The sequence below is a fragment of the Oncorhynchus nerka genome, unplaced genomic scaffold (assembly GCF_034236695.1).
Source record: "Oncorhynchus nerka isolate Pitt River unplaced genomic scaffold, Oner_Uvic_2.0 unplaced_scaffold_3___fragment_2___debris, whole genome shotgun sequence".
Classification (NCBI taxonomy): domain Eukaryota; kingdom Metazoa; phylum Chordata; class Actinopteri; order Salmoniformes; family Salmonidae; genus Oncorhynchus; species Oncorhynchus nerka.
In genome coordinates, this window is record NW_027040481.1 from 334,534 (window position 1) to 478,712 (window position 144,179).

At 42.3% G+C, this 144,179-nt stretch overlaps 4 protein-coding genes and 1 pseudogene across 7 annotated transcripts in view; 3 read left to right on the top strand and 2 right to left on the bottom strand.

Annotated features, from left to right (window-relative positions):
• Positions 1-23,541, top strand: part of LOC115135930 (dehydrogenase/reductase SDR family member 11-like) — a 39,454-nt gene extending 15,913 nt beyond the window's left edge. Inside the window, exons 2-7 of the mRNA XM_029671160.2 lie at positions 18,064-18,273; positions 19,124-19,218; positions 19,439-19,568; positions 19,844-19,936; positions 20,193-20,258; positions 20,468-23,541. Coding sequence (XP_029527020.1) covers positions 18,064-18,273; positions 19,124-19,218; positions 19,439-19,568; positions 19,844-19,936; positions 20,193-20,258; positions 20,468-20,509 — 636 coding nt within the window. The 3' untranslated portion in view covers positions 20,510-23,541. The remainder of the gene's footprint in view (positions 1-18,063; positions 18,274-19,123; positions 19,219-19,438; positions 19,569-19,843; positions 19,937-20,192; positions 20,259-20,467) is intronic.
• An 8,185-nt stretch (positions 23,542-31,726) lies between these two features.
• On the top strand, positions 31,727-70,249 carry LOC115135929 (flotillin-2a-like). Of its 4 annotated transcripts, XM_029671157.2 has the most exons (12): positions 31,727-31,962; positions 52,488-52,569; positions 58,574-58,664; positions 61,195-61,281; positions 65,998-66,121; positions 66,428-66,546; positions 66,653-66,766; positions 66,892-67,011; positions 67,275-67,489; positions 68,203-68,386; positions 68,649-68,798; positions 69,262-70,249. In XM_029671157.2, the coding sequence occupies exons 1-12, from the start codon at positions 31,914-31,916 to the stop codon at positions 69,298-69,300; spliced, it is 1,374 nt and encodes a 457-aa protein (XP_029527017.1). In that variant the 5' UTR covers positions 31,727-31,913; the 3' UTR covers positions 69,301-70,249. The 4 variants fall into 4 exon arrangements, with proteins under 4 accessions (XP_029527017.1, XP_029527018.1, XP_064873098.1 ...); XM_029671158.2 differs by lacking the exon at positions 61,195-61,281 and having other exon boundaries at positions 31,728-31,962; XM_065017026.1 differs by lacking the exons at positions 31,727-31,962; positions 52,488-52,569; positions 58,574-58,664 and adding an exon at positions 58,677-60,818.
• A 459-nt stretch (positions 70,250-70,708) lies between these two features.
• tbx16l (T-box transcription factor 16, like) lies at positions 70,709-85,959 on the bottom strand. Its single transcript, XM_029672061.2, is given in 9 exon segments — positions 70,709-74,092; positions 74,094-74,621; positions 74,809-75,070; positions 75,604-75,680; positions 75,991-76,061; positions 78,371-78,517; positions 79,791-79,955; positions 80,167-80,269; positions 85,744-85,959. Coding segments are annotated over 9 exon segments (1,671 nt in total). The 5' UTR covers positions 85,941-85,959; the 3' UTR covers positions 70,709-73,971.
• A 7,334-nt stretch (positions 85,960-93,293) lies between these two features.
• On the bottom strand, positions 93,294-105,084 carry LOC115116951 (GTPase Era, mitochondrial-like; annotated as a pseudogene).
• A 7,417-nt stretch (positions 105,085-112,501) lies between these two features.
• The window catches only part of LOC115135928 (protein FAM222B-like), a gene marked incomplete at its 3' end in the record, with an annotated part of 52,961 nt that continues 21,283 nt past the window's right edge, over positions 112,502-144,179 (top strand). The window contains exon 1 of the mRNA XM_029671156.2: positions 112,502-112,627. The remainder of the gene's footprint in view (positions 112,628-144,179) is intronic.

Below are 144,179 nucleotides of genomic sequence, written 5' to 3' on the forward strand. Positions count from 1 at the left end.
TCCAGAAACGAGTCACATTATAAAATAAGGCTGTAACATAACAAAATGTGGAAACAGTCAAGGGATCTGAATACTTTCTGAATGCACTGTATCTCTTCGAGCTATCAGAAAAGGGATGTCACCCTTCCATGAAGAAATTTCACCATAATCACCCGTGGATTGTCTTGACAAACAAATCAGTGTCTTTTCAGCTGTCTGTTATGTCAGTGTGTCAATGCTCAGGAATAGACCCAGCAGGAATGTGGATGGATTGTGAAAGTCCCTTTCTCATTTTCTCTCTTTCCATCAATTTACCACTTGAGCTTCTCAACATCATGTTTGCTTTGATATTGAAAAGCCTATTTGGTTTTGATTTCAATAAAAAGCTATGGTTTTAGTTGAGAAGCAAAGGTTCAACAAATGCAATATACTGTAGGTGTAGTAATTCGAACCCTTTTGTCATACCTTTCACTGTATGCCAAAACTGCATAAGACATGATCTTATTCTTGGCACAACATGCTCAATCATGTTTCAAAGGACTGGAGCCTGACACTGTAGAGAGTTTGTGAGTCTTTTCCCTGCTCTGGCTCCGCATTCCTGTGGTTTTAGATGAGGCTCAGAGGCCTGGTCCCATATCTTTTTGTGCTGTCTTGCCAATTCCTATGGTCATTTTCATGCCAAAAGACCAATCGACCATAGTAGTTGGCAAGACAACACAAACAGATCTGGGACCAGGCCATGGGCTCAGTCAGTGTATTGTGAATAGTTTTGTCTCTCTGCCTGGCCCCAGCCCGCCACCCATTGTATCTGTGAGACTGTCACCGTGGTGCCACTGGAGTGACATTCCCCCCCCCCCCCAACTCCCCCTCTTGTAACTGTGGGTTCTAGGCGGTTAGCCAGTCTGAAGTTCAGTTTGCTCATGGTGAGTAGTTTTCACACAGCAAAGCAAGGCTTTGAAGTGGGTCAGACCAGTAAGGGGTGACTTCACGTTATTTTACTCTGTCTTTCTTTCTCTCTCACTTTCTCTGTCTCTCTCTTTCCATCATCCAGCTTCTTAACATCAAGTTTGTTTTAATTTTGAAAAGCCTATTTGGTTTTGATTTCAATAAAAAGCTAGGGTTTTAGTTGAGAAGCAAAGGTCCAACAAATGTGATATATACTGTAGGTGTTGTAGTTTTGACACTTTTGTCATACCTTTTACTGTATGCCAAAACTGCATAAGACATTATCTTATTCTTGGCACCTCTCTCACAGGTGACATTCAATGTTAGTTTTAGCTGTTTGGGAAAATCTGCATTCTCATGGCCTAAACAAAATGTGTATTCAGTCCCTGAAAAAAAATCCCAGTCTGCATGTTGAAGTACCTGCAGTGCAGGTAGGGTATTTGATTAGTCAGTTCACCCCGCAGCTCATCTGCTTATCACTAATTCATTGGCAGCAGTTTGTCTGACCCACAGGACTTTTCCACTGACTTTTGATTTTCTATTGGGATCTAAGTGGATAAACCACTGCATCTAGCCTATCTGATGATGTGGTGATTTTCCCTGTTTCAGACCGCTTTCTTCGGGTTTGGTGCCTAATGAACATGACCCTGTTCTCTGTGTTCACCCTGTGGAGCTCTCTCTCTTTCTTTAGTACCTATCCTGGCCCTGTGTGTCTGTTGGTCCTCAGGCAGGCACATCCTTTCACGCTGCTGTGGCTTCAGCAGACGGGATTACTATGTCTGCAACTCTGCATGTGCTCTCCATCTCTCTCTGAAGTCGCTCAGATCTTGGTTCAAATAGTAATTTTTTTCTTTCAAGTGCTTTAGCTGTGCTTGATTGAGCCTGCCTGGTGCAATGGAACCAACGAAATAGTCCCAAAACCACTCAAGCAAACACTCAACTAATTTGGAACTTTTCAAATACTATTTCAACCCATGTCTGCTCTGAAGTGCTCTCTGTGGGGAAGGTTGAGGGGGGAAAGTGGGGTAAAAAAACAGTAAAGAAGAACTACCTAAGTGCCACTGAGGTGTTGGAGCTAGAGGCTCTGACCAGAAGGATGTGAGAGAGAGGAGAGAGAGAGAATTATACAATACACTGACCGAACTAGGCTGCATCACAAAACACTGAGACAAGAGCTAGGTTCATTGAGTTCACATTTTCCAGTGGAGGAGGGGACAAATACTGCTGAGGAAAAGGAATATAGCTACAGTACAAATCCAGAGGGAATGCAGCAGTGATGAGACTGTCACGGCGGCACAGTGTGCACTATAAGGCTGGGATTTGCCAGGGACCTCACAATCCGATATTATCACCATGCTTAGGTGCCAATACGATATGTGTTGCCATTCTCACGAGTCTATATGTATTGCAATTTGATGTTGCTAACTATATGTTTGCTGCAAAGAGACGAGAGAGCATGAGGGGAAGTAAATGTGCTGAAAACGTGTTGACTCGCTATTTAAAAAGAAGAGAGTCAAATATCGATATAATATACAGTACAAGTCAAAAGTTTGGACACACCTACTCATTTCAGGGTTTTTCTTTATTTGACTATTTTCTACATTGTAGAATAATATTGAAGACATCAAAACTATGAAATAACACATATGGAATCATGTAGTAACCACAAAAGTGTTAAACAAATCAAAATATATGTACATTTGAGATTCTTCAAAGTAGCCACCCTTTGCCTTGATGACAGCTTTGCACACTATTGGCATTCTCTCAACCAGCTTCGTGAGGTAGTCACCTGGAATACATTTCAATTAACAGCTGTGCCTTGTTAAAAGCAAATGCTCAATGTTTTTGATAGATTTCAACTAGTATTTGAACCCAGATCTGCTGTTCCTCAGGCCAGTGCCAGCCTTTTTCTGTATCAAAATTGGGCTTAGGTGGTGGGCGTGGTGGGGCATGGCCATGGGTGTGACCAATGAAGCGGTGCTGACTGAACGTTTTCGGTCAGCCCTCTTGTTGACCGCAGTGACAAAATGTAGCTGTTTTAAAGCAGGTTTCCTGCAATTCTACACATTTGGCCAAGGCTTATTGTAATGTCTACGCTAACAAACTGGAAGCGAGTACAGGGAGTGAATTTAATAAATAAACGAACATGGCACAAAACAAGAAACATGAGCAGCATACAGACACAAACACAGAAACAGAGTCAACGCCTGAGGAAAGAGCCAAAGGAATCACAGATATAGGAGAGGTAGGTAATCAGGAAGGTGATGGAGTCCAGGTGAGTCTCATGAGGCGCAGGTGCACGTAACGATGGTGGCAGGTGTGCGTAATAATTACTAAACTGGCGACAACGAGCACCAGAGAGGGGAAGCGGGAGTAGATGTGACACTTATGCTATCTGAGTGACTTAAACATTATATGAAAATCAATGGGAGCCCATGCTAGGACAAAAATACTCTTGAATGCATCATTTTTTAAATTTGAGATTCTCCCTGACTGTGTAGCGTTTAATTTGGTGATTGTTAGTTCTCAAAGTTGATCTTATAAAAAATATATATAGGTCCATTATCTTTTCTACATACTTTCTATCTGGTATTAGTAGTTTAAGTTTACAGTTTTCTTTTTACTGTTTGGACATAGGTGTCCCAAGAAAAAAAAACACTTAGGCGGCCCGCCCAAGACTTTTCTATGCAGAAAAATGCTGGTCTACTAGAGTTGGGTCTTCACCTCTCCTCAGCCACAGTGATGTACAGTAGGCCAGGGGTTCTCATACTTTTTGGGGACGGGACCCCTTTTGTGATATCAAATTAATCAGGGATCCCCTCATAACTCGAGTAATATTTTTTTTTAATGAGTGGAGTATTAGCTATACATATTTAAAAGAAATATGCATGACTTACTGACATGGAGTGTTCCATGTTCCTGCTGGTAGCAGGCCTCAACTTGGATGCAGGGAAATGTCCTGCCTTGGAGTATTGTTATATTCATCTCTACCAGGTGCCTGAAAATCACATGACAAACCTGCATAGATTAACAAAAGAAAATGGTAACTGTATTTATTCAATTGAAGTCATGACAGCCGTAGATTCTTTACACAGCAGTATACAGGTTTTTGTTGCAGCACCTCACTACCACCTCATTCAACTAATTGTGGTCTAAATTGAACAAAAAACGTGTACAGTTTAGTCCCCTGGGACAGAAATCACCCATGTCTGTATTATTGAATGACCATCTCAATTTACAAGCTTAGCTACCTACAATTCTGTATGATAGAAATAGAGCCACGTGTTATTCTCTATCTAACCTTGTGAATACACTCGAAGGACAAGATTATTTTCCTGGTGGCTGGGCGCTTGAGTGGCAGCATAGCCTAGTGGTTAGAGTGTTGGACTAGTAACCGAAAGGTTGCAAAATCAAATCCCTGAGCTGACAAGGTACAAATTTGTCATTCTGCCCCTGAAGAAGGCAGTTAACCCACTGTTCCTAGGCCATCATTGAAAATAAGAATTTGTTCTTAACTGACTTGCCTAGTAAAATAAAGGTTAAAAAAAAGGTCTTTACATCTGTCTGGGTGTTAAGGATGTGCTTCAACCTGAGGAAAAGAGCAGTGGGGGGGGGGGGGATCAGTGCTGGTTTAAGTTGTTGAGAACCACAACTACCTACCTTTTGTGACTAGGGGGCAGTATTTTCATTTTTGGAAAAAATATCGTTCCCGTAGTAAACGGGATATTTTGTCAGGACAAGATGCTAGAATATGCATATAATTGACAGCTTAGGATAGAAAACACTCTAAAGTTTCCAAAACTGTAAAAATATTGTCTGTGAGTATAACAGAACTGGCGAAAGCCTGAGAAAAATCCAATCCGGAAGTGACTCATCTTTTGAAAGCTCTGCGTTCCAATGCGTCCCTATTGAGCAGTGAATGGGCTATCAACCAGATTATTTTTCTCCGTATTCCCCAAGGTGTCTACAGCATTGTGACATAGTTTTACGCATTTATGTTGAAGAATACCCGTAAGCGGCTACATTGCGCAACTGGTCACCTGATGGCTCCCAGAGTGATTCTCACGTAAAATACAGAGGTAGCCATTATTCCAATCGGTCCTACTGAAAAACCAATTGTCCCGGTGGATATATTATCGAATAGATATTTGAAAAACACCTTGAGGATTGATTATAAACAACGTTTGCCATGTTTCTGTCGATATTATGAAGCTAATTTGGAATATTTTTCGGCGTTTTCGTGACTGCAATTTCTGGGCGATTTCTCAGCCAAACGTGAAGAACAAACGGAGCTATTTCACCTACAAAAATAATATTTGGGGAAAAAAGGAACATTGGCTATCTAACTGGGAGTCTCGTGAGTGAAAACATCCGAAGCTCATCAAAGGTAAACAATTGAATTTGATTGCTTTTCTTATTTCCGTGACCAAGTTACCTGCTGCTAGCTGGACAAAATGCTATGCTAGGCTATCGATAAACTTACACAAATGCTTGTCTAGCTTTGGCTGTAAAGCATATTTTGAAAATCTGAGATGACAGGGTGATTAACAAAAGTCTAAGCTGTGTCTCAATATTTCACTTGTGATTTTCATGAATAGGAATATTTACTAGGAATATTTATGTCCGTTGCGTTATGCTAATTAGTGTCAGTCGATGATTACGCTCCCTCATGCGGGATGGGGAGTCACTAGAGGTTTAAATGTGCCATATGTTTTATATTTTACATATTCATAAGCTTGATCAAGTTGTCACCAGTTTCTTTTTAGCTAGTCTATTTGCAGTGAAATTAAGAGGGACATTTTTCTTGACAACTTTTTCACTCACCAATTAATTAATCAATCAATAAATGAAGTAGTTTGACAAAAAGTGTTCAAAAGTTGGTAACAAGTCTTGAAAATATAGCTATAGTTTTTAGAAACCTAGCTAACATTAGCTACACTGCAGTGATGATGGTGGGAGTTAGCTAGCTACCTTTCCCCCAGCAGTTTAAATGTAGCTCGTTTTCTAGCTAAAGTTAATGTAATTTATATAAACTATCAATCAGAAGGTTAACTAGCAAATATAATTGTTTTCCCCTTGTATCTAAATCTAGGATGAATGTCCGAGGCCAGATAGCTTACGCAACAGCGGCTGTCATTGCAATGGCTGGAGTTCATCTGAAATGTACCATTTGATTGATGGAACAATCCAGTCAATGGTTAGGTGACTGTGGTTTTGGCAGAGGGAACTGATTGGTCAGGAGTAAAGGTCCTGCCCCCAGAGCGGAAATCAAGATTTAACTTCCTACAAATTTACAAAACTTTCTACAACGTGACAACAGTGACAGAACTCTGAGCACACACAGATTCAAAATCTACAAGTGTATTTTTGATTCACAGCAGAATATTTGTAGTTGTAAATGGACTTGTAATAATTCAGACAGTTTTTTTAGCAAACAAATTGTATTACATGTATTCAAATGTGAAGTTACAAGTTTGCGACCGTTGGTAAATCTTTCATACATCATGATACAAGCATGCAAAATTAAATTACACATTTGCGAATCGTCCTTGCAACTATGAATCTGAATGTGCTACCACAAAATTCTAAATAGAAACTCAAGTAGTTCTGTCATCATTATAATCCCTTACCAACCTGCCTCTGGAAGTAAAGTCAGCACAATAACTGTTTGTCAGGAGCTTCATGAAATGGGTTTCCATGACTGAGCAGCCGCACACAAGCCTAAGATCACCATGCGGAATGCCAAGTGTTGGCTGCAGTGGTGTAAAGCATGCTGCCATTGGACTCTGGAGCATGGGAAACGCATTCTCTAGAGTGATGAATCACCCTCCACCATCTGGCAGTCCAACGGACAAATCTGGATTTGGCGGATGCCAGGAGAATGTTACCTGCCCGAATGCATAGTACCAACTGTAAAGTTTGGTGGAGGAGTAATGGTCTGGGGCTGTTTTTCATGGTTCAGCCTAGGCCCCTAACATGCTGTCCAGACCGAACATTCGCGTGGCACTATCTCGCGCATGTTGATTTTGTACATCCACACCAGACGCGATCCAGACACACAGGTTGAAATATTAAAATTAACTCTGAACCAAATACATTAATACGGGTGCAGGTCGAAACATTCATGGACATTTAGCTAGCTAGCTTTCTGTTGCTATCTAATTTGTACTGGGATATTAACATTGGGTTGTTATTTTACCTGAAATGCACAAGGTCCTTTTTTTCTGGGTCTTTGTGGAATTTTTTACCATTTTGAGTCACACAAAAGCGTGTGTTCTCTACTCCGACATTTAATCCACAGATAAAAGGGAAACTAATAGGAGCAGGTTTCTGGGCACGATAGCATAGATTCGAGGCATAGTGTACAGACAAAAGGTAAGGTAGCATGTGAGTACATTGGAGGTAAACCTAGGCATTGAGTAATGAAGAAAGAGATATAGTCTCTAGCGATGTTTAAACCAGGTGATGTCATCGCATGTGTAGGAGGTGGAACAACATGGTTGGTTAAGGCATATTGAGCAGGGCTAGAGGCTCTACAGTGAAATAAGACAGTAATCACTAACCAGGACAGTAATGGACAAGGTATATTGATATTAGAGAGAGGCATGCGTAGCCAAGTGAACATATGGGTCCAGTGAGTGGTTGGGCTGGTTGGGGACACGGCGATTCAGACAGTTAGCAGGCTAACAAGCTAACAGTTAGTAGGCCAGAGCTAAACAAGCTAGCAGCTAGTAGACCAGGGCAAGCTAGCAGTTAGCAGGCCGGGTTAGCAAGCAAGCAGTTAGCATGGGCTAGCAGTTAGTAGACCAGGGCAAGCTAGCAGTTAGCAGACCGGGTTAACAAGCAAGCAGTTAGCAGACCGGGTAGGCAAGCTAATAGTTAGCAGACCGGGCAGGCAAGCTAGCAGTTAGCAGACCAGGGCCCGGCAGTTTAGCAGTTAGCAGACCGGGTTAGCAAGCAAGCAGATAGCAGGGGCTAGAAAGTTAGCCTTTGGGGTGGGGAGTGTCGCGATGGGGGTAAGTCTGTTTTTGCCTCTTCATGCGGTGACATCGTGAAATTAGTAGGGTTCCAAGTAGCTCTAGGTAGCTAGCAGGCCGATATTGTAGCCCAGGAGTATGCTTCGGTGGTAGCACAGGAGCCCTGGCCGGGCTAGCTTCAAGCTAAATTGGTGCTTGCTCTGGGATGGAAACGCTAGCCAGGAGTAGTCATCCGGGATTGCGATTAGCTAGTTGTGAAGATCCAGATGAAAATGTTCAGTTTGCGGTAGGAATCCGGGGATAAAAATAACAGGTCCGTTATGCTCTGGTTAGAGTCACGTTGTTCGAACTGGCGAGAGCTTTCCGAGCGGAAGGTTAGCTGATGGTTTGCTGACTGATATCTGGTAGTTAGCTGGCTAGCTTGAGTTGAGGGATTCCAGATCCGAAGTATATATAAATACTTTAGGGAAAAAAAGCAGATCCACGCCACATTGGGTGAGGCGGGTTGCAGGAGAGTATTTAGATGATGAGGTTTAGCAAAATATTTTAAAGGATATGTGACAAAAAATATGTAAAACGATAGGGACACGACAGGACAAGGACGTCTGACTGCTACACCATCTTGGATGATGTTGACTGTCGTAGGCTACATATTGTACCCAGTCTTTTAAAGGACAGCCCTAACCAGCAGTCATATTGCAGAACCTTAAGAACATGACATAAGACTTGGCATGATTTGGTAAGATAGGGCCCCTCAGGGTTGCATGCTTCGTCCCCTCCTGTACTCCCTGTTCAGCAATGACTGCATGGCCAAGCACGACTCCAACACCATCGTTAAGTTTTCTGACGACACAACAGTGGTAGGCCTGATCACTGACAATGATGGGACAGCCAATAGGGAGGAGGTCAGAGACCTGGCAGAGTGGTGCCAGGACAACAATCTCTCCCTCAATGTGAGCAAGACAAAGGAGATGATCGTGGACTTCAGGAAAAGGAGGGCCGAACATGCCCCCATTCATATCGACGGGGCTGTAGTGGAACTGGTCGAGAGTTTCAAGTTCCTTGGTGTCCACAACACCAATGAACTATCAAACACACCAAGACAGTCATGAAGTCTCCCTCTGGAGACTGAAAAGATTTGGCATGGGTCCCCAGATACTCAAAGTTTTACAGCTGCACCATCGAGAGCATCCTGACCGGTTGCATCACCGCCTGGTATGCCAACTGCTCGGCATCTGACCGTGAGGCGCTACAGAGGGTAGTACGTACGGCCCAGTATATCACTGGGGCCAAGCTTCTGCCATCCAGGACCTAAATACTAGGTGGTGTCAGAGGAAGGCCCAAAATATTGTCAAAGACTCCAGTCACCCAAGCCATAGACTGTTCTCTCTGCTACCACATGTCAAGCGGTACCGAGCGCTAAGTCTAGGACCAAAAGGTTCCTTAACATATCTTCTACCTCCAAGCCATGAGACTGCTGAACAGTTAATCAAATGGCCACCTGGACTATTTACATTGACCCCCCTCCCCTTTATTTTTACTCTGCTCCTACTCGCTGTTTACTATCTACAGTATGCATAGTCACTTTACCCCTGCCTACATGTACAAATTACCTCGACTAACCTGTACCTCCGCACATTGACTCGGTACCAGTACCCCCTGTATATAGCCTCGTTATTGTTATTTTATTGTGTTACTTATTTTAAATGTTATATTTTACTTTAGTTTATTTAGTAAATATATTCGTAACACTATTTAAGTAAGCATTTTACGGTAAGGTCTAATACCTGTTGTATTCATGGCATGTGACAAATACATTTTGATTTGACTTGACTGATGTAGCATAAGCTTATTGACTGCAGTGAACATACCAGCTAAACTGGCTCAGTTGAATTGCTTCCCAGGCCCACCCTTATTTATAGTAAACCTCTGCTCCTATCTGTAGCTTCCCGGCATACTGGCTAGCCTGACCCAGTGAGCGAGTTACACAACACCTGGCAGTGGGCATTTCTGCCTCTGTCATTAGCTACTCCACCCCCAACATGTTATCAGTGTGTCACAACCATTCACATCACTGGGTTATACTTTCCAATCAGAGACTACTTTTTATACTTATTATTTGCCATATGTTTAATTTACCATGTAGGCCTATCCTTATATAGGTTGCCTAATTTCAAGGGTTTTTTGTTTTTTTGCGAAGCTTCTATAGCAATGCTTTGACATTGACAGTGTAATAGGTGTGTTTAGTGGGGTTAATCTGATTGAGCATATAGTGACTAACTAGCGACAAGCTAGTGATGTTGTTATATAGCCCTATCTTGATTATCCTCAGGGGTAATAAAAGCCTTTTCCCTCTCCAACCTTTGGACCTTTCTGCGGCTGCTCTTTCATTCTGTTCAATGGAGGTGATCATGCAGCACCCACCCTCTCAGTGACGGCTCCACCACCTCCTCCTCCTCCTCTGCCATAATCCTTTTATATCTCGTCATCATTCCTCCCCAACTCATGAAGGACCTGCTTGTAGTCGATGTCTACTACTCTAAAGGCAATAATCTCAGGAAAGACAAGCAATGTTTTTGGTCAGTTTGTCAGGTCTCAGGTGACAGCCTATCTTTCATTTTGAAAGATGGGACACCCCCTACTCATTGAATTAATTACAACGGGTTGTCTCACTTCACTGTTACGGAGTTTTTCTGTTAGAATGTCTGAACCAAGAGTTCTTACATGAATATGCCACTTTGATTTGTCCTGCCATTCACTTGGTCATTTTGTACATATATATATATTAGATTTATTTGTAACTACTACATGTGCCCATCTCATTGATATAAAAGTATTAGAGGTACACAAGTTGTTTTTTTAAATAGGTCACTGTAATTATATATATGGCCACCGCACATCCTGCGCGTAATGGTCATATGGGCAGCTATTCCAACATAATCTCTTTTTCTTTTCTTTTTTTTTTACTGTTGCCTAAATTTTTACTTGGACCCATTTGTATGTTATAATCCTTTATGACCATATATACCTCTGTGATTAATTATGATTGACTATGCGCAAAAGTGAATTGAATTGTTTCCACACCCACCATGCGACATGTGCGTATATTTGTGTATAGTGTGTATATTTTGGGATGTAAACACTCAGTCTGTTTGACCTGACAAAGATCCGTTTCGCGTCGAAACATAGTCAATAAAGCAGTGAATTGGGACCCTTAACAGTGCGGGCCTTGTTCTTTATAAGGTCTGGACTAATCATGCATTGTTATGTGATTGTCATAGCTGCAGATTTGTTTTGGGAGGGTAGCTGGCTGCCATGGTGAGGAACTGCATATAATAACTGTAATTAGAGACTTAAAGCTCTGACTCGACATCGCAAGACAACTACTGTCTCTAGTTTCCTTTCTCTCCTCTTTGTCATCCCTTTCCCTCTCTCTCTCTCTTTCATTTTCTCTCGCATAGGCCTACATTCATTGACATTTTTTAAATTCTCTTTCCATTCTGTGTAATCTTGTGATTTGCTCATTTCGTAGTATGCTTTCTATCCAGCCCATTCTTTACCCCCCACCCACCCACCCAACAACCCTCTCTTTCCCTCTCTGTCTTGCTCACTCCCTTGATAATGAGGACAAAAATGCAATGTGACAGGCCCAGTTGCATTTTGTGTTACAGGTGCTTAAAAGAGACGGGAAGAAAAAGAGAAGGGGAGGGGGGATGAACTAAACTGTCCGTCTTAGCAATGATGCCCACTTTCCGATCAAAAGGAGAATAGACACATTAGCCTAAAAACAATCGTTCTGTTGTCTCACTCAGTGCCATGCAGAGTGAGTTAACCTGAGACAAATCTCATTTCAGAGCACTTCCTGGCTGCTCATGGCTGCACTGTAACTTACTAGCTTATCGATTACTGCTGTCTCAACATAGGCTCCCATCCCATCTGAAAGCACTGTAGCCGATATTAATATTATTTATTTAATTTAGAATAGAAATACATCTAAATCCTATTAGAAGTGTGAACAATTGTGGATAAGCAGGGCTAAACGCGTACCCAGTCTTGTATAATATGTATAGGTGAATGATTGGAGCTATCTGATGCTGGATGGGTGTGTGGGACAGTCAGTTAATGATGTCTCCCTGCATTTCTGACCTTACATAACAAACCGACCCTGCAGGGCTAGACTACGTGCCACTAGATGTCAAAAGAACCACTTGATGTCTTGTGATACATTACATAAAATCCTTGAAAGATACCAAAATTCTGGTAGTTTACTGGTAAACTTCAAAAATATACCCACCATTTACAACCCTATCCCTGATCCTGTCCCGTCTACCCCTGCTCTGCTCACTCACATCACCCCCTCTCTTCTTCTGGCCAAGGCTGCACTTCAGTTCACTGCTCTGTTTGGCGATCATTCCTCATCCTCTTCCTCACACCCTCACCTGCCTTCCTCTCCCTTCCTGAGAGTCACTGTCTGTTCCAGCCCACACAGACAGACACACACACACACACTCAGGCATGGGGGGGCAGGGCAGGGTAAAGAGGGAAGCCCCTGTTAGAATGCTGAGGCTGTGATTACCAATTGAAATCCTCTTGCTTGTATTTGTGCTATTGAATTGAAATTATGTTCACCCTCATATGACCCTATTTATTAACTCTGTTGAAACATGTGTTTGTAAATCTAGAGAGAGCTTACAAAAATATTTCTAATCCTGGGGTTTTGTGTTCGGGTAATGCCTTCTCTGTAGATAATCCCAGTTAAATCAATACATCCCAGTCTCTGGAGGCTCTCTAGGCTATTTAGAATATTAGGTAGCCCTTTCCACTCACAGCCCGTCATCCCGTATATGGGTTAAAAATGGCAGATTTTGTCATTGAGAAACGCATGAATTGGAATGCAGTGGCTGTATAGTAAAACAGCTCTGTGTGGGTTTTGACTGACAGGCGTTATAAACTTGAGCACCACGCACGACTTGAAGTTGCCCCCACCCCTCCCGCTAATTGGGCTACTTTTGCACATTTGTTATCGTCTGAATGAGGGAGATGCTGTAAATCGAGGGGAGTCGATGTGTTCTGAAAGATGAGACGTTGAGGATTAGAATAAATACCGCTTTGATGTCATACAAGCAAACCACACACCCATGAGTCCAATCATGTAATTTATAGTATCACTGTTTATGATCGCTATGTTTGATCCACAGTTACAAGGAGGACATGCATAATACTCTGGGTTGTCCTGAACAGAATGAGCCTATGTTTGTCATATTGTGAAGAAAATGTTGCCAAGGAACACGCACTTGAATGAACTCAATTCTATGCGCACCAAAATTACAATCTGTTTGAAGTGTCTTTTGAAAGCCTAACATTGTAAGATTAAGTTATAAAATACAGTTTGCCATGCTGGGAATAGAATAAGCTTTCAAATGATGCTCACCTGACCCAGATAGCGATATATAATGGAAGGTTTTTGGATTGAGTAAACAACAGTAATTGTGTGATGGTAGGGACGTAGGGCTGTATTCCAAAAAAAAACTACAAGTGTTCTTACTTCAGTTCCTCTATCGCAAAGCTAGGAGAGCTCAAAAAACACCTTATAGTTGAAGGCTCTTTTCTTGAGTCATAAAGTGCATTGAAATTACTGAAGAACTGTGCCGTTTGGAGTAGAGGTCGACCGATTATGATTTTTCAACGCCGATACCGATTATTGGAGGACCAAGAGCCGATGCAGATTAATCGTCCGATTAAAAAAATATTTTAAAAAAGGGTGTGTTTGCAATAATGACAATTACAACAATACTGAATGAATACTTATTTTAACTTAATATAATACATCAATAAAATCAATTTAGCCTCAAGTAAATAATGAAACATGTTCAATTTGGTTTAAATAATGCAAAAACAAAGTGTTGGAGAAGAAAGTAAAAGTGCAATATGTGCTATGTAAGAAAGCTAAAGTTTCAGTTCCTTGCTCAGAACATATGAAAGCTGGTGGTTCCTTTTAACATGAGTCTTCAATATTCCCAGGTAAGAAGTTTTAGGTTTAAGTTATTATAGGAATTATAGGACTATTTCCCTCTATACCATTTGTATTTCATTAACCTTTGACTATTGGATGTTCTTATAGGCACTTTAGTATTGCCAGTGTAACAGTATAGTTTCTGTCCCTCTCCTCGCTCCTCCCTGGGCTTGAACCAGCAACACAATGACAACAGCCACCATTGAAGCAGCGTTACTCATACAGAGCAAGGGAAACAACCACCCCAAGGCTCAGAGCGAGTGACGATTGAAACGCTATTAGTGCGCGCTAACTAGCTAGCCATTTCACTTCGGTTACACCAGCCTCATCTCGGGAGTTGATAGGCTTGAAGTCATAAACAGTGCAATGCCTGACGCACAACGTAGAGCTGCTGGCAAAACGCACGAAAGTACTGTTTGAATTCATGTTTACGCGCATGCTTCTGCCTACCACCGCTCAGTCAGATACGTAGATACTTGTATGCTCAGTCAGATTATATGCAACGCAGGACATGCTAGATAATATCTAGTAATATCATCAACCATGTGTAGAGTGATTATGATTGATTATTTTTTATAAGATAAGTTTAATGCTAGCTAGAAACTTACCTTGGCTTACTGCATTCGCGTAACAGGCAGTTTCCTTGTGGAGTGCAACGAGAGAGAGGCACGTCGTTATTGCATTGGACTAGTTAACTGTAAGGTTGCAAGATCGGATCCCCCGAGCTGACAAGGTGAAAATCTGTCGTTCTGCCCCTGAACAAGGCAGTTAACCCACTGTTCCTAGGCCGTCATTGAAAATAAGAATGTGTTCTTAACTGACTTGCTTAGTTAAATAAAAGGTATAAAAATATATATATATTTTCTTTTTTAATCGGCAAATCAAAAATACAGATTTCCAATTGTTATGAAAACTTGAAAATCGGCCCTTATAAATCGGCCATTCCGATTAATCGGTCGACCTATAGTTTGGAGAGGTGTTTGGCCACTTGGAGACACCAGTTAGACCTCTCACACAAACCCTTGTAATCAGTTTCCTATCTTGCACCTACACCAACATGACAATGATTATGTCACCGCTGTCGGAAGGAGCAGACCAAGGTGCAGCGTTGTGAGCGTACATTTCCTTTATTAATCCAAATGATTCCAAACAAAACAATAAGCACTACAAAAACAAACCGTGAAGCTCACAAGCAAAGTGCTCTAAACAAAGTCAACCTCCCACCAACACATGTGGGAAAAAGGTTACCTAAGTATGGTTCCCAATCAGAGACAACGATAGACAGCTGTCCCTGATTGAGAACCATACCCGGTCAAACACAACAAACACAAAGAACTAGAAAACATAGAATTCCCACCAACTCACGCCCTGACCAAACCAAAATAGAGACATAAAAAGGATCTCTAAGGTCAGGGCGTGACAGTACCCCCCCCCCAATATGCAGCCTCCGGCCACAAAACCTCAACCTGTAGGGGAGGGTCTGGGTGGGCATCTATCCCTCCACCAAAGGTGCGGACTCCGGCCGCAAAACCTCAACCTATAGGGGAGGGTCTGGGTGGGCATCTATCCGCGGTGGCGGCTCTGGTGCGGGACGTCGTCCCTCGCCGACCCCGGACTGGGGACCCTCGCAGCGGGCCCCGGACAGGAGGGAGACTCTGGCAGCTCCGGACAGGAGGGAGACTCTGGCAGCTCCGGACAGGAGGGAGACTCTGGCAGCTCCGGGCTGGGGAGACACACAGGAGACCTGGCTCTGGGAGCAAGCACAGGACTCACCAGGCTGGGGAGACATCCAGGAGGCCTCTTCCTTGGCCGAGGCACCGGATACACTGGGTTGTGGAGGCGCACTGGTGGTCTCGAGCGCAGAGCTGGCCCCACCCGTTCTGGCTGGATGCCAGCTTCCACCCGGCAAATGTGGGACGCTGGCACCGAGCACCGTGAGCATTACCCCATAGGACGGGGCCTGACCAGTCCCATGCTCGCCACGCTAAGCACGAGGAGTTGGCTCAGGTCTACTACCTGACTCTACCACACTCCCCGTGTGCCCGCCAAATAATTTTTGGGGCTGCCTCTCACGCTTCCTTGCCAGCCGTTTTCGTGTCACCAACTCCATTCTCCTGTATCCCTCCTCGCACTGTTCTAGAGAATCCCAGGCGGGCTCCGCACTCTCCCTGGGTCGACCGACCACCTCTCTATCTCCTCCCAGGTTGTCTCATACTCCAGATAGCGCTGCTCACCTGTCCAGGTGTCCCTTTCACTACGCTGCTTGGTCCTTTGGTGGTGGTTCTGTCACGATCCTCTTCCTGTGAATGACTGGACCAAGGCGCAGCGTGAGACGTGTTCATGATATTTGATTAAAATCAGAACATTAGCACAAAAAATAACAAAGAGGAAAACGAACAGTTCTGTAAGAAAACTAACAATACAGAAAACAACTACCCACAAAACCCATGTGGGCAAGAGCTACCTAAGTATGGTTCCCAATCAGAGACAACGATAGACAGCTATCCCTGATTGAGAACCATACCCGGCCAAACACAAAGAAATAGAAAACATAGAATGCCCACCCCACTCACGCCCTGACCAAACCAAAATAGAGACATAAAAAGGATCTCTAAAGTCAGGGCGTGACAGATTATTATGTTACTGAATGTATCCATTAGATTTGTATTATTAGATTTTTTTATTGACTAATGCTGAGAAAAGTACAGTAAAAGTAAAATGCACAAATGACTCAGTCTTGTGTCAGGTGAACTGCGTGTCCTCACCTTTGGTCTGATAGTTTCCCCATAATCTGCAAACTGTTTTCTATCAATTCTACCATGGCCATGTATATGCTTTCTATAGTTCTTCTGAGAGAGAGGGAGAGGCTCAGAGTACCATGCAGTCCTTGGCATCATCTCTGCCTGCCAGTGCTGCTACTGCCACCAACCCCCCCTTCTCCCTCCACACACACACTCCTCCCCCTCTGTCTGTACTGAGAGCAGTCCAGACAGGGACATCATGTGATGGGTGCAGTTGTGCCAGGTAAAGGGATCTGTGTCCAGTTGCATCAGACAGACAGAACCACCCTCCTAGAGGCCTGCAGGGAGGGAGGCTGACCTGTTTGTGCTGGTTGGGCCTGGAGCAGGTCAGGGAGGCAGGGACTGTGGCTCTCCATAGCTTGATCTTTAGTGTAGGAGTAAGGTTCATAAGGGTCAAGGGTCACTGTAGTCATCATGGTTAGTAAGGGTCATAAACATATTGCTTATTTCCTTAAACCAGACACTGTGTCTAGACAAACACATGGCCCAAAAGGAAACATGTATAATACCTGCATTTTGTCAATAACACTTTTGAGATTACAGATGTTTGGCATTAAGGTGTTCCTACACTCTTCAGACAAGACTAGATTAAATGTTTGTTATGGTGTTCTGCTGCTGACTAGCCTGAGTTTGCCATGATCATCTTCCTTTTATGCAATACAGGGATTGATTTTATGGTTGTGCCTCCTTTCAAGATAATGTATGGGTGAATGGGTAGGGCAATGTTTCTTTACAGCTGAAATCAGTGTGATTGACCAAATTCATTAGGCATATTTCATTACTAATAATTTTGAATGCTGAAAGCACAACATGCAAAGTTTTAATCTGGAGTTTTTTAAATTCTCATGTCAAGGGCCTCCCGTGTGACGCAGCAGTGTAAGAGGTGTCAGTACAGACCCGGGTTCGATCCCAGGCTGTGTCACAACTGGCCGGGAGTCCCATAGGGCGGCACACAATTGGCCCAGTGTCGTCCGGGTCAGGGGAGAGTTTGGCCAGGGGGGCTTTACTTGGCTCATCGCGCTCTAGCTACTCCTTGTGGTGGGCTGGACGCCTGTTGGCTGACTTCAGTCGGCAGTTGAATAGTGTTTCCTCTGACACATTGGTGCAGCTGGCTTCCGGGTTAAGCGGGTGGGTGTTAAGAAGCGCGGTTTGGCGGGTCGTGTTTCGGAGGACGCATGACTCGACCTTTGCCTCTCCCAAGCCCGTTGGGGAGTTGCAGCGATGAGACAAGATCGTAATTGGATATTCCGAAATTGGGGATATAAAGAGGGTTATAAAAAAAAATGCATGACATGTGTTTACCTGATTTGTGACCGAGGTCTTGTCCCTATCTGTGTTGTGTTTGTAGAAGCTGGCAGCAGAGTGCCAGAGTGCGGGCTACAACGGTACGCTGATCCCCTATAAGTGTGACCTGTCCTGTGAGGAGGACATCCTGTCCATGTTCTCTGCCATCAAGACGCTGCACCAGGGGGTGGACGTGTGTATCAACAATGCAGGCCTGGCCCACAATGAACCCCTGCTCAGTGGCAAGACAGACAGCTGGAGGAACATGATCGACGTGAGTGGACAACACACACACTGTACACATGGGTTTACACACATACACGCTTTAACGAGCAGAAATATAAAAAAGGAAGAGAATAACTAGCTAAGCAAGGGAAATACTGGTTGTTGTAGAGTAGGTGGTGTGAAGCATAGTTCAGGGGGTTCAGTGAACCCACATAACCACACACACTACCCCTCACAAGAAGTCGTTCCATTGGTTATGAGAGTAGACCTGGCAGTGGTACTACAAAAAGGTCCACTTGTGGAAGAAGGCAGGTGTTATTTCTATTATGCTGGGACTTTTCTTTACACTGTGATTCATGGAGCTCTTGACCATTCCATTCAAGACCCCCCCTCTGCTCTAAAAGTAGTCCCATCCCTCCAGAGGAACTGAGCATTTCTAACGCCTGTCCATCTGTTGCCATGGCAGCCAAGATGAATGTGTATGGCGTGTATATTTTTAGATGGTGTAGTCTGTATTCTGACCTTGTTCTGCTGTGGCAACCCCCCAATGCTACCTTAGCTACGCCATTGTGGCGTTAACCTGCCCTGCCTCGAATCACTCTCAAAGTCACTGTGACACGGTCATATGATGAATGAGACAGGTCAGGTGACACAATTTGACACAGTGACACACAATGACACTCTCTACCTGTGTGACCAGCCAGTAACCAACCAGTATGTTGTCTGAGGTCATTTTTGGTCTGTTGTCATTTTTTAGGAAGTAATTTCACAAGGGGCCTTAGCACTGTTGAGAACTATAACTGTATTCTCATTCACCTAGACAGACTGTCTAAAACAAGTATTTTTGTGTGTGAAGGCAGATGCAGGTGCTTGTTTTTGACAGAAGCTCCCCCTTATAGGTGAATGTCCTGGCCTTGTCTATTTGTACACGTGAGGCCTACCAGTCAATGAAAGAGCGGAATGTGGACGATGGCCACATCATCAATATTAACAGGTAGACTACAGCTTCTTTACAGCCCATTAAATGCCTGTTATGAAATACTAAATGATGAAATACTCTCTCAGGAGATACAGTGAAGAAGGCCTACAATTTCACTCTTGGTTTTAGACAGAAGATTCAGAGGGATACAGGATGGGGATGTAGCACAATCATATACATGCCATTATTTCACTCTCTTTTACTACCCCCCGCCCTCCCTTCTTCCCTGCTATAGTATGGGGGGACATAGAATGGTACCTAGTGCAGATGAACATTTCTACTGTGCCACAAAATATGCTGTGACTGCTCTAACCGAGGGGCTGCGGCAAGAGCTACGGGAAGCAAAGACCCACATCAGAGCCACGGTTAGCAGAGCAACATTACCTTGTCACAGTTTTTCATATGAATCTGACAAATGGCTTATACTCAACAAGATGATTGTTGAGTATGTGTGTGTATTCGTCCGTGTATGTATAACCATGTATGTATAACCATGTCTGTCTGTGTGTGTGTGTGTGTGTGTGTGTGTGTGTGTGTGTGTGTGTGTGTGTGTGTGTGTGTGTGTGTGTGTGTGTGTGTGTGTGTGTGTGTGTGTATAAACATCAACAACGAGCATGGTTTGAGCCTTTCTCTTCCATAGTGTATATCCCCTGGAATAGTGGAGACTGAGTTTGCCTTCCGGCACCACAACAGCGATCCAGAGAAAGCAGCTGCTGTGTATGAGAGTATAAAAGTAAGGCAGCTAGACTTTGTGCGAGTCCGTGTGTTGGTGGCACCTTAAATTGGGAAGGACGGGCTTATGGTAATGGCCTTAGTGGAATCAGGGGAATGGTATCAAATGTTTTGATGCCATTGCATTTGGTCCCTTCCAGCCATTATAATGAGCCATCCTCCCCTCAGCAGCCTCCTGTGGTGGATGAGCCTACGGCTTCTCTCAATACAAATACTTTAACAAACTGTATTACTAATTGGCCTTTTTTCCTCTGCAGTGTTTGAAAGCACAAGACATAGCCAGTGCAGTCACATACATTCTGGGCGCCCCGCCTCATGTCCAGGTAAAGTAGTGCTCTGTCTATCTGTTGCTTCTGTCAACATTTGGCTTACTTATATCCTGCCTCTCTCTTAGATAGACCAATGGTACTATATGTTGTCAATGTTCCTGACCTGCATAGTCTGAAACAGTGTGCTTTTATAGAGGACATTCATGCAGTTTGTTGGATGCCTCTATTTTTTTGTGTATGTAACCCCGCTTGTCGGCCTCTAGATCGGAGATGTGCAGATGAGGCCGGTGGAACAGATGTCATAGCAACAGAGCAGGAAGTTAAGCAACTGGAGGAGCCGATAGAGCCAGGCAGCAAGCACCATTGTGACAACTCCTTAGCGACCTCTGCTGGGCAACGACAAAAACAAACAAACTAGTGTTCAACTGGATTTGGACTGAAGGGATCGGTTTGAGGAGGTGTGTAGGAGGCTGTGTGTGGTGGAGTGATATCTGGGCTGGAGATTAGAGGATGGGCAGGTACTCTTAACCACTACTGAATTACTGTGAGTGCTGCTACAACATGGGCTTTGGTGTATTGCTCTAGCAGCCTTGTTTCAAAATGAAGCCACATCAAACTTAGGAGAAGAGAAGAGGGTTGCTGCTCCTGTGCGTCATCTATTCTACATGACCATCCTGACTGACTGACTGCCAGAAGGACCGACCGAGGGAGCTAGGGAGGGAGGGAGGGAGGGAAGAGTATGCCATCAATTGCACATGAACATTTTTTTTTTGTAGGTCATATTACATATATGTTTAAAATAATGGAACAAAACACTGCTATTTGTATTATTTTTTATATAAATATTTTAACTTTGATTATTGGTACATTTGGATAATATGCTGTACCATCTAACCATAGACACTCAATCCATTTGTACTATTTTGACGTGTTTTTAATAACAAGCAGATTTGGTTAGCCTGTTATGTATCAAGTACGTCCCGCTTGTACGTTTTTCAAACCCTATGTCAACCATCACCAATCAGCAAATGTGTATAAGGGACAGTCAAGCATGATTATGCAACCATCACTTATGACCAAGTGTATTTCCCCACTCCATAAATCAACCATATGAGTGAGATAGGCCTAGATTCAATCAGATCAATTGTTAAGCGGCAATTGCCGATATGTGCATAGCTGATGTTTTGGCGGTGTTGGAGTTGTCAAAATTGGTGAGCAGCTGCTCTTTATCATTTTTTAAATTATTATTATTTTTTAATTTTACCTATTTTTTCTCCCCAATTTCATAGTATCCAATCATTTAGTAGCTACTATCTTGTCTCATCACTACAACTCCCGTACGGGCTCGGGAGAGACTGAGGTTGAAAGTCATGCGTCCTCCGATAGACAACCCAACCAAGCCGCACTACTTCTTAAAACCTCTTGATACTACCCATCCCGGGTCCGGGAGCGTTGTCATCAACTGACACTAATTAGCATAACGCAACGGACATAAATATTACTAGAAAATATTCCTATTCATGAAATCACAAGCAAAATATATTGAAGCACAGCTTAGCCTTTTGTTAATCGCCCTGTCATCTCAGATTTTGAAAATATGCTTTACGGCCAAAGCAAGACAAGCATTTGTGTACGTTTATTGATAGCCTAGCATAGCATTATGCCTAGCTAGCAGCAAGCAACCTGGTCACGATAAATCGTTTACCTTTGATGAGCTTCGGATGTTTTCACTCACGAGACTCCAGTTAGATAGCAAATGTTCCTTTTTTCCAAAAATATTATTTTTGTCAGCGAAATAGCTCCGTTTGTTCTTCACGTTTGGCTGAGAAATCGACCGGAAATTGTGGTCACGACATATATATTCCAAATGAGCTCCATCATATCGACAGAAACATGGCAAACGTTGTTTATAATCAATCCACAAGGTGTTTTTCAAATATCTATTCGATAATATATCAACTGGGACTGGTGGCTTAGTAGGAGAGAGAGAAACAATGGCCGCATTTGTCCTTTACGCACAAAACACTCTGAGAGACTTCAGCTGACCACTGACACAATGTTGACGTTCAGGCTCATTTTTCAAAATAAAAAACGATGTATTGAAACTAGGTATTGTGACGCTAGACATATTAGGGAAGCCATAGAAAAGGGAATCTGGTTGATATCCCTTTCACTGCTCAATAGGAACGCAGAGGTTTCTAAATAAGAGTCACTTCCTGATTGGATTTTTCTCAGGCTTTCGCCTGCAATATCAGTTCTGTTATACTCACAGACATTATCTTTACAGTTTTGGAAACTTTAGAGTGTTTTCGATCCTAAGCTGTCAATTATATGCATATTCTAGCATCTTGTCCTGACAAAATAGCCCGTTTACTTTGGGGACGTTATTTTTCCAAAAATGAAAATAGTGCCCCCTAGATTCAAGAGGTTAACACAGCGCCATTCAACCCGGAAGCTAGCCGCACCAATGTGTCGGAGGAAACACCGTGCACCTGGCAACCTTGGTCAGCGCGCACTGCGCCCAGCCCGCCACAGGAGTCGCTGGTGCGTGATGAGACAAGGATTTCCCTACCGGCCAAACCCTCCCTAACCCGGACGACGCTAGGCCAATTGTGCGTCGCCCCACGGACCTCCCAGGCACGGCCGGTTACGACCGAGCCTGGGCACGAACCCAGAGTCTCTGGTGGCGCTGCAGTACAGCGCCCTTAGCCACTGCGCCACCCGGGAGGCCTGCGCTTTATCATTGTCACGAAGCCACACCTGCCGGGAGATGCTTGTGCATTTGACAGCTCTAACACAGGTCCACCGCCGACATTTACAAAACATAAGTTTTGCAGATGTCAGCTAAAGCGTATTTGATTGAATAAGGCCCTTAAATTGTTTTGCACCATAGAGATAGATAGAGGACTCGTCTTTGTATCTGTACCATTATGGCATCTGTGACAGCACGGGCCACGCCACTGATGCTTAGTAAATTTTCTTCTTCACGATTGGCTGATCCCTCCTGATGACCCGGTTGGACATTACTCCAACAGGGTCACCAGGAGGAGTCAGCCAATGAAGTTAGAAGTCCCACCCATTTGACTACATTAAAATGGTGGAAGCCCTCAATGGCGCTGCCCATACTAATATGACCTTTTGGCCGCAAGAGGCCTTTGTCATTCTCTATGTTTTGACTTTGGATCCATTTGGAGGGAGGAGCATAAAGAAAACACTGGCATCTTGTCTCGAGGAAGTTACTAACTCATGAGTGCACATGTATACTTTCCCCCAAGTGTGTACTTGTATGATACAGTAGATATTTCTCAATAAAATGAAATAAGAATTGTGAAAGGTGGCCCCTGTTTTGTGTGCCATCATTTGTTTTCGTCATGTGTTTTCTTCTTATTGATGACACTTTACTGTCAAATTCTATCCAAATAGACCTACACTCGTAGAGCTATTCTGTTCATTGAACAAATATCAACTAGATGGCATAATCTCGGACAGGTTTATAAACGAAACTCCTCTGAATATGTTTTTCTAAGGAACCTCTGTCGTGGTGTTTGTGACACCACCTACTGGTGATTGTAAAAATCTGGCACACCCTTTGGACTTGGAGTCAGTTGGCTTTTTTATTTTTGCTTTACACAACATGACAGGAATTGTACAGTATTTATCCTACTCCAATGACAATATCCTGATTATTTTGAGGTTTTATAATACTTGACATAATTATGCCTGATTAAATTTCCTTTCAAACATTTTCTTTTAGTATTTTTTTAATATACAGTATATCAAATAAATGTTGATATACTGTGTCATTTACAATCATTTTACAACAGTAACTTATCATTTATGATTCACGGAACGTAACCCTTTGTCAGATTGCAATGGATATTTTACATAATATATAATATGTAGCCTAACAACCAGTTCTAAGATCATTGACTTAGATTATCCATGGCAACATGTGGCATATTGTTTTTAAATGTGACATAATACCAAAGCTCAGACAGTGCAACATATGGACATGTTAGTTAAGGTCTATCCGTCATGTTTACCACTACCCACTCCTCATCATATTCCATTCTGACGACTCAAAACAGAGGTAGGTAAGCTTCTTGAATATAAAATATCAATTTTGTGTATTTGTTTTCACATTATTGACTATAATAGTGTTAAAAAAAAGGTCTTGACATTCACTTGGAGAACAAGCCACGTCCCCATTGATGAATCTGTAATACTGTATAAATCTCAATACAGTATTGAGATTTACTATTGGTGTATAAACCACACCAATAGTGGTCAGTTCTTGAGGCCACAGACAGTCCACAGTTTGGTTTCCAGTCCCAATGTGAATCAAGCTCAACATACAGAGTGAACCCTCACCTGGCTCTCCAAGCCTATCATAGTTCCTACCTCACGGGCACAGAGGCCATCAGTAGGGAGAGTCAGTATCAGAGGTTTGTCTGAATGTGAGGCTTCTCTGGTAGAGGAGCAAAGCAGCTGATGACTGCTATGTTTGGGTATGTCTGTCTTCCCATATCCAGGTAGTGTGGTACTTTTGACTTCTCATTCTCCGGTGAATAAGGGGTGATTAACTTTATTAATCTCTCGTGGGAGGAAGACAAAACTTTAATAAAACATGGCAAAAAGGACATAAAAATGGAATTCTGTCCAACACCTTAGCTTAGCCATTACACCAGAACCTCTTGAGGAGGCTGCAAGGTGTTGTAGTAAAGTTGCAATAATGCTATAGGTAGGTAGATGAATAGAGAGAGAGAGAGATAGATACTGACAGATGAGTATATAGTAATTCAGTATCTCATTGATTAAGCCAGGCAGAACCCACAGTGTGAGAAGAGCTCTGAGGGGGATCCAGATGATGGACACCGTGGCGATGACCCAGCCAATCCCCTGAGCCCATTGGGGATACACGTAGTCCTCATAGCTGGCTGGTTTAAACTGGATGATTGTGAACACCAGGATCCCCTGTTGCACAAGAGGAGAGAGAGGGATGATGAAATACATTTATCAATTGCATTCAATGTATTCCTACTCACAAACCTGGATGTGCCCATGTCATGGGGTTGTATTTGTAGACACTATAATTTTGTTGAGGTGAATGATGACTCACAGTGACCAGAAGAGGAGCCAAACATCCAGCACATTCTAAATAAGATATTAGTCTGACTTCTTGTCGTCTCCAGTAAGGTTGCCGAAAGCCGCTTCACACCTGAGCATAACGTTTTCCTTCCTGTAACGACACACACACACTAACTGGTCTCACCATAAAGCCCACAGATGGCCAGCACCTTAAAAAAGATCATGAATCGTAAAAATAAAAGGATGAAACATGGATCAGCTTTAATATTGTGGATAGATTGTTGCTTCATCAATGTAACGGTCTGCATCATTTCCAATCCCGTGTGTGTGTGTGTGTGTGTGTGTGTGTGTGTGTGTGTGTGTGTGTGTGTAATATATACATATACTACCGTTCAAAAGTTTAGGGTCACTTAAAAATGTCCTTGTTTTTTGAAAGAGAAGCACATTTTTGTCCATTAAAATAACATCAAATTGATTAGAAATACAGTGTAGACATTGTTAATGTTGTAAATGACTATTGTAGCTGGAATATCTACGTAGGCATACAGAGGCCCATTATCAGCAACCATCACTCCTGTGTTCCAATGGCACGTTGTGTTAGCTAATCCAAGTTTATCATTTAAAAGGCTAATTGATCATTAGAAAACTATTTTGCAATTATGTTAGCACAGCTGAAAACTGTTGTTCTGATTAAAGAAGCAATAAAATGGGCCTTCTATAGACTAGTTGAGTATCTGGAGCATCACCATTTGTGGGTTCGATTACAGGCTCAAAATGGCCAGAAACAAAGAACTTCCTTCTGAAACTTGTCAGTCAATTTTTGTTCTCAGAAATGAAGGCTATTCCATGCAAGAAATTGCTATGAAACTGAAGATCTCATACAACGCTGTGTACTACTCCCTTCACAGAACAGCGCAAACTGGGTCTAACCAGAATAGAAAGAGGAGTGGGAGGCCCCGGTGCACAACTGACTGAGCAAGAGGACAAGTACATTAGAGTGTCTAGTTTGAGAAACAGACGCCTCACAAGTCCTCAACTGGCAGCTTCATTAAATAGTACCCGCAAAACACCAGTCTCAACGTCAACAGTGAAGAGGCGACTCCGGGATGCTGGCCCTCTAGGCAGAGTTGCAAAGAAAAAGCCATATCTCAGACTGGCCAATAAAAAGAAAAGATTAAGATGGGCAAAAACCCAGACACTGGACAGAGGACCTCTGCCTAGAAGGCCAGCATCCCGGAGTCGCCTCTTCACTGTTGACGTGAAGGAAGGCCAGTTTTATTGCTTCTTTAAACAGAACAACCGTTTTCAGCTGTGCTAACATATTTGCATAAGTGTTTTCTAATGATCAATTAGCCTTTTAAAATGATAAACTTAGATCAGCTAACACCACATGATTGGAACACAGGAGTGATGGTTGCTGATAATGGGTCTCTGTACGCCTATGTAGATATTCCATAAAAAAATCTGCTGATTCCAGCTACAAGTCATTTACAACATTAACAATGTCTACGCTGCATTTCTGATCAATTTTATGTTATTATAAATGGACAAAAACTGTGCTTTTCTTTCAAAAACAAAGATTTAAGTGACCCCAAACTTTTGAAAGGTAGTGTTTATACACACACTTTTTTGGGATATCCTTTCCTTTATTATTCCCCACAAACCCTACCATCCCTATCCCCAATTGGAGTAAACTAATAAACAACAGCTTCTACATACTATACACATTTTACAGACACAATCTATTTTACAATAGTTATATTTTGTTTGTTTTTAGTCCTGGCCTTCCTCTATTTCTGATGTCCTTCCAGTTTGATTTCTATTTGCCATATATTTGTAAATGTGCTATTTCTGTAACGATCGTCGTATGAAGAAGGAGAAGAGGACCAAAGTGCAGCGTGGTACGTATCCATAATACTTTTAATCCAGAATGAATACACAAACAAAAAAACAAGAAACAAACAGTTCTGACAGGTGCAACAAACACTAACCAGAAAATAACTACCCACAAATCATAGTGGGAAAACAGGCTACCTAAGTAGGGTTCTCAATCAGAGACAACAATCGACAGCTGCCTCTGATTGGAAACCATACCAGGCCAAACACAGAAATACACAACCTAGAACAAAAACATAGAATGCCCACCCCAACTCACGCCCTGACCAAACTAAAACAGAGGCATAAAAAAGGAACTAAGGTCAGGACGTGACAATTTCACAGAAGTTCTGAACCTATATACATTTTACTTAGAGTTAGCAATCTAGTTAGTTCATTTGTTTTGATTTTCCACTTCCTCATGTGTTGAAAACCAAATGAATAATCCTATGATATTAGTTAGTGCACATAAAGATGTACAGTGCCTCCAGAAAGTATTAATACCCAATGTTCCCTCAATTTTTTTCCGGTACAGAGTGTAAACTTCAACATTGTGAAAATTCTGTAGAACTTCAAGCCCGTATTTTCTGTGAACACTGAGGCTGTATCCGCTTTCAGTTACAGTTTCAGTGGTCAAGTAGGATACGGTGGCTATGTGATCCTAATGTAGGCCTACCAGAGTGGCCTACCATTAAAAGCAATGGCCAATGTGTGGTGTTGAATGTAGGCCTACATTTCATGAGACTTTTGGAGAGAAAAAAATACAGGGCTTGATATTAACCTGTTTATCCACATTGTGTGTTGTTTGATGGAAGATACCACTTTAGAAAATAAAATGCATTATTCCCATACCATTATTACAAAGAATCAGACAAATTATGCTGCCCTCTGTCTATTGGCTACTTAGCTTATTCAAGACAGTCTCAAAATACAAAAACGGCCTCTTTAAGACAAAAAAAACCAGACTTGCTTTTCAAAGACGTCAAGAAATGTACACATGTTGTGCTCTTTAGGAAACAATCACTCTCCCATTCCTGACTACAAGTGCATGTCAGAGAAAAAACCAAGCCATGAGGTTGAAGGAATTGTCCGTAGAGTTTCGAGACAGGATTGTGTCGAGGCACAGATCTGGGGAAGGGTACATTTTTTTTTGCCAGCATTGAAGCTGACCTGCTCTGGCCTGCTTGCCTCCCTACCACTGAGGAAGTACAGTTCCCGCGCAGCCCAGTCAGAACTGTTCGCTGCTCTGGCCCCCCAATGGTGGAACAAACTCCCTCACGACGCCAGGACAGCGGAGTCAATCACCACCTTCCGGAGACACCTGAAACCCCACCTCTTTCAGGAATACCTAGGATAGGATGAAGTAATCCTTCTCACCCCCCCCTTAAAAGATTTAGATGCACTATTGTAAAGTGGCTGTTCCACTGGATGTCTTAAGGTGAACGCACCAATTTGTAAGTCGCTCTGGATAAGAGCGTCTGCTAAATGACTTAAATGTAAATGTAAATGAAGCTCCCCAAGAACACAGTGGCCTCCATCATTCTTAAATGGAAACAGTTTAAAATGGAAACAACCAAGACTCTTCCTAGAGCTGGCCACCTGGCCAAACTGAGCAATCTGGGGAGAAGGGCTTTGGTCAGGGAGGTGACCAAGAACCCGATGGTCACTCTAACAAAGCTCCAGAGTTCCACTGTGGACATGGGAGAGCCTTCCAGAAGAACAACCATCTCTGCAGCACTCCACCAATCAGGCCTTTATGGTAGAGTGGCCAGACAGAAGCCACTCCTCAGCAAAACGCATATGATAGCCCGCTTGGAATTTGCCAAAAGCCACCTATAGAACTCCAAGACCATGAGAAACAACATTCTCTGGTCTGATGAAACCATGATTTACTCTTTGGACCGAATGCCAAGCGTCACGTTTGGAGGAAACCTGGCACCATCCCTACGGTGAAGCATGGAGGTGGCAGCATCATCCTGTGGGGAGGTTTTTTCAGTGGCAGGGACTGGGAGACTAGTCAGGGTCGAGAGAAAGTTGAACGGAGCAAAGTACAGAGAGATCTTTGATGAAAAACTTCTCCAGAGCGCTCAGGACATCAAACCTGGGCGAAGGTTCACCTTCAAACAGGACAACAACGCTAAGCACACAGCCAAGACAACACAGGAATGTCTTCGGGACAAGTCTCTGAATGTCTTTGAGTTGCCCAGCCAGAAGTCGGACTTGAACCCAATCTAACATCTCTGGAGAGACCTGAAAATAGCTGTGCAGCGACGCTCCCCATCCAACCTGAGAGGAGACTCCCCAAATACGGATACAGGTGTGCCAAGCCTGTAGCATCAAACCCAAGAAGAATCAAGGCTGTAATCACTGCCAAAGGTCCTTCAACAAAGTACTGAGTAAAGGGTCTGAATATTTATGTAAATGTGATATTTCCGGTTTTTATTTTTAATACATTTGCAAACATTTCTAAAAACCTGTTTTTGCTTTGTCATTATGGGGTATTGTGTGTAGATTGATGGGGGGGGGGGGGGGGGACAATATAATCCATTTAAGAATAATGCTGTAACGTAACAAAATGTGTAAAAAGTAAAGCGGTCTGAATACTTTCCGAATGCACTGTATATAGGGGTGTGCCTTTCCAAATCACTTCCAATTATTTGAATTTATCACAGGTAGACTCCAATCAAGTTGTAGAAAAATCGAGGATGATCAATGGAAACAAGATGCACCTGAGCTCAATTTTGAGTCTGGGTCTGAATTTCCCTCTCTTCGCGTCCTATCCTCGTAACCTTTCAAAAGGAGGCCAGAGAGGACAGAGGAGAGAGGACGCAGGAGTTGACGGAATCTAATTGAGAAAAGGCCATGGACTGTTCTCCATGCTCCCAACAGGAATGCGGTACCGGTTTATCAAGGCTCAGACCAACATACTCCAAAACAGCTTCTATCCCCCGGTCATAAGACTGGTAGATGGCTAACAACTACTGCTTTCTCTCGCCCACAGACTATCCACACTGACTCTATGGCCATCCACTGACTCTATGGCCATTAGACTTTTACTCAAGTGGTATTTTACTGGGTGACTTTCAACAACCTCTCCCCCATTCAGACACACACCTTCACTGTCACTCTTACTCACACGTACAGTGCCTTGCAAAAAAGTATTCATCCCCCTTGCCGTTTTTCCTATTTTGTTGCATTCCAGGTGACTACCTCATGAAGCTGATTGAGAGAATGCCAAGAGTGTGCAACGCTGTCATCAAGGCAAAGGATGGCTATTTGAAGATTCTCAAATATAAAATATACTTTGATTTGTATAACACTTTTTTGGTTACTACATGATTCTATATGTGTTATTTCATAGTTTTGATGTTCTCACTATTATTCTACAATGTAGAAAATAGTCAACATTAAGAAAAACCCTTGAATGAGTAGGTGTTCTAAAACTTTTGACCGGTAGTGTACAGTGCCTTGCAAAAGTATTAATCTCCCTTGGTGTTTTTTCTATTTTGTTGCATTTACAACCAGTCATTTAAATTGAAAAAAATTACTTGTTCCAAAAAATTATTTAAAAAAAACAAAAACAGAAAAGTATTCACCTTCTTTGCTATGAAGGCCCTAAATAAGATCTGGTGCAACCAATTTCGTTCAGAAGTCACATAATTCGTTAAATAAAGTCCACCTGTGTGCAATTTAAGTGTTGCATGGTCTGTCACATGATCTCAGTATATATACACCTGTTCTGAAAGGTCCCAGAGTCTGCAACACCACTAAGCAAGGGGCACCACCAATAAAGCGACACCATGAAAACCAAGGAGCTCTCCAAACAGGTCAGGGACAAAGTTGTGAAGAAGTACAGATCAGGGTTGGGTTATTAAAAAATATCAGAAACTTTGAACATCCCACAGAACACCATTAAATCCAATTTTCAAAAATGGAAAGAATATGGCCCCACAACAAACCTGTCAAGAGAGGGCCGCCGACCAAAACTCACAGACCAGGCAAGGAGGGCATTAATCATAGAGGCAACAAAGAGACCAAAGATAACCCTGAAGGAGCTGAAAAGCTCCACAGCGGAGATTGGAGTCCATAGGACCACTTTAAGCCAATCACTCCACAGAGCTGGTATGGAAGAGTGGCCAGAATAAAAGCTATTGCTTAAAGAAAAAAAATAAGAAAACATGTTTGGTGTTCGCCAAAATACATATGGGAGACTCCACAAAAATATGGAAGAAGGTACTCTGGTCAGATGAGACTAAAATTGGTCAGCCTGAGGTGCGTGTCCTCAGCCCGGTACCACCACTTCCGGCACCACGCACTAGGCCTACAGTGCGCCTCGGTTCTGCCCACCTCCTTGCTTGTTCTGCCCACTATGACTCATTTGATTCAATTTGAAACGACAGGCTGTGGTCTATCTTGGTTTAATTATACAAATCTTTGGATTGTCATTCTGCAACGCACTGAGAGATGTCATATCAGTAGATGGCAGCATAGAGACCCTGGGGGATGACTGCTGTGTGAGATGACGTCGCAGCTAGACCCCTCTTGTATTGAGGTCTGCCGAGGTGAAATCTCCATTTTATGAAATCCCGGGGGACCTCTTTTCTCTTAATGATAGGGGCGGGGCGGTGAACGGGTTCGAAGACGAGAGAAATCGGTCTATTACATCGGGTTTTTATTATCGGTTGTGTTGCAACAGATTTGTAGGCGACATAGGCACTTGGTTTGGGATCCGTGTTTTTAAATAACATGGGTAATTGCCACACAGTTGGACCAAATGAGGCCCTTGTGGTTTCAGGTACGTAACGTTAAATTACATTCATCTTCAACTTTGGGAATTCTAATTTAACGTTAGTTAACTACTTTTACCTCTTATTTACACCATGCCAATGACATTGCAGCGTTATTCACAATGGATAACCTCATTTTGTCATTAGCTACGAATTCAGATGCTGCTCTGGCTTTCGATCGTTGGCTATATTTTATTTTGGCTTCTAGCTAACGTTTTTTGTGATGATTTCAATATGCCACACTTCTCCTAACCACCATATGATTGTCAACAACACAACGTTACATCGCATGTATGCTGATATGAATAAGGGATCGTGTTCAACCAAGTCATTGATGTGATTTTCTAGTTTGGGAAATAGGAACGTTGTGATTATGAATAACAGTCTCCGAGTCGCGAGGGAAGGGAGTATGAGAGTGGGTGGATGCATATTACCGTATGGCAGGCCCATAAATTAATAAAAATGTCAGGCCAGATTGCATAATACAGATGAAATGTGGCCTGGTATGTTATAGCCTCAGTGATAGCAACTAATGGAGTATTACCCATGAAATACCTATAAATACAACTCTAAACGTATTATAACTAACATAGGATATAAAAAACAAGGACATATTAATCAGTTATTAATAGGTTGTAATAACTGTCGTAAAGATATAGCTAGTCTATCATATACTGTAGCCTTCTATTTGCTGAGTGACAGTATGGGAGAGAGGTTGCGTGACATGTGAAACCTGAACAAGCCAATGGAATTTGTGGAAGTATGCCTAATATGCTCAAGGCTATCTCATCTGTATGAGTTGAGTTAGAGACATTACAGATGTAGCGTTAGGTATTTTAAGGTCTGGAAACTAGAGCTGTGTATTGCCAGGGACTTCACAATAGGATATTATCACGATACTTAGGTGCTGATACTTGTATCACGATTCTCACATTCTATATGTATTGCTATTCGATACTGTGATTTTATTGCGATTCGATGTTCCAAACATATTACTCACCATATGTCTTCTGCAGAGGGACAAGAGAGAGCCATGAGAAAACAACTTTTGATTTTGATCAGTCATGGAAATAAAAGTGCTGAAAACAAATTGGCACCCTTTTTTAAAAAAGAAGATAAGCTATGAAGGAAAAATACTGGGGTTTTGGTGTAGATACAGGCAACTACCGCAAACATAATATTGAGAAATTATCAAAACGATAAGAAATTATAAATTCAAAAATGATATCCTGATTATGTAACCTTATCGACACCCCCCCTCTCAGTCTTTACAGACCCTGATCTGTAGCCGCATGACTGGATAACGGCAATTAAATGGAAGCCATGTTGCCACATTTTGTTGTGTGTATGCCTAGAAAGATTACAATGCCATTTCCATTAGGCTATTTCAAGGATAGACAATGGATCGGATCCTAGTAGGCGACCCAAAACAACGGCGCCGCAGAAGTGGCAAACGGAGCGTTCTTCTGGTCAGGCTCTGTAGACCGGCACATCGCTCACGAGTATACTACTCGCCAATGTCCAGTCTCTTGACAACAAGGTAGATGAAATTCGAGCAAAGGTTGCCTTTCAGAGAGACGTCAGAGATTGTAACATTCTCTGTTTCACGGAAACATGGCTCACTCGGGATACGTGGCCCACCCGAATTCTTCACGCATTGCGCCGACATAAACAAACATCTCTCTGGTAAGAAGAAGGGCGGGGGTGTATGCCTTATGATTAACGAGTCGTGGTGTGATCATAACAACATACAGGAACACAAGTCCTTTTGTTCACCTGACCTAGAAATCCTTATGATCAAATGCTGACCGCATTATCTACCAAGAGAATTCTCTTAGATTATAATCAGCAGTGATTATAATCTAATCACGGCAGACACCTCGACGGCCCTGAAAGAACTTCATTGGACTCTATGTAAACTGGAAACCACATCCTGAGGCTGCATTTATTGTAGCTGGGGATTTTAACAAAGCTAATCTGAAAACAAGGCTCCCTAAATTTTATCAGCATATCGAATGCGCGACCCGGGCTGACAGCATTCTGGATCATTGCTACTCTAACTTCCGCGACGCATACAAAGCCCTCCCTCTCCCTCCTTTCGGCAAATCTGACCACGACTCAATTTTGTTGCTCCCAGCCTATAGACAGAAACTAAAACAGGAAACGCCCGTGCTCAGGTCTGTTCAACGCTGGTCCGACCAATCTGATTCCACGCTTCAAGATTGCTTCGATCACGTGGACTGGGATATGTTCCAAATAGCCTCAGACAACCACATTGATATATACGCTGATTCGGTGAGCGAGTTTATTAGCAAGTGCATCGGTGATGTTGTACCCACGGTGATTATTAAAACCTTCCCCAACCAGAAACCATGGATTGATGGCAGCATTCGCTCAAAACTGAAAGCGCAAATCACTGCATTTAACCACTGCTTTTTTTTCATGTCAAGAAACATGACCAAATACAAACAGTGTAGCTAATCCCTCCGCAAGGCAATCAAACAAGCTAAGCGTCAGTATAGAGACAAAGTAGAGTCGCAATTCAACGGCTCAGACACGAGACGTATGTGGCAGGGTCTACAGTCAATCCCGGATTACAAAAAGATAACCAGCCCGTCGCGGACACCGACGTCTTGCTCCCAGACAAACTAAACAACTTCTTTGCTGGCTTTGAGGACAATACAGTGCCATTGACACGGCCCGCTACCAAAACCTGCGGGCTCTCCTTCACCGCAGCCAATATGAGTAAAACATTTAAACGTGTTAAACCTCGCAAGGCTGCCGGCCCAGGGGGCATCCCTAGCCGCATAACCTCCACCCTACCTCCACCTTACCTAGACCCACTCCAATAGGCCCACAGATGACGCAATCACACTGCCCTAACCCATACGGACAAGAGGAATACCTATGTAAGAATGCTGTTCATCGATTACAGCTCAGCATTTAACACCATAGTACCCTCCAAACTCGTCATTAATCTCAAGAACCTGGGTCTCGACCCCGCCCTGTGCATCTGGGTCCTGGACTCTCTGACGGGCTGCCCCCAGGTGGTGAGGGTAGGAAACAACATCTCCACCCCGCTGATCCTCAACACTGGGGCCCCACAAGGGTGCGTTCTCAGCCCTCTCCTGTACTCCCTGTTCACCCATGACTACATGGCCATGCACGCCTCCAACTCAATCATCAAGTTTGCAGACGACACTACAGTGGTAGGCTTGATTACCAACAATGACGAGACGGCCTTCGAGGAGCTGGTGAGGGCCCTCGGAGTGTGGTGTCAGGAAAATAACCTCACACTCAACATCAACAAAACAAAGGAGATGATCGTGGACTTCAGGAAACAGCAGAGGGAGCACCCCCCTATCCACATCGACGGGACAGTAGTGGAGAAGGTGTAAAGTTTTAAGTTCCTCTGTGTACACATCACGGACAAACTGAAATTGTCCACCCACACAGACAGCGTGGTGAAGAAGGCGTAACAGCGCCTCTTCAACCTCAGGTGGCTGAAGATATTTGGCGTGTCACTGAAAACACTCACAATTTTACAGATGCACAATCGAGAGCATCCTGTCAGGCTGTATCATGACCTGGTACGGCAACTGCTCCGCCCACAACCGTAAGGCTCTCCAGAGGGTAGTGAGGTCTGCATAACGCATTACCGGGGGCAAACTACCTGCCCTCCAGGACACCTACACCACCTGATGTCACAGGAAGGCCAAAAAGATCATCAAGGACAACAACCACCGAGCCACTGCCTGTTCACCCCTCTATCATCCAGAAGGCGAGGTCAGTACAGGTGCATCAAAGCTGGGCCCGAGACTGAAAAACAGCTTCTATCTCAAGGCCATTTGACTGTTAGATAGCCTTCAATAGCCGGCCTCCACCCAGTACCCTGCCCCGAACGTAGTCACTGTCACTAGCCGGCTACCACCCGGTTTCTCAACCCTGCACCTTAGAGACTGCCTTATGTACATAGACATGGAATCACTGGTCACTTTAATAATGTTTACATACGGTTTTACTAATTTCATGTGTATATACTCCGACATTGCTCATCCTAATTAGAGGTCGACCAATTAATCGGAATGGCCGATTAATTAGGTCCGATCTCAAGTTTTCATAACAATCGGAAATCAGTATTTTTGGGCGCCGATTTCAAAATATATATATATATATTTTACACCTTTATTTAATCTTTATTTAACTAGGCAAGTCAGTTAAGAACACATTCTTATTTTCAATGATGCCCTAGGAACGGTGGGTTAACTGCCTCGTTCAGGGGCAGAACGACAGATTTTTACATTGTCAGATCGGGGGATCCAATCTTGCAACCTTACAGTTAACTAGTCCAACACTCTAACCACCTGCCTCACGAGGAGCCCGCCTGTTACGCGAATGTAGTAAGCCAAGGTAAGTTGCTAGCTAGCATTAAACTTATCTTATAAAAAAACAATCAACGACTGTCGTTGCACCAATGTGTACTTAACCATAAACGCCATCAATGCCTTTCTTAAAATCAATACACAAGTATATATTTTTAAACCTGCATCTTTAGCTAAAAGAAATCCAGGTTAGCAGGCAACATTAACCAGGTGAAATTGTGTCACTTCTCTTGCGTTCATTGCACACAGAGTCAGGGTATATGCAACAGTTTGGGCCGCCTGGCTCATTGCAAACTAATTTGCCAGAATTTTACGTAATTATGACATAACATTGAAGGTTGTGCAATGTAACAGGAATATTTAGACTCATGGATGTCACCCGTTAGATAAAATACGGAACGGAATAAATGTTTTGTTTTCGAGGTGATAGTTTCCGGATTTGACCTAAGGCTTGTATTTCTGTGTGTTTATTCAAGTTAAGTCTATAATTTGATATTTGATAGAGCAGTCTGACTGAGGGGTGGTAGGCAGCAGCAGGCTCGTAATAGTCAAAGGTATATGGTTTAGAGAGAAATAGTCGACGCGTGATAATTCCTGTAATAACTTGCGGCTGAACTTGAAAGGGGTTCCTTCGTTATTTTACCGTTCATGTCTTCCATACAGAATGTCTTGATCTACTTCAAATAAGGTCAGTGTTTCGTGCTTAAACCGCCTCTGCGTTTTGATACCTGTGTAAATCTCACTAGGATAAGGTAACATTTGTGAAAATATTTTCATAAATCCACTCTACAATTTTTAAAATCTTTGCTTGTATTTAGCCAATATTGATCAGAGTTACCTTGTCCTATGGATATCTACACCGTTATAAAATTGGCAAGGTAGTGTAAACCTACACGAAACGCAGACCTTATTTTATGTTAATCTAAGAATATCCTATGGAATAAATTAATGAAGGAACCGCTTTTCAGATTTTGCTAGGTGTCATGGGAATTATGACTCGCACTTTGGTAGTCAATTCTTAACATGTCCATTATTAAAATAGGATTTCCTGCATATAGAAATTACAGTTTTTGTTTTCAACATTCATCACAGGTAACTTAAACTCTATTTTTATTCAACATTTTTATAAAAACTATCCCTCGGTCCAATGACACTGTCGCCAGACGTATAAATGACATTACTATCGATCTTAAAGAACAGCTGGTAGATAAACTCAAAGACAAATGTTTTGCCTCACAGTTCGATGAAGCAACTGACAGCAACAAAGACTGTTTGTTTATCGCTTATGTATGTTTTGACATGACAAACTCCCTGTGTGAGGATCTACATTTTTGTAAATATGTCAGAGACAGAGCCACAGCTGAAGAGCTATTCAAAATGCTGGACTGCTTCCTGACTGAGAATGGGCTAAAGTGAGAGAACTGCATTGGTGTTTGCAGTGATTGTGCAGAGACCATGGCAGGGATGAGAAAATGACTTTGGGCACTCATCAAGAAGGCCTCACCTAATGCTGAGTGGACACACTGTGTTATACACAGAGAAGCACTGGCATCAAGGCACCTTTCCTCTGAATTAAGTGAGGTTATGACTGACGTTGTAGGTGTAGTCAATTTTATAAAGACCAGACCACCAAAAACAAGAGTCTTCTCTGCTATCTGTGAGGAGATGGAAGCTGAACATCAAGCTGTGCTGTTTCACAGTGAAGCAAGGTGGCTGTCCCGAGGAAAAGTCTTGTCCCGAGTTTTGACCTTGCAGAACATTTTTGTGATGAGAACTTCCTGGCAAAACTGGCCTACCTGAGTGACATATTTGGAAAGCTGAACTAAATGAACTAAATCTACAGCTTCAAGGGAAAGATAAACACCTCTCTCAGGTCACAGACAGGATCAGCTCTTTCACATGAAAGCTTGCAATGTGGGGCAGGCGACTTGATGAAGGAAATACTGATTCATTCGAGAACCTGCATGAATTTGTTTACACTACTGACTATGATGCCACCTCAGTGATTCCATATATTAAGGAGCATATTTCATCACTGATGGGATTCTTTAAAAAGTACTTCCCTGAAAACAGTTCCCAATATGACTGGGTGAGAGATCCTTTCAATGCACCAGCTCCAACTAGTTTCAGCTCTGCAGAGGAGGACCAGTTCACTGATATGACTGGGTGAGAGATCCTTTCAATGCACCAGCTCCAACTGGTTTCAGCTCTGCAGAGGAGGACCAGTTCATTGATATGACTGGGTGAGAGATCCTTTCAATGCACCAGCTCCAACTGGTTTCAGCTCTGCAGAGGAGGACCAGTTCATTGATATGACTGGGTGAGAGATCCTTTCAATGCACCAACTCCAACTGGTTTCAGCTCTGCAGAGGAGGACCAGTTCATTGATATGACTGGGTGAGAGATCTGTTCAATGCACCAACTCCAACTGGTTTCAGCTCTGCAGAGGAGGACCAGTTCATTGATATGACGTCTGACTCCACATTGAGACTGAGGTTCACATCACAGACACTGAGTGAATTCTGGCTGAGTGTAGAGAGGCAGTATCCACTCTTAGGGCAGAGGGCCATGGGCATTCTTCTTCCTTTTGCAACATCTTATCTTTGTGAGACTGGCTTCTCTGCTGTTGCTGCACTGAAGACCAAGTACAGGTCCCAGCTAAACATTGAGCAGGAGCTGAGAGTTGCAGTATCATGCTTCAAACCCTGCTTCGAAAAGCTGTGCTCTGCAAAACGTGCTCATTGTAGCCATAAATCCTGGCTTCCTCATTTTGATTTAAAAAAATCAGCACAAATAGTTTTATTCATTTTTGTTTTATAGGTCAAAGTGTTTCATATATTGACTTTTAATAACACTGCTAGCTTAGTTTTGGTTAAAGCTACAGTATGTAACTTTTTGGGTTACCTGACCAAATTCACGTAGAAATGTGACTTATAGATCTGTCATTCTCATTGAAAGCAAGTAGATTTGGTAGATTGTTTTCTTTGTCCGCTATTTCTATGCTTCCCTTATGTTTTGTTTTGGCATATTTTACTTTTGGTGTACACCAGCTTCAAACAGCTGAAAATACAATCTTTTTCGTTAGGGAAAATATATTTCACAGCGGTTTTGATGGCACGATGATCCTTTACCAGTGGCAGTCGGTGCTATTTTAAGATGAGGGAGGACGATTATATATTTTTATCATGGCATTTCTATTACAGCATATTGGATGACTGTCATTCATATTCCATTCACCCAGCTCAATGTAACAATAGGTTTAGGCTACTATTAGAATTTTCCCTGTATCCATAATGAGATTGCTACAACCTAGCCTATGAATTAAAGTTTACAACGTAGGTGCACAGGTCGAGAGAAATTTGAATAATCAAGGTGACAGTGACACATTCAATACTACCTTGCACTCTTGCTTGCATCTAGCTGATCTAGAGTGTAATCATTAGTCCAACAATTTTAAACAGGAGTTTCTATTGGACAAATTCAGATATGTTTATCTTCGTTACGTTTGCTTCGGTTTAAGAAAGTTTAACAGATTCGGCGGAATGAATACATCCCTGATCACACGAAACACAGTTTCATAACAGCCACATACAAACAGCATGATCACTTTGATCATTGTAGCTATAATTTCTTCTCACATCTACGCTCTCTCCTCCTCTCACCTTTACCCTTCGCTTGTGGACTTCAGTGCACAACATATCAGCTGTCTGTGACCAGGCCGAAGAATCTTTCCAAGCCAAACCACCATATCATAACCGCTACACACAGCCTACATCGTTATCACCATTATTAGCTAAGGTCATATTCAACATAGCTACTAGAATTAACACATTAGTAAATCTGCTACAATCAGGCAGTACAGTGTAGTCAGCAAGCAGTTACACCTGCGGGCCTGGTGCCAATAAATTAATAAAACCAAAAGCTTACCTTGACTTGGAAAAGTTCCCGTTTTGGATACCCACAGCCAGCTAGCTAACATAGCATCCCTCTCTGTTTGAGCCAGGTGTTTGAGTAGGCTAAACTAGCTAGCTACATTCGCTAGCTTGATTGGGTGGACAACTTGTCAGTTCATGCTGCAAGAGCTCTAATAGGTTGGAGGACATCCTCCAGAAGGAGGACATCCTCATAATTACTGTGTATGTCTATGGAAGGGGAAGAGAACCATGAGCCTCCTAGGTTTTGCATTGTCCTCCCAGTGGAGGCTACCCTACAAAGCGCTGTGGAGGCTACTGTAAACCTTCATTGCAAAACAGTTTATTTTAATAAATTATTTGGTGACATGAATGTATTTAGAAAGGATAACTTTTAATGTTTCACTACTTTTATTTTCATGAAATTCACTGAGGATGGTTCTCCCCTTCTCCTCTGAGGAGCCTCCACTGTTCTCTACACTAAACTTGCTTTTTTTTTGTCACAAACTAAAATTATGTGAACTACTAGAATTTTAGCAACCAGGGATTGGCAAAGAGATTTTTGCATAGTGCATGTTTAACTGTTTTGAACTACAAGCACAGATGCAACACATTCATTTGCTTAGACATTAATCATGCAAGCATTTTTTTTTGTGGCACAGCATCAGTGAGATTCAACCCTATGATATTCTGTTCTCTATCCATTAGTCCATTGCACCACCAGGATGGAGCTAGCATTCAGTGTTATTTTTAACTCATACAAAGCTGTTGATTTGAGTGTATTCAAAAATACCCCATTTCAAAGGAAACAAACTCTCATTAAGATCTGGTGAGGGCAACTAGTGTGTGCGGCCATCACACCTTAACACACTTAACAAGATAGAGGATAGAACATTTAGTTGACTCTGAGAACAGAATGTAAATGTAAATGTTTTTCAAAAACATTCTTAGAACACTATTTGAACTTTACTAATGTTGTCTGTTTTTTTATTAACATTTTTCTTAATGTTCTAAGAACATGACTTTAAATACAGTGTCTTGCGAAAATATTTATCCCCCTTGGCATTTTTCCTATTTTGTTGCCTTACAACCTGGAATTAAAATTGAATTTTTTGGGGGGGTTGTATCATTTCATTTACACAACATGCCTACCACTTTGAAGATGCAAAATAGCAAAATAGTTTTGGTGAAACAAACGAGAAATAAGACAAAAAAAACAGAAAACTTGAGCGTGCATAACTATTCACCCCCCCCAAGTCAATACTTTGTAGAGACACCTTTTGCAGCAGTTACAGCTGCACATCTCTTGGGATATGTCTAAGCTTTGCACATCTAGCAAAAATGTAAAACATTTAATTAAATGTAATCATTTTTGAACTTTAAGGAAACGTTCTGTTAAAGTAATGAAATAGCAATACATTATGAATTTGCTCCATCTGAAATGCAGCTATGGATTCTGAACAATGAAAGAAATGGCCAAATAATTCCATAGATATGAGCGCTGTCCTATTAGTTTTTTCATATTTAAAAATACCTCATATCATAGCCTTTGAAGCTGACAACCAGGGTTGGAAATTCGATTTTGTCATTGGCGGGTATATATTGGGTTTATATATTGGCGGGTATATATTTATATATATTTGTCATTGGCGGGAATGTATATTTCACCAGCCATGTGGCGGGTGGTCACACAGAGTATTTGGGAACAGTTTTGTTTTTATCCGAAGCCCACATGTAGAAGTTGATCGAATTGACAAGAAAGGCTACTAAGTATGACTTTGTACTTCGTGTTTCTTGGCCAGTTACATCGTTTTGTTCACATGCTATGTTTTTCAATGTTAGTTTGAGTTTGCTGCAACTGTATGCTGCTAGGAAGAGGTTGCAGTCAGAGATTTTTCTCATCACAGACAATAGAGTTACCACGGTAATGGCCCGTCCCTTAAAGGGCCAGCTGAACATTTTTGTCTCACCTAATCATTGTGCTTCATTGAGCATGGATCCCTCCCAAACATGTTTATTAGTGAACTTTTAGCCATTGTTCTTCTAGATTTGTTTGTGTGCTTCTACATTTATTCTTAAAACATTACGTACTCCTTGTAAAAAATGTCAGCGTAGAGCCCAGCTCTATCACTCAGCATTTTGTGACAGGGCAGGAACTTTGTTGATTCTTGATGTTCAGTTGTAGAACTGTTTTTATTATTGGATCTAAATGATTTATTTTAACATACATTGGTTAAAAGATGCAGGTAACAAAAATGAAATTACACAATATACCCCATTACTTCTTACTAGTAATACATTTATTGTTTTTTAAACAAAGCGTGTTCATTAGTTATTTTGTTGTGAGTTTTTGAATAATTATGGAGAAAAAAAATGTTTTGTCTGATAAAAAATGTCAGTGGCTGGTAGATTTTTTTCAATCTACTGTACCTGCTACAATGGCTGGCGGACCAAAAAGTACATTTCCCACCCTGTCGACAACTAGTACCAGTAAGACCCATTGATAACTGCCAAATGTTGCCACAATTGTGTTTTCCAAAACTGTATTTCTGTTTTGAGTGTGAGCTAACTTTCCTGTACTAGAAATGTCACCAACACCATCAATTGTGGTTTGTTGGTGGTGTAGCCTTCTGTATGTGGAGCAACTGTTGAAGTGAAAGTGTCAGGGGAAGTTTTTAGAGACAATGTTTTAGTTTGTGGTCTACAGGAGGCTTGTTGTGACAGACAAGTGTTTACACATAAAGGCCTAAAACTAAGGCTGTGACAGTCATGGAATTTTGGATGACGGTTATTGGCCAGCCGGTTGCAAGCGTGGTGAAACTGAGAAGACATTGTCTGTCCTTTTGAGTTTTGAAACTCATGTTAGGATATGTCAGTTATCCCGTGAGAGCTTTTGTGCCAAACCCACTAAGGTGTTTCAGATGCCAAGCTTATGGTCGTGTTGTGAAGGAGGGAGATTCTGAGATGTGAGAAGTGTGCAGGAGGGCTTGGCACAAAGGAATTTGTAGTATCGGTGGAAAAAACTGTGTGTCAATTGTGGGGGTGCCAATATTGCTGGGGATCAGAAGTGCCCGGTGCGAGATACAGGTTGAGGTTGCCAGGGTCAGAGTAGAACAGAAGGTTTCATTTGCCGAGGCAGTGAAGGGAGTAGAGGATGATGAGTCAAGGGTAGGCCTAGGCCAGTACAGAGTGATACAAATTTGTGCTTCAGTAAGGTTGGCTTCTTAGCATTCAGTGCTAAGAAAATAGACGTTGTGGTGGCAGCTGCAGAGAAGTACTTGGGTGTACAAGGTTTTACTGCAGAAGATTTACAAGCTGTGTTGAATGAAAGAATCCTGTCCTCCCAGGCTGTCAGTTAGGGTCAAAGTAGTGGAATGGGGTGTTTAAAACAATAGTAGAATATAGGTGTAGGGTTAGTTAATGGTGCAATTGTATTTAGGTAGGACTTCCCAACTTTAAATCTTCGTCATACTTATTCTTATTCTTCTTCACACAACACCTCTTATACCGTTTAAGCTAGAAACGACATTCAAACTTTATAACGTGTAAACCAGGGGTCTCCAACAGAAATCTTCTTCTACTTCTCTGCTATTCAAATCTGAAATTATAACAGAATCATCTGGTACCAATCAAACATTACAGCTGTTTAAGTAACAGCATCAACTTTTGACCACTTTCCGAACAAGTTAGACAAAAGGTTAGAGGGTATGACATTTTTGTCTACTTCTCTACTATTTAAATCTGGCAAGGAAACAAAAATATCCACTACGGATCTAAGGATACAGTTATTTAAGTAACTGCATTAACACATTTTCCAAACTTTTTCCGGACAACTGCCGTTCTGACCAGTCTCCCAATAAGTCAGACTCCAGAGATTTGAGACTGGGAAGGAGGTTCATCTTCCAGCAGGACAATGACCCTAAGCATACTGCTAAAGCAACACTTGAGTGGTTTAAGGGGAAACATTTAAATGTCTTGGAATGGCCTAGTCAAAGCCCAGACCTCAATCCAATTGAGAATCTGTGGTATGACTTAAAGATTGCTGTACAGCAGCGGAACCCATCCAACTTGAAGGAGCTGGAGCAGTTTTGCCTTGAAGAATGGGCAAAAATCCCAGTGGCTTGATGTGCCAAGCTTATAGAGACATATCCCAAGAGACGTACACCTGTAATTGCTGTAAAAGGTGGCTCTTCAAGGTATTGACTTTGGGGGGGTGAATAGTTATGCATGCTCAAGTTTTCTGTTTTTTTGTCTTATTTCTTGTTTGTTACACACACAAAAATATGTTGCATCTTCAAAGTGATAGGCATGTTGTGTAAATCAAATGGCACAACCCCCCCCCCCCCAAAATAAAAATCTATTTTAATTCCAGGTTGTAAGGCAACAAAACAGGAAAAATGGCAACGGGGTTGAATACTTTCGAAGCCACTGTAGATTGCTTGCGGAAAAAAATGAAAACTATATATTGTCATTTTTTTTACTGTAACCATTTAAAATGTGCGTAAATGAACATGGTTTGAATGAGAACCATAGGAATACAGAGGTAGCAATTGAAAATGGTCCCTCTCCTTGGTCCATTAAGCTACAAGACCAACTTTAAAACATTCAGGCTATCAAATTCTTTAACCCTTTTATGAACTATAACTAATAACCAACAGTAATTCTTGACCGTTCAAGCGAGATACAGCAAACCAATTTTCATATGTTCAGGCTATCCTAACTTTTCATCCACCTACTTTTTCAACTATAACCAGTCATCACATTACAACTGCAGACACTACCACTACTATAACGTTTTTCAAAACCATACATACAGTTGAAGTCAGAAGTTTACATACACTTAGGTTGGAGTCATTAAAACTCGTTTTTCAACCATTCCACACATTTCTTGTCAACAAACAATAGTTTTGGCAAGTCGGTTAGGACATCTACTTTGCAAGTCATTTTTCCAACAATTGTTTACAGACAGAGTATTTCACTTATAACTCACTGTATCACAATTCCAGTGGGTCAGAGGTTTACATACACTAAGTTGACTGTGCCTTTATTAAACAGCTTGGAAAATTCCTTAAAATTATGTAATGTCTTTAGAAGCTTCTGATAGGCTAATTGACATCATTTGAGTCAATTGGAGGGGTACATGTGGATGTATTTCGAGGCCTACGTTCAAACTCAGCGCCTCTTTGCTTGACATCATGGGAAAATCAAAAGAAATCAGCCAAGACCTCAGAAAACAAATTGTAGACCTCCACAAGTCTGGTCCATCCTTGGGAGCAATTTTCAAATTCCTGAAGGTACCACATTCATCTGTACAAACAATAGTACGCAAGTATAAACACCATGGGACCACGCAGCCGTCATACCGCTCATGAAGGAGACGCATTCTGTCTCCTAGAGATGAACGTACTTTGGTGGGAAAAGTGCAAATCAATCCCAGAACAACAGCAAAGGACCTTGTGAAGATGCTGGAGGAAACAGATACAAAAGTATCTATATCCACAGTAAAACAAGTCCTATATTGACATAACCTGAAAGGCCGCTTAGCAAGGACGAAGCCACTGCTCCAAAACCACCATAAAAGAGATTGTACTTTTTGGAGAAATGTCCTCTGGTCTGATAGAACTGTTTGGCCATAATGACCATCATTATGTTTGGAAGAAAAAGGGGGAGGCTTGCAAGCCCAAGAACACCATCCCAACCGTGAAGCATGGGGGTGGCAGCATAATGCTGTGGGGGTGCTTTGCTGCAGGAGGGACTGGTGCACTTCACAAAATGGATGGCATCATGAGGTAGGAGAATTATATGGATATATTGAAGCAAGATCTCAAGACATCAGTCAGGAAGTTAAAGCTTGGTCGCAAAATGGTTCTTCCAAATGGACAATGACCCCAAGCATACTTCCAAAGTTGTGGCAAAATGGCTTAAGGACAACAAAGTCAAGGTATTGGAGTGGCCATCACAAAGCTCTGACCTCAAACCTATAGAAAATTTGTGGGCAGAACTGAAAAAGTGTGTGCGAGCAAGGAGGCCTACAACACTGACTCAGTTACACCAGCCCTGTCCGGAGAAATGGGCCAAAATTCACCCAAATTATTTTGGGAAGCTTGTGGAAGGCTACCAGAGACGTTTGACCCTAGTTAAACAATTTTAAGGCAATGCTACCAAATACTAATTGAGTGAATGTAAACTTCTGACTCACTGGAAATAATAAACTTTTGTTATTGACCAAATATTATTTTCCACCATAATTTGCAAATAAATTCATTAAAAATCCTACAATGTGATTTTCTGGGAAAAGAAATCTCATTTTGTCTTTCATAGTTGAAGTGTACCTATGATGAAAATTACAGGCCTCTCTCATCTTTTTAAGTGGGAGAACATGCACAATTGGTGGCTGACTAAATACTTTTTTGCCCCACTGTATAAAGCCAATGGTGGGTGGGGGGGGGGGGTGTAAATAGTCCGGTGGCCATTTTATTAATTGTTCAGCAGTCTTATGGCTTGGGGATAGAAGCTGTTAAGGAGCCTTTTGGTCCTAGACATGGCGGTCCGGTACTGCTTGCAGTGTGGTAGCAGAGAAAACAGTCTATGACTTGGGTGACTGGAGTCTCTGACAATTTTATGGACTTTCCTCTGACACGCCTATTATATAGGTCCTGGATGGCAGGAAGCTTGGCCCCAGTGATGTACTGGGCTGTTCGCACTACCCTCTGTAGCGCCTTACAGTCAGATGCCGTGCAGTTGCCATACCAGGCGGTGATGCAACGTGTCAGGATGCTCCCGATGGTGCAGCTGTAGAACTTTGGAGGATCTGGGGACCTATGCCAAATCTTTTCAGTCTCCTGAGAGGGAAAAGGTTTTGTCATGCCCTCTTCACGACTGCCTTGGTGTATTTGGACCATGATAGTTTGTTGGTGATGTGAACACCAAGGAACTTGAAACTCTCGACCCGCTCCACTCCTGCCCCGTCAATGTTAATGGGGGCCTGCCTTCTCCTGTAGTCTACGATCAGCTCCTTTGTCTTGCTCACATTGAGGAAGAGGATGTGTTGTCCTCGCACCACACTGCCAGTTCTCTGACCTCCTCCCTGTAGGCTGTCTCATCGTTGTCGGTGATCAGGCCTACCACTGTTGTGTCGTCAGCAAACTTAATGATGGTGTTGGAGTCGTGTTTGGCCACGCAGTCGTGGGTGAACAGGGAGTACAGGAGGGGACTAAGTACACACCCCTGACGGGCCCCAGGGTTGAGGATCAGCGTGGCAGAAGTGTTGTTGCCTACCCTTACCACCTTGGGGCGGCCCGTCAGGAAGTCCAGGATCCAGTTGCAGAGGGAGGTGTTTTGTTCCAGGGTCTTTAGCTTAGTGATGAGCTTCGTGGGCACTATGGTGTTGAACGCTGAGCTGTAGTCAATGAAAAGGAGGTAAAGGGCAGTGTGGAGTCCGATTGAGATTGGGTTATCTGTGGATCTGTTGGGGCGGTATGCGAATTGGAGTGGGTCTAGGGTATCAGGCAGGATGCTGTTGATGTGAGCCATGACCAGCCTTTGAAAGCACGTCGTGGCTACCGATGTGAGTGCTGCGGGGCGGTAATCATTTAGCCAGGTTACCTTCGCTTCCTTTGGCACAGGGACTATGGTGGTCTGCTTGAAACATGTAGGTATTACAGACTCGGTCAGGTAGAGATTGAAAATGACAGTGAAGACACTTGCCAGTTGGTCAGTGCATGCTTTGAGTACACGTCCAGGTAATCTGTCTGGCCCCGCGGCTTTGTGAATGTTGACCTGTTTAAAGGTCTTGCTCACATCGGCTACCGAGAGCGTTATCACACAGTCATCCAGAACAGCTGGTGCTCTCATGCATGCTTCAGTGTTGTTTGCCTCGAAGCGAACATAAAAGGCATTTAGCTCGTCTGGTAGGCTCAAGTCATTGGGCAGCTCACATTTGGGTTTCCCTTTGTAGTCCTTAATAATTTTCAAGCCCTGCCACATCCGACGAGCATCAGAGCCAGTGTAGTAGGATTCAATCTTAATCCTGTTTTGACACTTTGCTTGTTTAATGGTTTGTCTAAGGGGATAGCTGGATTAGTGTCTGGATTAGTGTCCCGCTCCTTGAAATCGGCAGCTCTAGCCTTTAGCTCGATGCGGATGTTGCCTGTAATCAATGGCTTCTGGTTTTGAAATGTACATACGGTCACCTAGGGGATGACGTCGCCGATGCACTTATTGATGAAGCCAATGACTGTGGTATACTCCTCAATGCCATTGGATGAATCCCAGAACATATTCCAGTCTGTGCTAGCAAAAACGTCCGGTAGCATCGGCGTCATCTGACCACTTCCGTATTAAGCAAGCCACTGGTTCTTCCTGCTTTAGATTTTGCTTGTAAGCAGGGATCAGGAGGATAGAATTATGGTCAGATTTGCCAACTGGGGGGCAGGGGAAAGCTTTGTATGCATCTCTGTGTGTGGAGTAAAGGTGGTCTTCATATCAAATCAAATATTTTTGTTCACATACACATTTTTAGCAGATGTTATTGCATGTGTAGGGCTATGCTTGAAATGCCCTGCCAATTTTTGTTCTTCTCAGACCATTTTGAAATTATATTTTAACATTTTAGGTATATGATCACACTGGTAGCATTTCGCTACACTCGCATTAACATCTGCTAACCATGTGTATGTGACAAATAAAATTTGATTTGATTTGGTAATAGATCATTTATTGTTTTACTTGAGTGGCACAGCTGAGTGAGCTTAATAATTTGCTATTTTTGTACTGGACTGATGGCCTGCATCCAGGGCCTATAATTAACACTCGCCAATGTGGGTAAGAATGTCTAATTCACCAGCCACATTGGCGGGTGGTCACACTCAGGGCTCTAGAGTGCGAGCATTTCATAAATAGTCAAGTATGGGCACAAATGCAAGTTGTGATTTATAGCTAAATAAATGCTGCAGTAGCTATTTTCAAAGTATTTCTGCAACTTTGTTTCATATCTGATAATGCACAAAGAAATTTGAATCCTAATGTTATAGCTATCCCACCTCACACAGAAATACTGCCTGTCTGAGGGGCTGTGAGCACTGTGAGTGAAGTGCTGAAAGATTCATTTTTAGAAGCAATGCGCACAGGCATAAAAGTTTACTAGAAAGTCTACTTTAGTGAGACTTTGTCCTTGTGTTTCTTGGCTATTTACATTGTTTTGTTCCCAACCTAGGTTGCTTTTCAATGTTTGAGTTTGCTTCCACTGTTAGCAAAAAGAGACATCATTGGCCTCAATTAGTGAGATTCTAACAGGCACACAAAACTCCTGGAGTGGCCCTGTTACTAACGTAACCTTAAAAGGGGCAGCTGAAAATGTTTGGTTAAAAGACTCGGGTGACATAGTATTAAATTCAATCGACCAATATATACCACATTGCTTATTATTAATAATACATTTATTAATTTAGAAACATTAATAAGCAAAATCATCCATTTTTTCTGTGTTTTTAAGTGTATTTATGGCAAGAAAATATTTCAGCTGGGAAAAAATCTGGGTAGCTGCTTGATTTAAAAAAATTAGTGGCTTATATACAAAAAAGTACATTTTAGGCCCTGCCTGCATCAGTCTGGGGGCAGGGAGCAGTGGTGAGGCTGCCTCTCACCCGACTCACCGTCCCTCCACTCTCCCTCCCTACGCTGAGAAAATGTTTCTGCCTCATGCACCAATTCATGTTGTTCATGTTGTTACATGTTGTTACATGTTGTTATATGACCAGAGAAAGTGACATTTTCCTTGATTTAAAAAAAGACACAAACCACTAATAATAACAACGCAAGCTTATCGGAACATTTTGCAATACTCATTCATTACAGCTGCAGTGGCTAACAAATGTGTTGACAGTGCTGAATAACAACTTAAACATGAACTTACTCATAAAAACAGCAGCTATTTGCTGTATTCGTTGAGTCTCTCTCTAGTCATAATCTCACAGTATCAACTTTTCTGTGCATTCAAGGCTTCCTTTTACGGTCTATGGCTTGAGGAGACTGTGCAAACACGGTGAGCTTAGCTATCTAATTGGCCAGGTGCACTTGATTTGCTCTCTTGGCCTGCCGAGTAGGAGGAATTATACCTTCAGACACACAAAATGGCTACTAAATCAAGTGCACCTACCGCCAACAGGCTTTATCGTTGTTTTTTAACAGAAATGCTTAGTGATCGACTAGGAATTCCTTAACGATAGACCAGTCGGTGACCACTGCTTTAAATAGTAAAGTTAAACTTTCAAACTTTTACCACTATCACAAAAAATACTTTTAAAGAGTTAAAGCAAGTCCCATCAGTTTTTCTTCATGGAAAATGGCCATCTATTTATTTTTTATCCTCCTTTTTATTTTTGTGTCACAAAATGTAGTGTGATCAACCACACGCTCCCCGCACAGTAGGTTGTTGACATGCACAAACAAAATGTGCAAACTCCATGATACTGAAGAAGAAGGAGGAAGTAAAAGCAGAAAGTGTACCCATCAATATGTGGTGTGATTTGTTGACTCAATTCAACTGACATTACAAAAAAATACATTCCATTGCATGAGCCACATTAGTTAACATAATTTGAATGGGGGCCTCCCGAGTGCCAGTGCTTGAGGCGTCACTGCAGATCTGGATTCGATTCCGGGCTGTAACGCAGCCGCCCCCGACCGGGAGACCCATGAGGCGGCACACATTTGGCCCAGGGTCGTCCGGGTTAGGGGAGTATTTGGCCGGCCGGGATGTCCTTGTCCCATAGCACTCTAGCGACTCCTGTGGTGGGCCAGGTGCATGCACGCTGACATGATCGGCAGTTGTACAGAGTTTCCTCCGACACATTGGTGTGGCTGGCTTCCGAGTTAAGCGAGCAGTGCCGGCTTGGCAGGGTCGTATTTCGGAGGACGCATGGCTCTCGACCTTCGGCTCTCCCAAGTCCGTACTGGAGTTGCAGCGATGGGGACAAGACTGTAACTACCAATTGGGGAGAAAAAGGGGTAAACAGTACGCAAAAAATATATAGAATAAAAAAAATATGCAACATCATTTGAAAGAACGTTCTACATTACCATGGAAATTAATTGCATCACAATACCAGGCAGCCATTGTGAGTGTACCCTGAGTTTACCAGTCAAATTCCCAGGGATAGAGGCTCTAAGCCTGAAGCGAGTTCAACAAGGCTTCTGTTTGCAATGAACATGTTGCCAGAGAAACCATTTCAGTTGAACGATTTGAATGAACATTCCAAAATGTTACGGTGAAATATCAAACAGCTACTTTTTGTAAGGATTACTGTGGCTTTTTAGTGACAGTATTCAAACAGAAAATTAGAAAATATGTTAGAAAGCTTTTAGCGTCATACCCAATGTCACGCCCTGACCTTAGATATCTCTGTTTTCTTTATATTTAGGTTAGGTCAGGGCGTGACTAGGGTGGGTACACTAGTTTTTGTATTGTCTAGGGTTTTTTATATGTTTAGGGGTTTTGTAGGCCTACCAAAGAAGAGCCAGTCAGAGGCAGCTGTTTATCGTTGTCTCTGATTGGGGATCATATTTAGGTAGCCATTTCCCTTTGTTGTTTGTGGGATCTTGTCTATGTGTAGTTGCCTATCAGCACTTGTTTGTATAGTTTCACATTTCGTTTTGTTATTTTGTTCAGTGTTTTCGTTCTTTAAATAAATAAGAATGTACGCATACTATGCTGCGCCTTGGTCCGATCCTTATAACGAACGTAACACCCAAGAAGACTCGAGGTTGTAATGGCTGCCAAAGATGCACAAAAGTACAGAGTAAAAGGTCTGAATACTTGTGTAATGTGATATTTACGTTTTTTACTTGTAATGAGTTTTCAAACATTTCAATAAACCTGTTTTTGCATTGTCATTATGATGTATTGTGTGTAGATTGATGAGGGGGAAAAACAATTTAATCAATTTTAGAATAAGGCTGTAATGTAACAAAATTTGGAAAAAGTCAAGGGGTCTGAATACTTTCTGAATGCACTTACATAGACAGGTACCTACTGCTCTCTGGGACCTCAGCTCTTCAAACTGTGGTCTGATACCATTGTACTGGTCTAATAGTGTAATACTCTAATGTTGATGATACTGTCAGTGGTGCAATGACACTGATTGTCATTCCATAGAAATAGAATACAGTACTATTTATATGGTGTTACCAGTGATAGAGTGGTTACAATGTGATGCTCATGTTGCCTGTGCTGGCTCTTAGGTGGTTGCTGTGGCTCCGATGAGAAGACCTACGTGGTGGGAGGCTGGTCCTGGGCCTGGTGGCTCATCTCAGACATCCAGAAGTAAGAACAGGGTGCAACCCATTCAGAGGGTTTAAGTACAGTTTGGGGATTTATACAATCACTGCCCTAACATCCAGAATTTACCTCCAAAACAAACCATTCAGGCCTACTGTTGGATGGCAGACAGATTTGTCTGTTTATATATTTTTTAAATCAAAATCTGTTTTTAACACCATATTTAAAACGGTACCCACTCATCCTCACATTTACACCACACATTTAAACAACTTTACAATCTACATGAAATATTATACCTAGTCTCTTTACCCACACAAAGGAAATAAGCAGTTTGTTATTGTTATGTGGTTTGCAGTGAGAGTGTAGTGCAGTGTTTACTGTGTGTGTAAACACAACGTGTCACAGTTAGCAAGTCAGTTGCTCTCAAACACAACCTTGCTGTCAGTAACCCCTGTAAACACTACAGCACAGAATTAAAGTGGAAAAACAAACACACTGAGAGAGGTTAGGGTCAGGTGAAGTTCAATCTCACTGAATTATATTATCCTGTTAGAGACAGATCAAATAAGGTTGGCCTATGTTTAAAATAAAACAAATCAACGTTAGCTTACACAGCACATATGATAGTTGTGAAATCAAATTTAAAAGATAATCGTTTTTAGATCTCTGAACACAACAGATCCCGTTCCAATTTATTTCATGCATTTTCCCTTAACTATTAAGTATTGTGTTTGTTTGTTACTTATTGTCTCTTTGTTTCTGCCATGCTAATCTGCCTTGCCTTGCCTGGTGTTCAACCCACCATGTCTCTCTCAGCCCTGCTGTGTCTTGGGGATGATGTCTTAACCATAGTGATTCTATTAAATTACTAGAGGGGCTATGTCATAAACCCTCAGTTTCAGAATGGGTTGAAAGTGGCAACCATATCCGTCAGGGAGAAATCCAAATCCAGTCTAATTGGAATGAATTGCAGTAGAGGCATAATCCTTATTTTACTTATGCAGGAAAATAAAAGTAAGGCATGTGATGTATCACAAATTGTGTAATGGAATTATAGTCAACCTAAAATATTGTCGTATGGTTATAAATACAGGTTTTAGCCTCTAAAATATATTTAAATAGACCATAAATGTCTCAGATTTTGTGATATTGGAAAGCTGTGAGTGCTATTATATGATACAGTATCAATACCATTGCATTTACAACTTGTCTAAGTCCTATCATCGACTGATTTGAGCCAGTGTATGGCTGTGGATTGAGATATTGTGTAAAACAATGAATGTGAAGAATTTATCTGCACTGTACGTGTGCATTGTTTTAATGGAATGTCGGTGTATTGGCAGTTAATTTCACACATTTATGAAATCATTCCTCTAAAAGTGGTTGGCTAGCTAACACACATACAGTGCAGATAAATTCTTCACATTCATTGTTTTACACAATATCTTATGACAGCACTGGAAAACCAGGGTTGACCAACTCCCTGACCAACATGGCTGACCTTTGCATGGTTCATGTCCATTCTAGTATTCTAATTCCTCATTCTATGTTCCTAACTAGCTATGTATACTTCTGCCTTCAGAAAAGTATTCAGACCACTTGACTTTTTCCACATTTTGTTACGTTTCAGCCTTATTCTACAATTAAATAAATACAAATCCTCAGCAATCTGCACACAATAACCCATAATGACAAAACAAAAACCTTTAAAAAAAACAATCTTAACAAATGTATTAAAAATACAAAACGGAAATACCTTATTTACATAAGTATTTAGACCCTTTGCTATGAGACTCAAAATTGAGCTCAGGTCTATCCTGTTTCCATTGATCATCCTTGAGATGTTTTACAACTTGATTGGAGTCCACATGTGGTATATTAAATTGATTGGACACGATTTGGAAAGGGACACACCTGTCTATATAAGGTCCCACAGTTGGCAGTGCATTTCAGAGCAAAAACCAAGCCATGAGGTCGAAGGAACTCCGAGACAGGATTGTGTCAAGGCACAGATCTACCAAAAAATGTCTGCAGCATTGGTCTCCAAGAACACAGGGGCCTTCATCATTCTTAAATGGAATAAGTTTGGAACCACCAAGTGTCTTCCTAGAGCTGGCTGCCCGGCCAAACTGAGCAGTCGGGGGAGAAGAGAGGTGACCAAGAACCCGATGGTCACTCTGACAGAGCTCTGGAGTTCCTCTGTGGAGATGGGAGAACCTTCCAGAAGGACAACCATCTCTGCAACACTACACCAATCAGGCCTTTGTGATAGTGGTCAGACAGAAGCCACTCCTCAGTAAAAAGGTACATAACAGCCCACTTGGAGTTTGCCAAAAGGCACCTAAGGATTCTCAGATCATAACAAGAGTAACAAGATTCTCTGGTCTAATCCAAGATTGAACTCTTTGGCCTGAATGCCAAGCGTCATGTCTAGAGGAAACCCGGCACCATTCCTACGGTGATGGCAGCATCATGTTGTGGGGATGTTTTTCAGTGGCAGGGACTGGGAGACAAAGATGAACGGAGCAAAGTACAATGAGATCCTTGATAAAAACCTGTTCCAATGCGCTCAGGACCTCAGATTGGGGCAAAGGTTCACCTTCCAACAGGACAACGACCCTAAGCACACAGCCGAGACAACTCAGGAATGGCTTCGGAGCAAGTCTCTGAATGTCCTTGAGTGGCCAACCAGAGCTCAGACATGAACCCAATCAAACATCTCTGGAGAGACCTGAAAATAGCTATGCAGCAATGCTCCCCATCCAACCTGACAGAGCTTGAGAGGATCTGCAGAGAAGAATGGGAGAAACTCCCCAAATACAGGTGTGCCAAGCTTTTAGCGTCGTACCCAAGAAGAGTCGAGGTTGTAATCACTGCCAAAGGTTCTTCAACAAAGTACTTAGTAAAGGGTCTGAATACTTATGTAAATGTGATATTACCCCCCCCCCCCCAAAAAAATATAAATTTGCACAAAAAATGTGCTTTATCATTATGGGGTATTGTGTGTAGATTGATGAGGGATAAAACAATTGAATACATTTTAAACCTAACAAAATGTGGAAAGTCAAGGGGTCTGAACACTTTCCGAATGCACTGTATATATAGAGAGTTAGGTCAGGTTTTAGAATGGCTGCCATGTTAGCGCCCATTTAGAAGTTTATTCTTGAAATGTTGCTGATGTAACAATACGAGAGCGCCTCCGACAGTTCCCTTTGAAATGACCCGCTGTAAACAAGCAAAACAGAGTAGCGAATTTAACAGGCGTTTTTATTGATTAGCCTTCAGGATCATGTGTATCCAAATCTTGACTATGTTTTAGTGTCAACAAATTGCATATCCGCTTTCAACTGGACATCTTCACAGCACAACGAATGTAAGAATCATCGCTGGTAGAGACGAGTAGCAGGTACAGGGAGTGAACATTTAATGAAATACGGACATGAAACAGGACAGGACAGCATCTGGACATGAACACATAACAACATAAATACTGACACCGGGAACAAACGGGGGAGCAGACAGTTATAGACAGGGCAATCAACAAAGGGAAGGAGTCCAGGTGAGTGCTGCGGCGCGTAATGATGTTGACAGGTGTGCATAATGAAGGGCAGCCTGGCGCCCTCGAACGTTAGAGTGGGAGAGCGGGAATAGGCGTGACAGCGGAAGCGTTAATTATTACTTATCAACGGCTATGGAGGAGAAAGTGGTGCTCCCGGAACGCTCAACCACATTGGCCTAACTTTCTATATATTAAAAAAATTATTAACATTCATTTCACTAAGTTAGTTAATAACTGCAAGTTAGTTAATAACAAATTCTTATTTACAATGATGGCCTACACCATCCAAACCCGGACAACGCTGGGCCAAATATGCACCGCCCAATGGGACTCCCAATCACGGCTGGTTGTGATACACCCTGGATTCGAACCAGGGTGTTTGTAGTGACGACGCCTCTAGCACTGAGATGCAGTGCCTTAGACCGCTGCGCTACTCAGGAGCCCCTATATATATTTAGTATACAAAACATTAGGAACATGACATAGACAGGTGAATCCAGGTGAAAGATATGATCCCGTATTGATGCAAAACAAAATATTTAAGTGCCTTTGAACGGGCAATGGTAGTAGGTGCCAGGCACACTGGTTTGAGTGTGTTAAGAATTGCAAAGCTGCTGTTTTGTACACTTTGTGTATATGGCTCTGGCTCATACTATAAAGACACGTTATTTTATCTAGTAGTTGCTAGGATACCTGCAATTAGGGCTCTAAATATAAGTAGAGGCATGGGATGGCTCAAGTGTTTGTTGCTCATATGCAAATAGTATGCATAGCTCTCTCAAGTGTGTGAAAGAGCAGTGGAAAAATGTTGGTGTGAATGTTCACATTTGTATTGTGACTCAGTCAATTGTTTTGTTGACAATACTTGTTAGGGTCTTGCAGTGTGTAGAGGCATTCTTGAGTAATCTCTAGTGCATTTAGTGCCTTAAACTCAGATGTAGGTTAAGAATGCTGCTGTGTGACTGCTATGCTGACCAATCCAATCCTTCCCCGTGACTTCTGCCGTTTGTCCTAGTTGTTGCTGTCCGTTGTGTTGTGAAGAGAACTGACTGACTGGCTGTGCTGTGTTTTGTGCTTGTAATGTAAACACCAGCATATTAGATCATTGATAGACTGGAGACATTTTGGTTCCATCTGAAGCTCTCTGCCTCAGCCTCTGGTGGTTAGGCTACACAATGGTTCCTTTTTGCTGTAGAGCAGGGTTCCCCAACTGGCAGCCCACGGGCCGAATTCTGCTCGCAGGTGATTTTATTTGGCCCGCCCAAATTATTATATATAGTTTTAATTATTGCATTTTTTTTATTTTATTGTTGGACATAAAAGACTAAAAACACGAGGAAATCAGCTCCAAGTCATTTTAATTGTGGAAATCTGTTCCAAAGTATTCCCACGCATAATAGACAGATATATGTGATTGTATACAAATGTAAGCGAGGTTTGAAATGATTGTTTTTGTCAAATATTATATCTGTTTGGGCTTCTTGTGATCAATTTGCAGTCTACAAATGATTTGTAATTATGTTCCGGCCCCCTGACCATCCACACAAGAAGAAATCGGCCAGTGGCTGAATCTCTGTGATGATCCCTGCTGTAGAATCTAGTCTATGGTAGGCTATGGCGTAGGCCTCCTAAAGTGTCTTCTAGAGTGTCTTCTCTCACCCCTGACCCTCCGTTACTGACACCCCTAACAGCTGTTATAAGTGTACTATATTCACTGCCCTGCCTCTCCTATTCCTACTATCCTACCGCCTGCCTGCCCGCCTAGGATGTCTCTGGAGATAATGACCATCCTCTGTCGCTGTGAGAATATCGAAACCTTGGAGGGTGTCCCCCTGGATGTGACAGGGGTGGCTCAGGTAATGCTTCAGATAGCCTTGAAAAGACCACAAAGGCACGAAAGACAACAGACAGTCAGGCAGTGACTGGTGCACTGGTCAAGAACAAAACAAACGTCAGAGGCAAACAAACGGTTGGACTAACTGGCCAATTACTGTGTATCTTTGTTTTTCCATCTTCATGTCACGTTGTTCTCTCCCTCTGCAGTGGAAGGGAGAGAGAGTCAGCTGTCTGTCATTAAACTGTTCTATGGGCTTTGCTACACAGCTAACGTCTGTTTGTTAACTCACTCCTATGGGCTTTGGCAACAGGGTCCCCATAATGAATGCCCTGAGAAAGGGATGCAAAGAAGGGTCCCACCGTTGCTAGCTATTACACTATTGATAAACACAAGTTTACATGACTTGATATTTATTTCAATGTGGGGATTCGATGCACACCACATCTACATTGGGAACCTAATGATATTTTTCACTCCAGAAAAAAAGCATTCAATTACATCCTGTTGTCACTGCCCTGGAGGAGGCCTTGTGTGAATGTTATTTATTTTCCATCACTTTTTGTGTTTTTACTCCCCCTCTTTTCATTTGCTCTCCCTTCCCTCCAGAACATGCCAATTTTTATTTTATATTTTCTCCACGTTCTCCACAGGATAACCCTTGAGATTATGACCCTGCAGCCCAAGTGTGAGGATGTAGAAACAGCGGAGGGTGTAGCTATTACTGTCACTGGGGTGGCACAGGTAAAACACCTACCTACTGTACCACATCTACCTTCGGGGAATGGACTGGAATGCCTCTTTCAGCTCAAATTGGGATGGGGTTCAGCCTTCATACCCTCCCTCCCCTCCTATGCCTCCCTTCTCCCCTACCCCCCAGCACCCCCAAGGGGAACTGGTGCCATAGCCATGACTGAGGGTCAATCATTCTCCTGATAGAAGTTACAACAGAAGAATTGCCTCCATCAATTATTACATTTAATTATTTTTAATATTATAATATTAACTATAATCCAGAGTTGCAATCTTAGGTATACAACTAGAAATATGCCAAGTCACCACAATTTTCCAAAATGGAGATATATGTTTCTTCATTGCAAAGGTTGTGACTAGAGCGAGTACAACTATGACCGGAAGTGACTTTTCATAGCAGGTTAGGAGAGCATTTTAGCTAACCTTAACCATTTTCCTAACCTTATCCTAAGTCTCCTAACCTGCCACGTTAATTATCCTAACCTGCTGTGTAAATTCTCCTAGCCTGCTACAAAAAAGTAACTTCCGGTCGTAGCTGTACTCTCTTTAGTCAGAATCTGTTGCAAGGGTTTAGTTATTTCAGACCCTGTTTGCTTTACACTAAACAATAAGGCCTGTGTAAAGTGAAATGTTTGTGTCTGTGGTCAAGTGTAAATATGGAGTAAACACCATAGAGCGTGTAGTCTCACATCCCTGGTTGGATACAGTACTTTACAAACAGGGTTTGTTAGAATCAAAAAAGTGTAATCTCCTTGCTAAAATTATTTGTCCATGTCTATTACTAAATAGACCCTATATTGCTCAAGCAGGAATTATAGTGATGAATCTAATGTCCATAAATATCAGGTTGTGCTAGCTGTTTGTGGAGAATGACTGACCCTCGTATCAAGGCAGAAACAGTCCCGACAGACATTTCTGACTTGAATGGTGTCTTCCTTAAAGGGGTACAGGGAAGAAGAATAAAGCCTGGCATGTTTCTTTTGCATCCAAACATTTACATTCCTTATTTTTACAGTCATTAACTTTTTGTAATCTTTTCTCTGTGTTAAAATCCAGAGTTAATTGTGTTAACCCCCCTAGTGCCAATCTGCAGTGAAAGTTTTATTAAAATTGGTGTCACATGGATTGACGCTGGAGAGATGAAGCAGGTACAAGGAGTCAAACATTTAATAAGGAACGGACATGGAACAGCGTCAACATACAAGAAACAATCAATGCATCAGCAGGGAACCTGACAAATATAGGGGAGGTAATAAACAGATGATAAGTGAGTCCAATATTGCTGAAGCATGTGACGAGGGAAGGTGGCAGGTGTGCGTGATGCAGGGCAGCCTGGCACCCTCAAGCGCCAGCGGAGGGAAGAGTGGGAGCAGGCGTGACAGTAAACCCCCCCAGGGGCGCCACCCGGCGTCTAGGGGTGCCAACCGGCCGAGACATGTGCGCTGGGCAAGCCAACGAACCGGCAGGAGAGTGAGAGTCTGGCGAACCGGCTGAGGCATGGAAGCCAGACAATCCGACTCAGGCAAGACACCTGTCGATCCTTCTGCAGAGAGGGAGCCCGATGATCTGGTGGAGAGTGACGTGGGATGGGAAGCTGCCGAGCCAACCAAGGCAAGGAAATCTCTCGAGCCAGCCAGGGCGTGGAAGCCCGATGGGATGGCTTAGGCACCCCCGGTTCCATCGACGGCGGAATCCTCCCCGACGCCACCAAAAAAACTCCTGGACCGGCTGGGTGAACAAGAACTGACGATCCGGCTGAGGCCTGACGTGGGATGGGCGCCATCCGAGCCATCCGGGGCAAGGAAACCTCTCGAGCCAGCTAGGGTGTGGAATCCCGACGAGCTGGCTAGGCACCCCTGGTTCCATCGGTGTCGACCCAGAGCCGATGTCATCATACCAACCGGAATGCCAGTACTCCCCGATGCTTCGTGTGATGGCGGATGCATTCTGTCACATGGAATTGACGCTGGAGAGACGAAGCAGGTACGGGGAGTAAAACATTTAATAAAGAACGGACATGGAACGAGACAGGAACAGCGTCAGCATACAAGAAAACAAAGACAATAAACAATGCATCAGCAGGGAACAGAGCAGGGAAACGGACAAATATAGGGGAGGAAATAAACAGATGATAAGTGAGTCCAGGTGAGTCCAATATCGCTGAAGCACGTGACGAGGGAAGGCAGGTGTGCTTAATTGATGGCAGGAGTGCATGATGCAGGGCAGCCTGGCGCCCTCAAGCGCCAGGGGAGGGAAGAGCGTGAGCAGACGTGACAATTGGTTTAATTGAAAATGTGAGCTAATCAAATTTAGTTATGTAACTAGCTACTGTTAATTGAATATGAGTATACAAGTTCAAGTGTTCCTGCAATTTACTTTATTACTTTAGATTTTATTTAGTCGATCTCGCTGGACATTTCTGTCTTATTTACGACTAATCTGGTCTATAATTTGTAATTCATTACAACCAATTCCATTACTTCTAACCCAGTGCAAGTTGTGTGATGTTCCCTTTTCTTAGTTTCCTAGTCTGTCCAGTGGGCTTGACTACAATGAGCCCACTGTCACTGATGCAGAGGGAGCTTTAACGATGAACTTCTCTAACAAGGTCCATCATCAGGTCTCTCTCTATCTGATTGGACGAGCCTATACAAGCCTCCTGTCCTGGTTTCTATGGTAACGGGAGTTATGTGGCGACTGAAGTTTACAGTCTTTGACATTATATTTTAATGAGAAGGTCCCAACTCAAAGTAATGGTTTGAGTTGGAACAGTGCAGATTTGGATCATGGAAAGTGGATATACCCACCTTCCTTTGACCTTAAACACACCCATATGGTGTCACATATTTCTCAAATGATATGACCTTTTACTATAATATTAAGAGATCTAAATGAGTTTCCACATGTTTGTGAAACTGGAAGAGTCAGTTTGTCTCTTGGCAACCTCCTAAGTGGGCGGCTGTAAAGTAAACCATGCTTCCATTTCAACCAGATGTCAGGGAATGAAATAAAACATCTATAAAAAATATAGAAAATGAGAACAGTTTCTCATGAAAAGTCATTATCACCTTAGAGTGTGAAAAAGTAGGAAATGGTTGTTTAAATAATTAAATAAGCAGGAAATAAATTTGTATTATTTCCGATCATTGGTCTCATATTTCCAGTTTCATGGTTTTTATTTTGTAATGTACCCTGCCCACCACAGGAGGTTGGTGGCACCTTAATTGAGGAGGACAGGCTCGTGGTAATGGCTGGAGTGGAATCGGTGGAATGGTATCAAATACATCAAACATAGTTTCCATGTGTTTGATGCCATTCCTTTTGCTCCTTTCCAGACATTATTATGAGCTGTCCTCCCCTCAGCAGCCTCCACTGCTGCACACCCTTTCAGAGCATGCTGAAGGAACCTTGGTGTTTGAAGGGGGGGTGGAGCCAGGGCACATTTGCATGGGTCCTCATCTCAGTTCTGGCCTTCACTTGGCATAGCTCCCCCTGCTGTCTATGTCAGGTGGCCTGTCTGTCTGTGGTCATTTGTAATCAGTGTTTTCAAGGAATGATTGCCATCTCCCCTCCCATTACACTGTGATTCCTCTCAGCCCATTTCTGAATGCACGCCTCATTGGAGTCAATGTCCAGTCACATTTCTCACCTCAGGACCAGCTCACTCTCTTTCCTTTCAGCTGCAGCAGACAACACAACCGCCATTGACTTGTTTACCTTTAAAATGATTTATTCAATGATTGATTGAATAGTGCCAATATGAAGATATCTTATCTCCTCTGACTCGGTTTATCCTCACCTTTAGTACTTCTGTTGTTTTATTAGTAACCTGAAAAGACTCTTGACTATATCTCACGTGGATGACATACACCAGGCCAGAGTTTACACATTTTCTTATGGCTCAGTTATATTCAGGATTTCTACTGCTTGTTATTAACACAGAAACCCACGCCTAGCCTCTTCATTACAGAACTGTCTCACTCAGTCCTTACTAAGACCAGGGTGGAATCTCAAGTATTTTCCTTTGATTCCTCTCTCCTTGGCTAATTTTTAAAACATTAGATGGAAACAAACATTATTGGAGGACATCTTCTCCTCTGATCTTCTCCTCCAATGTTCTCGTGTCCTCTTATGTTTTGAGAAGGAGGCAAGCAGAGAGGAATCGAGGAAAATGATTTTAACATTCACCCTAGATCAGTGTTTTGTGTACCACAACATTCCCACAACATGAGCAATGACTGCAGTCCTCAGTATGAAGAGATGTTTCTGAGTGGAGTTTGGCCTTGAGGAGAGTGAATAGTGGTGGAAAAGTACCCAATTGTTATAAACTCAACAAAAAAAGAAACGTCCTCTCACTGTCAACTGTGTTTATTTTCAGCAAACTTAACCCGTGTAAATATTTGTATGAACATAACAAGATTCAACAACTGAGACATAAACTGAACAAGTTCCACAGACATGTGACTTACAGAAATTGAATAATGTGTCCCTGAACAAAGGGGGGAGGGTCAAAATCAAAAGTAACAGTCAGTATCTGGTGTGGCCACCAGCTGCATTAAGTACTGCAGTGCATCTCCTCCTCATGGACTGCACCAGATTTGCCAGTTTTTGCTGTGAGATGTTTACCCCACTCTTCCACCAAGGCACCTGCAAGTTCCCGGACATTTCTGGGGGTATGGCATCCAGCAGGTCTCAGAAGTGCTCGATGGGATTGAGATCTGGGCTCTTCGCTGGCCATGGCAGAACACTGACATTCCTGTCTTGCAGGAAATCACGCACAGAACAAGCAGTATGGCTGGTGGCATTGTCATGCTGGAGGGTCATGTAAGGCTGAGCCTGCAAGAAAAGTACCATATGACGGAGGGGGATGTCTTCCCTGTAACGCACAGGATTGAGATTGCCTGCAATGACAACAAGCTCAGTCCGATGATGCTGTGACATACCATGACGGACCCTCCACCTCCAAATCGATCCAACTCAAGAGTACAGGCCTCTGTGTAACGCTCATTCCTTCAACGATAAACGCGAGTCCGACCATCACCCCCGGTGAGACAAAACTGTGACTCGTCAGAGAAGAGCACTTTTTTACAGTCCTGTCTGGTCCAGCGATGGTGGGTTTGTGCCCATAGTCGACGTTGTTGCTGGTGATGTCTGGTGAGGACCTGCCTCTCACCCTATTGCGTACAGTCTGAGAACTGATGGAGGGATTGTGCATTCCTGGTGTAACTCGGGCAGTTGTTGCCATCCTGTACCTGTCCCGCAGGTGTGATGTTCGGATGTACCGATCCTGTGCAGGTGTTGTTACACGTGGTCTGCCACTTCGAGGACGATCGGCTGTCCGTCCTGTCTCCCTGTAGCGCTGTCTTAGGTGTCTCACAGTACTGACATTGCAATTTATTGCCCTGGCAACATCTGCAGTCCTCATGCCTCCTTGCAGCATGCCTAAGGCACGTTCACGCAGATGAACAATGACCCTGGGCATCTTTCTTTTGATGTTTTTCAGAATCAGTAGAAAGGCCTCTCTCTAGCTGTTAGTGTCTTAAAGACCGTTCCACAGATGCATGTTCATTAATTGTTTGTGGTTTATTGAACAAGCATTGGAAACCGTGTTTAAACCATTTACAATGAAGATCTGTGAAGTTATTTGGATTTTTACTAATTATCTTTGAAAGACAGGGTCCTGAAAATGGGACGTTTCTTTTTTTGCTGAGTTCATTTCTAAACAGCACATTGTTATAACCACTCATTTATTAGCTCTCCCTACAGTGGCTTGCACAACCATTCCATATCTGATCCCCTTACCTACCCCCTAGCCAAGTATATTATAACTCCACGATACCGCATCAGCTGAGTTGAGTGCAGACTGGAGTTTTTGTTAGTGTCGTTAAGACACAGCTTACAGACGGTAGGCAATTAAGGTCACAGTTATGAAAACTTAGGACACTAAAGATGCCTTTCTACTGACTCTGAAAAACACCAAAAGAAATATGCCCAAGGTCCCTGTTCATCTGTGTGAACATGCCTTAGGCATGCTGCAAGGAGGCATGAGGACTGCAGATGTGGCCAGGGCAATAAATTGCAATGTCCGTTCTCTGACAAGTCGCGGTTTTGTCTCAACAGGGGTGATGGTCGGATTCGCGTTTATCATCGAAGGAATGCTCGTTACACCAAGGCCTGTACTCTTGAGTTGGATCGATTTGGAGGTAGAGGGTCCGTCATGGTCTGGGGTGGTGTGTCACAGCATCATCAGACTGAGCTTGTTGTCATTGCAGGCAATCTCAACGCTGTGCGTTACAGGGAAGACATCCTCCTCCCTCAAATGGTACTCTTCCTGCAGGCTCATCCTTACATGACCCTCCAGCATGACAATGCCACCAGCCATATTGCTCATTCTGTGGGTGTTTTCCTACAAGACATGATTCTCACTGTTCTGCCATGGCCGGCGAAGAGCCTGGATCTCAATCCCATTGAGCACGTCTGAGACCTGTTGGATCGGAGGGTGAGGGATGGGCCATTCCCCCAGAAATTTCTGGGAACTTGCAGGTGCCTTGGTGGAAGAGTGGGGTAACATCTCACAGCAAGAACTGGCAAATCTGGTGCAGTCCATGAGGAGGAGATGCACTGCAGTACTTGGTGTGGCGTTGCATTGACTGTTACTTTTGTTCAGGGACACATTATTCCATTTCTGTTAGTCACATGTCTGTGGAACTTGTTCAGTTTATGTCTCAGTTGTTGAATCTTGTTATGTTCATACAAATATTTACACGTGTTAAGTTTGCTGAAAATAAAAGCAGTTGACAGTGAGAGGACGTGTCTTTTTTTGCTGAGTTTATAACTACAGACAGAGTATGTTCACATTTTTGGGAATAAAATAACTAAGTATAATGTGCATACATGGCATTTAATGTGCATACATGGCATTTGTCTGCCTTTCAAGCATCTACGCAGCAAATAAGTTACACTCAGACATAGGTCTAGGATAAGCTTAGCCTTTTCAAAATCATAACCAAAATACAAAACGGATCAGTGTGTAGGGGCAACTTCATCTCACATTTGCAGTAGTAGCTAATCAAATCGAATTGTCACATGCTTCGTAAACAATAGGTATTGAGTCAATATGCAGGGGAACGAGGTAATTCAGTTAGATTTATCCACATTTTTGGGAATAAAATAAGTAGGATTTGCATACATGGCATTTTAATAAATAACCTATAAACACTGTCTGTACTGCTAACTAGATGATGTTGATGTTGCTCAGACTATGTTTTATTGTATTAAGTATCTAGTTAACAGCTGACAATGTTGTCTATTGCCCTGGGTCCAGGTGAAGGTGATGGTAGACAATGAGCTGCTGGGCTATGCCTGTGAACAGTTCCTGGGGAAATCTGTGATGGAGATAAAGAGTGTCATTCTGCAGACCCTGGAGGGTCATTTACGCTCTATTCTCGGTAGGGACCTTCTGATAGACACGGGTTGCTGCTCAGTACTATTGGCTCTCAGAGGAGTATTACTATTAGGTCATGCTATAGAACTTTAAACCATTTTACATGTTCTCAGGAAATCAAATTCTATATGCCATATAATGTATGCATGCACTCCTCGGACCCTTAGGCTCTGGTTTAACTCTGATATAAGATACTAAGAATTTTACAATGTACAACTCATTTAAATAAATCACCACTTCAGATAGAGGAATCCATATCAGTCTATGGTTAGTGATCCAGCCAGACACTGACCCCAGTCCTATGTTCCAGGTACTCTGACGGTGGAGCAGATCTACCAGGACAGAGACAGATTTGCTGCTCTGGTGAGGGAGGTGGCAGCGCCTGACGTGGGCCGCATGGGCATCGAGATCCTCAGCTTCACCATCAAGGTAAGAGACAGGGGAACAGTCATCCTATTGCAGCTTTATACACTTAAAGTGACACCACTTGCCGCACAATGACTGAGGGCCTCTGTTTTATCCCTGTCCTTGTCAGGATGTTTATGATAAAGTGGAGTACCTGAGTTCCTTGGGCAAGAGTCAGACAGCTGCAGTACAGCGAGACGCAGACATCGGAGTGGCCGAGGCAGAGAGAGACGCAGGAATCAGGGTAAGAAATATCCTGCAAACAAGTAGATTCCCTGAATGTGTCGCAGTACATCGCACTCAGTATTCATGTTAGTCTTTGCTACACTGAATCTTCTCTTCTCATCTTGTGGTCTGTGCCCCCAATAGGAAGCAGAATGTAAGAAAGAGATGATGGACATCAAGTTCCAAGCAGATACCAAGATGGCCGACTCTAAGAGAGGGTTGGAGATGCAGAAGGCTGCTTTCAATCAAGAAGTCAACACAAAGGTATCAGACATGGGCATCATTGCTCTAGATTAGATTCACCTAGTAGTCAATCGATGACATCAAATCTACGCCTAATGTGAAAAATGTTTAATCCTTTATAGTATATTCACCCTGGTCATATTCATTAGTGCACACCAAAGCTAAACGTTTTTCAAAGGAAAGGGAACTACCGGGACAAGTTCAGGTAGTCCCTTTTCGTTTCAGCACATTGGATTCCATTTCATTCCTGGTGAATATCACCGCTGCCTTTTCTCCCCCCCTAGAAAGCAGAGGCCCAGCTGGCCTACGAGCTGCAGGCTGCCAAGGAGCAGCAGAAGATCCGTCTGGAGGAGATCGAGATCGAGGTGGTTCAGAGGAAGAAGCAGATCACCATTGAGGAGAAGGAGATTGACCGCACTGAGAAGGAGCTGATCGCCACAGTCAAGAGGCCGGCCGAGTCTGAGGCCTACAAGATGCAACAGCTGGCCGAGGGACAGAAGTGAGTAACCAATCACTGAGACGCTCCCAGAATGCATGCAAAATAAGGACAATGTGTATTGTTCAGGGGCATTTCAATAGATTTTTACCTTGTCAGCTCGGGGATTCAATATAGCACCCTTTCAGTTACTGGCCCAATGCTCTAACCACTAGGCTACCTGCCACCCCCTTATGGCTTGTGGGTAGAAGCTGTTCAGGGTCCTGTTGGTTCCAGACTTGGTGCATTGGTACCGCTTGCCTTGCGGTAGCAGAGAAAAAAGTCTATGACTTGTGTGGCTGGAGCCTTTGACCATTTTTAGGTCCTTCCTCTGACACCGCCTGGTATAGAGGTCCTGGATGGCAGGGAGCAATGGTATGCACTACCCTCTTTAGCGCCTTGCGGTCGGATGCCAAGCAGTTGCTATACCATACGGCGATGCAGCCAGTCAAGATGCTCTCAATGGTGCAGCTGTATAACTTTTTGAGGATCCGAGGTCCCATGCCAAATCTTTTCAGCTTCCTGAGGGAGACGAGATGTTGTTGTGCCCTCCTTACGACTGTGTTGGTGTGTGTGGACCATGATCGATCCTTAGTGATGTGGTTTAAACCAAATTATAGCTATGATTTAGGTGTGTAGCAGATGTTCATACTGTAGTTCAATGAAATCTAGTCTGCAATCTAATGATGTTGTTCGAGTTAAACCCTTTAAATGCCCTCGTGCCAACCCCTGAACAGGATGAAGAAGGTGCTGACGGCCCAAGCGGAGGCAGAGAAAATCCGTCGTATCGGAGAGGCAGAGGCCGGTTCCATAGAGGCTATAGGGAAGGCTGAGGCTGAAAAGATGAGGCTGAAGGCTGAGGCCTACCAGCATTATGGAGAGGCTGCCAAGACTGCTCTGGTCCTAGAGGCCCTGCCTAAGGTCAGTGTGTCAGGACTGAGGGGCATTTAACACTTTATACATTGTGTTGTGGTAAGGAGGAGTTGACATAGAGCTGCACACAATCATTTGGTATAATGTGTGTGTCAGCTTTTGGACATGAAAAAATGGAAGATTAAAAATATTAATGTTTTCAGTGTTACCATTTTTTGAGGTTTAAACCTGACAACTAAAGGCTGTGTTAGGTGAGTTCTCTCAGAAGAACACCCAGGTGAAGAAGGTTTGTGTCATTGTGTTGGTACAGATTGCTGGCAAGGTGGCGGCACCCCTGGCCCAGACTAATGAGATTGTCATCCTGAGCGGGGACGGTAGTCGTGTGACCGGCGAGGTTAACCGCCTATTGGCTGAGCTCCCCGTGTCCGTCAACGCTCTCACAGGGGTGGACCTGATGAAGGTGAGGGGGGAGGGGGTACGTTCACATTCCAGGGGGTCAGTAGAATGTAGAGAGCGATACCCCGCCCATACTCATAATCACTGCAGGTGTGTGAACACATTCCATCTATCCAGCCTCAGCTAGCTAGGTTTATAAGGCTGAATCTACAGTAGGCCTATACATAAACATTAGCACTTTTGTACACAATAGAAATACAATTTTGCTGTGAAGTCCATGTCGAATTGCAGTCATTCCAGAGCATACTCCCTACAGATCCTACCATGTTTCATCCCTAACTACACTCAGTTTCCTCACTCTGTGTGTCCCAAATAGCATCCTATTCTCTATGTAAATATTTGGGTAATGTGCAAATAGTCAGTCGATGGCAATGGGCCAACTTTTTAGATTCTCACTAAGTCACAGGGCTCTCCATTGTTCCAGTGAAGGCTGCAGCTAACCCAGTCTCTCTCTTATCATCCCACAGATCCCTTTTCTTCAGAAGATGACCAACCCTCAAGCATGAAAACAATCCAATGCCCCCCGACTCCAATACATCTCTCTTATGCGCTCTTTAAATCAACAAGAAACACTTGAATACAAGAGTTGTTTTTTTACTACGAAAGAGTAGTCGTTCTCATTTCCTAGACCCCTGGTGCCTTGGCTCCTATAGGACCAGATCATCTGCATGGGCCACTGAATGTTATTCTTTTAAAGAACAAAAAAAGCAACCGTTCATTTTATATTTTGTTTTTAAGAAGTTACCCCCATTGTGTTGTACTTACACTCGTCTACATTATAGAAAAGGGGCATTCATCCTGATTTTTCTAGTCTGAAAGGTCTCGCCTTGTGTCTTTGTAGTTTTTTTCATTGTGTTACAATTAGTACCTTGGATATGCCCATGGTTCTTTACAGTTACTTGTGCAAGTGTTAAGTATTTCGTCACCCATTTTTATTGTTTCATTCTTATGTGCCTGTTAACCAACCAAGTGGCCAAACCTCAGGAAAAGTAATGGTTTGGCAATTCAAAAAGTTTAGTGATACTACAGTGAAATTCAATGAGAGATGTAGAAATGTACTCCCCCATCCTCATATCATTTGCCTTTTTCTTTACTAGAATCTTCACTTCATTCTTTATCTTGTGTATGGGAGAGGTGTGTCTTCTTAGGACAAGACATGCAAGACGCAGAAATTATACACATGAACATGTGTGCATCGATCTTCATGTCTGTATGAAGCCATATACTTTCAAGATTAGCCTTAATATAGAGACCCGGGAGTCCTGCTAGCTTTCCTGATCATCTGGATTACCTCAGTCAATCTAAGCTTTAATACTTGTTCTACTTCTTTCCAATTATTGAGATGTCATATGACAATATGCATTTCAGTCCGTTAGGGTAGCCAATGTTGTGTTATGTCACCTTGTGGTTCCATTCTTAAATTACATATACATTTTTATAAAGGATTTATCTCTACAGTTTACTAGACTCCTTAATTTCAGGATTTTACAAGGTGCTGCTTGATATCTTTGACTAGGAATTCAATACTGCCAAGACCTGTTGACCATCCAATCATGTATCAGCTATCTCCACATGCCTTACCCAATGTGCTTTAAACACAAGAAGACATTTCAGTTTGTTTAGACGTTTGAGTTGGACTGGAGTTCATTTTAAGTCATTTTTATTTTATGAAAATATGTTAGAGAGTTTGAGATTTCTAGACACTTGCTGAACCAATGTTGCTCCGGCCAAACGCTATGCCATGTCCATGGACGTTCTCCGCAATGAGTCTGGATGAGTCATAATACCCTTATAACCTAGTGGTCAAACAAGGAAATGGTTCCAATCGTTTTTCCACAATTCATTTTTCCTGTAGGGGATTTTAGAAACACTTCAAATTTGGGCAGTGTTTCATGTAGGCTTACCTTGGCGTGACGTTGTGATAACCGTGTAAATCTCTCTAGGACAAAAACAAGTATATTTTGTCCCCGAAAAAGAAAAAAGAAATAATAATGAAATAATTATCTCTAGGACAAGGTGATTTTTATCAATATAGTAGCCTGTATTTACCCCCAAAAAATGAAATGCTAATTATCTGCTAATGTGGCTATCATAAAGAACTACAAATGCCATGATGATCTGAACAAAACTGCCAAATCGAGGCAAAGGTAAGAATCTCAGGATAAACTATCTAATGTTAGCTAAATTTAGTAATTAATCAATTGGCTACATTTCTTTAAATTGACAATTCTGTGAGTCTTGTGCGAGTTTTAAATTGACACAATACCTGTTAGCAAAGGTGTCAGCTAGAGATGACGTGTAGGAGCTTGCAGGGATGTGTAGTCTTGCATTGTCTACTTTGATACTAATTAGCATTTTCAAATCTGAGTGTAAATATATTGCTAAAAGTCACCTTGTCCAAGAGAGATTTACATGGTTGTCAAAATGTCATGCCAGGGTAAGCCTTCACGAAACACAGCCCTTATTTCAAGTGTTTATAAAATTCCCTATGGGAAAAAATGAATGTTGGGAAAACGATTGAAACCATTTCCCTGTTTGACCACTTTGTTTTATGGGTTTTATGACACCACCACTGTGGGGCTCTATTATAGAAAGTACCTCCCCAATGATGTCTAGAATGCAACTCATTCAAATCTGATTGGTCCCAGAAACTGAAGGGTTGGGCCAGAACCAGAACAAATTGTAAAGTGGCATTTTTAAAATGTGTCATTGGCTTTAATACTCTGATTGGTTAGAGATGATCCAATCACTGATGACTTTGTTTTGTACAACCATATAAATAAGAATGAATTCCACCCTTCATTTTGACATCACCACAATTGACTTCACCAATGCAGATATGTATTCACCAATGCACCAAAGTATGTAGCGAACATAGCTCAACGGAATAATTCCGTTTGTGTAGTCAGGCAAATGCATTTTATTTTACAGTAATGTTACCTGCTGCCAATGCCAACGGTGGTATATCGCTGGTGTGGGGGAGAATCTAATCCCTACTGATCACCAAAAGTGTTTCTTTGGAAATACTGTATTTATTTTATTGTGCTTTTATTATATTCTCTGATGTAAGATTTACATCTTAGACCAGACCGTAACATTTTGAAGTGATAAATTGTGTGATACAGTACTGGAAACCAGAATGCAACCTGTATTCTGTTTGATGAAATGTCTGGTTTGAATTGTAGAAAGTTGGAAATGTTGAACGGGGCCGTAGGCATGGGTGGACACAGGTCCACCCACTGGGGAGCCAGGCCCAAAAACAAAACAAAAATTATACAATATGCCCCATCCATATTTCTGCAGGCCCATCCACCAACTAATTTCTTTCTATGCCCCTTATGTTGTGGGGTAATGTTCTATCTAAACATACTGAAGTCTTTCCCTGATCAAAATGTGTTTTTGTTCAGCTGAAAAACATTTTGTGCCAATGTTCTTTAAAAAAATGGCATTGTGTATTATGGATAGTGTCATTTGATTTCAGCGGAGTAGAAGCAGCTTTCAGTTCAGGTAAATCTACCTTTCGGATCTAGAATGTAGTTGAAGACCAAACATTGTATGCCTTTAACTATTATCTTTATCTATAGAGTATATACAGTGCATTCGGAAAGTGTTCAGACTCCTTGACTTATTCTACATTTGACTTTTCCTTCCAGAAGGATAACCATCTCTGCAGCACTCCACCAATCAGACCTTTATGGTTATGTCCAGACGGAAGCCACTCTCCGGTCTGATGAAACCAAGATTCAACTCTTTGTCCTGAATGACAAGCGTCAAGTCTGGAGGGAACCTGGCACCATCCCTACGGTGAAGCATGTTTTTCAGCGGCAGAAACTGGGAGACTAGTTAGGGTCGAGGGAAAAATGAACAGAGCAAAGTACAAAGCGATCCTTGATGAAAATCTGCTCCAGAGTGCTCAGGACCTCAGACCTCAGGTTCACCTTCCAATAGGACAATGACCGTAAGCACACAGCAAAGACAACGCAGGAGTGGCTTCGGGACTAGTCTCTGAATGTGCTTGAGTGGCCCAGCCAGAGCTCGGACTTGAACGCGATCGAAAATCTCTGGAGAGATCTGAAAATAGATGTGCAGCGACGCTCCCCATTCAACCTGACAGAGCTTGAGAGGATCTATAGAGAAGAATGGGAGAAACTCCCCAAATACAGGTGTGCTAAGCTTGTCGCGTCATACCCAAGAAGACTCGAGGCTGTAATTGCTGCCAAAGGTGTTTCAACAAAGTACAGAGTAAAGGGTCTGAATGCTTAAGTAAATATGATATTTCAGTTTTTTTTTTTTGTAAATTTGCACACATGTATAACCGGGTCTGAATACTTTCCGAATGCAGTGTATTTATATTTTTAAAAAGATTGCACATTATTGAAATATACAATATCTATTCAAACTTAATAAATGTGTTTATGTGAATTTGTCTATTTTGGATTTATATAGATTGTTACATTACATACTACTGGAAAACTGGTCCCAAATGGATATTTCAGCATGTGAACATGTGACCCTCATATCCTCCAGTCTTGCTGTTGCAAAGTATGATTCACTTCCCTGTAATAAATATTCTGCCACCTCATACAGTTTCCTCAGTATTCTTTCAGAGAATCAGTTACCAGTGGCCTGTTACATTATCCTCGTCCCATAACTCTTATGCTGTACATGCTGTAGCCAACTTGTCTAGCATGACAACGACACATACAGTATGGATATGGCTAATGTTATCAGCCTTAACATCAAAACAAAAAAAACAATTTTGTATGTTTGATTAACCACTGCTCTTCTGCATTCACATCTCACATATAATCTCACTCATTATTTACTGTTAATTACAATGTCCCAAGAAAGTGGGGAAACATGTTGACGGTTAAGACATGCAAATCTATTGCATAGTTGTTAGCTCCCCTTACAAACGATACAAATCTAATGTCAGGGCAAAAGAGTCCCCAGTTCCTTATCCTAGCAAACCACTTCCCTATTTTACAACTGAAAAATATGATTTACATAGCAAAGGGAAATTAACTATACATGACTCAATATTGCATATTAATTTGCCTCAAGTCTACCCAGGGATGTTGCTAGATGTCCACAAGTGGTGGGGGAAAATGTTCATGTCTACCTGACCTGTTGTGTTTACTGAACAAGAGATCACTTACAGGTCGAGCATAGGTGACTTACAGGACGAGCATAGGTGACTTACAGGAGGGCACTCTAGGGTCCACATAGTTGTCTCTTAGCAGCCCAGCAGAACCAATCAAGCTGTTCTGGTGGTAGCGTATCATGTTGTGGAGAGGGCTGTGGTGGCCGGAGCTCCTTGTTCACCCCCAGCTCCAGGCCTGGCCTCTCATACTGGGTCTGGGCATGGAGCAGCTTCCCCTGGGGGATCACTGAGTTGATCCCAAACCCTTCCCTGCTTTGGATCCTGTTGAGCATGTCGGTGAGGGACCAAGGGCTGCAGGACACCGAAGGGGAGGGGCTCTTCTCCAGGCTACGCAGGGCACTCTCAGGTAGGTGCATCCTGCTGACCTTTGGGGGCAGGGGGAGAGGGTAGTCAAACTCAGCCTGATGGGTCTGTGGCTGCTGCTGCTGAGGCTGGTGGTCTGATGTGTGGCTATGGCTATGGGAGAGTTCTGGTACTGGACCACTTGGACCTCCTCGGTGGTGAAGTGGGTGAGGCCCCACTGGTTTCCTGCTCTGCGCCTGGGGCCTCCTGAAGCCAACAGACCCTAGGTGGTGAGTCTGGCCCAGTGGAGGGTGTGGGAGGAAGAGAGGAGAAGCAACGTTTGATAAACCAGTATGCCTGGCTTTGTTATGCTGCCCAGGGCTGAAATAGAACAATAGAGTACAGTTTCAGAATATTAGCCTAGTTTTTATTTTTGTGTTTATTCAATAATCATACTATAGAAATACTGGACTGGTAAGAAGAAGCATTATGATTCTCGTTCACAATTCATTGCTGATGATTTGATTTAATACACTTTTAAGATTGAAAATGGCCTTGATCATCTGACCTGCCATAGTCCCTGGTAGTAAGTGTGTTGTATGTGTGGGTGTTGTGGGTCATTGTGTCCTGGACCCCCCATCCCTCCTGGCCACAGGGCAGGGCTGCAGCCGCAGCCCCCCAGTTCACGAAGGCAGAGATTAAGGGGTTATGTGCAGCAGAGAGAGACGTGATGTCATCAGTCCTGGATCCTGCTGCACCATAAGAATTCACTGAGCTAGAGCTTGAGACGATGACATCAGCCTCATCATCTGACTCCACTGGCCTGGATCCTACTGAAACAATGAGGACAGGACAGAAAAGAACAGGGCCCGTATTCATAAAGTGTCTCAGAGTTGGAGTGCTGATCTAGGATCCATGTAATCGTATTCATCATTATTAAATGGCAAACTGATCCTAGATCAGCACTCCAACTCTGAGACACTATGAATACAGGCTCAGATGCTAGAACAGTAAGGAGAGAAGATGCATGGAGATTCCTTCACCTTCTACTTTGACAAACTCTTTAAAATGTCCTAAAAATGAACTTTAGAGGACGGGTATAGAATGACTACGTAGATAGCCTACTACAGTTTTTGGATGGTCTCAAAATGAAATAATGACACCTGCTGGCTATTTTCTTGAGCAGTTTCCTTTTCCCATGTTAGGAAAGATCAATAGACAGCTGGCTTGACTTTCATAGCTAGATTTTTCATAGTATGAAATAGAAATACGTTCTTTAGAAATTAGGTGTAATGTTTACAATTTCAATTTTCTTTACAGATGTTTGAATAAACTCTGTTATTAACTCTGTATGTGACTATACCATTTGAAGATTCCAATTCCATCTGGAGTTGTCTTTCATTTAGTTTTTCGGAGCTCTGACCTTCCTTTTCTCTGAACCTACAGAGAGAAACTATTGTCATTATTCACAGTTTCTTATGAACATGATAGTGATGTATACCAGTAAAATGGAAAAGAACATGTCACTTAATTGATCAGTGAGTCGACTAAGTACTATTCCAATTCTGCACAATCATCATGTCTTCCACTGAGCAAACAATTCAAAGGTTTACCAAGGGGAACATATTGCTCCTCAATATAATTGACAAACACATTTGATAGTTATTCTGAGTCATACTGGGAGGAGTATTGTATCACTTTCAAGTGAGTTGCTGTTCGTGTTTCAAGCTACTAGAAGGCTGTCTCTCACCTTTTTCTGTTCAGCCCATTGTCACAAAATCCTTTTGCAAAGGGGTTGTTGTCTATCTTGAGCTTTGTTATCTGTTGGGTAAATTAGCACATCTCATTTATTATAAACTCAGCAAAACAAATAGACGTGCTCTCACTGTCAACTGCGTTTACTTTCAGCAAACTTAACATGTGTAAATATTTGTATGAACATAACAAGATTCAAGAACTGAGACATAAACTGAACAAGTTCCACAGACATGTGACTAACGGAAATTGAATTATGTGTCTCTGAAAGAAGGGAGGGTCAAAAGTAACAGTCAGTATCTGGTGTGGCCACTAGATGCATTAAGTACTGCAGTGCATCTCCTCCTCATGGACTGCACCAGATTTGCCAGATCTTGCCAGATCTTGCTGTGAGATGTTACCAAACTCTTCCACCAAGGCATCTGCAAGTTCCCGGACATTTCTGGGGGAAAAGGCCCTAGCCCTCACCCTCCGATCCAACAGGTCCCAGACGTGCTCAATGGGATTGAGATCCGGGCTCTTCGCTGGCCATGGCAGAACACTGACATTCCTGTCTTGCAGGAAATCACACACAGAATGAGCAAAATGTCTGGTGGCATTGTCATGCTGGAGGGTCATGTAAGAATGAGCCTGCAGGAAGGGTACCACATGAGGGAGGAGGATTTCTTCCCTGTAATGCAAAGCGTTGAGATTGACTGCAATGACAACAAGCTCAGTCCGATGATGCTGTGACACACCACCCCAGACCATGACGGACTCTCCACCTCCAAATCGATCCCGCTCAAGAGTGCAGGCCTCGGTGTAACGCTCAGTCCTTCAACAATAAACACGAATCCGATCATCGCCCCTGGTGAGACAAAACCGCGACTCATCAGAGAAGACCACTTTTTGCCAGTCCTGTCTGGTCCAGCGACGGTGTGTTTGTGCCCATAGGCTGGTGATGTCTGGTGAGGACATGCCTTACAACAGGCCTAAAAGCCCTCAGTCCAGCCTCTCTCAGCCTATTGCAGACAGTCTGAGCACTGATGGAGGGATTGTGCGTTCCTGGTGTAACTCGGGCAGTTGTTGTTGCCATCCTGTACCTGCCCCGCATGTGTGATGTTCTTATGTACCGATCCTGTGCAGGTTTTGTTACACGTGATCTGACACTGCGAGGACGATCAGCTGTCCCCCTGTAGCGCTGTCTTAGGCGTCTCACAGTATGGACATTGCAATTTGTTGCCCTGGCCACATCTGCAGTCCTCATGCTCATGAACAGGGACCCTGGGCATCTTTCTTTTGCTGTTTCTCAGAGTCAGTAGAAAGGCCTCTTTAGTGTCCTAAGTTTTCATAACTGTGACCTTAATTGCCTACCGTCTGTAAGCTGTTAGTGTCTTAACGACCGTTCCACAGGTGCATGTTCATTAATTGTTTATGGTTCTTGAACAAGCATGGGAAACAGTGTTTAAACCCTTTACAATGAAGATCTGTGAAGTTATTTGGATTTTTACAAATTATCTTTGAAAGACAGGATCCTGAAAAAGGGACATTTCTTTTTTTGTTTAGTACTGTACACCACAGGAGGTTGGTAGCTACTTAATTGGGAAGAATGGGCTCGTTCTAATGCCTGGAGCAGAATCAGTGGAATGATATCAAATGCAGCAAACAAATAAAATAGCACATGCACCGAATACAACCTTACCGTGAAATGCTTCCTTACAAGGTCTTAACCAACAATGCAGTTCAAGGAATAGAGTTAAGAAAATATTTACAAATGACAACGATACATTTTTAACGTTACAACGTTACATGTTTTAAATAAAGTTAAAAATTTAATAAAAAGTAACACAAAATAACAATAACGAGGCGATATACAGGAGGTACCATTACCAAGTCAATGTGTGGAGGTGCAGGTTAGTCGAGGTAATTTGTACATGTAGGTAGGGGTAAAGATAATAAACAGTGAGTGGGGGGGGGGTGTCAATGTAAATAGTCCAGGTGGCCATTTGATTAATTATTCAGCAGTCTTATGTTTTATGGGTAGAAGCTGTTAAGGAGCCTTTTGGGCCTAGACTTGGCTCTCCAGTACCGTTTGCCGTGTGATAGCAGAGAGAACATTCTATGACTTGGGTGACTGGAGTCTTTGAAAATGTTTTGGCCTTTCCAGGTGTTTGATGCCATTCCATGTGCTCCATTCCGGGCATTATTATTAGCCGTTCTCCCCTCAGCAGACTCCTGTGCTGTACACATCTCTTATTATGCACTCTTGAAGCAGCATTTGACGTTCCAGACTTTACATGCATTGTCCATATTCAACCTCCAGAGAGCACTCTAATCAACACAATTGGATTAGAGCTGTTCCAATATCTCCTTCTTGGAGAATCCCAAGGTCTTACCTCTGAGTTCTGGTAGGCAGTGACAGCTATGAAGGCTGCCTCGGGGAAGGTAAAGCGCAGGTAGCCCCCTGACAGAGGGTTGTAGGGGTCTAGAGATTGGACGATGTGCAGACGGGGCTGGTACTTATGCATGGAGTGAAGAACCACCTGCAGAACATATGATGATACCTGTTACTACTATGCCTGTCAACACATACTCTCCATCTCATCTTATATCAGGGTTCTCCAACTGGCGGCCCCAAAAAAATCTCTGCAACAAAATTAATATACAATACCAGTCAAAGGTTTGGACACACTGTCACGCCCTGGTCTAAGTATTTTGTGTTTTTCTTCATGTATTGGGTCAGGCCAGGGTGTGGCATGGAGTTTTTGTATTGTGGTGTGTTTTGTCTGGGGGTTTTGGTGTGTATGTTAGTGGGATTGTAGCTTAGTAGGGTGTTCTAGGAAAGTCTATGGCTGTCTGAAGTGGTTCTCAATCAGAGGCAGGTGTTTATCGTTGTCTCTGATTGGGAACCATATTTAGGCAGCCATATTCTTTGGTTGTATTGTGGGTGATTGTCCTGAGTGTCTTGATGTCCTTGTTAGAGGTTAGTAGACACATGTATAGGCTGTTTTCGGTTTTCATTTCGTTTATTGTTTTGTAGTGTTAGTGTTTTGTCGTTTTTTACGTTTGTTTAATAAAGATGAATCGCAATCGACACGCTGCAGTTTGGTCCGACTCTCCTTCACCATATGAAAACCGTGACACACACCTACTAATTCAAGGGCTTTTCATTATTTTTACTATTTTCTACATTGTAGAACAATAGTGAAGACATCAAATCTATGAAATAACACATGGAATCATGTAGCAACCAAAAAGGTCTCAAACATATCAAAACATATTTTATATTTGAGATTCTTCAAAGTAGCCACCCTTTGCCTTGATGACAGCTTTGCACAGACAGCTTTTTGTATACAAATGTAAGCAAGGTGTAAGGATCTGGGTGTAGCTGGTGGAGAGGAGTCAGGCGCAGGACAGCAGAGATGAGTAACACAAGGAACTTCACTAAAAATGTCCAAATACATTAAGTAATACCAAGCCCACAAACATCGGACCGAACTTACAATAAAACAATCACGCACAAAAACCATGGGGAAAACAGACGGTTAACAAGCAAGTATAGTGTAGAGAATCATTGTACCATCTAAACTGCTGTGAAATATATTGTACATAACCAAAAATATTGTACTTTTTTAACATGAATGACAGATCTATAACTCACATTTCTATGAGAATTTGGTTGGGTTGCCCAAAAAGGTGCATGTTCCAGGTTTAAGTTACATTCAGTGACTATCAGCTCTTTTGCAACAGTGTCATGGTGACATGACACTTTTAATGTCATAAAATGTGCCATGGACCTTCCATGCCAAGACTTACCAGGCCACTGGAGTTGAGGGTGTTGTTGGTGAGTTTGAGCTTGTGGAACGAGACGGGGTATTGCATCCACCTCTCCCCCAGGGAGGGAGAGTCTGGGTGGATGAAGAAGCGGTTGGGAAGATGTGACTCGGTCATACCACTCACTTCCCAGCGATCCCTGCTCCACTGCACAGGACAGAGGTACAGTTTAGTGTCTAAACACATTGATAACCAGCATCTTCTGCAGTTTTGAATCTAACATATTTTTCTAAAGCTTATCAATCTAAACACAAACACTAATCTACAACTTTAGTTTGTGTGTGTGTGTTGTGGTAGCAATAGATAACAAAATGTAAATAAACAGTAGCATAATGCTGGGAGGGGTAGGGTGAGGTACCTTGTATTTGTCGTCATCAAACGAGACCATGTCCATCATCAACACATACTTTGCCTGAGGATTCAACCCTGTCACAGTGACTCTGCAGCTCGGAAACATACGCCTATAAAATACAATCAGGTGGGAAGTTTGAACAATATTGAACCAACCGGTTAGGAGAGACCAGGGCACAAAGTAACACAGGGCACAAAGTAACAACAAAACTCAAACTAGAAACCAAGTAGCAAGCTGAATGATGTTATTCAATGTGCTAATGCTTGGTTAGTGTATCTACATGCCTTGTAACTTTTGCAAGAATCCATCAATTTTTCAAGCAGAATTGTCAATATTCTTGCCGCCTCTCTTTTTTTAATATATCATTTTTATCAGTGAGAAGAGGTCTGTTGATTGGTATAGCTGATGACAATAATTACTGTTGTATTTTCTCACAAAACTCAGATTAAACTCAGATTTGTAGTGGTGGCAAATTTGAACATTTATCACAATTAACCCCTTATCTAAAATGCAATGGTATTTTATATGGTATTTAGAAATATTCACATGGGGGAAAAATGGGGGGGAAAAGGCAGTTCTTTATATCAAGTTTGCAATTTACAACTAAGAAAATACCTTAGAAAAATTTAAGGGAAAAAAATCATAGTTTTGAATGTGAAAAGTTTCCTATCTATAATATATACATTTTGGTTACTCTGTTTTTGGTCAATATGACATGCCTAAAAGATCAAATATACATGTATTTTAGTCAATGTAGTGAAATTTCATCCAAATATCAGCTTCAAGTCAGAAAATGTTTCAATTACCCCTCATTTTTATCATTGAAAACAGTGTTACATTTAACCCTGCAGCCTGTTACAATGAACCCCGCCAAAGGGTGTCATGCACCCTAAAAATCTGATGGAGCACAAGGTACGTGAGGATGCCTGGGGGTGGTCCGTAGTGGGGCTATGCCCCCCATCTGTAAATTGGAAAATTTAGAATTATTCAAACACCTAAAACTGATTTTTCCTGCAATCTAGAGACATCATTATGCTTAATTCTGTGTCAAAGAAATATGTATATTTTTCTGCATATGTAAGCATAACTCTTGAGCTGTCTGTATCCTCCTGACTGGTGTGTTTTTTTTAAGAAACTAAATATGCTTCTCTGCATCTCTGCTAAAATATGGATAAACGATTGAAAGGAACGTCTTATTCAGTATACTTAGTTATTGCTTGCTTTTCTAAAGTCTACCAAACTTGCCAGTAGGTATGCCAGCTAAGATAGTTAGACTTGATTGATAGCCTGTCAATTTCTCACATGGAATAGCCTTAATTTCTCAGAACAAGTATAGACTGATGAGTTTCACAAAGAAAGTCTTTGTTTCTGGCCCTTTTGAGCCTGTAATCAAACCCACAAATGCTGATGCTCCAAATATTCAACTAGTCTAAAGAAGGACAGTTTTATTGCTTCTTAAATCAACACAAGTTTTCAGCTGTGCTAACATGTTTGCAAAATGGTTTTCTAATGATCATTTAGCATTTGGATTAGTTTACACAACGTGCCACTGGAACACGAGGGTGATGGTTGCTGATAATGGGCCTCTGTAAGCATACAGTATGTAGACATTCCATTAACAATCAGTCGTTTCCAGCTATAATAGTCATTTACAACATTAACATTGTCTACACTGTATTTCTGATCAATTTGATGTTATTTTAATGGACAAAAAATGTGCTTTTATTTAAAAAACAAGGGCATTTCTAAGTGATCCCAAACTTTTGAACTGTAGTGTATAATAACATCAAATTGATCAGAAATACAGTGTAGACAATGTTTTGTTCCTGAACTTTTTTATGAACTTTTTTATCCACAGAAAAATGTTGGCATCCGGTTGCTAGGCAACCATTTTTTGTTTGTCCAGATGAAAAACCAGTCTAACAAATGCACTGAGGTACTAACGTTCAAAAAGTTGCTAGCTCACCTCTAAATTCTCAAAGTATATTCCAACCACAAAAAAAGTTTTAATCCTCAAAATACAACAACTTGCCTAGCTAACAGCTAAATGTAGATTTATATATATTTTTTAAATAAATTCTAATTATATTTTTGACACTCCACATGTTGTCATGGAAAATATATAGTATCTCCGCCAAAAACCAATAGTATCTCCGCCATAAATTAGTAGGGTATATTGTCAGGTTCAGGTGCTAGTCGGACATATGACACTCGGACATTACTGACAAACTGGTTGAACGTGGCCAGTGTATAACTAAAACCAATTAGCAAGTTGGAAATTTCAGAGTTTCCAAGTTCCGACAAGCACTGCTGCATATGTTGGTCACAGATACATTTAAAAAATGGTGGGGGAGTGGATCAGAAAACCAGTTAGTATCTGTTGTGACCACCATGTACCTCATGCAGCGCAACACATCTCATTCGCATAGAGTTGATCAGGCTGTTGATTGTGGCCTGTGAAATGTTATCCAACTCCTCTTCAATGACTTTGTCAAGTTGCTGCATATTGGCGGGAACTGGAACACCCTGTCTGTTGAGTATGCAAGCCATGGAAGAACTGGGACATTTACATCTTCCAAGAATTGTGTACAGATCCTTGCATCATGGGGCTGAGCATTTTCATGCTGAAATATTAGGTGATGTCGGAGGATGAATGGCACGAATGGGACTAAGGATCTTATCGCGGTATCTCTGTGCATTCAAATTGCCATCGATAAAATACAATTGCGTTCATTGTCCGCAGTTTATACCTGCCCATAGCATAATCCCACCGCCACCATGGGAACTCTGTTCACAACGTTGACATCAGCAAACTGCTCACCCACACATCGCCATACACGCTGTCTGCCATCTGCCCGGTACAGTTGAAACCGGTATTCATCTGTGACGAGCACACTTCTCCAGCATGCCAGTGGCCATCAAAGGTGAGCATTTGCCCACTGAACTTGGTTACGACGCCGAACTGCAGTCAGGTCAAGACTCTGGTGAGGACGACGAGGACGTAGATGAGCTTTCGTGAGATTGTTTCTGACAGTTTGTGCAGAAATTCTTCTGTTGTGCAAACTCAGTTTCATCAGCTGTCCGGGTGGCTGGGCTCAAACGATTCCGCAGGTGAAGTAGCCAGATGTGGACATCCTGGGCTGCTGTGGTTACATGTGGTCTGTGGTTGTGAGGCTGGTTGGTCGTACTGTCAAATTCTGGAAGCGGCTTATGGTAGAAAAATTAACATTCAGTTCTCTGGCAACAGATCTGGTGGACATTCCTGCAGTCAGCATGCCAATAGCACGCTCCCTCAAAACTTGAGACATCTGTGGCATCGTGTTGTGACACAAAACTACACATTTTAGAGTGGCCTTTTATTTTCCCCATCACAAGGTGTACCTGTGTAATAATCATACTGTTTAATCAGCTTCTTGATATGCAGCACCTGTCAGGTGATGGATTATCTTGGAAAAGGAGAAATGCTCACTAAACAAATTTGTGCAAAACATTTCAGCGAAATTGTAACAGCTGTCGTAGGTGGAAGAAGGTGAGGAACAAGGTGCAGTGTGGTACGTGTTCATACGTTTAATAATGGAACTAAACACAGAGCACAACCAAAACAGTTCTGTCTGGTGCAGACACAAAAACAGAACACCCACAACCAAAATGGGAAAAACAGGCTACCTAAGTATGATTCTCAATCAGAGACAACGAACGACACCTGCCTCTGATTGAGAACCATACTAGGCCAAACACATAGAAATATAACATAGAAAAAATAACATAGACTACCCACCCCAACTCACGCCCTGACCAACCTAACACAAAGACATAAAAAATGAACTAAGGTCAGAAACTGACACAAATAAGCTTTTTGTGTGTATGGAACATTTCTGGGATCTTTTATTTCAGCTCATGAAACATGGGACCAACACTTTACATGTTGCGTTTATATTTTTGTTAAGTGTAGTAACCGCAGTCGGCAGATAGACATTGGAAAGGCCAGTCTGTAATGGGTCCGCATTCAAACGACCACCCCTCATCACTGTCAAACGCTCCCTAAAACACTAGAGCGAACAGGCCTTTCTAATCAACCTGGCCTGGGTAACCTGGAAGGAAATTGACCTCATTCCATCAGTAGAGGATGCCTGGTTATTCTTTAAAGTGCTTTCCTCCCCATCTTAAATAAGCATGTCCCATTTTAAAAAAATGTAGAACTAAGAACAGATATTGGTTAGGAACCAATATACACAGGCAGTTAGGAAATCTAAGGCTAGCTTTTTCAAACTGAAATTTGCATCCTGTAGCACACACTTCAAAAAGTTCTGGGACACTGTAAAGTCCATGGAGAATAAGAGCACCTCCTCCCAGCTGCCCACTGCGTTGAGGCTAGGAAACACTGTCACCACCAATAAATCTACGATAATCGAGAATTTCAATAAACATTTTTCTACAGCTGGCCATGCCTTCCACCTGGCTACCCCTACCCCGGTCAACAGCTCTGCTGTCATGCCCTGACCTTAGAGAGACGCTTTATTTCTCTATTTGGTTAGGTCAGGGTGTGATGTGGGGTGGGCACTCTATGTTTTGTTTTCTATGTTTCTTTATTTCTATGTTTTGGCCGGGTATGGTTCTCAATCAGGGACAGCTGTCTATCATTGTCTCTGATTGGGAATCATACTTAGGTAGCCCCTTTTCCCCTCCTTTCAGTGTGGGTAGTTATCTTTGTTAGTGGCACTATAGCCCTGTTAGCTATAGCTGAACGGTTGTTTATTTGTTTCATCTTATTGCACTATCTATCACTCCAGTATTTAATTGCTAAATTGTAATTATTTCGCCGCTATGGCCTATTTATTACCTTACCTCCCTAATCTTACTACATTTGCACACACTGTATTGATTTTTTCTCTTGTGTTATTGACTGTACGTTTGTTTATTCCATGTGTAACTCTGTGTTGTTTGTGTCGCACTGCTTTGTTTTATATTGGCAATGTCGCAGTTGTAAATGAGAACTTGTTCTCAACTGGCCTACCTGATTAAATAAATGTTAAATAAAAAAAATACAAAAATAAAAAAGTCTCTTTGGCAGTGACAAGGAGTGGAACTTCAGCTGAAGAAACTGGTACTCAGACTACTCTTGCGCCGCCTACAGAGTTAAGTGTACATTTTGACTCCCGACACATTCTGTTGACTTTTGCAAAGGACTGGTATGTCCTAGAAAGGTAGTTACAGTGGGTAATGGTAGCTGAGATATGTATGTTGTTTGTATACACTATTATTAATAACTCAAATAATATTTTCATAAATAAGCAAAAGACTGAAAGTGTTACTTTGTGCTCCATACTATTGTCGGTTATTCAATTTCATAAAAAATAGTGGTTCTTCGCATTGTCAACCTTGAGAAAAAATGTCTACTTTATAAACAGAAAGACTCTGAGACTAGGCCTATGTCCCAAAACAGTCACCAAATAGAAATTACATTATTTTAGGCTATCATATTTAATTAATTTCTAATGTTTCTATCACTCATGTTTCATATTCTTGACAAGCGGTTATTATGAAGGCCTATGGCTACCGCTATTTATCATCCACACATCCTACCTTCCTGTTTTGGTGATGAGCATCTCAGTTCCTATATCGCCAAATTGTTCCCATAGCTCGCGACCCTGGAGCGACACCCGGACTTGAAGAGCTGAAAGCTCGGGTTCACACCCGACTTTACCGCTGCTGTTCCAAGACTGGCCCCGCAGAACCGCATCTTTACAATCTAGTAGAATGTATTTATTTGCGTCATTCATAGCCTATATTAGAGTTATGTTTTTATTCCACAAACCTATGACAATAGACTACATAAATAGCTAACCACTGGGCACACAGTGGTTGAATGAATCAACGTTGTTTCCACATCATTTCAATGACATTATGTTAGATGTTGAATTGACGTCTGTGCCCAGTGGGATAGGCTACCCCTCTCAATAGGAAAGAGCAAAAACTGTATTGTTAGGCGCAATTCGGATTTTTAAACACTGTAATGCAACGTTTCCAATAACATTTGGTCATGTTGTCTATCCATTAAACACAAACCTACCTGGTGGACAATAGCCATAGTTCCTGGGCTGAGAGTTGAGTGGGTAGTCACCACACAGCAGCCTCTCCTCATGCAGATACATGGCCTTGGAGCTCCAGTCAGTGCTCTTGTTGTTAATTCCTCTCTGATTTACTCCAAACTCGAACTCAGTGATATGCACTTGAGATGTGATTAGGACAGCTATCCCCTATACTTTTCCCTCCCATATGGAAGAAGACAGAGGTGTGTATGTGTGTGTGTGTTAAGTGTTGGAACATCAATCAGAACCCCACTTTGATCTTTACACAGTTTAGAGTAGCCTGCATGTTGTTGTGTGAAAAGAGGGGAGCAGGGAGGGGGAGGTTGGTGTTCAGTATAGGCAGTGAGGCATTGGGGTTCCCCAACTTCAAAACCCTCAACTCCCAGGCCAGGTGCTAATCACCTGGGCAGTTTGGCCGGCCATTACTACAGGAAGCTGGTCCTGGCTCCTTTATTATACTGGCTGACCAGACAGACACAGGACAGAAGGCAGGGGAGTGTCAATGCAGAGGTGTGTGTCGAGTGACACCTTGCTCCCTAAGTAACGACCTCCAGTCCACTGGAATTCTGCTCTACAGGGATGGCCTGGCTCTTTGAGATGTGGCTTGGTTATGATAAATACCATCATGATACCAAAAATATCTAAACACTTCTGAGCTTCTCTAATGTAGTAAATGCTGTCACAAAAATATATATTTGTCTTTGGTCTTCAAGGCAAGAGGGTGAAATTATTAATGTGGTTGTATGATTAAATAATATTTTAAATTATCATTAGGAATGGATCATTCATTCTACATATGAAATACGTATTTGAGAGAACTTACAAATCTCTTATCCCAGCATATGAAGAGGGCCTACACAGAACTTGTATGGACTGGAGACTCCTGTTCTGCTCTTCTGCTCATATGTTATGTAGAGGTAAATCAGAACATTACAGAACATATATATGAATGTCTATAAAGCAAATTTAGTCTGATTTAGATGTGAAATGTGAAATTGCATTCTTACAAAGTAAAGCAAATGTACATTATTATTATTTTGAATTCCAAACGTAAATAAATTATGTTTTTGTCCTCCTGCTCTTCAATGTCTGGCTGGCCGCAGAAATACATTTGGATTTGAATGCGCTGTAAAAAAAAAAAAAAAAAGGTTTTATTTATTTTTATTTCACCTTTATTTAACCAGGTAGGCAAGTTGAGAACAAGTTCTCATTTACAATTGGGACTTGGCCAAGATAAAGCAAAGCAGTTCGACACATACAACAACACAGAGTTACACATGGAGTAAAACAAACATACAGTCAATAATATAGTATAAACAAGTCTATATACGATGTGAGAAAATGAGGTGAGATAAGGGAGGTAAAGGCAAAAGAAAGGCCATGTTGGTGAAGTAAATACAATATAGCAAGTAAAACACTGGAATGGTAGATTTGCAGTGGAAGAATGTGCAAAGTAGAAATAGAAATAATGGGGTGCAAAGGAGCAAAATAAATAAATACAGTAGGAGAAGAGGTAGTTGTTTGGGCTAAATTATAGATGGGCTATGTACAGGTGCAGTAATCTGTGAGCTGCTCTGACAGCTGGTGCTTAAAGCTAGTGAGGGAGATAAGTGTTTCCAGTTTCAAAGATTTTTGTAGTTCGTTCCAGTCATTGGCAGCAGAGAACTGGAAGGAGAGGCGGCCAAAGAAAGAATTGGTTTTGGGGGTGACCAGAGAGATATACCTGCTGGAACGTGTGCTACAGATGGGTGCTGCTATGGTGACCAGCGAGCTGAGTTAAGGGGGACTTTACCTAGCAGTGTCTTGTAGATGACCTGGAGCCAGTGGGTTTGGCGACGAGTATGAAGCGAGGGCAGCCAACGAGAGCGTACAGGTCGCAGTGGTGGGTTGTATGGTGGGTATGGGGCTTTGGTGACAAAACGGATGGCACTGTGATAGACTGCATCCAATGTGTAAGGTATTGGAGGCTATTTTGTAAATGACATCGCCCGAAGTCGAGGATCAGTAGGATGGTCAGTTTTACGAGGGTATGTTTGGCAGCATGAGTGAAGGATTCTTTGTTGCGAAATAGGAAGCCGATTCTAGATTTAACTTTGGATTGGAGATGTTTGATGTGAGTCTGGAAGGAGAGTTTACAGTCTAACCAGACACCTAGGTATTTGTAGTTGTCCACATATTCTAAGTCAGAACCGTCCAGAGTAGTGATGCTGGACGGGCGGGCAGGTGCAGGCAGCGATCGGTTGAAGAGCATGCATTTCGTTTTACTTGTATTTAAGAGCAGTTGGAGGCCACGGAAGGAGAGTTGTATGGCATTGAAGCTCGTCTGGAGGGTTGTTAACACAGTGTCCAAAGAAGGGCCAGAAGTATACAGAATGGTGTCGTCTGCGTAGAGGTGGATCAGAGACTCACCAGCTGCAAGAGCGACATCATTGATGTATACAGAGAAGAGAGTCTGCCCATGAATTTAACCCTGGCACCCCCATAGAGACTGCCAGAGGCCCGGACAACAGGCCCTCCGATTTGACACACTGAACTCTATCAGAGAAGTAGTTGGTGAACCAGGCGAGGCAATCATTTAAGAAACCAAGGCTATCGAGTCTGCCGATGAGGATGTGGTGATTGACAGAGTCGAAAGCCTTGGCCAGGTCAATGAATACGGCTGCACAGTATTGTTTCTTATCGATGGCGGTTAAGATATCGTTTAGGACCTTGAGCATGGCTGAGGTGCACCCATGACCAGCTCTGAAACCAGAAATCTCCATGTATTTCCCTGGTGCCTGGTGTCCCTCCAACTCTTTGCTGATACGGAGTTGGAGGGACACCAGGCACCTCAATGGTGCCGCCCAGATAGGCCTGCTTACGTCTTTATCTGTAGGATCAACCCGACCACTCACACCCCCTTGGTCCCCCGCCCAAACTGGGGAGCCTGTTTCCACAGTAACTGGTGGAAGCTAAGTTGTCGCCCCCACCTCTGTCCTCACCCCAAACCGTGTCACCCGACACCTCCCACGTGCATCATACATATTTATTTCAATTTTGTTGAAATATGATACAAATATCGTGCCAGAAAATATGCCAACCACAATGAATGTTCCAGAAAGATGGTTGCAGTTATGTTTGATATGTAGATGATTCAAACCACTAACATTGACATCAAGAAGAGTCATTGCATAATATTTAGTTGAAATCAGCTGCTGATAGTTGGATACCCTTTCCTTTGTAGTCAACATCTAAAACACAATTGATTGCATTTGCCATGACGTGAACTATAAGGTATTTGTAGTGGGGAAGAACTGTAAATTATTATACAGTACCAGTCAAATGTTTGGACACACCTACTCATGACAGGGTTTTTCTTTATTTTTGTAATGAATACTCAGGGAGAAAAGGGTGTAGATTTACGTGCAGAGTGCGGCAGATGTTTATTAAGCCTTCGCAGAAGGCAGGAATCGTGGTCACAGGCAGGCAATGGTCAAACACAGGTAGGCAGTCAAAAACAAACAATACCTCACAACCATACAAACAGAAAGAACTGAACTAACTAGGGAGCTGATGAGACCAGGTGAGAAACCATCACAGGTGAAAACAATGAACAAAATGAAAGACAGGGCTACGTTCCAGAACACAAAGAAACAGAGCTACGTTCAAGAACAAAGAAAAAGAACACAAGGTTGACTAAGAAAAGAAAAGCAGAATTCTACATTGTAGAATAATAGTGAAGACATCACAACTATGAAATAACACATATGGAATCATGTTGTAACCAAAAAAGTATTAAACAAATCAAAATATATGTTATATTTGAGATTCTTCAAAGTAGCCACCCTTTGCCTTGATGACAGGTTTGCACACTCTTGACACTTTCTCAACCAGCTTCAGCTGGAATGCTTTTCAATTAATAGGTGTGCCTTGTTAAAAGTTAATTTGTGAAATTTCTTTCCTTCTTAATGCGTTGTGTTATGACAAGGTAGGGGTGCTATACAGAAGATAGCCCTATTTGGTAAAATACCAAGTCCATATTATGGCAAGAACAGCTTAACTAAACAGAGAAACAACAGTCAATCATTACTTTAAGACATGAAGGTCAGTAAATCCGGAACATTTCAAGAACTTTGAACATTTTTTCAAGTGCAGTCGCAAAAACCATCAAGCACTATAATGAAACTGGCTCTCATGAGGACCGCCACAGGAAAGGAAGACCCCCAGTTACCTCTGCTGCAGAGGATAAGTTCATTAGAGTTAACTGCTCCTCAGAAATTGCAGCCCAAATAAATGCTTCACAGAGTTCAAGTAACAGACACATCTCAACATCAACTGTTCAGAGGAGGCTGCGTGAATCAGGCCTTCATGATCGAATTTCTGCAAAGAAACCACTACGAAGAAGAGACTTACTTGGGCCATGAAACATGAGCAATGGACATTAGACTGGTGGAAATCTGTCCTTAGGTCTGATGAATCCAAAGTTTTGATTTTTGGTTCCAACCGCTGTGTCTTTGTGAATGGATGATCTCCGCATGTGGGGTTCCCATCGTGAAGCATGGAGGAGGTGTGATGGTGCTTTGCTGATGACACTGTCAGTGATTTGAATTCAAGGCACACTTAACCAGCATGGATACCACAGCATTCTGCAGTGATACGCCATCCCATCTGGTTTGAGTTTGTTGGGACTATCATTTGTTTTTCAACAGGACAATGGTCCAAAATACACCCCCAGGCTGTATAATTGCTATTTGACCAAGGAGAGTGATGGAGTGCTGAATCAGATGACCTGGCCTCCACAGTCATCTGACCTCAACCCAATTGAGATGGTTTGGGATGAGTTGACAGCAGAGTGAAGAAAAAGGAGTCAACAAGTGCTCAGCATATGTGGGAACTCCTTCAAGACTGTTGGAAAAGCATTCCTCATAAATCTGTCATTGTAAATAAGAATTTGTTCTTAACTGATTTGCCTAGTTAAATAAAGGTTAAATAAAATAAAACATGAAAAGATGTTTGAGAGAATGCCAAGAGTGTGAAAAGCTGTCATCAAGGCAACGGGTGGCTACTTTGAAGAATCTAAAATATACAATATATTTGGATTTGTTTAACACTTTTTTGTTACTACATGATTCCATATGTGTTATTTCATAGTTTTGATGTCTTCACTATTATTCTACAATGTAGAAAATAGTAAATATAATGAAAAACCCTGAAATTAGTAGGTGTGTCCAAACACATTTTTGAAAGATTTAAGACAGAAATTATTTCAGTTGGCTGTTTCTTAGGATGTCCACTTAAGGTCATAATGTTTAATTATCCAGTGACTTCAATAATCAGTTCAGTGGAGGTCATGTTTGAACAATAGGCAATGTTTGCTTGGGTGAGTTTGAATGTTGACAAAAGAGACAGACAATTTGTTAAACAAAACACCTTTTGAAATGGAAGCTGGAAATAAATCTGCCAAAATAAGGCCAAAAAACTGGAGAAAAATATTTCTTAAGAAAAACTTGCTTTGGAATGGGTGTGTACGGGGGCATGGAGGGGTGTCAGACGAGATGTCAAACACCTGATGTTGCAAAACTGTTTGGGGTCTGATTAGAAGGGGTGGGGCACATCATTAGATCAGAGGCAAACAGGACAAGACCCAGAGCATGATAGATAAGGGGACCACAGCTCTGATGTCATCACCATATGCAAATGAACTGGTGGCCTTAAAGGAGACCTTTGCGAGCTGTCATGAGTCTGTGAACAATGTGGTAGGGTTGGAGACATGCTGGCTGTTGTAAACCAGAGCAGCGTGGTAATAGAAAACAAACAATGCCCTTAATTAACACTTTTTTCTTCAAGAGAGAGGACAACGCAGACAGACCAGACATGGAGGTGAGATGAACATTTAAAGGCCCACTATGTGAAATGTACAGACGTTTTGATCACTTAACCCAGTCACGCTAAACCTCTGAAGTTGTCAATTGGGCTTCATTTGAAGGGGATAATTAGGGGAGAGAGCTGATGTTTAGTGGTTTAGAGAAAGTCCTCTATTAAGATGCTCTGCAAGTGGTTTCTTTTAGTTAACTACAAGCAATTACAAAAAGAAAACTCATGTACATGGTATCGGTATATAATGCAATGTGGGACCTGAACTTGGTTAGTCTTGCAATAGGACTTCAATAGATTTGATTAAGAAATTGATGTGGATCATGTGTGAATTTGTTGTCTGAGAAAATATCATTCTGTAATATAGCATGCATTTTGTATTCATTCCTTGGGTGGTTGACTTCTCAGAATATGTTATAACACATTGATAACATATTGACTCAACCCTGTTTCTGTACATATTTGTTTGTGTATTTATTTAATATGTAATATCCATAATTCTCTCCCCAACAGGTTTATTCATTTAGGCAATGTCATCATGGGACATTGTTCGTTAGTCTTGTATCCTGGACAGGATATCATCATATACTGTAAGTTCGTTATGGTGACACTACAGTATAGATGATGTACTATCCAGGGTCTCATTCCCCCGCCGGATACTATCACCACACACACAAGCTGTTGACGGTTGGAAGCTAGACGGTGGCAATCTAACCGTTACCATTACTGAGTTTTAGCAATGGTAAGGGTTCTATTGACACCTCTCAATGTCATAGCTACAATAGTACACACATGGACGGATGCTGCTGGCGGTTGGAAGCTAGAGGGTGGCACTCAAACCGTTACCATTCCTGAGTTTTAGTAATGGTAAGGGTTCTAATGCTGCTTCTCAATGTCATCTGGAGTTGCATTAAAGGAAACTTAAAACTGGTGGACTGGTCTCATCTTCCTTGCAAGAAGTCGCATTTGATTACAACAAGTAGCGATACCAAGAGCCAAGGTTGTGTTTAAGAGCTGATTTTGATATTGTAAGATGTTTGTTGACTTGTGAAATAATGTTTAAAAATAAAAACCAAAGAATGACTATCAATATCTTGGTGTACATCTCACTCTGAATGTTAAATACTGTACCAAGGTTACCACCTCAATGCATTGACAGGCTACACATATGAAATTGTATGAAAGCATACATATTATTATTCTGTTTTTTATTTATCATTTCATATACCCCTTGCAGTGTACATCTTTTTAAAAGCAGTTGGTTTGTCTAATTGAAGATTACCTCTAGTATTCTGCACTAAACATACGGTTGTTAGGAGTGTAACTGCCAGTGTAATCAATGGAGAGCAGCTGTTTCTGTAGACAGAGAGAACTGAGACGGCCCTCTCTCTCCCCCCTCTTCTTCTCACAGTCTCACTCTCTCTCTTCATTGAGACACCCCAAACCTCCCTCTCTTTATCAGCTCTCTCTCTTTGGCCTTGCTTTAGGCCACAGGGCACACACTTGTTTTTCATCAAGATAGCCTGGATAGTGACAGCCCAGAGAGCAAACTTACAGGGAAGGGGGAGAAATGAACCAAATGACCATTATCTGACTGATTTTACCAGCAGGTTAGCGCTCCATTTTACCAGCAGGTTAGCGCTCCATTTTACCTGCAGGTTAGCGCTCCATTTTACCAGCAGGTTAGCGCTCCATTTTACCAGCAGGTTAGCGCTCCATTTTACCTGCAGGTTAGCGCTCTATTTTACCTGCAGGTTAGCGCTCCATTTTACCAGCAGGTTAGCACTCCATTTTACCAGCAGGTTAGCACTCCATTTTACCAGCAGGTTAGCACTCTATTTTACCAGCAGGTTAGCTCTCCATTTTACCTGCAGGTTAGCGCCCCATTTTACCTGCAGGTTAGCGCTCCATTTTACCAGCAGGTTAGCACTCTATTTTGCCAGCAGGTTAGCACTCTATTTTGCCAGCAGGTTAGCACTCTATTTTGCCAGCAGGTTAGCACTCTATTTTGCCAGCAGGTTAGCACTCTTTTTTACCTGCAGGTTAGCACTCTTTTTTACCAGCAGGTTAGCACTCTATTTTACCAGCAGGTTAGCACTCTATTTTACCAGCAGGTTAGCACTCTATTTTACCAGCAGGTTAGTGCTCTATTTTACTACCAGCAGGTTAGCACTCAATTTTGAATTCCATTAAAACAATTCAGTCCTCAGGGGTTTTGCTTTGAGAGAGAGAATAAGAAGGAAAGATAGAAAGAGAGCTAGCGAGGAAAAATATGAAATCAAGGCTTGAGGGGACAGCAATGCTATTGTCAGCTGACAGAAAGAGAGAAGAGTGAAAGGAGAGAGACAGGGGGTGGATAGCACAACAGGGACATTCGACAGACAGAACGTGACTGTGCTACTCCCAGTTCAATCATCACAGGGCCAGGTGAGGCAGAGGTCTACTTCCAAGGGGAAGGTTCTGGTAGCCTAAAATAAAACAAAAACCTTTTCACAGTTCTCCTCACCACACACACACCAAACTATATCCATTTAAATAACAGAGGTGAGAGGTAAAAATTATATTTACAAGATAATATGTTACAGAAGCTTCTGAAAGACAAACCTGTTGAAAATATACACAAGTCATCCTTTACTCAAGAGCAATGCTTATGCAAGAATACAGTATATGACCCTTGAGAGAAGTGACTGTAGAAAAGGCTGAGAACAAGTTCAAGGGGAGAGAGCTGTCACTCTGTGTTTCCAGTAACTCTCAATAGCTGACTCACGATGAGCACTCACAAGCTCTCAGCAGCACAGTTCAGCTGTAGGTCTGTCCACAGTCAAGCAATAGAAACCAGTCAGATCTTTCACTGAGTATAGTGTCCAAAGAAGCCGTAGAGTCCAACAATGTTAATTTCCAACACACTAGGCCACCATAATACTGTGTTTGCCGCAGATGATCACAATACTCTGTTTCCATAATCCTCTTCAATTCTTCACCTGACCAGCCTGGCCAATCACCATTTTCTGTCACCGGGAGAAATAAAAAAACAGAGAAAACGAAATACATTATATTAATATGAGCATGCATTTCAATATAATACCAATGTTTTAAGTTCACAAGAGGACCCCAGTTACTACAGCAGATAAGAAGAATTTATACTGTAATACTCACTCGGTCCGAACAACCAAATATACAGTAAATCAATGACTTTCAACTCTGTCATCATTCACTTAACTGAATGAAAACTACAGAGTAGTCTGGTGCAGGGATCAAGTTTACATCACTGAGCACTGCTGCACCACTGCAGATATAGACTAACATTCATCCAGTCTGTATGACATGAAAAAAGTATGGTTTAAAAAGGAGTATGCTCAAATATTTACAAGTTATTACAGGCTAAAGAACTCCAGGTATAGTGACTTGAAGCTAAAGAGTCTGAAAAAACAGTTCATCTACACATGTAATCATCAGTCAGAGGACACATAGCTGAGCAGCTTCATCTCTTAAACATTAGGGGGAAATGGTTGTGACAGGATACAGATCAGAGTTGGGGTCAATTCCATTTCAATTCAGTCAATTCAGGAAGCACATTGAAATTCCTATTCCAATTTCCCTTGTTGCTCGGAACTGAAATTTAAATGTTCAGTTTACTTCCTAACTGAATAGAAATGGAATTGACTCCAAACCTGACAGAGATGTCATGTAAAAGCAAGATGTAGAACCACTATGGGAATGTGATGTAAAGGGGGAGGGGAAGAAGTCAAAAACAGCCGGTTCAGATGAACTATCTGTCGACACATCGACAGGCCTGTGTGAAAGGCCACACACATAGAGCATGGAACCACTATCCGTCTGCGAGAAAGTTCCAGTTGCTTCTCTCCTTCTTGTCTTTATCTTCTTACACTGATGACTTCTCACATGTTCAGTAGTAACTGGGTAGTTAGGTTGGTGGGGGTGTCATTGACATGTTTCACAACAGGGGACATGTACAGCATCATCCGTAATTATTGGGACAGTGAAGTATTTTTTCTTCTTTTGGCTCTGTACTCCAAACAATGATTATGAAGTTAAAGGGCAGACTGTCATCTTTTATTTGAGTTTTTTTTTCATCCATATATTTTAATCCATACCGTATATAAATTACACCACTTTTTGAACAAAGTCCCCCCATTTTATGGGAGCAAATGTATTGGAACAAATTCACTTACAGTTGAAGTTGGAAGTTTACATACACTTAGGTTGGAGTCATTAAAACTAGTTTTTCAACCACTCTACAAATTTGTTGTTAACAAACTATAGTTTTAGCAAGTCGGTTAGGACATCTACTTCATACACATGTACAGGGGCGGCAGGGTAGCCTAGTGACAAGGTACAAATCTGTCGTTCTGCCCCTGAACAGGCAGTTAACCCACTGTTCCTAGGCCAGCATTGAAAATAAGAATTTGTTCTTAACTGACTTGCCTAGTAAAATTAAAAATTAAAGTAGTAAAAATGTCTGTATTTGTTTCCATATACATAGCACGCAATGACTCTATGCATTTGTTGGATGCATTTGCTCTTTGTTTTGGTTGTGTTTCAGATTAGTTTGTGCCCAATAGAAATGAATGGTAAATCATGTATTGTGTCATTTTGGAGTCACTTTTATTGTAAATAAATGTGGATGCTACCATGATTACGGATAATCCTGAATGAATTGTGAATAATGATGAGTGAGAAAGCACAAATATTGTACCCCCAAGACATGCTAACCTCTCACCATGACAATAACAGGGGATGTTAGCATTTTTGGGGGGGGGGGTTATGAAATTTGAGCATCTGTAACTTTCTCACTCATCATTATTCACCTAACTTTTTACTACTTTAATAAACATATATGTGAATTTTTCCCAATACTTTTGCTCCCCTAAAATCGGAGGACTATGTACAAAAAGTGCTGTAATTTCTAAATGGTTCACCCGATATGAATGAAAACACTTTAACCTTATAATCATTGTTTGAGTTCAAATCCAAAATGTTGAAGTATACAGATTATTATTTATTTTTTTAAATGCTTCACTGTCCCAATAATTACAGAGGGCACTGTATCTAAATCAACATTCAAAATAGTACTGAAAAATGCAACACACTTACCATGTGACTTTCTTTCTTCACATACAGTTTTACTGCTATATCCAGCTCTCCATTCCCCCTGTCGTGCCACAAGTCAATCGACTGCAATTGAGAGCAAAAAATAGTTTATATAAGTTCAATGGTAGTACTACTGTGAGTATTTCTCTATATGTGTGCAATGTTTATATCTGGCACATAATTCATCATATATTAGGGACTAAAGTGTAAATCATTGTGATTGGACACTGGACCTACAATACATCTCAAGCTGGGATAGGAGATAGCTCTTGACAGTTAAAATGGTTGACATGCACACGCACTACATCTGCATGTGGCTATATGAGTGCAGTGTATTGTCTGGCTGTGAAGTCTGCGTGGGTCCATAATGACAAGGCACCTGTGTCATTGTGTAGGGCACTTCATTGGGCAGATGCTCGAGAAGCTTCTCAAAATCAAATCAAATCAAATGTATTTGTCACATACACATGGTTAGCAGATGTTAATGCGAGTGTAGCGAAATGCTTGTGCTTCTAGTTCCGACAATGCAGTAATAACCAACGAGTAATCCAACCTAACAATTCCAAAACTACTACCTTATACACACAAGTGTAAAGGGATAAAGAATATGTACATAAAGATATATGAATGAGTGATGGTACAGAACGGCATAGGCAAGATGCAGTAGATGGTATCGAGTACAGTATATACAGTGGGGCAAAAAAGTATTTAGTCAGCCACCAATTGCGCAAGTTCTCCCACTTAAAAAGATGAGAGAGGCCTGTAATTTTCATCATAGGTACACTTCAACTATGACAGACAAAATGAGAAGAAAAAAATCCAGAAAATCACATCGTAGGATTTTTAATGAATTTATCTGCAAATTATGGTGGAAAATAAGTATTTGGTCACCTACAAACAAGCAAGATTTATGGCTCTCACAGGCCTGTAACTTCTTCTTTAAGAGGTTCCTCTGTCCTCCACTCGTTACCTGTATTAATGGCACCTGTTTGAACTTGTTATCAGTATAAAAGACACATGTCCACAACCTCAAACAGTCACACTCCAAACTCCACTATGGCCAAGACCAAAGAGCTGTCAAAGGACACCAGAAACAAAATTGTAGACCTGCACCAGGCTGGGAAGACTGAATCTGCAATAGGTAAGCAGCTTGGTTTGAAGAAATCAACCGTGGGAGCAATTATTGGGAAATGGAAGACATACAAGACCACTGATAATCTCCCTCGATCTGGGGCTCCACGCAAGATCTCACCCGTGGGGTCAAAATGATCACAAGAATGGTGAGCAAAAATCCCAGAACCACACGGGGGGACCTAGTGAATGACCTGCAGAGAGCTGGGACCAAAGTAACAAAGCCTACCATCAGTAACGCACTACACCGCCAGGGACTCGAATCCTGCAGTGCCAGACGTGTCCCCCTGCTTAAGCCAGTACATGTCCAGGCCCGTCTGAAGTTTGCTAGAGAGCATTTGGATGATCCAGAAGAAGATTGGGAGAATGTCATATGGTCAGATGAAACCAAAATATAACTTTTTGGTAAAAACTCAACTCGTTGTGTTTAGAGGACAAAGAATGCTTGCATCCAAAGAACACCATACCTACTGTGAAGCATGGGGTTGGAAACATCATGCTTTGGGGCTGTTTTTCTGCAAAGGGACCAGGACGACTGATCCGTGTAAAGGAAAGAATGAATGGGGCCATGTATCGTGAGATTTTGAGTGAAAACCTCCTTCCACCAGCAAGGGCATTGAAGATGAAACGTGGCTGGGTCTTTCAGCATGACAATGATCCCAAACACACCGCCCGGGCAACGAAGGAGTGGCTTCGTAAGAGGCATTTCAAGGTCCTGGAGTGGCCTAGCCAGTCTCCAGATCTCAACCCCATAGAAAATCTTTGGAGGGAGTTGAAAGTCCGTGTTGCCCAGCAACAGCCCCAAAACATCACTGCTCTAGAGGAGATCTGCATGGAGGAATGGGCCAAAATACCAGCAACAGTGTGTGAAGACCTTGTGAAGACTTACAGAAAACGTTTGACCTCTGTCATTGCCAACAAAGGGTATATAACAAAGTATTGAGATAAACTTTTGTTATTGACCAAATACTTATTTTCCACCATAATTTGCAAATAAATTCATTAAAAATCCTACAATGTGATTTTCTGGATTGTTTTTTCTCATTTTGTCTGTCATAGTTGAAGTGTACCTATGATGAAAATTACAGGCCTCTCTCATCTTTTTAAGTGGGAGAACTTGCACAATTGGTGGCTGACAAAATACTTTTTTGCCCCACTGTACATATGAGATGAGTAAACAAAGTGACATAGTTTAAAGTGGCTAGTGACACATGTATTACATAAAGATGCAGTAGATGATATAGAGTACAGTATATACATATACATATGAGATGAGTAATGTAGGGTATGTAAACATTATATTAAGTAGCATTGTTTAAAGTGGCTAGTGATATATTTTCCATCAATTTCCATTATTAAAGTGGCTGGAGTTGAGTCAGTGTGTTGGCAGCAGCCACTTAATGTTAGTGGTGGCTGTTTAACAGTCTGATGGCCTTGAGATAGAAGCTGTCTTTCAGTCTCTCTGTCCCTGCTTTGATGCACCTGTACTGACCTCGCATTCTGGATGATAGCGGGGTGAACAGGCAGTGGCTCGGGTGGTTGTTGTCCTTAATGATCTTTATAGCCTTCCTGTGACATCGGGTGGTATAGGTGTCCTGGAGGGCAGGTAGTGTTCTCTCTGACAGTGTTGGTGCAGACCTCCTCAGGAGTCAGTCAGAACGTCACTGTGGTATTGCCAAGAACCAGGCTTTGACCCTACTACTAGGTACCTCTGTTGGACAGACAGACATGATGTCAATAGCTATATTAGTTGTCACACATCAACATAGACGCAATTCCTTTCCATGGGTTTTAAAGACCTTTAATTATTCCACAATGAGTGTACTTGTCTACTTGGTATCAGATTTGCTTCTAGTCCGTATATGAGCATAAGCTACCATCACCTTCAGTGTCTCCACATCCTCTCTATCCACAGCAGAGAGCATGAAGACATCCTTTAAGTGGGCCCTGCCCTGTTGGGTCTTCAGAGCTCTCAGCTGCTCCTTACTCAGCCCTGACTGGGCCTCACTGCCCTCATGAGGAGCCACATCACCACCTGGCTCGCCCTCATCTCCAGACCCTGGTGTCCTGGTCTCCCTGTCTGTCCTCCTCTCAGCCCAGGGGGGGCTTGATCACACTGCGGACCTGCAGCTTCCGCCCATTCACCACTCCACATGTCAGATCTGCTGTAATCTCCAACAACCTGCTCTTGCTCTTCAGCGAGTCAACCTGTGCCATACACACAGTAGAGGGTTCATGTAACAATTCATATGTAGTAGACAGTTCCTAGTATATTACATGCTAATAATGCATTATATCATATGACAACCAGAATCTCACCTCAGTGCATATTTAAGATGAGGCCATGGAGAGAGGATGAGGTTTGCATGTGTCTGCTATATAAATAGAGAAGTACCTTATTGAGAACTAGGACTGCTGGGACATCTGGGTACTGGGTCAGGCATTTCAGGACCTCAAAGTCTAGCTTGTTGCAGGCCCACTTTGAGTGAAAACCTCCTTCCACCAGCAAGGGCATTGAAGATGAAACGTGGCTGGGTCTTTCAGCATGACAATGATCCCAAACACACCGCCCGGGCAACGAAGGAGTGGCTTCGTAAGAGGCATTTCAAGGTCCTGGAGTGGCCTAGCCAGTCTCCAGATCTCAACCCCATAGAAAATCTTTGGAGGGAGTTGAAAGTCTGTGTTGCCCAGCAACAGCCCCAAAACATCACTGCTCTAGAGGAGATCTGCATGGAGGAATGGGCCAAAATACCAGCAACAGTGTGTGAAAACCTTGTGAAGACTTACAGAAAACGTTTGACCTCTGTCATTGCCAACAAAGGGTATATAACAAAGTATTAAGATAAACTTTTGTTATTGACCAAATACTTATTTTCCACCATAATTTGCAAATAAATTCATTGAAAATCCCACAATGTGATTTTACATTTACATTTACATTTAAGTCATTTAGCAGACGCTCTTATCCAGAGCGACTTACAAATTTTCTGGATTGTCTTTTCTCATTTTGTCTGTCATAGTTGAAGTGTACCTATGATGAAAATTACAGGCCTCTCTCATCTTTTTAAGTGGGAGAACTTGCACAATTGGTGGCTGACTAAATACTTTTTTGCCCCACTGTAGATGTCCTAACCAACTTGCAAAAACTAGTTTGTTGGCCTCCCGGGTGGCGCAGTGGTTAAGGGTGCTGTACTGCAGCGCCAGCTGTGCCACCAGAGACTCTGGGTTCGTGCTCTGTCGTAACCGGCCGCGACCGGGAGGTCCGTGGGGCGACGCACAATTGGCCTAGCGTCGTCCGGGTTGGGGAGGGTTTGGCCGGTAGGGATATCTTTGTCTCATCGCACACCAGCGACTCCTGTGGGGGGCCGGGCGCAGTGCGCGCTAACCAAGGTCACTAACCAAGGTCACTACAAAATATCTCAAAAGTTACCTGTAAACTTTGCCAAAACATTTCAAACTACTTTTGTAATACAACTTTAGGTATTTTTAAAAGTTAATAATCGATCAAATTGTAGACGGGACTATCTGTGTTCAATACAGGAAGACAACAAACTAACGGTTCCTTTCTGGTCTTGCGCAACTATCAAACAGTACACATAACGTGACACTCATTCAAGATGGCCGTACTTCTTCATTACACAAAGTAATAACCTCAACCAATTTCTAAAGACTGGTGACATCCAGTGGAAGCGGTAAGAACTGCAAATAAGTCCCTTAGAAATCTAGTTTCCCAATGAAAACTCATTGAATAGACAGTGACCTCAAAACAAAACAAAAATCTGAATGGTTTGTCCTCTGGGTTTTGCCTGCTACATAAGTTCTGTTATACTCACAGACATGATTCAAACAGTTTTAGAAACTTCAGAGTGTTTTCTATCCAAATCTACTAATAATATGCATATGTTATATTATGGGGTTGAGTAGCAGGAAGTTGAAATTGGGCACGCTATTTATCCAAAAGTGAAAATGCTGCCCCCTATCCCGAAGAAGAGACTCCAACCTAAGTGTATGTAAACTTCCGATTTCAACCGTATAAGTGTGGTTATGTAATAAATGTACATTTATATTGGACAGATACTGTACATAATGTAACACAGCACTGATAAAATAATGAACAATTGCCAAATGTCTGCTATGCCTCTGAGAGGTGATTCTCACTTGTGTCATCTACTGTGAGAACACCGAGGGCACGGGACCGTGTGGTATGCACTTTCTTGGAAACAACAAACACCTATAAGAGATCATGTTCAAAGAAACTGGTGTTAATGGAAAATAAACTCCAGGCTGACTGATGCCATGATGTTTACAGCTTAAACTGAAGAAACTGGCCAGTACAATAAAGTGAACTACCTCTCTGCCAAGCAGTTGGTTGGACAGTGTGGACTTCCCAGAATTTGGGGAACCAATAATGGCCACTCTTAAAACATTTGATTTCTCTGGTTGATCTGGATCCTTCACCAGCCATGATATTTCCTTAGCTGAAACAAGAGTTTAGGGGTTGACATCAGAAATATGAGTAAAATATGAGGTACATAAAACAGATCTACAGAATTCAGGGACATAATAATATTCATACTATAGTCTGCACATTCAGTGCGCAGCATTTACATACAGAGCTACTGTACTACCATGCCCGGAGGTAACCCTCTTTTGTTTTCCGAGGCAGTAGCAGAAGTTGTGATTACCGCTGTCGGGCGGAACTGAGGCTGGATAGTGATAAAGACTGTCATCTGTCTCTGCCGCTTTGCCTTTCGCCAGTCTGCCCAAAAACGCATCCGATGTAATAAAACAGGCGGGGGTGAAGCGAAAACCCTGTCCATTATTGGTCCCTGGACAACGGGCAGCCCATCCTAAACCAAAGCAACAGAAAGAGACATCGAGAATATCATCATCACTGCGTATCCCTGCCAGGTAACTGATGCAACGGCTGTGCCTAGTTTACAATGTCGCAGGAATCAGATAGAAAAATATATTATAATTATAGCTAAATTAAATCTATGTAACCTGACATCAATGGAGTTATTTCCTCAACATGAAATAAATAGCTAGCTGGATAAGGCATGGCTGTCAAGAAAATCTCATTATTGCAGAACGATTCAATTTAATGTATTATTTCAGACAAAATAAAATATATGTCTGGTTGGTGGAAAGGCTATTACATTTATATGATCGCTTATTAATTTGAGATAAAGCTAAGCAGATAAGGTAGAAGATGACTGACCCGTTCGGAGAAACTGTGACACATTTAACAGTGGCGCAGATATGTTGAAAGCAACTCTCGGAAAATATACAGATTTTCGGAAAATCGAGATGCTCACACAGAAAGCCATTTTTGATATAAACTTATCTTGCCGAGTTATCGATGAAATTCCAACATATTTCGGTGACACAATCCGAAACGCAAGGTTACTTCATGGCATGATTGTTTACGTTCATATTGCACTTAGGGGGCGGCCATGACGGATAAACAAAAGAGTGGTTTTGTCTGTGGAAGAGGTTCTGCTTGGTTGTTGTGGCGAGCTATTGGCTTTACCGCCCCCTAGCGAACAAGAGGAGGAAACGCCATTGATCTTTATTGCTTGACTTCTGATGCCATCTCCTGTCAAATACTCTCTCAGTCTCAAACCCAATGGAACCACTGAATGTTGGATCACATTATAGAAAACCACATAATGTAGAAATATGCAATCAATAGCTGACACATCACAAACAATTTAAATCTGTCTTCAGTTTGAGAGGGATGTTAAAACTGTAAAGTGCTGCACCTGAGAAGGAGCAACTACCAGCTCTCTGCATTACATCCATGATAAATAATGTGTCTTCTAAGCCATTGCTATTGGCCATAATAGCAATCTCTTTGCTGCTTATCTCTGGCAAATTTATTTATTTTTTATTTAACCTTTATTTAACTAGGCAAGTCAGTAAAGAACCAATTCTTATTTACAATGACGGCCTACCAAAAGGCAAAATACCTCCTATAGGACAAAACACACATCACGACAAGAGAGACAACACAACACTACATAAAGAGAGACCTAAGACAACAACGTAGCAAGGCAGCAACATGACAACACAGCATGGTAGCAACACAACATGACAACAACACGGTAGCAAAACAACATGGTAGCAGCACTAAACATGGTACAAACATTGTTAATACTCAACTGAAAGTAAATTAACTTTTGTTGATGAAATAGGCCTATGGATCATCACACTGAGAAAAATGGCTTAATAATATACATGAAAAATAAGCAACAGACAAGTCTGCCATTACAGATTGTCAGTCCCCGTAGGCTATTTTACGTACCCCTTGGCGCTGACTTGTTTATCCCTGGGGGTACCCACATGCACCACAGTTTTGGATAACACTGCAGTCGAAACGCCCTGGGCTTTAGCAACATGTTATCCTGAGGAATACGCAGCAACGATGCCTAAATGTCCTTACTTACTCATTCACAACAAGAACTTGACAAAAATTGGATTTGATTATACATTATAAGTCTGCTCTAAGGTTAATTTAAGGATAAGGGAGTGCATATGTAGTTGATCGATTGATTTGTTCTATTTTATTATGTTGTTTTCAGTCTCCTTCCTCGCAAGTAAAGCAAGAGAGAGCAGATGTTTTCCTCATAGTCTATCAAATATGCCGTCTGCTTGTTAGTCTTCCAGGACTCCCTCAGGATGTAACAAACACCTCCACTGGGGAGGATGATGTAGGATATCAGGTAGCTCACAATCTGTCGTCATCCAACTCTAAAAGTTGTGCAGAAAAAGAGGGAGCAACAAAAACATAGCCTTTAGCAGACACTCACTGTGGAATAGACTTTCAGTGGAACTAGAAACTGAAGGATATTTCAGTATGTTGGAACTGAGCTCTCTCTCACGAGCTTTCAAAAGCTCACGCACGCACACACACACACACACACACACACACACACACACACACACACACACACACACACACACACACACACACACACACACACACACACACACACACACACACACACACACACACACACACATGCACACATTTATTCAAGGCCTTTGCTCCCTCAGGGCTTTCCTCACATGGCCATTTCACGTGGGAGTGCATCAGAGTTCTTTCTATGACTGCATTAACATTGGCCTTCAAAAAGGGAAAGGGCTCTCTCCAAAAAGAACAAAATGGCTGTGCCTGCAAACCATTTAATCATAAATGATTGTAGAGCCCATGTTGCCATTTAAAGTGCCCTTGTCAAGTGGAAATGGAATACTGTCATAGAAGATCTCTTCTCTGATCTGGTTCATTTCCAATTCATTCTATTCTCTATCTTGCATCTGTGATGTTTGATAGCAGTAATGTTTCTTAATTGTCAGTAACAATGAAGCCAGTAACATCCCCCAAAACATACAGTGAATTCCATTCCTCTTGCTCATCTATGTTGACTCCAGGCAGAAAGTAACTCCTGTCACGTCAAATTTACCCAGCATCTCCTATAGCAGTCAGACTAACTAGATGTGCCTTAACAGGCAGCTGCTAGAGTGATGCTGTCAACCTTGCTGCTGGCGGGGAATAACAAAGTTTATGAAATAATAAGCATGAGACATGAGCACGTCAAGAGATAGCTGTGGGAGAAGGCAGGCAGGGTTTGCCAATGCAACCGAGCATTCACCAATCCATTACAGATGATTGCAGTCAGTAACACAATACAGCAGCTGCACAGCTGCCACATCCTCTAAAAGGCCTTCATCAAAATGCTTTTTAAGAAACACCCACCAGGTCACAAAGATTCTCTGATTGTAAAGTCCCTCTGTCATTGGAGAGAGAGAAAAAAGTTAGTCAATCTAGACTTGCAATCAATATGACTTGTCTGTAAAGTGGATCGATTATGCCTCCCTTTGAAATCATCAATCATGTCGGCGGTGAATTTAAAAAGTGTAATTAGGTACAGCTTTCCTAAACATCCTGTATTGACATTATTCTGGGGCAGGAGAAAAGACACCATTCTGCGTCATTAACTTTGTATTATGGCCAAATGTGCCCACTGCTGTGCTGTTACTTTCCCATCTCCAGTTGAAGTCACTGTGATTGGGCATTCAGACAGAGGTCTCCCCCTGCCCCCCTCACTTCATGTTGGGATTTGGGTGCAGTAACACTTGCAGGCCAGGCAGGATTTGTCTTGGGTCATTGTAATGGTCTTGGGTCATTGTAATTTCCATGTATTATATAATGACATATGATGTCTCAATCAGTTACAGTTGAAGTCGGATGTCATAAGGTGAACGCACCAATTTGTAAGTCGCTCTGGATAAGAGCGTCTGCTAAATGACTTAAATGTAAATGTTAAATGGAAGATTACATACACCTTAGCCAGATACATTTAAACTCTGTGTTTCACATTTCCTGACATTTAATCCTAGTAAACATTCCCTGTCTTAGGTCAGTTAGGATCACCACTTTATTTTAAAATGTGAAATGTCAGAATAATAGTAGAGAGAATGATTTATTTCAGCTTTTATTTCTTTCATCACATTCCCAGTGCGTCAGAAGTTTACATGCACTCAATTAGTATTTGGTAGCATTGCCTTTAAATTGTTTAACTTGGGTCAAATGTTTCAGGTAGCCTTCCACAAGCTTCCCACAATAAGTTGGGTGAACTTTGGCCCATTCCTCCTGACAGAGCTGGTGTAACTGAGTCAGGTTTGTAGGCCTCCTTGCTCGCACACGCTTTTTCAGTTCTGCCCACAAATGTTCTATGGGATTGAGGTCAGAGCTTTGTGATGGCCACTCCAATACCTTGACTTTGTTGTCCTTAAGCCATTCTGCCACAACTTTGGAAGCATGCTTGGGGTCATTATCCATTTGGAAGACCCATTTGCGACCAAGCTTTAACTTCCTCACTGATGTTTTGAGATGTTGCTTCAATATATCCACATAATTGTCCTCCCTCATGATGCCATCTATTTTGTGAAGTCCCTCCTGCAGCAAAGCACCCTCACAACATGACGCTGCCACCCCTGTGCTTCACATTTGGGATGGTGTTCTTCGGCTTGCAAGCCTCCCCCTTTTTCCTCCAAACATAATGATGCCAAACAGTTCTATTTTTATTTCATCAGACCAGAGGACATTTCTCGAAAAAGTACAATCTTTGTCCCCATGTGCAGTGGCAAACCATAATCTGGCTTTTTTATGGCGGTTTTGGAGCAGTGGCTTCTTCCTTGCTGAGCGGCCTTTCAGATTATGTCGATATAGGACTTGTTTTACTGTGGATATAGATACTTTTGAACCTGTTTCCTCCAGCATCTTCACAAGGTCCTTTGCTGTTGTTCTGGGATTGATTTGCACTTTTCGCACCAAAGTACGTTCTTCTCTACGAGACAGAATGCGTCTCCTTCCTGAGCGGTATGACGGCTGTGTGGCCCCATAGTGTTTATACTTGTGTACTATTATTGTTTGTACAGATGAACGTGGTATCATCAGGCATTTGTAAATTGCTCCCAAGGATGAACCAGACTTGTGGAGGTCTACAATTTTTTTTCTGAGGTCTTGGCTGATTTCTTTTGATTTTCCCATGATGTCAAGCAAAGAGGCACTGAGTTTGAAGGTATGCCTTGAAATACATCCACTGGTACACCTCCAATTGACTTAAATGATGTCAATTAGCCTATCAGAAGCTTCTAAAGCCATGACATAATTGTCTGGTATTTTCCATGTTGTTTAAAGGCACAGTCAACTTAGTGTATGTAAACTTCTGACCCACTGGAATTGTGATACCGTGAATTATAAGTGAAATAATCTGTCTGTAAACAATTGATGGAAAAAGTACTTGTGTCATGAACAAAGTAGATGTCCTAACTGACTTACCAAAACTATAGTTTGTTAACAAGAAAGTTGTGGAGTGGGTGAAAAACGAGTTTTAGAGACTCCAACCTAAGTGTATGTAAACTTCCGTCTTCAACTGTATATCATATTATCATTCATGGTACAGTAGTATTGCTGATTCAAATTACCATTTTAAGATTTTTTAAAACTTTGCCTACCTGTTTTTAACTTGTTTTGTATTTTTCCCAGCAAAGAGATATTCATTCCTGTATCACAGATATATAATTACCTGCTCCTAAATACCTGGCATGCAGACATGGTATATACTATAATATAAGGGAATGATACAGTACATTGTCATGACTGTCCTGACCAGGTCAGGTTACAGGAGACGACAACCCTATAGATTATCTCTCATCCCCAACAGAGGAGGAGAGATCTAGGGGTCTGAAGATGTGTTTTTTTAATGATCCCTCACGCCCCTGATAAACCTCAGGCCACAGACAAATTCCTTTGTCCTGTTACTATGGAGAACCAGCCTCAGAACATTAAACATGAAATAAAGGGACTTTGGAACAATGGTTTCCATCAGCCACAATGGTGGTCATGACGATAGATGGAATATGAAAATGTATGCCATTTTTGTTTTGTTATTAAAGGTTAATAGATGACGTTATTACGAAAACATTGTAATGTGAAGAGTTTTCCTAGTATATGTTTGATGTTTATACATTGTACGTTGTATGGAAAATATCCAAATCAAAGAGAATGTTTTGGGGAAGATGAAATGTTAAGTTAGTTGTCTAAAATTGGATTTGAATAAAATCTAGACCTTGCCTCATTAACTTGGTACGGCCAGAGAATTGCCCTAAAGGCGGTTACGCCCACTTCTGACCCAAGGGTATAAAACCTGTGAGTATAGAATTTACAGGGAGTCTACATGACCCCAGCTGCAGCAAGGTCTAAAAACTCAACGAACCCAGAACGCAACGCAAGTTTGAGGACAAAGAAATCATTTTCTACCCAAGCTACGGATGAGTATCTGTGTCTAAGCGGGCGAATTCAAGTCGAACCACCTAGCCTCCATCTCCCATAGAATCGTGGTATCTAAAGGGTTTCATTCCTATGCTGTGAGCTCTGAGCTACAGAGCCGTCTGTCCTCAGAAGACCCCTTCCAGAGCAAAGGGTGAGGGAACAGACTCCTCAGCCAAAAGGACACTGACATCGGGAGGACGAGCAGGGAGGTGCGCAGGAGAAGTGCGTCATCGAACAGCTGAATGGTCCATGCAGAGAATCCTCTGAGATTATCCCCACGTAATTACATCATTATATTCTGACCCATAAGAATAGCATAGCTGACAAATTCACCCAAATGTATATTTCTCTTGTGTACTTTCTTTTTTCTCTCTCTTTTGAAATCCCCATTGTGGGTAACACGCACTATCGTGTGTTGGCCCGTTATACTAAGTTCTAATCAATAGCCTATAATGTGTTTTGTCTATGTGTATCTTTTATCATCTTTTTAGTTTTTTTGTAAATAAATATTAAACTAAGATTGGTGTGGTACGAATTCATTGGTGAGACCTGGGTCCGTGCAGATTCACGGGCTATACGACGTTCAGAACGAGATTGGTAGAGGCAACTGGTTAATTACCGGCTGTTGTAAAATCGATATTCTGATATTCTTTGAGTTAATTTGGGAAATAGAAACTCAATAAAAACTCGTTTTCCCATGGTGTCCCAGGTTAATGAGTTAATAATTGCTTGATTCAGTTAATCACGCAATTTGAAACTTGTAATCATTCGATAAGCAACAGTCGTCACATTAACTAATACAAACGTCACGACAACATTATCTCAATGTATGACTGTCATTTTCCTCAAGCCTCAAAATAGTATCTATACTCACAAATCAAGTCTATTAAATCAAATGTTAAAATGGCGCATGAAATTACAGTGGAATGCTTACTTACAAGCCTTTAACCAATAATGCAGTTGAAGAAATAGAGTTAAGAAAATATTTACGGTACCGAGTCAATGTGCTGGGGTGCAGGTTAATCGAGGTCATTTGTAAAGTGACTATGTATAGATAATAAACAGAGAGTAGCAGCAGTGTAAAAACAAAGGAGGGGGGAGTCAATCTAAATAGTCTGGGTGGCCATTAGATTAATTGTTTTAGCAGTCTTATGGCTTGGGGGTAGAAGCTGTTAAGGAGCCCTTTGGTCCTAGACTTGGTGCTCCCGTACCGCTTGCCGTAATGCAACCGGTCAAGATGCTCTTGATGGTGCAGCTGTGGAACTTTTTGAGGATCTGGGGACCCATGCCAAATCATTTCAGTTTCTGAGGGGGTAAAGGTGTTGTTGTGTTCTTTTCACAACTGTCTTGGTGTGTTTGAACCATGATAGTATGTTGGTGATGTGGACACCAAGGAACATGAAACTCTCGACCCGCTCCACTTCAGCCCTGTCGATGTTAATGGGGCCTGTTCGGCCCTCTTTTTCCTTAAGTCCAAAATCAGCTCCTTTGTCTTGGTCACATTGAGAGGTTGTTGTCCTTGTACCACACTGCCAGGTCTCTGACCTCCTTCCTATAGGCTGTCTCATCAATGTCGGTAATCAGGCCTACCACTGTGTCGTCAGCAAACTTAATGATGGTATTGGAGTCGGGCTTGGCCACACAGTTGCGGGTGAACAGGGAGTACAGGAGGGGCATCAGTGTTGAGGATCATCGTGGCAGATGTGTTGTTGCCTACCCTTACCACCTGGGGGGCGGGCCGTCAGGAAGTCCAGGATCCAGTTGCAGAGGGAGGTGTTTAGTCCCAGGGTCCTTAGCTTAGTTATGAGCTTCGTGGGTATTATGGTGTTCAATGCTGAGCTGTAGTCAATGAACAGCATTCTCACATAGGTGTTCCTTTTGTCCAGGTGGGAAAGGGCAGTGTGGAGTACGATTGAGATTGTGTAATCTGTGGATCTGTTGGGGCGGTATGAGAATTGGAGTGGGTCTAGGGTTTCCGGCATGATGGTGTTGATGTGAGCCATGACCAGCCTTTCAAAGCACTTCATGGCTACCAATGTGAATGTTAAGGGGGCGGTAATCATTTAGGCAGGTTACCTTCGCTTTCTTGGGCACAGAGACTATGGTGGTCTGTTTGAAACATGCAGGTATTACAGACTCGGTCAGGGAGAGGGTAAAAATGTCAGTGAAGACACTTGCCAGTTGGTCCGGGCATGCTTTGAGTACACGTCCTGGTAATATGTCTGGCCCCACGGCTTTGTGAATGTTGACCTGTTTAAAGGTCATGCTCACATTGGCTATGGATATCGTGATCACACAGTCATTCTGAACAGCTGGTGCTCTCATGCATGCATCAGTGTTTCTTGCCTCGGAGCGAGCATAAAATACATTTAGCTCATCTGGTAGGCTTGCGTCACTGGGCAGCTCGCGGCTAGGTTTTCCTTTGTAGTCTGTAATAGTTTTAAAGCCCTGCCACATCCGACGAGCGTCAGAGCCAGTGTAGTAGGATTCAATCTTAGTCCCGTATTGACGCTTTACATGTTTGATGGTTCATCTGAGGGCATAGTGGGATTTCTTATAAGCGTCCGGATTAGTCTCCCGCTCCTTGAAAGCAGTAGCTCTAGCATTTAGCTCGGTGCGGATGTTGTCTGTAATCCATGGCTTCTGGATGGGATATGTACGTACGGTCACTGTGAGGACGATGTTGTCAATGCACTTTTTGATGAAGCCGGTTGCGCATGTGACACACTGGTAGAAATGAGGTAAAACAGATTTAAATTAGCCTGAATCATAGTCCCCGGCTATATTTTAGGGAGGTGAATGAAGTGGACACTGGATTATGTGTACATATACATGCTTTGAATTACTGTGATAAGCAATGAACTGTTTTCTAGTCTTGCAAATGTAGAAATATACAAATATTTGTAATATTAATATTAAACTTTTGCCCAGTCATATTTTTATTTATTTTTTATTTAACATATATTGTGTACCAAGATGTTATGCATTCAATATCGCCATCAATATGATAATGATCACCACCTTTGTTATTTTCACAGTAATGAAGGATATCAATTCAATTCTGGAAATGTTATTAAGTAGAGCAATGCATTTCATGAGTTTATTAATCGATGACATTTCCCTCATTCTTTTCTTGAGACTTTGTCCGGTTAAACGTTGTCACTGACCACAGTTCTATGACCAGCTATGCTTAACCTTATCAAAACCTTAATCATTATTTAGGAAAATGAACCAAACTGGTCTTAGGGGAAAACTTCAGTCAAGAAGACCGACTTGGCTCCGTGCTGAGAAATCCTGCGCATGCGTTGGAAGTTTCTGCCGCAGACAGCAGCAGCAGTGATTCGGCAACGCAGAGTAACAACAAATAGCAAAACAAATCTCTATTTGAATTTTAAACCATGGCGATGTTTTAAGCAATGCCTTTTGAGGAGGTACATGGAGAGTAAGTATTTCTACCTAATATCTGATTTAGTTCATCACGCTGGAAGATGATTACTTGTCGTAAATGTGTGCAAAGCAGAGACGGCAACAAAGGAGTCAACGTTAGCTAACAAGCTGCTAGCTTTGTGTTTCATTAGTTAGCCTGCTATCCAGGTAGCTAGCTACGAGTTAGCATGCTAACAAGCTAGCCCTTGATCATGACTCTCGGGTCCATTACACATACGAGTCATTGGACCTTAAGTTGTAACTATACAGTAGGATCCTTTAAGAGTACATCTTGGGCAAGCGAACAAGCTGGCTATCGATATTGCACATACAAAAATTTGATTAAACGTTATTCCCTTGGTCAAATAACTCTTAATTCAAGGTTAGTGGTGGCTGAATTTTGGCATTACGTTCGATACTTCAGTTCTCTACTGAATGTGTCAACTAGCCAGCATCTTATCTCGTCTAATGTTGATGCTAAATCTATTATAATTGAACGGATTATAACGGATTACATTATACTCAAATTAATTCGCTATACATTGTTACCTAACCATTTTGTCGAACATTTAGTTAGCTAATGTACTGTAGTTATCGACTATAATCAATTTGTTAGAATATGAAGATTGTATTTTCTTTATTGTGACATTAACCAGCTAATTGTTTTGAATTACACACAGGTTGATTTTCAGTTCACTGAATAACGAGTCAACTATGTAGTTTACAAGCCTACCACCTCCTCAAAATATTGTCATCTCAGCCAGGGGCGAATAGCGGGTGTGTTCTTCTCTGGGGAGATGGATAATTAATTGATTGCCAACTTTCTACATTTGGACAGCCTGCCGCTGGTGGGTGGGTGGGCCAGGTCGAATTTGTTGTGCTTACAGTAAAGTTATGCAGTGTGTTGCCCAATTGCTGTGCTGCTTTGACAGGACTGAATCATCCAGTAGCCATGCAAGGGCTCCAGAGTGGCACAGTGGTCTAAGAGGCGTCACACCTGGTTCGAATCCAGGCTTTATCACCTCCGGCCGTGATTGAGAGTCAGATAGTGTGGTGTACAATTGGCCCAGCATTGTCCAGGTTTGGCCGGGGCAGGCAGCCATTGTAAATAAGAATTTGTTCTTAACTGACTTGCCTAGTTAAATATATAAAAAAAGATAAAAGGGTTAATCATTTCTATGTTCGGTCTGTCTCTGTGAGGTGGAGGCTGAGAGAGACTGGAGAAGCACCTGACATAGCTAACAGTGGCAAGAACAAAACAAGATGGGGGTCAGGTGTATCAATGCCACCATATTCAGATTGATCTGACAGTCAAGGAGTGGTTTGGATGTGATGTCAGAAACTGTTATCATTTTAGCAGGTCTTTTTTTCTGATAGGGCTACTGTTCCTCATTTTCATAGACACTCAGTATTGTGACTGTCTCACAGTTTAGCATGAATATAATCTCTCTCGACAATCCAGCATTTAGTTGTCCCTCTACACATCAGGGTATTATTAGTGTTTAACTTTGACTCCTCTTGCACGAACCAGTGAGAGGTTTGGCAAGGTAACAAAAGCTCGACCTCATGCATCTGGCTTTTTACTTTGCAGAAAGCTGTCTGATTGGTCAGACTGGCTGAGGCTTCCTATTCGAACGAGATCCAATTGGCATGAATCGAAATGTGAATTCCGGGTTGATGAGTAAACCAATTGTACATATCCATGTATCTGGAGGAAGGGGTAGCCGCAGCCCGGAGTATAGATGGGTTAGCTGACAACGTTACAAAAATGATGTGCGTGCTTCCATGGGGCAGAAGCTAGCCTGTCATTGTGATTCTGGATGGCCAGGATGACGAAACAACAACTGTAACAATGCATTTAAGACAAGTGCTCATTGTGCAAATGTATTTACGTATTCAATAAACATTGGAGACGAAATATAGCTTGCATGCTGTCAAGTCTTAGCCAACCCCCATGTTTTGCCCCATAGTAGTGCATGCTTCGGTTTTGTTTGCTAAACAACAAACCTGTCTATGAGGTCTGCCACGAAGCTAGCACCAGTTAGCCGTGAGCCAGGCACATCTCCCTGCTAGCAAACTAAATTCTACAATACCTCTTTCGCCATCTGGCTTGGATTCTCTGTCGTCACGGCCCCCCGCCGCACCACCACGACTGGTCTGCCGACGAATACTCCATCCGCTGTGCCTTCAACCGGCCTCCGTCTGAGCAGACCCCCCCTACCACCCCCGGGTTACTAACTTTAAACGCTGTGTCGCCCGCGTGCTTGCGTAGTGGCGGCTTCCCTTTTCCATCTACTGCTGCCCCCTGGACAATATGATCACTTGGCTACATAGCTGATGCCTGCTGGACTGTCCATTAATCATGGTACTCCATTCTGTTTATTTATGTTTTATCTGTCGGGCCCCAGCCGCGAACTCAGGCTCAGTGTGTAGTTAATCCGACCCTCTCTGCCTAGTCATCGCCATTTTACCTGCTGTTGTTGTGTTAGCTGACTAGCTGTTGTCTCACCTATTGTTTTAGCAAGCTCTCCCAATCAAGACCTGCGATTACTTTATGCCTTGCTGTATGTCTCTCTCAAATATCAATATGCCTTGTATCAGTTATCATTGTTTTAGTTTACAATGGAGCCCCTAGTTATTGACTTGTTTATTGTTTACGCCATGTGTAACTCTGTGTTGTTGTCTGTTCACACTGCTATGCTTTATCTTGGCCAGGTCGCAGTTGCAAATGAGAACTTGTTCTCAACTAGCCTACCTGGTTAAATAAAGGTTAAATAAAATAAAAATGTGAGCCACTAAAAATCCCTGCATTAGCATGCTTCTGTTAGCTGATACATCATGAGAAAATACACCATATTACGTTCCTGCTAATGTGCCTGGACCTTGTAGACTAAACTGCAGAGAAAACCCCCATAACTGATCCAAATGGTTGCCCAATCTGGCAGGCTAGGTGCAGTTATTTCGAAAATAATATGCATAAAAAACACCAGGCTTTTGAGCGTTTATTCAAATGACATAGGCTATTCACTGTAGTTTAAAGACTGGAGTTTTGTACTCACTTGAAACAATAGTAATGTTGTTGTAGCCTAGGTAGGATACATTTCTTGTCCCCATTTCTAAAACAATAGGGTAGCTTTTCGAGCTGCGTACCTGGGGACTGGCAGGTGGTGCACTGAGCTCAGCCTTGTGAGGTCACATAGTTATATGATAGTTTTTGTCTTTCGCTGTGTAAATTCACTGGATATATTCTGAGCTTATAAATGATTGTCTAATATAGGCTACATCCTAGGCTATATAGGCTGTTCCTTTTAAATCCCAGGAAAAGCCGGCCTGATTCTTACTTCAAGTTATTTTCTTTAGCCATTTTCTTGTCTAAAAATGTAGGCCTAATCAATAGTGGAGCTTTGCGTGCCCAAGGACCACAGAGCGCATCCTGCAGGAACGCACCACAGATCTGCCATTTCATAATATTTTAACATTTTTCTTGCATTTTGACAAGTAAATATTTAGCCTATAGCCCTAATATTTAGCAAATGAATGGCCTAATATTTAGCTTCTTACTTTGGCTACACATCACTCGCCTGTCTCTTCCAGCTGTTCCCATGCGCAACAGGCTATAGGCTACGCAAGCGCCTCCGCAATAGGCCATTCCTCTTCTCGTGAAAGAAATCTCAGGAAAAACTGCAAAAGCTATAGGACATTTATTTGGATACTTTTTTATACTATGCCTAATAGCCTAATTGGGGAAAGAAGCAGGCTTGCTCTTACTAATTGCTGAATGTAAAACAGGCCTACAGTATAGAAATGCATGTCAGGGAAAGTTGAGAGTGCATTGGTGTCAGAGGTCGACCGATTGTGATTTTTCAACTCCGATACCGATTATTGGAGAACCAATAAAAGCCGATATCGATTAATCGGCCGATTTTAAAATAAATTCATAAAATAAAAAATATGTATTTGTAATAATGACAATTGCAACAATACTGAATGAACACTTATTTTAACTTAATATAATACATCAATAAAATCAATTTAGTCTCAAATAATGAAACATGTTCAATTTGGTTTAAATAATGCATAAACAAAGTGTTGGAAAAGGAAGTAAAAGTGCAATATGTGCCACGTAAAAAAGCTAATGTTTAAGTTCCTTGCTCAGAACATGAGAACATATGAAAGCTGGTGGTTCCTTTTAACATGAGTCTTATATATTCCCAAGTAAAGAAGTTTTAGGATGTAGTTATTATAGGACTATTTATCTCTCTACCATTTGTATTTCATATACCTTTGACTATTGGATGTTCTAATAGGTACTTTAGTATTGCTAGCCTGATCTCGGGAGTTGATAAGCTTGAAGTCATAAACAGCTCAATGCTTGAAGTACAGCGACGAGCTGCTGGCAAATGCACGAAAGTGCTGTTTGAATGAATGCGTACGAGCCTGCTGCTGCCTACCACCGCTCAGTCAGACTGCTCTATCAAATCATAGACTTAATTGTAATAACACACAGAAATACGAGCCATAGGTCATTCATATGGTCAAATCCGGAAACGATCATTTCGAAAACAAAACATTTATTCTTTCAGTGAAATACGGAACTGTTACATATTTTATCTAACGGGTGGCATCCATAAGTCTAAATATTGCTGTTACATGGCACAACCTTCAATGTTATGTCATAATTATGTAAAATTCTGGCAAATTAGTTACGGTCTTTGTTAGGAAGAAATGGTCTTCACACAGTTCTCAATGAGCCAGGCAGCCCAAACTGCTGCATATACCCTGACTCTGCTTGCACAGAACGCAAGAAAAGTGACAAAATTTCCCTAGTTTAAAAAAAATCATGTTATTAGACAATATTCACACCGCATCGATTATATGCAACGCAGGACAAGCTATATAAACTAATACCATCAACCATGTGTAGTTAACTAGTGATTATGTGAAGATTGATTGTTTTTTTGTAAGATAAGTTTAATGCTAGCTAGCACCTTACCGTGGCTCCTTGTTGCACTCGCATAACAGGTAGTCCGCCTGCCACGCAGTCTCCTCGTGGAGTGCAATGTAATCGGACATAATTGTTGTCCAAAAATGCCGATTACCGATTGTTATGAACTTGAAATCGGCCCTAATTAATCGGCCATTCTGATTAATCGGTCAACCTCTAATTGGTGTAATCACTTTCGGCCAGTTCCATTGTTGCATTGCAAATAGTTGTACAGGACATAGAGATGAGCACAGTGAAAAATAAGACCCAAAATAATTGACAACCATTAGAAAAATGGAAATCACTTGCAAACCACTTGAGCAACGAGGTAATGACATACTGTAAAAGATGTGCAGGCAAAATGGTATTTGTTGTTGAATTGCTACATTTAAATGTGAGTTACTATATTTTTCATTAGGCCTACATGTACATTGAAGTATTATTTGCCGTTTTCACTATGACAATGAACACACCCTGAAAACACTGAATGCTCTTAACCAGTACCTGTTCATTAGAAACCTCATGAATGGTCTAGTGTTACCACCTTATTAATAAATAGGCAACATGCAGTAGGATGCGTTGATCAGTTGAATGATTGGTGTAGGACAGTAGAATGATTAACTTTCCTCTAGTGTGGATGCTCACCAACGTTTTATAGATTAATACAACGTCATTACAAAATCCTATTAACATGGATTGCTTCATTCTCACTCATACAGATGGTGTGATATTGATATTGGTAATATTTGACACTTGATCACTTTTTGAAAAGTGCAGTTTAACAGAATGTCTGCAAACCCATGCTAGTTCCCATATAAGGAGATGGCTGTGACTTGATAGCATTGTAAACGACAAGGGAATCATTATGATATCAACCAATGTTATTTTCTTACCCCACTCCTTTCCACACGCCCATACTCTGGTCACCATATTGGGCTGCAGCTATATGGGAAATGTTTGGGGTTTCGAGAGGGAGGGGGATGTTTCAGCCTGTGTGCCTCGACAGATCTGGTTTAGGTAACTCCTCATTACAAAGAATAGATTTCTTCCGGCTGTAATTCTGGACATCTATTACCATGCATTTTTAGCAGATGGGATCTTTTCTGTATTTGTGCAGATTCACCAAATGCTACCCACGATCCAGTGGAGCCTGGGGTAACGTTACGTTTTTTTCAAGTGGTCAGTTTCATTCTATTACTGCTCAGCTACTTGTGCTGTCAAAATACCAGCTCAGTTTTTCCTGTATCTTGTACAATGGGATGTAGGCCTACTACTGTTTAATGGTTGTCTTTTATGCAATGTTGAAGAGCCACTCTAGTTTATAAGAGTGTAATACTGCATCTGTGATTTGATATCAGTCATGATTAGGATTGCAAAATTCAAGTAATTTTCCCAAAATTCACTGGTTTCCCGGATTTTGTCCTTACTCCTTCGTAATTCCGGGAGTCTTCCAACCAGGATTTCTGGGGGAAAAAACAGGTAATTTTGGGAAAGTTCCAGAAGTTTGCAACCCTAGTGATGATATGCTGACCAAATGAAGTGCCATTTTACCCACTAATTTACCGTTTCTGGTCACAAATGAACACTTCAGTGTCCTCCAATATGTTGTAGAATGTAGTAATGTTATGTCCTGTCCTTACTCGTGGAGTCTGACAGTTTTTAAAGTGCAATTTCCTTTGCCAACTGGGAGAGCGGTTATTTAATTTACGACGGAGATCTAATCATTCTGCTCTTTGATATCTTCTGCTTACTCCGTCAAAAATGAGAGCTTGACATTAGTTTGCCCGAGAGTGGCGCTTTACATCGTTGCAGTTGCCCTACATTTTCCAAAGGGTGGATAATTCAATTTCAAACACGTGTTTCCCGAGAAACGCAGACTCCTTGACTCAGTGCAATTATCGAGTATTGTAAGGGATGATTTTGTCATCTGGGTGCTACGTTTCCACAACGAAGAGCCATTAAGTGATTTAATGTTCTTCAATGAATCCGACAGTTTTCTCTTGATGCTCAAGACTTACATTAGTGATGCAGTATTACATTATTGGTTGTCATTTCAAGTTTATTGTTTGGTAAGGAATGATGAAGCCTCAATAGTTGAAATGGGAAATGGTCTACTGTCTAAATTTAAGATTCGCTGTAAGGTATTAAAACATCTTGATGAGAAGATTAAATTATTATGCCCACTCATATTTAATGTATCATATTATTTAGCCTTTTTTTTACAGGAGCTGTCTGCTCCATTAAATAGCCTTTCTTTGTAACAATGCCTTCATTATAGAGAGAGGGTGGCTCGATAAATTGGCTCTCATTTAGAGATGGCACTGTTGTTCTCAAGTGCAAAGCACCACAATGCATTGCAACCTAAATGCATGTGCTAATTAGCCACTGCAAGAAGCCACCATACAGGCTTTATAAGTATGTTTTCTAATGTTCATGTTTAATTGACCTGTCAGTGCAACGTATGACTCTAGCTGAGGGCAAATGAAGAGGAAAGCATATTTGTCATTAATGTTTTTTCAGTAAACCACTTCAGGCTGGCAGAGTAATATAGCAGATGTTAATTAGGTGCTTTTGTGGCTAGTGTCAGAAATGCCTGGCTAAAATAAATCTCAAACAATGTCATATTTTTTTAATCAATATTACTGGCATATTTCCATATTAAGCATAAAGGCTAGGCTACATGGTTTTAGTGTCAAATAAGTTTTAGGCAAATTGGAGAGATATTTGGCTAGCCGATGAAAAATCATCCAATGGGATTCATTCATCTAGATCTACCATGATCTGACCTAATATTCAGCTGCTGCTGATGTATTTTAATAATAGGTCATTTTAAGTGAAGATGATTGTCCCCACAGAGAGAGTGAATCAGATACACCACATCAGTTGACATTTTATTCTTCAAAAGATTCTGTAGTAAGGTCCAAATGTAGGCTAGGTCTATAGAATATCCATACAGACTCGTTTTAAACAGTGGTAATAGAACGCCTTGGCAGCAGCTAATGGGGATCCATAATAAATACAAATACAGGATTACATCAAGTCATGCTTGATTTCTCGGAACCTCTGAGTTCTAGGCTATGAATAACAGATCACAAGGTACAGAGAAAGAACAAAGAACTTGAGTAGCTTTTCTGATGTTTACACTGTTGTTGGGAATTGATTTACTGGAAAGCTCATTAAGATACATTGATTTGTGACAATTATGATTCAGCACCCGCCTGTTTACTGTGAAATACCCTGGAAAAAACGGCATAATTTTATGATGCGATTATTGTCTGTGCTGGAATGAGGACCGAGTTTTGGAAACCCTGCTCTAGATGATAAAAGTTTATTTAAAAACTGACTAGAGTTTTGACAAAAACTTGACAAAATGTTATAGTAATGAGAAACATGTCCACAGACACTGCTTTTATGTAAGAAATATTATAGTTTAATGTTAACTATTAACTAGTGTAGCGTTGTTATGAATTATGGACATACTACAGCAACAGTCTCTGTTTTATCCTAATAAATTAGGTTTTTCTGAAGTAAACCTGGACACATTTTGGTAATGAGAATTAGGGGTGACCTGGTACTGGGCCATAAACTGCATCTTACTTTTCAGAATGATAGAACATTTTTGTGGATGCATTATGGTTTTGTAACTGCCTACTTTCTACAGACAAGGTTTAAAACTGGTTTCATGAGAATGTTGGCCAGGGCACACACAGATGGGGCCGAGCTATATCTTAGTACTGTGTTCGGTTTTTCTGTTGGATTTTTTCATGGGGAAGCAGAAAGCACCAGTAACTCGGTCAATAAAAAGTGGTCCGATGAAGCAGATGCTAAGCTACAGGACTGTTTTGCTAACACAGACTGGAATATTGGCTTGTTTATTGTTTACTCCATGTGTAACTCTGTGTTGTTGTTTGCTTTATCTTGGCCAGGTCGCAGTTGCAAATGAGAACTTGTTCTCAACGAGCCTACCTGGTTAAATAAATGTTAAAAAAAGAAATGTATTACCCCCTTTCCTCCTCAATTTCGTCGTATCCAATTGGTAGTTGTCTCATCGCTGTGACTCCCATTCGGACTCGGGGGTGGCTAAGGTCGAGAGCCGTGCGTCCTCTGAAACACAACCCAACCAATCCACACTGCTTCTTGACACAATGCACACTTAACCCGGAAGCCAGCCACACCAATGTGTCAGAGGAAACACTGTACACCTGGTGACTGTGTCAGCGTGCACTGCGCCCCGCCCGCCACAGGAGTCGTTTGTGCGCAATGGGACAAGGACATCCCTGCCTGCCAAATCCTCCTCTAACCCGGACAACGTTGGGCCAATTGTGCGCCCCATGGATCTCCCGGTCGCGGCCCGCTCTGACAGAGCCTGGACTCGAACCCAAAATCTCTAGTGGCACGGCGATGCAGTGCCGCAGACCACTGCGCCACTCGGGAGGCCCTAGAGCCAGTTTCATCATAGCTCTTTATGGTTATTGACATTTTTTACAATGCAGAAAATGATGGACTGTCGTTTCTCTTTGCTTATTTGAGCCGTTCTTGCCATAATATGGACTTGGTCTTTTACCAAATAGGGCTATCTTCTGTATACCAACCCTACCTTGTCACAACACAACTGATTGGCTCAAACGCATTAAGAAGGATTTGAAATTCCACATATGAACTTTTAACAAGGCACACCTGTTAATTGAAATGCATTCCAGGTGACTACACCATGAAACTGATTGAGAGAATTCCAAGAGTGTGCAAAGCTTTCATCAATCTATATAAAATATATTTTGATTTGTTTAACGCTTTTTTGCTTACTACATCAAATCCAATTTTATTTTGTCACATACATATGGTTAGCAGATGTTATTTTGAGTGTAGTGAAATGCTTGTGCTTCTAGTAACGAACAGTGTAGCAGTATCAACAAACAATCTAACAATTCCACAACAACTACCTAATACACACATCTTAGTAAAGGAAAGGACATATATATATATATACACACACATATATCATATATACATATACATATGTATATATACATATATATACAAGTAGTACACATATATCATATATATATATATATATATATATATATATATATATATGTCCATTCCTTTACTTAGATGTGTGTAAGTATATACATATATGGGCCATGACCGAGCGGCATAGACGAGATGCAATAGATGGTATAAAATACAGTATATGTATCTGAGATAAGTAGTGCAAAATATGCAAACATTATTATTAAAGTGGCTTTAATAAAGTGACTAGTGATCCATTTGTTAGAGTGGCCAATGATTTCAAGTCTGTATGTAGGCAGCAGTTTCTCTGTGTTTAACAGTCTCATGGCCTTGAGATGAAGCTATTGTTCAGTCTCTCGGTCCCTTGAATGAGTGGGTGTGTCCAAACTTTTGACTGGTACTGTATCGCATTTTGTGTACCCTGCCACCTCACCCATAAAGAGTGCTTTAGGAGGGAAGCTCTAGTTGATCATCTCACGTGAAACACCAGGCAGCCCTGCTCCTATCACTTCCCCTGCTGCCCTGTGGTGCACATGTCTCTGTGGTTTGGTGAGGGAGGGAGCCCTCCTTGGATAGCTGTGGCCACTCAGAACTTTGCAGGTGGCAGCAGGGCCCTCAAAGGATGCATCCCAAATGGCAACCTATTTTCTAGTGGTCAAAAGTAGTACACAAAAAGGGGATAGGGTACATTTGGGAAAGGACCTCTGCTGTGTTCCGCCTGGGTGAGTGACTCATCCTCACTCACTCATCAGGGACCAGGCCTGTAGATCCCCTCTCACTCACGTGCTCTCTCTTACTTCACTTCCTCATCATGCTAAACACAGCTGGCAATGGGAAGCCATTCTCTTTTAATGACCTCATCGGGGACGCCGAAGCACCCTGGCTAGTCACTTAAGCCTTCCCGCTTTAAGGAGTATAAACATGGTTTACTTGGGTTGTTTTACCCAGCGGACTTCAATCTCTCAGCCGCCCCAAAAACTATCACGCACTGCTCTCCAGTTTTTCGATCAGCCTTTCCTCCTCCTCCCTTTTTCCTCTACTCCTCCATCTTTCATTTTCCTCTACTCCTCCATCCTTCATTTTCCTCTACTCCTCCATCCTTCATTTTCCTCTACTCCTCCATCCTTCATTTTCCTCTACTCCTCCTCCTCCCTTTTTCCTCTACTCCTCCTCCTCCCTTTTTCCTCTACTCCTCCTCCTCCCTTTTTCCTCTACTCCTCCATCCTTCATTTTCCTCTACTCCTCCATCCTTCATTTTCCTCTACTCCTCCATCCTTCATTTTCCTCTACTCCTCCATCCTTCATTTTCCACTCCTCTTCCACTTGAGGTTTGGTGTTTTTTAAAAATGGATTTTTAATGATATTTTTAAGTTGGCGTAGTCTCATGTTTTTAATGATATTTTTAAGTTGGCGTAGTCATCTTTTTAATGATATTTTTAAGTTGGTGTAGTCATGTTTTTTTAATGGATTTTTAATGATATTTTTAAGTTGGCGTAGTAAATTTTTTTAATGGATTTTTAATTATATTTTTAAGTTGGTGTAGTCATGTTTTTTTCTTCTTCCTGTTGGTGGCTGTTCTGTTCTTTTGCATTGTCCGCTGCTTTGTTTTGGATGACCTCATTCGGAGCGTCCGCCCGCCTGCCTCTCGCTGTGTTTTCAGAGAATGGGATGACAGAGAAGGCATGAGGGAGTGGGTAAATAAACACCTTTACTCCCAGAGAAATGAGGCGAAGAAGTGGAGTGGCATGACTGCACCACAGACCAGACTAAATGAGTGCCACACAGGACCCAGCCAGTCCAGACCAGACTAAATGAGGGCAACAAAGTACCCAGCCAGTCCAGACCAGACTAAATGAGGGCAACAAAGGACCTAGCCAGTCCAGACCAGACTAAATGAGGGCAACAAAGGACCTAGCCAGTCCAGACCAGACTAAATGAGGGCAACAAAGTACCCAGCCAGTCCAGACCAGACTAAATGAGTGCCACACAGGACCCAGCCAGTCCAGACCAGACAAAATGAGTGCCACACAGGACCCAGCCAGTCCAGACCAGACTAAATGAGTGCCACACAGGACCCAGCCAGTCCAGACCAGACTAAATGAGGGCAACAAAGTACCCAGCCAGTCCAGACCAGACTAAATGAGGGCAACAAAGTACCCAGCCAGTCCAGACTGAGTGCCACACAGGACCCAGCCAGTCCAGACCAGACAACAATGAGGCAGCCTATAGGGAGGAGGTCAGAGACCTGGCCGGGTGGTGCCAGAATAACAACCTATCCCTCAACGTAACCAAGACTACGGAGATTATTGTGGACTACAGGAAAAGGAGCACCGAGTACGTCCCCATTCTCATCGACGGGGCTGTAGTGGGGCAGATTGAGAGCTTCAAATTCATTGGTGTCCACATCAACAACAAACTAGAATGGTCCAAACACACCAAGACAGTCGTGAAGAGGGCACGACAAAGCCTATTCCCCCTCAGGAAACTAAAAAGATTTGGCATGGGTCCTGAGATCCTGCAACATTGAGAGCATCCTGACCGGTTGCATCACTGCCTGGTACGGCAATTGCTCGGCCTCCGACCGCAAGGCACTACGGCCCAGTACATCACTGGGGCAAAGCTGCCTACCATCCAGGACCTCTACACCAGGCGTGTGTCAGAGGAAGACCCTGAAAATTGTCAAAGACCCCAGCCACCCCAGTCGTAGACTGTTCTCTCTTCTACCACATGGCAAGCGGTACCGGAACGCCAAGTCTAGGACAAAAAGGATCCTCAACAGTTTTTACCACCAAACATTGACCACGGATCACCACCTCAAGCTGAACCTCGGCAAGACGGAGCTGCTCTTCCTCCCGGGGAAGGACTGCCCGTTCCATGATCTCGCCATCACGGTTGACAACTCCATTGTGTCCTCCTCCCAGAGCGCTAAGAACCTTGGCGTGATCCTGGACAACACCCTGTCGTTCTCAACTAACATCAAGGCGGTGGCCCGTTCTTGTAGGTTCATGCTCTACAACATCCGCAGAGTACGACCCTGCCTCACACAGGAAGCAGCGCAGGTCCTAATCCAGGCACTTGTCATCTCCCGTCTGGATTACTGCAACTCGCTGTTGGCTGGGCTCCCTGCCTGTGCCATTAAACCCCTACAACTCATCCAGAACGCCGCAGCCCGTCTGGTGTTCAACCTTCCCAAGTTCTCTCACGTCACCCCGCTCCTCCGCTCTCTCCACTGGCTTCCAGTTGAAGCTCGCATCCGCTACAAGACCGTGGTGCTTGCCTACGGAGCTGTGAGGGGAACGGCACCTCAGTACCTCCAGGCTCTGATCAGGCCCTACACCCAAACAAGGGCACTGCGTTCATCCACCTCTGGCCTGCTCGCCTCCCTACCACTGAGGAAGTACAGTTCCCGCGCAGCCCAGTCAAAACTGTTCGCTGCTCTGGCCCCCCCAACTCCCTCACGACGCCAGGACAGCGGAGTCAATCACCACCTTCCGGAGACACCTGAAACCCCACCTCTTTCAGGAATACCTAGGATAGGATAAAGTAATCCTTCTCACCCCCCCCCCTTAAAAGATTTAGATGCACTATTGTAAAGTGGCTGTTCCACTGGATGTCTTAAGGTGAACGCACCAATTTGTATGTCGCTCTGGATAAGAGCGTCTGCTAAATGACTTAAATGTAATGTAAATGACTTAAATGAATATGTTCCGGGATTCTTCCGATGGCATTGAGGAGTATACCACATCAGTCAATGGCTTCATCAATAAGTGCATAGATGACGTCATCCCCACAGTGACTACATACATAACCCAACCTGAAGCCATGGATTACAGGCAACATCCGCACTGAGCTAACGTGTAGAGCTGTTGCTTTCAAGGAGCGGGACTCTATCCCGAAGCTTATAAGAAATCCCTCTATGCCCTCCGACGAAACATCAAACAGGCAAAGCATCAATACAGGACTAAGATTGAATTGTACTACACCGGCTCCAATGCTCGTCGGATGTGGCAGGGCTTACAAACTATTAGACTACAAAGGGATGCACAGCTGCGAGCTACCCAGTGACACGAGTCTACCAGATGAGCTAAATTACTTCTATGTTCACTTCAAGGCAAGTAACATTGAAACATGCATGAGAGCACCAGCTGTTCCGGATGACTGTGTGATCACGCTCTCCGTAACCGATGTGAGTAAGTCCTTTAAACAGGTCAAAATTCACAAGATCGCAGGGCCAGACGGATTAGCAGAATGCGCTGACCAACTGGCAAGTGTCTTCACTGACATTTTCAACCTCTTCCTGTCCGAATCTGTAATACCAACATGTTTTAAGCTGACCAACATAGTGTTCTTGGGCACAGGGACTAAAGTAACCTGCCTAAATGACTACCGACCCATAGCACTTACGTCTGTAGCCATGAAGTTATTTGAAAGGCTGGTCATGGCTCACATCAACACCATTATCCCAGAAACCCAAGACCCACTCCAATTTCCATACCGCCCTAACAGATCCACAGATGATACAATCTCTATTGCACTCCACACTGCCCTTTCCCACCTGGACAAAATGAACACCTAATGTGAGAATGCTATTCATTGACTACAGCTCAGCGTTGAGCACCATAGTGCCCTCAAAGCTCTTCACTAAGCTAAGGACCCTGGGATTAAACACCTCCCTCCGCAACTGGATCCTGGACTTCCTGACGGGCCGCTCCCATGTGGTAAGGGTAGGTAACAACACATCCGCCACGCTGATCCTCAACAGGGGGGCCCCTCAGGGGTGCGTGCTCAGTCCCCTCCTGTACTCCCTGTTCACTTATGACTGCACGGCCATGCACGACTCCAACACCGTCGTTAAGTTTGCAGATGACACAACAGTGGTAGGCCTGATAGGGCTGGGCGGTATACCGTATTTTACTATATCCCGGTATTTATGCACAGACCGGTTTGGGTTTTTACTTTACCTTCTAAAACGGTATTTGAATGTTGGGTTTGTTAAATGTGATACGCCGTGTTTAACGTCAATTTTTATTGTTTCCTCTGCTACTGAAGTCATCCCTCTCCACTCTCTCTCTCTCCTTGCCTCTTTCCACACAGACTTAGTCCCACCCCCTCTCACTCAAGGAGCACATTTGTTGTTTCTTGACCATGAGACACTTTCGTTCAGTCTGCATGGTAATTGCAGCACAGGCAAAAATGTTGATGACAACGGTGTTTCCACTTTGATCTTAATGTAAATCCACAAGCGTTCTATAATTACAATATTAGTTTGTTTCTTACATCTGCAAACAGCAAGTTTGTATTTTCTTAGCAAGTTAAGCCAAATTGTGTTAGCCATTAATGCTAATCAACTGGCTAGCTAATTAAAGTACCAAGTCAGAGCAAACGTAGCTATCTAATACCGCCTGATACCAGTACTGGTGGAGGCTTAAATCAGCATGTTGTTTGTGCAACAGTATCTTCTAAATCAAAGAGGAATAGGTGAAGCATGAATATGTTGGCTATATGAATAAAGATTTAATGTAGCCAAAGATTATAGGGAACACTGAAAAATACTTTGGTTCCTACCCTGTCACAGTAACTCATCCATGGCATTTTCATTTGTTGTCATGTCAAACACTGTATTCAAACTATATATTTATAATAAACATTCTATTTCCATGATTCCAAAAGTTCACCTAAGTGTTTTGATCTAAATCGTAATTGCAACATTTGGATAAAAATGAGGCCTAGTATTTTTCCCCATATCGTGGAGATGATCTCACATGAGTGCAGGAAATGCAGAAATTGATGGAAATGCTGGAAATAGTTTGAGGTTGAAGTTGAATTGAACAGAATAAAACCATCTGAATGAAGAAAGACCCATTGAAATCATTTAGAATATATGTGTTGCCACCCTAGGGTCACGCACTACTCATAAAGCAAATTTAGACCTTTTATTAATCAAAAACATAAAATACCATGATATGATATTTTGGCCATAATAGCCCTAAGGCCTGATCACCGACAATGATGAGACAGCCTATAGGGAGGAGGTCAGAAGAGGGCACGACAAAATCTATTCCCCCTCAGAAGACTGTGTTTGGCATGGGTCTTCAGATCCTCAAAAAGTTCTACAGCTGCACCATCGAGCATACTGACTGGTTGCATCACTACCTGGTATGGCAACTGCTCGGCCTCTGATCGCAAGGCACTACAGAGGGTAGTGCATACTGCCCAGTACATCAATGGGACCAAGCTTCCTGCCTTGCCGGACCTCTATACCAGGCGGTGTCAGAGGAATGCCCTAAAAATGGTCAACAACTTCCTTAGTCATAGACTGTTCTCTCTGCTACCGCACAGCAAGAGGTACCGGAGCGCCATGTCTAGGTTCAAAAGGCTTCCTAACAGCTTCTACCCCCAAGCCATAAGACTCCTGAACAACTAATCAAATCGCTACCCAGGCTATTTGCTTTGTCCCCCCCTTTTACGCTGCTGCTACTCTGTTTATTATCTATGCACAGTCACTTTAATAGCTACCTACATGTACATATTACCTCAACTAACCGGTGCCCCCGCACAATGACTCTGTACTGGTACCCCCTGTGTATAGCCTCATTATTGTTATTTTACTGCTGCTCTTTAATCACTTGTTACTTAATCTTGACGCACCCATCCCGTTAGCAGGATCATTTTCATCAACACCCGCTGAATTGCAGAGCGCCAAATTCAAATTAAATTACTAAAAATATTTAATTTTCATGAAATCACAAGTGCAATATAGCAAAACACAGCTTAGCTTGTTGTTAATCCCCCTGGCGTGTCAGATTTCATTACAGCTTTTCGGTTAAAGCATAACAAGCGTTTATGTAAGAACATCTCTCTCAGTAGACAAAATATTACAAACAGCTAGCAGCCAAGAAGATTGGTCACGAAAGTCAGAAAAGCAATAAATGAAATCGCTTACCTTTGATCTTCAGATGTTTGCACTCACGAGACTCCCAGTTACACAATAAATGTTCCTTTTGTTCCATAAAGATTATTTTTATATCCAAAATACCTCCATTTGTTTGGCGCGTTATGTTCAGAAATCCACAGGCTCGAGCGGTCACGACATTACAGATACTATTTGGAATTTTCGTCTGCAATGTCCACAGAAACATGTCAAACGTGTTTTATAATCAATCCTCAGGTTGTTTTTAAAATATATAATCGATAATATATCAACCGGGACTGTAGCTTTTTAAATAGGAGAGGGAGAGACCATGGCTGCCCCACTCCGTTGCGCAAGCAAAACTCTGCGAACACCCAGCTATCCACTGACGCAATGTTATCTTTCTCGCTAATTTTTCAAAATAAAGCCTGAAACTATGTCTAAAGACTGTTGACACCCTGAGGAAGCCATAGGAAAAGGAATCTGGTTGATATCCCTTTAAATGGAGGCAAGGCATCCAGTGGAACAGAGGGCTTTCAGGAAAAACAGCACTTCCTGGTTTTGACCCCCCCCCTGCAATATCAGTTCTGTTATACTCACAGACAATATTTTGACAGTTTTGTCAACTTTAGAGTGTTTTCTATCCTAATCTGACAATTATATGCATATTCTAGTTTCTGGGCCTGAGAAATAGGCAGTTTCAAATGGGTACGTTTTTTTAGCCAAAAATGAAAATCCTGCTCCCTACACTCAAGAAGTTACATTTTATATTTATCTATTTTTTTACTTAACCAACAATGCAGTTTTCATAAAAATAAGTGTTAAGGGCTTGTATAAGTAAGCATTTCACTCAATGGTCTACACCTGTTGTATTTGGCACATGTGGCAAATACAATTTGATTTGAATTGGGGGATCTGCATGTTAGCTAGCAGGTCTAGCTGGTAAAGCCTGCATAATCAGCTCCACATCAACCCCAGGCCCAAAAGCCTTCAGCTGGGGATTGTTCAAATGATGTGCACCACCACCACCAAAGGGTTGTACTATGAAATCTTTGGCTTGAGGGCAACAACAAGCGGTAGCAGGCGGAAGCAGTCCTTACTAAGGACTGGCACAGGGTAGTTCGATATGATCAGAATGACTGATTTGGGTAGGGTTCCCAATAGAGGCACTGGGGACGTGGGGGTTGTTTGTGCCCTCCCCTCCCTCTGACAAGAACAGTTTGAGAACTAGGGCACTGTTATCTGTTTATGGCACAAGATAATGCTGCCACGAATCAGATCACTTACCCACCCTCCACCTCACCCACAACAGATCATCTTAATGAGAGGTTGCCAGGTGAGTCCCATATAATTCTTAGTCATCCTAAAAGATACAATTAGCAGGTCTGCACATCTGCACACAGGTTTTCCAACATCTGTGCCAAGTAAGAACAGATCTGGTAATGTAACCCCCCTGTCCCCACAATGTTTGTTGTTAGATCTTGTTTGTGGGTCATAAAGGATCATGCCAGCTAGTACAGTAAAGCTGAGATAGATCAAGTGATGACTGGGAGGGAAGGGGAGTGACCTGGAAGAAATTGTGATACTTGACATGAACATCAAGAGGGCGGGGTTGAGACATTAGGGAGATATAATATTGATTATAGGGCTGGGCGATATGGCCAAAATGTCATGACAATATTTTCTTATTTTATGTTTCTGAATGATAAAAGTTATATAACTTAGTGCATGACCCTAGGATGGCAAGTGTTTTTAATGGGCTTTCCCATTAATACATTTGCTAAAATGTAAAAAAAAAACTGCTTTGTCATTATGGGGTATTGTGTGTAGATTAATGAGTGGGGAAAAATAATTGTATCCATTTTAGAATAATGCTGTAACGTAACAATGTGGGAAAAGTGAAGGGGTCTGAAGTCATTTAGACAGGTTACCATGGCATTCTTGGGCACGAACTATGGTGGTCTGCTTGAAATATGTAGGTATTACAGACTGTTTTAGGGTGAGGTAAAAAAAAAAATCTCAGTGAAGACACTTGCCAGCTGGTCAGCGCATGGTCGAGGTACGGGTCCTGGTAATGCGTCTGGCTCTGCGGCCTTGTGAATGTTTACCAACTTAAAGGTTTTACTCACTTCGGCTAAGGAAAGGGTGATCACACAGTCGTCCAGAACAGCTGGTACTGCCATGCAGGGTTCAGTGTTGCTTGCCACAAAGCACGCATAGAAAGCAGTTAGCTTGTCTGGTAGGCTCGTGCCACTCGGTTTCCCTTTGTAATCCGTGATAGTTTGCAAGCCCTGCCACATCCGATGTGCGTCAGCGCCGGTGGAGTAGGATTAGATCTTAGTCCTGTATTGACACTTTGGTTGTTTGATGGTTTGTCGGAGGGTGTAGCAGGATTTCTTATAAGTGTCCGGTTAGTGACCCACTCCTTGAAAGTTGTAGCTCTAGCCTTTAGCTCTGTGTCAAAATACCTTTTTATAGACGGTATTGTGAATATCCATACTGGAATAACTTAAAAGACGATATATCAGCCTTCCGAGTGGCGAGCAGTCTATGGCACTGCATTGCAGTGTTGTGGCGTCACTACAGCCTGGGGTTTGATCCCAGACTGTGTTACAACCGACTGGGAGTCCCATATGGCGGCGCATAATTGGCCCAGCGTTGTCCAGGTTAGGGTAGGGTTTGGCAGGGGGGAGGCTTTACTTGGCCCATTGCGCTCTGGTGACTCCTTGTGGCAGGCTGGGTGCCTGCAAGCTGACTTCGGTCATCAGTTGAACGGTGTTTCTTCCGACACATTGATGCAGCTGACTTCCGGGTTAAGCGACCAGGTGTTAAATGCCGTTTGGCCGGTCATGTTTAGGAGGATGCATGACTCAACCTTCACCTCTCCTGGGCCCGTTGGGAAGTTGCAGAGATGATCAGAATTGGATTGCAATTGGATATCACAAGAAAATAGACAATATATCGCCAAGCCTTGATATCGATGATCAATTTAGTATTTGTTTTAATGAATCACTAAAGACTGAATTGACCTGGCTGGCTGTGATCCTGGTCTTGAGTTCAGAAAAACAGCAAGTGATTTGGTGTAGGCCTGCTTAGTTACTGAAATGTGACACTGGCTTGGATTTGTTTCAGGTCTAAGGGTGGCTTTGGGTAATTGGTTAATTTACCTAGTCCCTAATCCCCATCCCTGACAGTGTGTTAATGCTCATTTTAGTGTGCCATATATCAAATACCCATTTCCATTGGTCATCACTCCATGGATGAGAGACTGAGGTCGTGTACCACTATTGAGCTAGACCTATATCCTAGCCACTATCATTTCTAAACAAGAAAATAAACTGAACAAAACAAATTTTTTCATGGTCAATGTTTTTGTTTCTCCTGTTGTTTTGGTTTAAAGCTAAAACGCTGGCTGTGGAAAGTTTTGCATGAGTAGAAAGGATTTTTTGTTGTTGTTGCCCTTTGTAATCTTAGTCCTGGGCGTAGTTAAAAGTATGAAAGAGCTAAGTGTATCATGGCTGTCGTGTTCTCTTATGTGATAAAGTGATTATCTAAGTTGACAGGGAGCTAGTGTTTCTGTGGGCCTGATTGAGCAGTCAGGGGCTCAGCCTGAAGCTCAGAGTAGAGGCATGTAGGTCCACAGTGCTGAGTGCTGGGCTGGGTGAGGGTGCAGTGGAGACAGCCAAGGCAGAACGAGAGAGCTGGGGAAGTGAGTGGTGGTCAGTGCTATGGCACTTCGATGTGACCTGCTTAGTTTATCATCCGTAGCACCTCTCAAGCTTGGTGTGTGTCATCATGTCTGTGTGTTGGCGAGAGCCACTCAGAATAGAGGCCTTTATACAGCTTTAACCTCTGATCCTCTTAGAGCCCATTGTTGCCAATTAGTGAATGGTATCTCCATGCCTTGAGAAATGGCCAAATGACATTCTTCCTGTCATAAAAAGGACCTGAGGTTTTGTTGTGAAAGGGGGCTGAAAGGGTAAATTGACCTTCACAGTCTAATCTTGCACGTGTCATTCAATGGATGTTTGTGTCCAAAAACGGTCCTGGGAAATATATTGAATGAATTTCAATTTACGTTTTAGCGCGATATTCCATATGCCTGTATCGCAAGAATCAAGGTTTTGTTATTTTTCTTTTTTTATGAGTTATTGTCTGCTTGTTCTCGTGTTGTATTTTTGGTCTCGACTCATTCGCTCCTCAGTGCTGTTTACACCAGAGATCAGTATATAATGACCAGATGCACGTCTCCGCCCTAACAATGGGAGTTGTTGTTCCAAAGGCGGGAAGGCAGGCGACATGCTTAGGTCCAAAATAAGCCCATAGAAACGCATTGGCCTTATTTTGGGCAGATTTTTGCGAGAGTGAAACCTCTTGAGGTTTGGTCCAACAGAATGGGTCATATGGACACAAGAAACCGATTGAGATGTTATTTTACTGTAATAGAGGAGATGTTAACCTTTCTAATGATACCCTTTTTATGTCTCAACTACTCAAATTGTGCACAGAGCAGACACTACTAAAACAGGAGTATCAATAAACATTGATTCTGGAAAATGACTGCTCAGTTTGTCACACGCTGCATCGGGGTGCCACATACCGCTGGCAGCATTTTAGCCAAAGACTATTATACTAGCGGTCTAGTTTGTGTTTTAGATATGTGTAATAAGCATGAAACACAGTTTTACTTAAGGAATTGGCAGCTTGTTCTCATTCTGAGAAGGTAGGCCACTTAATTTCAACATCTGAACAAAGTGGACAGGCTAGCATACTGTTCAAACAGTTGGAGACAGACAGAAGGGTGTGTTCATAACAATTCAACTGTTCAACCTTGTTGGCCAGCAAATAGATCCAAATTGGCTAAACTTGAAATATAATCTCTAGCGCGTGGGCTTGAGAGATTATTTATGAGACCTGTGTTAATTTTCTATAGCCTATTGCCTGCTACAAGAAGTTAGTCATTATTAGTGAATGTGCATTATGCACAGTTCTAGTTAAACTTGTAACAAAAAAGGGCATTTTCATAGATTTGAAAGCCTGATCGGTGATTGTTGCAAAAAAAAGCATGTTTGATCATATCATTTAGTTATTAGTTTGTATTATGGTTGTGGAAGGCATATATTTAGTCTAGGTATAACTTCATAATCCCTGAATTCATCTGACCTGCTAGAGCTTCCCTGGTCAACTGTGCTGTTATTGTGAAGTGGAAACGTCTAGGAGCAACAACGGCACAGCCACAAAGTGGCAAGCCACTCAAGCTCACAGAACAGGACCGCAAAGTGCTGAAGTGTTTAGCGTGTAAAAATCGTCTGTCCTCGGTTGCAACACTCACTACCGAGTTCCAAACTGTCTCTGGAGCTTCATAAAATGGGTTTACATGGCCGAGCGGCCGCACACAAGCTTAAGATCACCGTGTGCAATGCCAAGCATCGGCTGTAGTGGTGTAAAGTTTGCTGCCATTGGACTCTGGAGCAGTGGAAATGTGTTCTCTGGACTGATGAATCACGCTTCACCATCTGGCAGTCCGACGGGCAAATCTGGGATTGGCGGATGCCAGGAGAACGCTACCTGCCCCATTGCATAGTGCCAACTGTAAAGTTTGGTAGAGGAAGGGCATTTTGTGCTAATGTTCTGGGGCTGTTTTTCACGGTTCAGGCTAGGACCCTTAGTTCCCTTAGTTCCATCGCTACAGCATCTAGAACATTCTAGATGGTTCTGTGCTTCCAAATGTGTGGCAACAGTTTGGGGAAGGCCTTTTCTTGTTTCTGAATGACAATGCCCCAGTGCACAAAGCAATGTTCATACAGAGTTGATTTGTTGAAGAACTTGACTGGCATGCACAGAGCCCTGACCTCAACCCCATCGGACACCTTTGGGATGAATTGGAACTTCGACTGCGAGCCATGCCTAATCGCCCAACATCAGTGCCCGACCTCACTAATGCTCTTGTGGCTGAATGGAAGCAAGTCCCCACAGCAATGTTCCCACATCTAATTGAAAGCCTTCCCAGAAGATTGGAGGCTGTTATAGCAGCAAAGGGAGAACCAACTCCATATTGATGCCCATGATTTTGGTGTCCACTTACTTTTGGTCATGTAGTGTATTTCGTGAATCGCCCATACATTAAAAAAACATCTTGATATGATTTTAAGGCCATATCGGCCAGCCCTTTGTCCAACTCAGGAAAGAACTGTCATTCTCTTTCTCGCTTATATGAGGAAAGCAGCCATGGCAGCCAGGCTTAAGGAAATACAACCATGTAAAAGTTGCAGTACTAGCAACGGTTGTCGGTCAGACTGAGCAGTGAAAACCAACGGTCTCTTTTCATCCAAACTCCACTTTAAACAAGTCCCTCTGTAGATGCACTGAGCTGAATTGCTATTCCAGACAGGCGTTGTGTTCTGTCTGACATCTGCAGTGTCCAAACACCAGAACCCAGTCAGTGACTGAACCCCCTGTACATAGACTGGTGGCTTTAGCAGCCTCTGTCTGCAGCCTCTGTCCTTTAGTGCCCCTGTCTGCTCTGCACTGCATGCTGAAATGGGCTACTGCCTGAAATGAGCACTGGGGTGAAATGCACTGCACAGTAGTAGGCCCTATAGATGTAGTAAACGAGGGTGCTACTCCGTGCTCTGCTATAACCTGCTCAGCTTATGCTGTTTATCTCCTCTAGTCCCAGTATTTATCATTTTCAGCTGGCTGCATTTCCTTGAATGTGCAGGGATGATGATGATTGTGTTTCTGTGGGATGGAATTTGGCTTGCTGTAATTACAGTTCATAGGTGGTCAGTGTTTATGTAGTCTGCTAGGCTAAGCAGCAGCAACATGACATGACTACCAGAAATGCCAGCCAGGGAAATTACCCAGGAAACTACGAATCTATTCCATTTATTTGGATTCAAATCGAGGCAAGCAATCCGATTGTATTCAAGTGATGTCGTTTCCATATTAGAAAATGTTTTAGATCATCTGCTTTCTCTTGCAATGAGCAGCTTAACTGGGCATAACAAATCATTATGTGATGTGTTTCTCAATATGCCATGTTTCGCTCTTTTAGTTTAGAGTTGTATTGCCTTTGAGAAGGTTAGGCTAGATTACATTTTCCTGACTAACCACCATGCATATGAGCCACTTTTTGTGTAGCTTAAATGGTCTTCACTGATAGAACTGGGCTATAGAGAGCAGCATTTTAGCCTTGTAGCTAGACCCTGGGCCTAGATCCTTTTGAAAGGGATTTTGCTTCCTGTTTTAGCAGCATAATGCCACCTGTAAAATGGTTAAGATGGGTTCAGACCTCTTGTGAGAGAGTCTCTTGTCAGTGACCACATTTATTGTGAGGAGTTGGTTGAGCTGGAGTGGTGGAGTGACACAGAACATGCCACGGGGGGGGCAGTAATGTTGTTTTGACTCCTTTTGTCTGACATCTTTCAGCAATCAATGATTGACATATCTCTTGCCATTTCCCTTCTTTGTGTGCGGCTGCTGGGTTCTGGAGCGAGTTATGAAATTGTCCATTACCTCCACCGTGTATGTGTGGCCTATTTACTCACAAAGGGGGTTGTTTACAAAGGAAGCTTTGACTTAGAGCAGAGAAATGTAAACTTTTATCATGTAGCTGCATAGCGGCCACTGCACAACCTCTTTGTATTACTCACATTTAGAAAATGGCCCTAGAAAAGAAGTAAGTACTTTCACATCATTCAGCAGTGGGATGCTGTGGGTTGAGATGGAGGCTCATATGTATATACTGTACTCGATACCATCTACTGTATCTTGCCTATGCTGCTCTGTACCATCACTCATTCATATATCCTTATGTACATATTCTTTATCCCCTTACACTGTGTATAAGACAGTAGTTTTGGAATTGTTAGTTAGATTACTTGTTGGTTATTACTGCATTGTCGGAACTAGAAGCACAAGCATTTCGCTACACTCGCATTAACATCTGCTAACCATGTGTATGTGACAAATAAAATTTGATTTGATTTGAAAGGCCGGGGCCATGTTTTAAAGTGCTTGTGCAAGCCTGAATGAGTGTATGGTTTGCTCAGTTGTGCGTGTGTGCTCAGTCACAGGGAATCATCCGTCTTCCAGTATTTGACGTCCCAGTGTCTCGTTGCACGGGTTGGTAGGCGTGTCAGCTTTCTGTAATTAATAGTAAATAGCCCCCTGCACTCACCCCATCAGGGACCAGGTGCTGCTGAAACCTAGCTACACCAACCCCACCAGCCGACCGGGGATGGAGGGATAGAGGAGAGCAGATAGGCAGTGTCTCACTCCACAGGGATGTGTTTCACAGCTATACCGAAGAAAATTCAAAATGTAAATTGCTGTCTCTCCCTCACCACCAGTCCACCACCACCTCTCATCCATCTCCATTATTGTGTAGGCTATACACACACAGGTTAGACATGGTGCAGGCCCAGTCCTAAGTCAGACAAAAATATGTGAAAAGATACGTTTGTCTTCTGTCTTTTTGACAGTAGGCCTAACTCTTGCACCAGTTTATTTTCACTGTGTGAAGTTGATACATAGCTTTTTCTCCTTAACATTTTGTTGTCTTTAGTTAGGCCTGCTTTGTGACAAACATTGATAGTCCCACTCCACTGTGTGTCTGTTTTTACTTTTATATAGAGTGAAAAATTAGGCTAGACAGGCTCCTGTCCTATAGGGAGATTTTGATTTAGCCAACACACACACACCACTCACACAATCATTAGGGCTTTGATCAACGGCATTGTGAACGCAGAAAGGGAAAAAGACTGTCATATTCCTGATCTAATTACTGTGAGAATTCAGTTTAGCCTAGCTGCCTGTAATGTGTGATTTAACCTCTTGTCAGGTGCTATTAACCTCTCTGGGATATGTGGGACCATAGCGTCCCACCTCGCCAACAGCCAGTGAAAGTGCAGGGCGCCAAATTCAAAACAACAAAAATCTCATAATTAGAGTTCCTCAAGCATACAAGTATTTTACACCATTCTAAAGATACAATTCTTGTTAATCCAGCCACAGTGTCTGATTTTAAAATATGCTTTACAGCGAAAGCACCACAAACGATTGTTAGGTCACCACCAACTCACAGGAAAACACAGCCATTTCTCCAGCCAAAGAGAGGAGTCACAAAAAGCACAAATAGAGATAAAATTAATCACTAACCTTTTGATCTTCATCAGATGACACTCATAGGACTTCATGTTACACAATACATGTATGTTTTGTTCGATAAAGTGCATATTTATATAAAAAAAATCGAATTTTACATTGGCGCGTTACGTTCAGTAGTTCTAAAACATGCGGTGATTGTGCAGAGAGCCACATCTATTTACAGAAATACTCATTATAAATGTTGATATATTCAAGTGTTATACATGGAATTAGAGATATACTTCTCCTTAATGCAACCGCTGTGTCAGATTTCAAAAAAACTTTACGGAATAAGCAAGCCAATGCAATAATCTGAGTACAGCGTTCAGACAACAAAACAGCCAAAAAGATATCCGCCATATTGGGTAGTCAACATTCGTCAGAAATATTATAAATATTCACTTACCTTTGATGATCTTCATCAGAATGCACTCAGAATGCACTCCCAGGAATCGCAGTTCCACAATAAATGTTTGTTTTGTTCGATAATGTCCATCATTTATGTCCAAATAGCTACTTTTGCTATGGCGTTTGGTAAACAAATCCAAAAGCGCATTCAGGTCCAGCCGAACGTCGGACAAAAAGTTCCGTTACAGCCCGTAGAAACTTGTCAAACTAAGTATAGAATCAATCTTTAGGATGTTTTTATCATAAATCTTCAATAATGTTCCAACCGGGCCCCCCGGGTGGCGCAGTGGTTAAGGGCGCTGTATTGCAGCGCCAGCTGTGCCATCAGAGTCCCTGGGTTCGCACCCAGGCTCTGTCGTAACCGCACAATTGGCCTAGCGTCGCCCGGGTTAGGGAGGGCTTGGTCGGTAGGGGTGTCCTTGTCTCATCGCGCACCAGCGACTCCTGTGGCAGGCTGGGCGCAGTGGGCGCTAGCCAAGGTGGCCAGGTGCACGGTGTTTCCTCCGGCGCATTGGTGCGGCTGGCTTCCGGGTTGGATGCGCACTGTGTTAAGAAGCAGTGCGGCTTGGTTGGGTTGTGTATCGGAGGACGCATGACTTTCAACCTTCGTCTCTCCCGAGCCCGTACGGGAGTTGTAGCGATGAGACATGATAGTAGCTACTACAACAATTGGGGAGAAAAAGGGGTAAAATTTAAAAATAAAATAATAATAATTTTTTTTAAATAATGATGTTCCAACCGGAGAATTCCTATGTCTGTAGAAAAGCAATGGAACGAGAACTAACTCTCTCGCAATCTGCCAGACACCCGACTCATTCCTCTCTCATTCGGTCCCACTTCACAGTAGAAGCCTGAAACAACATTCTAAAGACTGTTGACATCTAGTGGAAGCCTTAAGAAGTGCAACAACCAATATCCCACTGTATCTACAATAGGGTCTGAGTTAAAAAACTACAAGCCTCAGATTTCCCACTTCCTGGTTGGATTTTTCTCAGGTTTTCACCTGCCATATGAGTTCTGTTATACTCAGACATCATTCAAACTGTTTTAGAAACTTCAGAGTGTTTTCTATCCAATACTACTAATAATATGCATATATTAGCATCTGGGACAGCATAGCAGGCAGTTTACTGGGCACCTTATTCATCCAAGCTACTCAATACTGCCCCCTGTCACCAAGAAGTTAAAGGAAGCTGGGTTAATATTTCTGGCAACCTTCTTTCCACTCAGGGATGAGTGCCTGGTTTAAATTCCCTACTACTCCCCCCATGAAGCCAGCAGGAAGCGTCATACCACTGTGGTATGTATGAGCTAAACCATGATGGGACTGTTGACTGACTTTCTACTGCTACCCAGTGTGTCTGCTCTTTTCTTCTCTGAAGGAATGGACTTTGATTGCTATTTGCTAGCGACAGCCGGTTTAGAAAGAACTCTCGCATGTGCATTTTGGCAAATAGTAGCTTGAACAACAAACCTGTCCTTTTGGCTTCTTCTCCACATTTCTCCCGAATGGACTGTTTTACAGCCCGCTACTCACTCATTCACTCACTTACGCTCTCTCTCACACTCACACACTGTATCACCACTCACATACTGTCTCACTGCTCACATACTGCAGCTAGATTAACTAATAAATGAAATGTACAATTTGATGTTTGGGGTTAATCAAACAGTTAAACATTTTATGGATTTAAAGGGATTAGTCTTGGCTGTGTGAAGTGCTGGGCTGAACCCATTCAACTCAGCCTGGGCCAGGCTTTTAGAGCAAAGGGCCATGGCCTCACTGCTTCCTAAGATAATCAAACACATAAACAAAACACTCCATTGCTTTTGAATACCAGCAGCACTTTATCTTGTTTTTAGATGAGGCATGCAGATTAAAGCTGCAAAATGTAACTTTTTGGGCGATCCAACCAAATTCATATTGAAATCTATCATTCTCATCGAAAGCAAGTATAAGAAGTGGAAGATCCCTTCTATGTGCGCTATTTCTATGCTTCCCGTTCTTAAGTTTCGTTTTTTGAATCTTTTTATATATATATATATATATATATATATATATATATATACACACACCCACTTTGGATGTTTATAGTTTTTTTCCACTAATGTAAAAAAATCACCATAGAAACATGAATACAAAAACATAAATGCAAAAGGCCCAGAGTTCAGTTTTTTTTGCATCTTTTACTTTCTGTTTTGTACACCAGCTGAAAATACAATATTTTTGGTTGTATAAAATATATTTCACAGCGGTTTAGATGGTACAATGATTCTCTATACTCTTGAGTGCTTGTTTTGTCACATAAACCGAAATTAGGGGAACTATTAGATTGCTATTAATTGCAGACCCTCTTTAAAGAACTTATTTGTTATTTATTTGTCACTCCGTTTCATTCACTCCATCTATAATTGGTATGTTCTGAGTTTTAAAGACGCTGCATGTTTTTTCAAGTTCTAACTTGCCATCAAATGCCATTTTACTTTGAGAAATAGAATATTGTACCCTGACCTATGTTGTTTCTTTATGTGGATTCTATTTGACCATTGCCTGTGCTCTTTCCCTGATACAAAATGTTTTTTTCCTTCTTTCCTTCCCAGGGTTTTTTCTAGATGAAAATGGGGCTTAGGTGGTGGGCGTGCCCAATGGAGCCTTCCTGTTGGCTTCAGAGTAGGTTTTATTTAATTTTTTGTTGTAATTATCTCCCAAATTTTGTGATTACGATCTTGTCTCATTGCTGCAACTCCCCAACGCGAGGGAGAGGTGAGGGTCGAGTCATGGGACTCCAAAACATGACGCGCCAAACTGCGCGTCCTAACACTCACTCGCTTAACCCGAAAGCCAGCCGCACAAATGTGTCAGAGGAAACACCATTCAACTGATGACTGAAGTCAGCCACAAAACGTCGCTAGAGCGCGATGAGCCAAGTAAAGCTCCCCCGGCCAAACCCTCCCCTAACCCGGACGAATCTGAGCCAATTTCACGCCGCCCTATGGGACTCCCGGTCACGGCCGGTAATGACACCGCCTGGGATTGAACCCCAGGCTGTAGTGACACCGCAACACTGTGATGCATTGCCTTAGACCGCTGCGCCACTCGGGAGGCACAGTGTAGCTTCTTTAAAGACATTTTCTGCAATTCTACACATTTTGCCATGTGCTGAAGAGAAAAATGTGCAGTTTTAAAGCATATTTCCTTCAATTCTACACATTTTGCCATGACTTATGCTATCAGAGTGACTCAAACATTAAAACAATATCTGGGGCTGCATGCCATGACAAAAATACTCCTGAATGCATCATTTGGGGAAGTTTTGATTCTCCCTTAGTTGCTAGTTGTTTGTTGTTCCATTATTTTTTTCTACACACTTTATATCATTTAGTTTACACTTTATTATTGTTATTTATTTTTACTGTTTGGACATGGGTGGCTGCTTCCCCATTATTCAGTGCTCCAGCTGAACACAGGTTCTTATGGATGTCTAGTCTGTTGCTAAGGCCAGCAAGCTGTGTAAGCCACCCTGCTAAATCACTCCTCACTAAATCACCTGTATCACTGCCTGCTGCCTGCCTCTCCCATGTGACAGAGAGGGAGCAGAACAGGGTATAACCGCTCAACCATCCACACCCTGCCCTGAGGACTATTTTACATTTACCCACAGTACCACCCATCCCATCTGTCTAGCTCTCTCTCTCTCCCCCCCCCCATCTATTTCTCTACCCCCTCTACCTCAGTGTAGTGTGAGGGGGGCAAATGCTCTTTAGAAATCCAAAAGGGCCCTGGCTAGCAGACCTCCTGAAGGTCTCAGGGTGGAGAGAGGGCCAGGCCAGTGCAGCTGTAATAGTGATGGGATGGCTAGAACAAGCCATGTCTAATATTTGCTAAATAGTTGTGCATCAGTAGATTGACTTTGCATAGGTTTACACAGTCCTGTATAATCTGGTGTGTATTAGTGCCAGGTCAGATGGTGTTCATGACGACTGAGGCAGATTGACTTTACAGAAGCCTTGTACACACTGTCCTGTAGGCCAGGGATATTTGTCCAGAGGTCTGCGCCCCCATGTATTGCAGGGGTTCTGCAAAAATATATTTAACAAATTCCAACGTTTTTATGAATATCGCTTGCAACAACAGAATAAAAACATTTTGAATTGCATACCTACAGTAGAAAACGGAGAATATCTTATTTCTAATTATGTAAACTTTATTTCTCAACTCCGAATATTTACCAAATTACACTCATTGGGGCCAATTACACACAGTGGAGTGTCTGACATAGGCTTTGAAAAAGCACCCGCGAATAAGCCACCAGTGAGGCAGGTGCTGCTGGTAAGCTTTCTTGACATGGACGTACAATTTTACCAACACATGGCTAACCTTTGTGTAACCAGCTAAACAGCTGCTCTTAGTGAATGTGTTTGGAGTTAACTTTCCAGCTAATAGACTGTTTGTTTACACTTCCTCTTCTAATTATACGGTGGGGAGGTCGAAATAATGAAAACGACCAAATCTATTCATTTTAAAATGTTGATTACTTCTCCTTGCCATTATCATTCACCTGACGATAAGACAAGATGTACTAACATGATGGGGGTTGCCGGTTTGCCTGAGAGTTGGTCCCTGGGCAAGAAAAGGTTGAAGATGCCTGCTGTAGGCCTATATAAGGCAAATTAATATTATGTAGTTTGTGTGGTGGTGGTGTTCACTTCATGTCGACTTTGTTAAAGGTCATATGTCCTCTGAGACGCCCTGGTCGGGTCTGGGCGGTTCTAGCCAAGCCATATCTGAGATCCATTCATCATTAATCTGCTCCATCCAAAGTCCCCTCCTCCTTCAGCCCATGTCTGCTGTCTGCAATCTCAGCCTGATTGATGCCTCCAGCCTTATTGCAGAGGAAAGCGGGTCGATGGCGAAAAATTTGCTGCTGGGTACATTAATGTTGGGTTCAATTGCATAGACCTTTGAGCAGGTCTCATCAGTCTTTAACCATCGGACAGCTAGGGGAAAGGTGGCTGTGTGAGTTAGGTAGTTGGAGAGGGCATGATGCAAGAATGTGTGTGTGACTATCTGTGTGCGTGTGTTGCTCTTTATAACCATAACCGCCG

What these genes read in the sequence shown, in the direction of transcription:
- LOC115135929 (XM_029671157.2), top strand. Translation starts at nt 31,914, where the DNA reads ATGGGTAATTGCCACACAGTTGGACCAAATGAGGCCCTTGTGGTTTCA. An exon ending in CTCATCTCAGACATCCAGAA is followed by an intron (nt 52,570 to 58,573) that starts GTAAGAACAGGG and finishes CGTTCTCCACAG; the next exon opens with GATAACCCTTGAGATTATGA. An exon ending in AGAGAGACGCAGGAATCAGG is followed by an intron (nt 66,767 to 66,891) that starts GTAAGAAATATC and finishes TGCCCCCAATAG; the next exon opens with GAAGCAGAATGTAAGAAAGA.